We start from the raw sequence: 116,774 nt of genomic DNA, 5'->3' as shown, positions 1-116,774 counted from the left end.
AAATCCAAAATTTTTGAGGGCCGAAAGCAAAGCTAAATTCTTTCATGCTTTATGAGCGTCCAATAATAACCATTATTTAATGTATGATTGAGGGCAAAGTATTATACAAATCTGGCCTATATTAGGGGATGCTGATGTGAGCTAATGTGACACATGATCTCAACACTTACTACTCAAGGTAAGTTGGGTGGATAATGGCACTCCAAGTCTTAAGTGATTTCAAGAAATGCTAATGTATACTATATATGGCTGTATACTGGTCATAACTGTCACAATTTCCTTGATGGATATTCTTATCTCCAAGTAACCTTCTGTGAGTGTCAAAAACCTGCTCTTTGAAGATTCCCACAGACCTCCCAACCCCCTTCCTGCAGCTATTATCAGTATGCTTGAGGAGCAAAGACATTTCGTCTCCTAATATTTTTGCTACTTATTGTTCTTCCACTAACTCTGTAATTTAAGTATATTCAAGATATAGCCTATGTTGACACTTTAACTTAAAACTGTAAAGATTCCTCAGGATATGCTATTTTTGCTCTCTGCTTTTAAGAGTTTCATATTCCATACTGAAGATTGAAGCTGACACACATTCGGCTTTGGATTTCATTAAAAAAACTGCAGCCAAAAGTGTCAGCAGGGCTCCTAAGGACAGGAATGGGACTTTAAGAAACAGCTTGAGGTGCAGATAGGAAGACGGCTCAAATTCCCAGACATGACGATCGGAAAGGAAACAGCAACGAGCAGAGCAAGAGAGGACAAAGTTTCACATCAGGGTGGCTGAGAGACTATAGAAATGCTCAGATTAAACCAAAATAGTAAAGTAAATCATAGAAGAGTCATTGGAACTGGAAAAAATATCATGCTGCATTCAAACAAACCAAAAGTGTTTTTACGGCTGAAATATTAGCCTAAGTGCTAAGTATAAAGCATGTGATCTGACCTCTTGTTGCAGTGTGTTCATAAATGTAATAGCTAAAATGAGAAGATCAATATATGATAGATATAATATTTCGATTTTCCAATTCATTCTATCCTGCAGGAAAATTTGTTTTCACAGTCCATCCCCCGTAAAACATAAAAACAGACATAACATAGGCTACATGTGGAACGTCATAATAGGCCAGGCATAACACTAATATTCACACAGGTTTGCTACCTTCAGCTGCCAGAGATGTAGCTAGACTGTTGTTCCTGAAGTGGTGAGTAAAAAAAGCAGTTAGCAGCACATCCTGTGTTGGTTTCACAAGACACAAGGTTAGCAAGAAAGTGCAGGTAGCGTTAGCTGCTGCTTTCAAATAGGGTAAAAGTTGCAACAGTGCTGCTAACCGACCTGTAAGCCTCTGTTTTGGCCAATTTTTTGTTTTGTCAAACATCTCTGACTTTTGAAACTGTAGCTAAACCTAACAGGAGGGGAAAAGTAAGCCGATGCTTAGTGTACATTTATTTCACATTATTGAAAAAAAAAAAAAAAATCAATTGATTTTAAACCAACACTAAGTAACTTTTCAACCTTCATAAAATATTTTCATAACTTTTGTGATGATACATCGACTTACAACAAGTTGAATGACACCTCTGTCGTGGTCTGAGGGGGTCTGTAGGCTATCTCTTTCTCTGGCACTAAGCAGCTTTGAGGAGCATGGTAGGAACCCTGCTCTCACTTTACTTTCACTTTCACTTTTGCGAGTCACAACAAGGAGGGAGCAGGCAAAACGGCACTTTAGCAATGGATTATGTTTGTGTTTTCACTTTGAAATGATCCACTGGAAACAGAAACTTAGTTTTGATGTCTTCTGTTAATTTTAATGCAGGATATTTACAGGGCTTCACGCTAGTGTTCATGGGAAATGGAGTCTTCCTTCAGGCAAAACACTACCGCTTTGGTCCACAGGCGCCGCCAAACTCAACCAAAACTGAAAGTTCTTTAGTACTGCTTTAACTTTGTCATGGTCGGTCACAGCTGTAGCTATCTGGTTTCAAGCTGTCTCAGTGCCTCTGTCGAAGCTTCAAGAAATACAACACCCATAAGCCCCTTGCTCTGCGCACACTCAAAGACACCATAAAGATGGCGCCCCTCATGATGCAGACATGGCTTTAACATCTTTATTTCTAACTTTTGTCTCTTGTTTTGTCTCATCTTTTGTATTCACTCCGAGAAGAAAAAATCATGAAGTGGGGCACGGTCACTGGCGGTGAGTTAACATTTTACATAAACTACCCGAGTTAACATTAATTTGCTTCATAAATCTTCTTAATCACTCACATCAGATTAATGCATTTAATTGAGTCGTTTTGTTAATTACCGTGCCATATGTCCTTTCCATCGTCTCCCCATTTCCTGTCCCCATTCTCAGTCGGTCCTGCATATGAACAGCAACATATAGGCTACTTTTCTATGACCCATAGTTTCTGGTGATGACACAACTGGAGAACAGTTGGATCAGATGTTGGTCTGCAGGGTTAAGAGATTTCATGCCTTGGAGTTTAAATGCACATATCAGATTATATGACATCCTCATGGCAAAGATTAGTTTATAAAGTTACAGTAGCCTACAGCTCAGACACTGACATCTAATGAGCCAACAAACATTTATGTGTTTCGATAGTTACATCTGCTTTAATTGAGTGTTGTTGTTTTTTTACTTTGTAAATTTATTTTTATCCTGTTTTCATGACGGTGGAAAACATGAACATAAATAGAATCCTTGTATGTAAGAAAACATTCTGAGATGAATCAGAATAAATCTAAACTTAGTGGTGATCATTCAAGTTAAATTCATTATTAGGCTACTGTTGCATGTTCCCTTGTATAACAGTGCAGGGGTATATCAGATCAGTTTGAGCAACAGCAGCTTTTAATGACTTGTGTGTTAGTTTAATACGTTTTCAGACTCATACAGTGGGGAAAATAAGTATTGAACGCGTCAATAGACTTGCATGGTGAGCATGCATGGAGCGAGTCCATGGCGGTTACATTACTCATTGTATTCTCTTTTTTTTTTCTTTTTTTTTTATAACTGTAGCCTAGGCTACCTGCTAATTGCAGGTCTATCTAAAGCTCTCTGTCAGTGATCCTTGGCTCATGGACAACTCTTCTAAGTTTTCTTTTGACTCTGTCAGAAATCTTGTGAGGAGCACCTGGTCATGGCTAGTTTATGGTAAAATGTTGTTCTTTTTAGTTCCGGATAACAGAACTAACGGATAAAACGGTGCATTCAGACACGTCTGTGACCGATGCCATCAGTATGTTCTGCAACATAAGTTTCTGAAGGTCTTGAGAGAGCTCTTTGCTTTTCCCCATCATGAGATGCCTCTTGTGATACCTTGGTGATGAGAAACCTTTTTATAGTCGTCAATTTGGACTAAACCAGCTGATATTACTTTGCACTGATAGGGGACAGGATTAGGCTACAAATAGGCTACTGACAGACTCCAGCTGCTTTCTTGTCTTTCCATACCTTTTTGTACCTCCTTTTCTTCATGTGTTCAATACTTATTCCCTGTGCCATTTCACTTTATTACACATTAATTTATGGACATAAATGTTTGGATTTCTTTGTATGTGTGCATTACCTAGGTTGTTGTCGACATCTGGTGAAAATGTCATGTCAATAGCTCTATTAGAAATATATTTTCTGAGAAAAATGTTGACGCATTCAATAGCCTATTTCCCAACTGTATTTGTGAGTCTAAATTCTCTAAATGGAAACATCTTTCAAAACATTGATTGGGCATACGGACATCTCTTGGTGCTCGTAACTAACAGGTTGGTTAGTTGGTGCAAACACATAGAATTTCTTCACACTTCACACCAGGTATCACAGGACTTTAGCAGGGAAAACTGACAGAATCCACACACACTATGTCCAGTGAGAAGGAAGCTACGCTTAGTGCTGGATGGCATGGTGCCAGGTGAGCTATATCTTACAGTGACATCTCATGATCTCTCTCTCTCTCTCTCTCTCTCTCCCTCTCTCTTTTAAAAAGAAGACAATTAGGCTATATATATCGAATGTTTCCAACATGGTATGTTGGTAAATCCTGTTTGCTGTCTTGCTTAATACTGAGCAACTCGTAGTTGACACAGCATTTAGATTTCTCATGAAGCAGCTCTAACAATCCCGTGTTATGTCAGTTTCTGGATTCACAATGTCCATTCTTTACTCATTGCTGTTTCCTCATCCCTCTCTGTTTTTCTCTCCTTAATTTGTCCACTCTCATTTCCGCAGCTGTTGCAAACTTACAACATCAAACAGACTATGTAAAATCTTGACGTAAAAGTGAGAAATAGAGCTTTAGAAATATCATTTGTTCTGTGTTGCATACAAATTAAATGTTAACGCAACACTCTGTGTTCTCCTGAAATTGTTTAGTAGCTGAAGATGAGGGAGCTCTGAAGGTCCTGCCTACCCTGCCTCCCACATCCTTCTACAAGAGAGGAGGAGAGATCTTCAGACCCACCACCGAGGAGCCCTACAGGTCATTTATTAACATGCAGCCTGTAAGTTTCACTTGAGTTCCTCTGCTTCAGTCAGGCTAGATGTGTGTGCTGTTTGATAGGCTTGATAACTGTGACAGCTGCTTAGAGCCAAAATGTCTGAAGCGCAATGAAGAACAATTCATGTTAAACTAAGCCCATAAATGATTATATCAAACTGTAACCTATGTAAAATCAAATCTGTAACAAACCAAACGGTGATCTGTCACTGATCTCAGCATCCTTGTTCTTGGTTTACATTTCTGGTTGTCTCATTTATGGGTTTTTTTTTTTTTTTTACATTTATAGTCTATTTTTTGCTTTCAAACATTCTGATCCTAAATTACCTGCATAGACGAGCTTCCAGTGATCAGGAACCAACAGTTTTTAGCTGATTTATATGACATCAATGCCTAATACAGAGGCTTTACTGAAGTTACCGATGGTTCATGTGGTTTAGTGTTTTATCTATGGCCCCTCTAATTAACACCAAGGATGGTCACCGGGACCTGGGTTAGCTGTTCATGAGTAGCAGCTATATCCACTAAACACTATGCTGGTAATATTTGGTGTGTGCAAAATAGCTGTGTTGGTGTGCTTTAATGTCAATGACAATATCAACATTAAAGTAATATTACAGTAAAATAAATGAAACTGCCAATTTACCAAACACCACAATGTTAGGTTTTTTTTTAATGACCCTAAATTTCTTTGTATTTTTGTTACTTTTGATACAAAATAAGCTTAGTGATATTATATTTCGAGCAATCATCCTTGAGAATAAGATGATGATGTTGAAAATTGTGTGATGTTGTTGAGCAGTCATCAACAACAAGTGCCCCTAAACCTTGGATTTCTTAAACATACAGTGCACTGTGTCCTATGTACATTTGTATTCATGCATGATTATTCTTTTTGGTTTAGTAACTGTAGATTACCATTAAATGAAAATTCAGTGGTTATATGGTGTACTGTTTTAGTTGTTATCATTATATAAAAGCATTCGTAGTAGTAGCCAGCGCAGGAATTTCACAAAAAATATCTGCCCTAAGGCCACAGTGGCCTTGATGCCCCACCCGCACTGCCCCGGTTGATTTTGCGGTTTTCTCCTTTGCCTCTTTCCTATCAACACGGCTTTGACACCTGCGTCTTTGAAGAAAGAACAATGCGTATTTTGATGCCATTCTGGCAGCATCATCAGGGGTGGGTTTGATTCGAGCCGGGCATAAACCGCTCGGGCGGCTATAACAACAGTTTGACGACCAATCGATCGCCGGCCAACCAGGTGACTTCATCAAACACCCCCCACCCGCCGAACCAATCATGTGGCTGGAAAAAAGCCAAGCCACAACATGTCAACACGTGCTAGTGTTTGGGCTGCTACAGCCGTGCACGTCAGCAGAGGAACACCGCCGGTAAAAAATAGAAAAAATAAAAAGAGTTTTGCCTCGGAAGAAAATGTGAAGGAGTCAAGGAGAACTCGGATGGCCGTGAAAAGATGCGTGGTGCGTCATTAACTCTGAAGTAACGCTAAACTTTCACAATGGAGATGCCAGACAGCTGGAGCGGACCGACGTCCGGCCGCGTTCACCCAACACGGACGCGGTCACGGTGCGGCCGCTCTGCTGCTGCTGCTGCTGCTGCTCAGCCCAGAGCGACTGTTGTGTTCACACCGACACAAACGCACTGCACTCGGGCGTAAAATCAACTGTGCCGACCTGAACACTGCCCAGACCCAGGCAAGCTACTATACTAACATCAGTTTTATTTATATGATACTGTTGTATAATGTTCATCATTACATCTGTCGTGTTTAATTTTTGACAGGAAAAAAAAAAATTACAAAATAAAAAAAATGATAGGCCTAATCATAACTTAAAATCTCACTTGTGACGATAAGGGAATATTTAAGCCTGACCAAAATAGTGATTTGAGTTATATCGTGATATAAATTGATGTCTACTGATATGAAAAATATTATCGTGATAGGATTTTTTCTCATATCGCTCCAGTGCAATAGTGAACAAGTAAGATAGGAATTTCAAAACATATAGCTGCATAGGACTGGACCCTTGTGCAAAAAATTAAATACATAAATGAATTTAAAGTAGAAAATTTCTGGTTTGCTTGAGCCCGTTTTATGTATTAATTTAACAGATACCGGTAGTTAGTAAATTCATTAAAGACGTGGATTTAAAATCATTGTTTTATTTTATGGCCTTGCTGCCCTGGCTTTTGGCCTTTGTGCCCTCAAAAAAATGACAACACCTAAGGCCAAGTGGCCCTGCCCCTAAAATGACGAAATTCCAGGCCTGGTAGTAGCTGTCTAGCAGTAGAGTGCAGGTTGAGTTTAATGTGTTCAAATGTTTATATTAAAAATATTTATCAGTGAAGTAACAAAGGCTGCTAGATAAATGTAGTGCAATTTAAAAAGTAAAACAAAAAGCCCCCCTGAAATGTATTGCAGTACTTACAGTACTTGAGTAAATGAACTTATTTATTTTCCACCACTGAGAAACAGTCTAACCTTCTTGGCTACAGTAGTATTAATCATTTGGGAATAGACTGCACCAATCAGCTGGCTGGCAGGCTGAATCAGTTTGCTTTGCCAAGCACTGCAGAAAGTTTCTTGGTCACGCTGGGATTAACTTCCTGAAAGTCATCACAAGTTGAAAAACAATAACTGACTGTGAATATGTTCTTCCTCTTTCTTTCTCATGAACATTCTCTCCCCCCAAACATAGCGGCTTGTTTCTCACTAAAGAGATGCTGTCAACAGTGTTTCGCCCACAGTGAAAAGCTAAATACTGTAATATATGCTCTATGTTGCATATCAGGAGTCAGGAATTAGCAAACTCAGCTTAATTAACACTGTGGTATTAATAGATTTCACAAGCGAGCTGGAAGGCAGCAGGATGCACAGGAGAGAAATGTGAGGGAGAGATACTTTTTTGTGTTTAATTTTCACCCTGTGAATGTCAGGGTGTATTTTAATAACACTAAGCAATAAGGAACACTATTTCTAGCACTAACAAAACCACCTGTAGAGAGATTATGTGAAACTACGGCAACCATACTGTATGTGCAGTATACTATACACACTGCTCAAAACAATTAAGGGAGCACTTTGAAAACACCAAAAAGACAAAAACACCTTGGATATCTTTCCTGATATGGACTGGGTGATGTGTTAGTAATGAAAGGATGCCACATTGTTTGATAGAAATGAAAATTATCAACCTACTGTACAGAGGGCTGAATGCAAAGAGACCCTGGAAATCAAAATGAAAAAATTCTGCAGCAGGCTAGTTCATTTTGCCAAAAATTGTTTGCAGCAACTCAAAATGGTACTCTACTGGAACTGCCTGAAATAGCCACATGAGGCTGGGCAATGTCCTACACGATGAGGGACCCAGCAGTATTTCATCCCGATACCTAATAGCAGTCAGGGTGCTGTTGTCTGGCCTGTTGTCTGTGCGTCCTTCTTGGGATAAACCTCCACAGACCATCACTGACCCACCACCAAACCGGTCACGCTGAATGGTGCTGCAGGCAGCACAACGTTCTCCACGGCATCTGCAGAACCTTTCATGTCTGTCACATGTGCTCAGGTTGAACCTGCATGTTCTCATCTGTGAACAGGGGGCGCCAGTGGTGGACCTGCCAATTCTGGAGTCCTATGGTAAATGCCACAGTGCTGGACAGTGAGCACAGGGCCCACTACAGGACGGCGGGCCGTCAGCCCACCTTCATGAAGTCTGTTCTCCCATGCTCTTGAGACTGTGCTGGGAGACACAGGAAACCTTCTGGCAAAGGCACGTATTGATGTGCCATCCTGGAGGAGTTGGACTACCTGTGCAACCTCTGTAGGTCCAGGTACCACACCATGCTGACACAGACCCTAGCCAAATGCAGAACTAGTGAAAAATCAGTCAGGTCAACAAAGTCCTCTGTTACTTAACTCAATATCAATATCAACTCAAGATCAATATCCCAGATGTTGAATTGACTTGATTATTTATATATATATACTGTATATGATGAAAAAGTGTTCCTTTAATTTTTTGTGAACTGTGTGTGTGTGTGTGTGTGTGTGTGTGTGTATATATATATGTGTGTGTGTGTGTGTGTGTGTGTGTGTGTATATATATATATATATATATATATATATATATATACTATATACACACACTACTCACATAATATATATTTGACAAAAATATCCCTATAAAAAGTTCATGCTACAGTGATATTCTATCATGAAAGCAGGCCTTTTAAGTAGAAGGATGCAATGGTCATTTCATTATCTCAAATAAAAGCTAACTACAGTGGTGACTATAGCACAAGAAAAATCTCAATGTCTCAATAACTTGATCAATTTGGTCAAAGTGTTGTCTTGGTCTCATGATGTCAAAATTTGAACATCGAGGAGAGGAGAGGGAGAGAGAAGAGGACTGTATACAAATTGTCATTGAACCAGAACATTTAAATCAGACGGTGCTTGTGATTTTTGTGGTTAATCACCTCGAAAGATTGAACAATTGGACATGTGCATTCAAAAGTTTAGAGAAGGTTAAATGTAAAGGTAAAGCATTTTATGACGCATTCTGAAATCCAAAAGCCAAACATCCCTAACTTTTTGTGAGTAGTGTATAATACAGTATTGTACAAGCATATATGCACATACATGTTTTAAATGCAAGCAATGTTTATATGATGTATGAGATTATATGCAGAGTGACTTACCACTAATACTGTGTGAAAATAATCCAAAAGTAAAGCTTTGGCAGAATCACTCCAGGTGAAGACTTAATGAAAGGACATAAGATTACTTAACAGCCAATTATTACACTTCCTGAGGTGACACAGTGTGCTGACATGTAGGATACTGTTGTAATTCAGTGCACTTCACTCACTTTCCCCCACAGATCCACTGTTTGGGTGGGTTGTTCACAGACTCCGCTGATGACCACTGAACATGACAAGTGATTCTCATCTGAGCAGCAGTGCGGAGAATGAAAGCGACTTTGAGGCCCCGAGTCCTGCTGCCAATGCGATGCATGTGCCATTCACATCTGCTGCTTCAAAGATGGAGAAAGAGAGAGAAAAGACAGTGGATGTCTGTGAGTTTGACTTGTTTCAACTAGTATTACATTATAAGTCCAGTTTCAAACACATTTGCAGATACAGTCACTTCTCTAAAAGGTTCCACTGTCTCTATCAGATCCTTACATGCAGCAGAAAAAGTCTGAAATGATGAATTAAGTGAGGTTAGGGCTCAAGAGAATAATTTACAAGAATATTTTCAAAATGTTATACTGTAATTTTGCTGCCACAACTCAAAGCTCATGCTCTAGTATTGGCAGCTGGAAATATCTTGCTCAGATCAAATAAGACTGAGTTATGAGATGCATTTGAAAAAGAAAACGTACTGTACAGTAGTATTGTGGATGGATGTAGCCGGAGTCATCAGCCTCACTCAGACACATGTACAGAATAAGTCGAGTGGGGCAATTAGAACATTTGGATAGTTCTCAAAACGTGAAACATAAAGCACACAATCATGAGGTGAATTCATCAGGTTTCACCAGGACATTTGAGATCTCCTGATTCCCTGCAACGTGCATCTAAAGCAACTATACTGTGGAGGCTATGATTATGAACCACTTCATGATCTCTTCTGTTCATAAGAAGATACATATTGCATTAGGATACTTCTACTAATGGTCTTTTTTTCTAGTAATTGCTGTTGTATGTCCTCAAAGTCAAAGAGCCAATGCAAATCAGCCGAGTCAGATCCTGTTCTATACAGTTTGTCAGTTTCCTCACATATGAGGAATTTACAACTGCTACATCAACAGTATGTACAGTATAGGTATCTCTTGAAAAATGTGAAAAACAGCTGAAACGGTGAAATTGATCACCAAAATAGTTGTCAAGTAGTCAATGAATCACCTATTCATCTCAGCTCTAATGCCAATACTACTGTGAATACCCTGAGCCACAGCAATTAATCTATAAAATATAATGATTCACTCAAAAGTGTTTTATTGCAAATCCCCCCAAATCTATAATATACAAATCTATAATGAATCTATAGGCAATCTATAATATAATACATATGTTATCATAATAGGATATCAGTTACTAGAAAAATCAGTCAGTGTTATATCACTCAAGGTGTCATCAATAACATTGTAATAATTGATGAACCCACAAATGAATACAGCAATTAAAAAAGCAAGGCTAATCTCTTACGTAAAACACTGCTGACCATGACTGGTCAAAAGCATGAATTCTACTGACAGCGAGTGTGAGACTCTCAGGACACGCAGAGCTTATAAAACACCATAAACAGACATGCAGCAGAACATCTGTTCAGCAGCCGGCGTTTGGTAGAGGCAGGTTAGTCAGCTGCAGGCTGACTGACTGATGCTGGATGGGGCCCTCACTGTACACATCCATATGTCTCTGTCACTAAAGCATGTGAGTCTGGAAGATTTGGGTCCATGCTTAGTCACACCAGTGTATGTGTTTACAGTACATAGGAATAAAGGAACAATGCAGGGATTTGCTGTGGGTGTTTTGAACATTATGGATGAGGAATGACATACGTACTGTGATTTTACTGTTACACTGTCCTGCTTTAGAGGACATAAAATAAAACCTTCGTCACTGCAGAAATAAAAATGCTGCTTGCTCACAGTGCAGACAGACTATGAAGATCCCACACAAATAAATGAGTGTGCTGTACTCAGAGACAAATATCTATCAATGATTCATCCCATTGTTTTTGGCAGAGGACCTGACAGTAGATATATCTGCTCAAAATAAGACTTTGCTATAATCAGTAGTGAGATCTTTGATTCAAGTAAAAGTATAAACGGAAAAGTATAAGAAGAAAAAAAAAATCAAAAATCATGCTTAAGTAAATATATGAGTTACAAAATGTGCTTGAATTTATAAAAGTACAATGGTAGTTGCTCTGCCTGTGACTGATATGATGTACAACTTTATTATGCATCAGGATTTCACTGTTGTAGCTGGTTGAGGTGAAGGTAAGTTAAAGCAGTACTAAAGAACTTTCAGTTTTGGTTGAGTTTCGCGGCGCCTGTGGACCAAAGCGGTAGTGTTTTGCCTGAAGGAAGACTCCATTTCCCATCAACACTAGCGTGAAGCCCTGTAAATATCCTGCATTAAAATTAACAGAAGACATCAAAACTAAGTTTCTGTTTCCAGTGGATCATTTCAAAGTGAAAACACAAACATAATCCATTGCTAAAGTGCCGTTTTGCCTGTTCCCTCCTTGTTGTGACTCACAAAAGTGAAAGTGAAACTTAAGTGAGAGCAGGGTTCCTACCATGCTCCTCAAAGCTGCTTAGTGCCAGTGAAGGAGATACAGACCCCCTCAGACCACGACAGAGGTGTCATTCAACTTGTTGTAAGTCGATGTATCATCACAAAAGTTATGAAAATATTTTATGAAGGTTGAGAAGTTACTTAGTGCTGGTTTAACTCATTTGTGTACGGGTAGTTCTGTCCAGTGGTTAGAGGATAATGATGGGGAAGAAAAGAAAAGAGTTAGTTCAGCTACACAAAACTGTTTACATTTGTTGGTCTTTTCCCTTCGCTTTGGGCTTTTATTGTGAAATTACGCATAATTTCACCTGTGTGGGCTTCGAGGGGTTCACTCAAAGAAAGATATAAAAAAAATGTTTGGGGGGAAATCTCACTTTGCTGAAACTAAGTAAAATGGCAACATACAAAAACTCAGACTTTCACTCAAGGGCACCCCTTGACTTATTCTACATAGTCTCTTTCCATTGCTGCTTTTAATCTGAAAGCAAAGAAAACATTTATAGGAATATCCTTTTTTGATTATTGAGAGGAAGTTCAAACTCAATAAAAGACGAATCTGATGACTCAACTCAACTCAACAAAAGATATGAATGTTTTCTGTGGAAAATAATCCCCAAGTTGTTTTTCTGGGCAGTTAAACTGGTCCCTGGCGCATTTAAAACTTCGAAACATTTCATGTTCCCTCGTTGCTCTTTGCTAACAGCCATCCTGCCTCCCCCTAACAGAGCCGGAAAACTAATAGTTGTGTTGCATAAGAGATTATCTTAACTGCTCTTATCTTTTTCTCTGCTGTGGCTTGTAGGAAATCAAATTCTATCATGGAGGAAAAAAAAGGGAAAACAATCTCTCCTGTGACTTCATGAAGCAGAGGCCATTATGTCAAGTCATTTTTTATTTATACAGCACCAAATCACAACAGAGGTTATCTCGAGGCGCTTCTCAAATCTCTTTATAATGTTGATTACAGAGACACTTAAATTCCCTCCATGAGCCTTATGTTGTGTGTGTGTTTCACTGTGAAAAACCCAACGTGCAGGCATACAGTCTATTGTGGTGTTGTGTAAGCACTTCTGTAACTTTAGGTGAGGGTTGGAGGGAGGTGTGTACTGTAGGTATAACGTGACCTTGTTTTACAGCAGTCACACCATGCTACTGCACACACATCGAGTAGCTGTGGTAGTGAGAATCTGGGAGCCTGATAAGATGCTCCACCTTCAAAATAATAAAAAAATAAAGGCCTGGTAAGAGCTGGTGAACAGCTCCTGCCTGTGGCCCTCTCTGTGGAGAAGAGGTTAAAATGTGAAACCATCTTTTCTCCGGTTTGATCAAAAAGCTGTAGTAAAAAGGAAAACACATGAGTCATAGCTTGAGCATAGGTGTACAGTATAATATGCGTCTTTTGGAGAGTAAAGCTTTAGCTTATCTTAAGCTCCTCGATAGACCTAATGCAGGTTCTCTGGTTTAAATCTAATAGCCAACCCATTTTTATTTTTATTTTTTGGCTTGAAATGTTTTAAAGAGAATCTACCACTTTTGTACATGTTGAACACATCCACGAGTCCTACAACCACAGAGCAACGTTCACTTGTCTGATTTATTCATGTCAGTGCTTGTAGCATCTTTCACAGTAAAGAGAGAGATAAGAGAGAAGTCAGAAGGGTACAACTCTTGAACAGAAATAATATTTATAGAGATATTTTTGCTGATGTTGTTAATCATCAGCCCAGATGAATTCCCCTCTGAACAGGATGCGCGAGACAAATACAAACCACATAAATAGGAAACTTGGACAGACACGTGCAAATCCATGCATACTGTACAGTGCTCAGTAGGGGGGGTCACTGAGTGATTTAATGAGCCTGAGAATGATGTGAATCATATATTATGACCTTTGCAGTCACCAGAGCTCAACCTCACACCTTGTGGAGCGCATGTTAGACAGCGTTCACTACCACCATCATCAAAATGACCACCAAGAGCAAGGATGTGGTTTTGATCCCCCCACTAGACTTCAGAAACTAAGTCTATGCAGTAGGAGCAGTAAAGCTGCTTAAGGTTGTGCCAATGATATGAGCACACATGAATGGTGAATGGTGGTTTTGGTTAAATTCTCAAATGGATGATGTCTATAATTGTCAAAAATAGCCCAAACTGACCCCAGTTGTTGTAAAATAGTGATTTAAAACAGTCAAATGTGCTGTTAAACTATTACTCAGCAGGATTTTAAACAGGACTAAAGCAGTCTGCAGAGAAATATGTCTTTGAGTTTTTTTTTGTCACCTTTTTTTTTTTTTTTAAGATTTTCTCTAATTTCAGACAGCAATATGACAGTCACCAAAAGGGAGGGAGGAGGCAGCCAGACAGGCAGACAGAGACAGACACAAAGACAAAAATGTGACAAATTCTGCTAAAGAAAAAAACCGAGATTGGGGAAATCTGAATATGATCTTCGCCGAATGCCTCATTATGGGATAGATTCCTCTGTGTTTATCTAAAGCAGCAGCAGCAGCAGCAGCCGGTGTGAGAGGTGCTATTTGGGTGAGATCTTAGCTGATGTCGAGCGCAGCCAGAGGCGCACGGGCGTTATGAATCCTCTGTGGCCATGCATGTAGAAAACAGAGGGAGTGGATGTGAGGCAGCCTTATCAGCGGTAACCATGTGTGCGCAGTGGGCAGCGTGTGATGGAGCTGCATCCTTGCGCTCGCGGGGCCGTCGAGGAAAAAAAAAAAAAACACACACTCACTCACTCACACACACATATACAGAGGCAAACGGTAGCTATTGTATCCGTCGCCACACCCATCACATAAAGCCAGACACGTCGAGGAGAGAGCGAGAGAGAGAAAGCGAGAGAGAGGGGGGGAAAAGGAGCGTTTTATGTCGGTGACAGCGACATGACAACAGCCGGGGGCTATGGGTGAGCGACAGATGAGTCACACACATCCACCAGTCTGCCCCCCACCACCACCACCCCCTTCCTCTTCCTTCTCCTCCTCCCCCCTTTTTTCATCGCAGTTACTGTGTGTGAACCTGCAGCATTAAATAGCAGAATGGTGCCAACACCGAGGAATAGTGCGCGCACACATACACACACAGACACACAGACACACACACACACACACACACACACACACACACACACACACACACACACGCGCGCACGCACACACACGCAAAAGGAGGAGAAGCAGCGAGTGTGGGTGAATGGATGGATGGATGATGGGCGGTGATGGTGCACGTGGGGGCCAGTTTAGGAGAGGTATTTAAAGATGTGGACGCGGCTCTCTGTCAATGCGCATGATACTGCGGTTCCACTACTACGGCACGCTCCAACTCACCTTGAATCGGCGCACGGCCGCTCTCCTGTCATTCGGGTGCGGGGCGTACGGAGAACCAATACACGCCCCAAAGCCTCAATCAGCAGCCAATCCAATGACAGAAGAGGCGGACCTGTGGCTGCATTCTCACACTTGGTTTCACTATGCGCTCGTAAAACGGCTCCGTCTACTACAAACGCGGCGGTGCAGGTGCTCTGTCTCTTCGGGAGAGGATGCGGATGGAAGGACGGGGGAGGGAAGGGATGAAGGGAAACGCCACGAGGAAAGAAAATAGGATATGAGAAGAGAGGCTCGTGCTGAGAGACCGTGAGGTGCAAGGTCGAATATGAGAGATTGGTTGAACGGGGCACTTTGCGTGGTAATAGCTGGTCGGCAATAGTACTATGATTTGGTATGTGGCCACTCTGATAGCAAGTGTATTCAGCACCAGAGGAACGGCCGCTCAAGGTGAGTTGAAGTGCAGTATATCTTGTGCCGCACATAGCATATAATTTCTGCTGTCTCCGTGTGCGCGTGCTGCTGCTTTTTTGCAGTTGCATGACATTTTTTGTGTGTGTTGTATGTAAAGAACTGTGGGGCTATTTCATTCTAACAAATGGCTGCATATCTCACATATCACGTGAAAGTTCAGCCCTGGTTAAATCGTATAAGGGTGACTGCAATTGTCTTGAAACGGCCCTGCTCATAACGCTTGATAATATCAGACATGGGATCATTCACATGCCAGTGGTGGAAATACTAGTGACCATCCGTAATTGAGCATGACAAAGAGAGCTTGATTGATATGTCTGAGGGTTAGGCCTGTATTGTAATGTCTGAGAGGCTCATTTTGTGTGATAAAGCAACGAGTAAATTGGAAAATAACGTCCCCCCCCCCCCTTGCTGAGGTGGGGGGAAATGTGTGCATTGTATCATTGCAAGCAGTCCCATTTGAGTTCTCCAGAGAGGGGTGTGACCGTCTCAGCCCTCAAGATGGAAAAGTAACTAAATAATGCATCACGTGTCAGATAAAATGCACTCTTGGATTTGACAGAGCCCATTGCTGCATGCATGGGATTCGTATGCTGAATTCCACATAGCACATGGACTGGGGTCTCAGTGTTGTGTGTGATACACTGAACACGTATAAGCTGCAAGGCTTTGCCTAGTGCTGATCTTAGTGCTTCATAAACTAGTCATTCCAGGAGCTACAAACTGCACAATATCCCTTTTGTTCATATTTTTTTCCCTGAGCACTCTGTATTGACCCATGTACTTACTTAACCTTGCTCTTCCACTTATGTCCAGATGAGGGAGACATGTGCCAAGCTGTCGCCTGGTAACTGATCCCAATGACCCCACATACCCAGTCAAAACTGGTCTGCTCACAGGTCTGGCTCCTCCTGTGATGACAGCCACATCCAAGCTAAGCACATTGTAAAAAAAAAACTTCCTCTGATAATGCAGTGAAACACGTTTGATTTAGGAACAGAGAACCTCTCAGTGCAACCATTGCTTAAAGCACAAATTCTCTATTTTATGAAGGCGTAGATGCGGCTTAATAATATCAGTTCAGAGGTGTTCTCTGGTATCGGCACTGCACTAAAGGTGATTTACTTTCATATTATAGGCTGCGCAAGACAGTCGCAAACCACAACATATTAAAAATGAGAGCTGGTTTACTTCTTCTATTACAGTGTCCCAGAATATTGTGTTTGATCATTGTCTGGTGCGACAAGGAAACCACTGAAATGCATGTCAACACCAACTGTGACTTATTTTTCATCTCTTATTGCCATTGTTAAAGAAAAAAAAGAAAACCGTCCACAGCGTTTTAGGCTTTTTTTGACAATAGGCCTATTTAAAGTCATGATTGCCAAGAGTCAAATATCTTTCTGTTCAGCATCATTTGTTTACAGATTAAAGCACATTAGGAAATAAGTCAAGATAAAATATTAAACCAAAGTTGACATTTTGGACTTAAGTTAGGGGTTTTTTTTGTGACTGTGATAATGCCAGGCAATTAGCAGAGCCGTCATGAAGTCTATTATCCCATTCAGTGACTAGTGCTTCATGTAGTCATTTGTAGTTTTTTCACTTTGGGTTTATAGTGGGTTTAAAAAGCAAAATAAGACGTGTTAATTTCTGAGCATATGAGTAGTATGCTAATCGGTGGATTTTGACCAGGCCAGGACATAGTCCTCCTGTTCCCAGGTTTTGCGCTAAGCTAAGCTACATGATCTGGCAGGTGGCTCCATGTTCATATACTGTGCAAGGATGCGTAGTATTGATTCTTCCATTTAACTCTCTCTGTGAAAGTGAATAAGCAGGTTACACAAAATGTCGAACTATTCCTTTAAGAAACGGTAATTGAATAAGCTGCCACTCTACTGTGGTACAAAGCTACAGATCACATACCATCCCATTGCAAAGCAAAGGCTAATGATATGCATGTTAGCTGCTGCAGCAGCTGCCCTCTCCATCGAGAGCCAATCTGACCCCATCCTGTTAGATTGGATACAATACTAACAAAATGGTGGTTCATGCCTGACTCCAACTGAACAATTAGACAAAAAATGCTTTAGAGAAAGTTTGATTGGTTTTCTGTGGTCAGATGTGGAGTAACAATCCTGATAATATGACTGAATCCACTTTGCTAGTTTTCTTCCATTAATACATGAGAGATCCAGGTCAGATTTCCAGGTAGCCTACCAGGTATTTATACATAAATAAAAACAGATGGTCGAAAACGGACATGCTCCAAAACAAACAAAAGAAAAGTAGGATTAGGGCAGCTCAGCTGAGCCGAGACTTGGATCCTTTCTCATGGGTGGTATTTTGGCATATTTGCACTTTGCTTAGTTTTAGGCATAAACAAAAGACCACCAAAGTCTAGAAAATATCAACCTAAAAATCTTTTATTTACTGTGGAAAATAACATCAAAATAGCACAAACTTCCTGAAATAGTTCATGCAAAATTACAGTGTTGCAGTATCTGCACATATCAACAACTTTATAGTGTGGAGCTAATACAAATACATTATGAAGTTAAGTATAGCGATATTCAGTTCGTTGCACCATTGGGTTTTTATAATGGACTGCTCCATTAAATTTTACAGATGTAATTTAAATTCAATGAAAATGAGACTGCACACTAAGTCCAACAATGAGAAATTTGTTGTTCTAACTAAATCTTAATTGACTTTATTGTGATCAAGGCCACAGAATAAAACAACTGTTCTAGTACAGAGAAAGTTGTGAATACAAATAACATTTGTATCAACAGAAATATCACACGCAGGAAATTACTTATAATCAGGATAGTAACTTTAATGAGCTGCTTACACTGAAACTTGCACTGGTCCAAATGTTGCATGTTTTCACATTCGCTGTCTTTCAGTGCTATGTTGGCCATGAAGGTGGCATCATCTGCAGACACTGTTTAAAAATGTGAGGGACACGGCCATCGACATACATGGAAATGACACTGTGAAAGAACATATGATCTGATAACAATCCTGTAAGTAGCTGATTAAGTCGTTAAAAAATATTTTTTTGATAATACTGTAAACAAGAAAGGGAAAAATTTTTTTTAGATATTGTAAGATGTGATTTGCTTGCTTTAACTAACTGCAATATTGACTGAGGAGATGCCAATCAAACACATAGCCCAATGTATTTTGATGATATCAGCCACTGTGCAATATTTGAACAAATTAGGTGAAGGAAAAAAAAAACTGGTAGTAAGAAATGTTTACCACATGTATAGTGTTTTATAACCAGTTTAGCACACCAGTCAGTGATTCATACAGAATTGCACAGGTATGAGCAATCAGTCACAATAAGTGGACAGTCAAAGAAGTTTTCTTGTGCCAAGTGCCCATTGGGGAGACAGCATATGGTCAGGGAGACTCGAGGTTAGTTCAACAAAGTCAGCGGTGACTTGGCAACCAATCAAGGTGAGGCAAAAGGGACGCTGATGGCAATATATAAGTAATTAAATGTCATTGGCTAGTGTTGGAGAGTGGTATATTTGAAGGACTATTTTCAGTATGAGTCATTGATGGCAGACTGGTTCTCCTCTCAGGTCCTGTGTTGGGACTTGGTGTGTGTGTGACTTGGTGTCTGGCTTTTGGCCAGATGGTATTCATCTGTAATTCCCTTCTTGTGAGCCGGCTCCTTGATGTTTCACAGGGTCCAGAGCTCCCTCGTGAACCGTGCCTTGACACACTTGTTCTTGTCACTGGGTTTCCTCCGACGGCATGTTTCTTCAAAGACGGAGATAGAAGCAGACAGAATTGTGAAGGTGTCAAGACTGTCACTCACGTATCTGAGGCCTCCCATTAGTGCTGAAGCGGCATCTGAAAACCCTCCCACTGTCTCTGTGGGTCCAGTTTCAGATAGATTGGGCTGTCTTTGGTTTTTGTCCTGATGTTGAGAGTGTCTGGGACATTGCATGAGGCTGCTTCCCATGAGATGCTTGAGAAAATGTTTTGACAGCAGTGTTTTAATTTGTCTGACATCTAAAGTGTTTTCAAAAGTTTTAATGACACGAGTAGGGGACATGAGTGCCCTTTCTTTCCACATTCACTTCCCTGCAATTTAAGGATATTTTTCCATGTCAACTCAAAACTGAATACAAATTTCAGTTGTTGTTTTTTTTGGCTCTTGGTAAAGAACAAGCAAAAGTCAATTATGGTGACGTTTCTACTAATTCTAATCTAATCTAATCTAATCTAATTGTATTTTCTGCAGTGGCCTGTTGACTATGTCCTGAGTGGCTATTTTGCATTGTATTTTCTTTCTTCTTCTGAGTATTGTTGTTGTGCAATCAAAAACGGAGAAGCTACTCCTCTCCAGCTCACAAACACAAACATAGTGTACTTGTGAACATATTTTATTTTTGATGGACTTGACTGATTGTACATTGACTGCACGTGTGTGTGTGTCTTCTGAAAGTGAGATGTTTTAATCAGACAGCGCTATGCAGCAAACCAACACTGAAGTTCTTGTAAATGCTGCACACTGCCAAGTACCTTATCTTTCTGTGCTGAAATTCCTTTTGTGTGTTGCCGTAGTGACAAATCCGTAGTGTATGATGCACAACATACTGCATTTTCAGTTCTTACCAATGGTGTTATGTTAAGTAGTAATGGAGCACTCACTACTGTGTCACTGCTGACTAAGCTTGACCCACAGAAACAGCAGTACCACGTCATCCTTCTCATTCATTCACTGATTACTATTATGACCTTTTAGAGTGGAGGTGCAGTAAGACTCAGAGCCTTTGCTTAAGTAAATGTACCAATAATACACATTTACAAGTAAAGGTCCTGCATAAAGACCCACATGTATTAGCAGCAAGTTGTGAAGCATCAAGCATAAAACAACTCATAATACACAAAGACCCACTGCATAGTATACTAGATTAGAGCTTTTACTTTGTAAAAGCCACCAGTAAATATAGCTGTTAAAAAATGTCCATTGAAGTTCTGCAGAACCTGATGTGACGTCTACAGATGCCTGTTTGCAAAGTATGAGATCCTCTCATCCCCCTTTTTTTTTTTTTTTTTTTTTTTTACTATTTTTGGTTGACAAATGGCTGAAATGGATAATCAATCATCGTAATAATAGCTGTGTATTACTGCCCATTGCCTTCTCTCCCAATGCAAAAAGGCAGGAACAATTCCCATCACATAAAAAGGAGATGTTAACCCCAAATCTTTAGTTCACTTGATCTGCAAGAACCAAGACCAGGATCACTGAAACTCAATCGCACAATTCAACCTTCACACTGTTATCCTTGTCGTTAATGCTCTTCATTTGTAGCAGTGTTGTGTACTCGCTGCCCTCACCTACCCAGTATTTTAAAACTATGTCAGCTGAACATATTTCCTAGATGGCTGCTTCATCTTGCTGTACTGGAATGATCTCCCCCCTGATTCTTGGTCCAGCCAGTTTTCTAACAGACTCACAGTACAATACAACTTCATCTCTCTTATTCATATTTTTTTCTGTGCCGTACTTTCTCGCTCACAGTCATGAGTAAAGCTTCGTAATGAGCTTAGAAAAGGGCCTGTGCTCAAGCTGTGGATGGCAGACTCTCAGCACTGGGCATGTGCCAGCTCTTTCTGGTGATGCCCCATCCCCCCCCGCCTCCCCCTCATATCTCTCTGCCCCCACCCCCCTCCATCAGTTCAGTCTAGTCCCAGCCGAGTCTCCCTGCAAACGAACCCTGCAGCATTCTGGGAAAGCCAGTTCCCCAGTTCATGTGGTTGTGGTTGGAAGGACTAACTCTCAGCTACTGAAAATGAATGTAGTGTTATTTATGATAATAGAAAAACAGTGTGTTATGTGTTGATATTACACTTACTGTAGGCTCAGTTTATTTATCTGTGCACCAAAGACGCACAGTCCATCAGTCTTATCATACAGCTGAACAATAAATATTTATAGACCTGTGATTAATCAGGCAGCCAACTGATAAATTAACTTAATGATTTAAGAGAAAAACCAATAGCCAGTGGGTCCAGCTTATGTAGTGCAGTTTGCTGAGGTCATGCTTACGTTTACAATTATGAAAGTTTCTCTTGAAGTTTAGTGTCTGACATTAGGATCTTATCTCATTTGGGCTTGTAAAAAAACAACAACAAAAAAAACATTGTGGTGACAAAAAGTTTGTCTACATACTGTATGTCATATTCATCAAAGTTTCTTGAAAAGTCCTTCTTCTGCTAGGTATCAATTGATTGACATGTATGTGTCACACTGGATGAATTGCAAACTTGGCTTTTAGCTACTTACTTAGCACCCCACTCTCTGTGACATTTTATATATGAACCTTTTTGTGTGTTGTTCAATGTGTTGTTATTGTAGGGTTAGGGGTCAGTTACTAGACAAAGAACCCGCCATGAAATCACACAAGACCAGGCCGCAGTGATTCAAGCTGATGTGTTCATCAACAAACAATAATAATTGCACCAAGATAATTGCAACTTTCAGTCTGATACAGCAAGTTTTGAATTATGCCATGTTCTACCGACACTCAACATCACTTTTCTTTATACATAAAGCTGTAAGAATGTGCTCATGATTATGTTGTTTCTGGAGTGGAGTATCTGGTTGAGAAATGTCTTCCAGTCAGTGTCCATAAAATTAGACAGAGTGTGTAGTGGTTTTTGAATATAAAGAGAAGTCGCTGGCCCCTCTTTAATCCAGGGTTTGGAGTTGGAGATAAGGATATGGACACTTGTATGCACTGAACAGATAAAATCGAGGCACTTCATTAAAGAAGGCAGAGTGGATCTTCTTCAAGAGGGTGGCCATGTCTTCGAAATGATAGTGAGCTAGAAGTACTTTTCATGGTTCTATGAGGAGGAGGTGGATGAAGGTCTAGAGGCTGATAGAGGTTTAACAGGTTTTTAAGAAAAGGCTCCTACCATCATTCATCCTGGAGCAGGACTGGACTCTGTCCCAGAAAACACCTCCCACCCTGTTAAGGGTGTCCTGATGAAGCAGTTTAGTCAACTCTTTGAAAGAGCTATCGGGCCAGTGTTTCCTGCACATGCAGCTCCCACCGCAATATTAAACTCCTATTTATTCTCACTTTGGACTAATAACCATCCTTCACTGTTTTCCTCCTCTGTCTTTGAGAGAATGCAGATGCTGAACCCAACGTCCCAACTGTTGGTTTGTTCTGATGTCTGTCTGCACTCATCAGCCTTTACAAGTATAATCTATCAAACTGGGTTGTTGGCTGCCACCTGCTTGTGGTCCAGGCATCATATTTCATGCTCAGTTTCAAATTACCCTTGTAGTCCTGAAGAAGCAGACCTGCAAAATATATTTGATGCAAAAACTGGGCTTTTAGAGGCAGATAAATAGGAGTAGTGAGAACAGAGTTTGTACAGTGTAATATTTATTTAGGCTACATTACAACAAGTTATGACACAACATCTTATTTTGATGCAGGTAGAAACAACTCATATGTTTGCAGTACTTTGACTCAGGTGTTTTGTTCACATATGAAACATTTCAATTTGCCAGTTACTTGAAGAAAAAATCTTTGGGAGATTTTTGACATTAATCATGTACAATTGGTTAAAGGGACATTTTGGCAAATTGGCCCATTACCATAATTCCTATAGTCTTAGGAGTAGGTTTGTTACCTTTAATTGTCGGCGCAAGCTATTTTTAGAATGGCTGAGCAGAGCCGCGAGCTGCTCAGAGCTACACACACAGAGAAGCGTGCATGCATGACAGCATTGCACGGTAAAAGCGAAACTCATGTACGGTCTGACCCCGTTCGCTACACCCCCCACCCACCCCCTGGTCAGACGATCCGACCACCCGCCACAGTCTCCTTGCAAACCTGTGGGAAACACTGCTATCAGATAATAACGGAATGTTACGAGACAGAGTCGTTTTCGAGGTAAATTCGTGCTGTGCAAAACCGCTGATGCGCGTTCCAGTCGAGGGCAGTTTTTCGGCAAGCAGTCTCTGCCCCTTTTCCGTGGTTGCAACTCTTTGCAGACTCTGATCGCCCACGCGATTAGTGCTCGAAGAGCGGTACGCACAGAGGAGGGAGAGAGAGAGACAGAAACGGCGGCTTGACTGACACATCAAGATCCAATCATCGAGAATGTTGCGTTAAAGATGATTGGATGGTGTTTTTCCAGGCTTGTTCGTTCCACAGGTGACTGACTTTTTCAATTTTTGTGGAAAAGTATTTAAATTACTTGGTTGCAATCGGGGTGTGGAGAGGATTTCAAGCAGTTCAGTAAAAAATGCCACAGAATAAAATAAAAAACCCTACCTTTAATATTGCAGCTTTCTTTTCTTTTGCTCTTGTAACCTTCCGGTGTACCAGACACATGACACAACAAAACAAAACAAATAGAAAAACTATAAAACAGAGTTATAGTTTCTATTTGTTCAAGTTCAAGTTTATTTTACATACTAAAAATATGTATCTTTGTATTATTTACATTTTTTTAAATTTTTTTTTAAATTTTATTTTTAGAAAGTAATTTTATTCATATATATGTGAGATTGCAACTAAAACTTATTTTCATTGTCGATCAAACAAGTCATGTAGTAAATGAAACGTCCAGAAGTGGTGAAAATTAAGATTTCCTACAAAACTTTCCTACCAAACAAGTATCTGGCATTTTTGCTTGAAAAGTTACTAAAATGGATTGTTGAGTTTTAAGCAAATTGATGAATCATTGCAGTGTTTATTTATGTTCATTTACCATGGAAGAAATCTTTTTATATTCTGTCAAAAAACTAAGAACATTTTCATGATGCTTGAATATGAAACAACACTAATTGTGCTTTTAAATCTCATGGTATATACTAATGCAAATGCTGACTGATAAGATATTCATAATCAGTACTATCTTCATCTCTCCTCAAAGCACCACTACACTTGCTATGAACTTGCTCCACCTTCAATCAAGAACACATTTCCTACAGCTAAAAGGAACTTTACAATCCTGAATCAGTCATGTCTTTCTTCTATTTTCAGGGAAACACATATGCATCTTCACAAGAAGCACTTACTTGTAGAGATAACTGTTGAATCCACACCAAGCACACTTATGTCACTCTGCGCTGCAGCTCAAGTGTGTATGTGGGAGACTCACAGAAAGAGGAAGTGAGCATGAGAGAGGGCGGGAGTGAATGGGAATTATATGGAAGTGGATACGTTGATGGGAAGATATGTGGAGCCGATTGTTGGCCTGTGGATGTCTGAGCAGTTGACATGTAAAGCAGGAAAGGCTGTTGCTTTGACTTTTTTTCACTCACACTGTTACATTATGATTTATTGATGCTGAATAAACACAGGCTCATAAGCAGCTGTAATTAGGCAAGCCACATGAAAGCTCTAATAAGCGCTATCAGCCTCTTTGTGTAATTACTTTAAAACACCTTGGCTAAAGCATTTATAACTCTTGTAAAAAAAAAAAAAAAATAGAAGAAAGAAAAAAAAATATGCTGTGAGCGACTCTAAAAATGAGTGAATCATGGCTGGACTGAGGAATTTCTATGACTTACAGCTCCTGCCAAAGATGCCCTGTAATGTGCACCTCTGGTAGTGCAGTTCCTAGCAATGTTGGTCCGCCCTTTGTGCCTTTGGCAAGCCAAGCCCATTTCACACCTCCCTCTCGTTCTCTCCGCCTCTCTCTCTCTCTCTGTCCTCACTGTGTGTTCGAGCAGGTGTCAGCACATCCATTGTATCCCTGACTGAGCATTGCTTGTCTGGGAGGAGAACTTTGCCATTAAAGAGAGCTAAATAATGAAGAGACCAAATCCATCTTGTATTGTCCCTGTACAAAAGTAAAGGCAGCAGACACTGAGGTTGTCTGAATGCCACCTTCTGGAAAGTAGCTCCTGCTCTGCAGACTAGTAGAATGTAAAATGGATGTACTTTGGGTTTCTTTACTGTAGATGGCAAATTTAACAACAAAGATAAGGCTGTTTGCTGACCTTGTGAAAAGCATCTGCTGTACTCTACTGTCTGAGAACTCACCTGCTAACTTACCAGCCTAGGAGGGTAAGGTGAGAAAACCTCATTCATAATTCCACTAAGATTTGTAGCAAACAACTAAAAATGCAGCATCAGAGTCTGTTGCATGGCAAGTTTCCTGTGTCTAGACGAGGACATTAGTTTCTCATGTCGTTGTTCTTTCAGTATTTATGATTTTTAGCAGCCTTTAAGTTGTCCAAGCTCTAAATATCGTTGCTTGACAGAGGAGGTGAGTTCATGTTTAGTAAGCAGGTGAAAGACCCACGGTGTTGTTTTCTTTCTTTGTTTTTTTCTCCGCTTTTAAATGTAAATGTTGTTTGACTTGCTTACATCAGCTACTGTAACAGAGACTAGTTTGAATGTGACATTATGACTTTGTTTGTCTATGGAAACAGACTTGGTGAATAAATCATGACGTACATGAAGCGTGTGATATAAACGACCACTCAGGCATCAACTCATACTCAACTGGACTATGTGAGTGGAGTTGTGACTCATATCTTTTCTGTAAGAAGACAAAAAACATCACCTCGTCTCATGCCTATTTGCTGCAGGTGTTTTTCACCAGTCACATGCGCATTCTTGTATCTGTATCAGTGAGTGTGAAATCTGATAACTCAATTGTTTGGTTGCATTAGTCACAGATCGACTTAAAACTGATTAGTACTGATGATTGGTATTGGCTGTTGATCAGCAGATCTCACTTCTAGATGATTGGTTGGTATCAGTGGCAAAAAACAAAGCAGTCCCACAGTACAAAAACATGCAGTCAGGGTGAAGTTGGGTGAAGTGGTGACTTTAAATTGCCCATAGTCGTGAATGGTTGTTTGCCTCTATATGTGAGACCTTGTGATAGCCACAATTGGCTCCATAGAGAAAGGATGGATGTTTTTGATAGGGTGATTGCGCTGAGATGAGAGGGTACAAAATATAAAGCCTATGATTTGATGCATATACGTAACCTCCTATAGAGCCAGATAGACTTGAACGAGCAGACACACTAAATTAGCCAACACACCACTACATACTCCAGGGAGCTGATTGGCTCCAGACGTGCCTATGTGCTCTCTTATGAAACCGAGGAGGCTGCTGTGCTTGAATCCAGACGAACTACAAGCCTTTCCAACATTAGTCATGTATAATGTGTAGGAGAAATGTTATCACTCTTGTTTCTCATCGCTGGTGATAATACAGAGAAGGCAAATCCAGGAAGGCAGTAAATTGCAGCTAAAAAAGCTAAACAGGTTTCTCCACAGAGGTAGAGTGAGTCATGTATATATTGTAGGGAGAAGAATAACTAGGTAAATGTCATATCCTGAATGTAACCAACACCAGATTAAAGACTCAAAAACAAGATACCAGTGTGTGTGTGTGTGTGTGTGTGTGTGTGTGTGTGTGTGTAAATATACACACTGTCTAAATTAGACTAAATAGTTTATTCATTGCACAGTGTTTGTACTGTTGTATACTTACATTTTACAGACCTGGTTTAACACTGATATACAGATATGTACACACACAGAGACACACACACAGGCCATTCTCTGTGACCTTCAGCACATGCAGGCTGGCATTCAATTACCGCCCTGTCAGTGGCCCATCCAGCCCAGTGGCTGCACGTCCTTGAGACTCTCACTCCAGCCTCCGTCCAGTCTATATTCCATTACATCCTCCACATCGCAAGCTCTGTCCAGCATAAAGTGGCGCTCATATCCGCATCACTGAGAAACACACACGCACAGACACACATAGACATACACACACACAACTCTTGATGCATCCTTTACCAAATTTCCAACTGCAGTGAGCAATGGTTTTCCTCGCTTAAATCCAAGCATGAGGTAAATATTAGATTTTAGTTTTAGTGGGTGAAATATTGCGTTGATGTAAAAAAAAAAAGAAGGTTTAGAAAACCCAAGCACAGCTCTAAATCTAAAATCGTATCTCATTGAACTCCCTCAGTTTTCATATTTTCCCTCAATATTGTTCAGTGTGTTATTGGACCTCATTACTGTCAAAACATTTCACCAGCACCGCGCTGCCTGATTATTGCCAAAAAATTGCCTTGAGAGTCTATTTACTGTACAAATCTGTGATCATTACAGGAAGCACAGTGTAGTAAAAGTGCCATTATCAGCCACCGCCACTTGAAAAACGCTCTAAGTTGAAATCTCTTGCAGATTTAACCCCGACAGCCCCTGCAGTTCTGCTGCAGTGACTGAATGCCGATCTGGACAGCTGTCGATTGACCTCAAACAGATGTCTCTTATTTGTTTATGATGTTTGTTACATCACATTGTGTGTGTCAGTAAACATTTGCCTCCAGCTGCTTTACTCACTTGTGGATATTTTTGTTCAAACATGCGCTTTGCTCATGTGTTTTATTCATCTAATAAGGCACTGAATACACATAGACTACTGTAATTATTGGCTGAATAAGCCATTAGGAAACAAAATTGTCACTAGATGCAACAATTAGTCAATTAAACAATTATTTGATCAACAAAAAAATAATTTGCAACTATTTGACAATCAATTAATTGGTTAAATCATGAGACATGATGAATCACAATATGCTTAATGGAATAGATTACAAAAAGGTTCTTCTGCTTTAACTTCAGAGATTGTATAGACCCAGTAATTAATGATTAATCAAGAGACTAATAAGCAGGTTAATCGATAATGAAAATAATCACAGGTTGCAGCCCTGGCTCTGACTCTGACTAACTTGCTGTGACACTGCCTGTTTAACCTATGGCCAACAATGAGGAATTATCCCCCTTGTATTTTGCTTTTGTACATGAGCTGCCTGCTATATAGATGATTTATTTGACAGGTGACTGAATTGTTACCCTTCAGGAATTCATGATCATAGCAGTAAATCCACTATATGCCAAGGATAGATACATAAAACATATTGGTCTCCTGGATTTATTAGCTGCCTGATTTATGCAGATCTTACTCAACAGATTTCTGCCTCTGTGTATTTGGGGGGTTCACTCTTCACTTTCCAACTTCACTTGAATTTATGTTTTACAGTGTGAAAGCAATCATGAGTTCCTATCATCTCTTAACTACGCCTTTATATCTACAGCACTGTCTCTTTGGAAGATCTTAAGCGTGGACCATTGCATCACATTTACGTCTTGTTGAGAACATAAATACTTAGCCCCGAATAAGCCATAAACCCTACATTTCCATTAAGGAAATGAAAAAGGCTTCAGTGGGGACCAAGCTTGTGCTGATTGTCCCTTCATGAGGATCTCATTAAAATATTGAAAAATTGTTAGCCCTCCAATATATCATCTCAAGTCTTTAAAGTCTCTTCTCCGTCTAAGACGTGCTCTGCTAGCCGCTAGGACCCAAAAATATTGTCAGTGAGAAACCTGAGCTGCTTAACTTCTGCAACCTGAACTGTCTGCAGAGAAAACAATGGATTTCAGCAGCAGGCACTGTTGTGCCACAGGGTTTAGGTCTGTACTTCATGTCAAGTGACTCTACTTACTCAAACCAAACAATGTGTCCAGTGTGTTTCATTATGGATGCAGGGCCTGCCTACTGGTTTCCTCTGAAAGCCATAGAGCACGAGAGCAGCACCCATACAGTAAGTTAACACAAGAGACAAGTATCAACCATAATTTGGTATCCAACAACCACGGTCCTGAAAATGTCCAACTATGGTTGTCTCAGTTCATATTGAGGACTTATTTTTGCATACTGAGAGACGGTTGAAAATTGAAAAGAGTAGTTTGACATTTCGGGGAATTGTCCATATTCACTTTTTTTGTGAAGAGTTGGATGAGAAAATTGACACCACTCTCATGTCTGTGCAGTAAATATGAAGCCACATCCAGCACACATTAAGACAGTAAAGACGGGAGATGCTTAGCTGAAGTTCACAAAATCTTACACTGTTGATTGTTTGGAATAAACAATCGAGATTTAATATGTTCCCTGAGCTGTAGTGGTGTTGGCAGGTGGAATTTGTTACCTTTGCACAGATCATGAAAAGCTGTTTACCCTTGTCTCCAGTGCTAAGCTAAGCTAACTAGCTGCTGTCTCTAGTGTCATATTTAACCCACATCAGAGTATCAATCCTTTCACCTAACTCTCAGTAAGAAAGACATTAAGAATATTTTCCAAAACATGGAGCAATTCCTTTAAGACACCCCATGGTGCCAGAAACACAGAGGATTAAGGGATCAAATGTTCTTAGTTTTTTCTTGAAAACGTGCAGGAAAGTAACAAGTACATTTGGTGTTAGATGACTCAGTCAGCACAATACCTAGGTGTGGTGTTGGACGGGGTTATTATAATCGTTTTTAAAGGTGTTATAAATGAGGCTTCAATGAAGCAAGCTCAGGTGTGAATTTCAGGCTTTTGGCAAGCCTGAGAATGGATTAGTTTAGCAGATTTCTGATTTTGTTGTACTTATAACTGGATGGGACAGGTTTCCTTAGAAACGTATTAAAAGGTCATGATTCATACAGTTTGCAGGGCAGTGTCATGCCCTGCATGAAGCTCTGAGCAGCAATCAAGTCCCCTCTGGATCAGTCTCAGCAGTCTTTATGCATTTTGACGTGGCAAACTGTGCTTGATCAAACACACACTCCCCCTCAGTTTTATTTCAATGAAAAATGCTGCTTTATTACTGGGATGATTTAGATGGTCCAAATTAGTAGATGTACTGTAGTTGATCTACAATATATGTGGCTTGCAGCTGTCAATATATCCCCTATGAGCACATTTTTCACTTGTAACATTTACAGTGGCTTAGTTGGAAGTTAATTTGGTTTTATGTTGGTTTTCAGACTTGTGCAGCTTGATGTATTTCAGTGCTGGTCTATTGCAGACCTGCAGGGCTGTTAAATGCTCATGTGGGGTTCACTGAGTCATGCACAAGTTTCATTGGTTTTGTGTTGCTAATTAGAGCTCAGGGTAGCAAAGCATGGCTGCTTTTACCTTCTTACTAGAGAGGCACAATAGTAAAGCAGATTCCAGTACTCAGGTCCGTAACTGGCCGACCACATCGCCACTTCAAGTATAATTTGATTAAATCTGCTCCATTTCAGTCCAAAATCTGTGCTGGTTGAAATGAATAAAGTAGATTAACTCTATCTCAGGATAATGTAGATTAAAGTGGTAAACATAATCACAACTGTAAGTGATTGAGCATATGGCCTTCAGGGGTGAAGTTAAAGCTTCATTTTTCAGGCAGAATAACAGGTTGGAAAAAGGTTAGGTTAGGTGAGGTTATAATTTCTCTCTGCATACTGGAAGCGCTCTCACTTGTACGAACTTTCTATGTCACACAGCAAGGATGGTAGTCGACCATGAGGCAAAGAAACGCCATCACTGACAGTACCATCAGTGCTGCGCGAGCCCATAATACCTTCAAGTCCTGGTGTATTTGTTCTTCCTGTAAAAAATTAGCCCTGATAATGCAAATGTTACTGCTAATGAAAGCGGTACGTTATTCAGCTGGTGTTTCTCTGGTGTGAAACGTCAGCATGTCTCTTGATCCCTGAAGCGATTTTCCCCCGTGGGCGAGGGCGGGTAGTCATGCTTGCTCTGACGGTGGAGATACAGCCGGTTCAATGAAAGTGGGGGTGGCAGCTGGAGAAAATCCATTCCCAGAGTGAGCGTTCTGCTGAGGCAGGTATGCCGACCTTTCAGTCATCTGATAGGTCAACGCTCGGCAGCGTGCCTGGACATTCATGGCTAAACGCCAGGCCTGGTGGTGCTCATAGTAAAGCTCATCTGAGCAGCAGCCAGCTATGATCAATGGAACCCCTTGGCAGCTCATTTATAGTACAGTATGGCTCAGCCACAAACCACTCACCAACAGATGCAGGTGACAGATGACAATGGAGGCATGAGGGAAGCTGATGAAAGAGAATGGGTTTACCTGTGAGCGCAGTGACCATTCAGAATCCACACAGTGATCTTGTTGTAGGCCACGAGCGCCCAGCGCATCTTAAGCAAAATGTAGTGCAGCAGTTTAGTCGATCACCTTTAATTGCCACCCAGTCATTGTTTGTAAATCAGTCTTGAATGCAATGTGATTTTGCTGCTTTGTCTGGAGGAATCCTGTGCAAAAGGCTTTTCCTGCGCTGTCGCTTTCTCTCTCGTCGAACTCCTGCCTCATTGAGATGATGATTCAAATTCCTTGCTTTTACTGAGAGCTGCATCTCCCTCTTCTCAGGTGCCCACGGTGTGAGAGAGGAGCCCCGGTTTGTGACAGCGCGCGCTGGAGAGAGCGTGATCCTGGGGTGTGACGTGTCCCCTCCCCTGGACGGCCAGCAGCCCCCCTATGTGGTGGAGTGGTTCAAGTTTGGAGTGCCTATTCCCTTCTTCATCAACTTCCGCTTCTACCCTCCTCATGTGGACCCAGAGTACACTGGTAAGAATGATGTAGCGTAGTGTGTGTGTGTGTGCATGTGTTTTGGGATGAATCAGGATCAGGGTCTTTGTAATTGCCAATACAGTAAATACACTCTGCAACACATCCAAAGTTGACAACATAATTTCACAGTACATACTGATAAACAGTGGCCACAGGATATAAAAGAGGACTGCAATATATATAATCCACAAACACACTACATGTCTCACTCTACACTCATAGATTAAATGGTAGACAGTTGACACCCTACACCTATCTGCATTGTAAATATGAAACTACAGCCATCAGCTGGTTAGCTCAGCTGGAAACAATTAGCTTCACTGTTTTTAAAGGTAAAAACTACTTCAAAACTGACTTATTCAATTTGGAAAGCGCTAGGCTAACTGTTTCCTGCTGTTCCCAGTCTTAATGCTAAGCTAAGCTAACCTGGTGTTGCCAGCAGGTTCATCATAGTCATAACAGTGGCCTTGACTTTCTCATCTAACTTAAAGTAAAAAGTGAAAATAAGCACATTTCCCCAGATGTCTTATTAGTTTTAAACAACGGCAAACATAACAGGGTGAATACTTTTGTGTTGGTGAAGTCGTTTCACCGTGTTTCAGTATAAAAATCACTGACCAGTCAGATTGCATAAAGAGAGATGCACATAGTGGCAGTGTGACCATGGCAAAATTACCCTCATCAAGCTGATAAATATAAAAATGATATATTACTTCAAACCACAAGTACAACTGTCTTAGCTTAATAGGTCCTGCATAAGTCTTGCATTATGCAAACAATTCTGTGATAATACAGTGTACTGTACTGGTTTCCCTACACCACTGCAGACCTAATTATGAGCTTCTGGCTGAAAGCAGAGCTGTCTCTGACAACCAGTTAAATATACTGCAGTGCAAATGTGCTCTGTACATGTACCTCCCAATCCTGTTTCAATGAAAAGATTGACCTGAAATTTCAGCGAGATCCAGAGTGTTTTCCTCAGAATGGTGCCTCATCTGTTTGGGCTTTAAATATAAGGCGTGGTTCAGCACATCGAGACCTTCAGTGTGAGTTCTCAGAGTCAGACTTGGCTGTGCTGGATCTTCAGCTGCACTTCCTTCTGCTCTAACATGGCGTTCGGGGCTGTGCAGGAACAACTAAGGCTTATAAGTGCATAGAGGGAAATAACTGAGTCTCAGCAATTTATGACTGCATTGTACGTACATGCGTTCCTGCACACTCCAGTGATGATGCAGCAGAGAGCACATATAGTGTAGAGTCAATACAGTATATTAAAAAAAGGCCCATGTGCTTCACACATAGGACAGGTTGAAAGAAAAGTAATCCAATTATAATGAAACATAACTCATAGTTTAGCAACCTGAGAGCAGAGGAAGCATGCTGTAAACATTATGCACAATTGCCAGAGACATGTTTCTGTTATTTAGCCTGCTCTGGACACAATAGTTGAGACACTTGTCAAAATGAGCATATAGTGTCCTGTATTTGACCATAAAATCTAAACAAAGGACTCCAGAGATCAGGTCAGTTCTTTGTGTTGAGCAACTTCTTTCACCTTTAATCCATTGATAAAAAAAGTATTGAGTGCGGCAGCTTAAAAATTTGGACAACACTATTATATGAGAAAGCACTACATGTGTGTTTTTCTTCACGTTTGCCACTGCATCACTTCAACCTTAACATCTCTTGGCTTAGACAATATGTCTGCCTTCACTCAGACTCCTCACAGCAGGAAATTTGCCCCTCTGATGTTGCTTCAGAGTCTGTGACAAGATGGCGAGCTGTCAGAATGAGGTCAGAATTATTCCTTCCTGCTCCCACCTCTCTACTGAGTGCAAAACCCTGCCTGACCCCGAAATACGCTTTGAAGTAAAGGCAAAATGCTGGAGGATTCATCCTCCTAGTGTGCGTGTCCTTAACATCGACATAACAGACTTTTTTGTGTTTTTTCTAATTTGAAGGAGTGGAGTGAAAGCAAGTGTGAAAAATATTGAATTCACAGAAGTTCCTCCCTCTCTGCCTTTTCACGCAAGGTCATCACTGAAAACAAGCCTAATGCCTGTGACAGTCTGGGGAACCCTCCTTTTTGTTTTGCAGCGGCTACTGTAGATACTGCAGCTGCTGGAGCCTTTCACTGTTTACTTTAACCTCCTGACTAACAGCAGGGTATGAGCGAACAGCACTTTTCAAACAGCATTACACTCCACTGTGCTCACTGGGGCACTGGTAGTAGGCCTCTGCCATGTGCCATCAGGTCCACTGCTGAGGAATTACCAGTGAACAGATGCAACGCAAACATGGCCAGCGTATTCTGGGGATTGAATGTGCATGGTGACAGTGTGATAATGACACCAGACTGTACTTTATGGAATGCTCTTTGGAGCACTTAATAGTGTCCATAATGCGTCATTGTTATCACTCAATGTGAATAAAATTGGTGAACAGAGTGAATGTGTTTTTTATTCCATCTCACAGCTGCTACCAAAACAGAGCGGATTATCCACCAGCACTGTACTCACAGTATGGTCACAGGGCAGAGGGCTGCAGATTGCTTTTTTTTCTGATTCCAGTGATACTAAATCCAATCCAGTTTCTCAGCAACTCAGTTTGCCTGGGTCAGTGACCATTGTTCATTTTCCGCTCTTACTAATTATTAAGTCTCACAGTATATTAATTTTAATATGTAATCCAGACATAAGAGAAGGCATGTTCTCATTACAGCTGTGTATTTCCCCCCCCGTCTAATTCACTGCTAAATGAGAAATGGGTACATATCTCCTCGCAGACTAAAATCTATCCTGGATCGTTTTGCCAGTTTGTCCTGCGGCTATATGGAAATTACAACATTTAAAAACATCTATTTTTGTGCGCACTCATGCAAAGATGCAATCAATAATTCAGATGTGCAGCTTGTGAAATTTTAGTGTCAGATTCTACTGCTTTGGGACAAGCTGTTGGAAAACTAAATCATATCTCTATTAGCACCGGATTTAGCTGCAGCCTGCACAGGAAAAAAAAAAAAACATGAACATGTGTGTTTGTATGCAATGTTATTATTAGGATCAGATCTAGTTTCTCTGCATGGAGACAAAGCTGTTAAAGACTGATGTAAAACACCATATTCCCTTACTGTTATAATAAAGAGGGAGTTAATAATCATGTCATCACAAAAATATTGAAGCACACACATTTTTTGTATCATTTGCGTCTTTTGCTTGAATTGAATTGCGCTCATTTTATCATACACACAGTGGTTAACTGCTTGGCACTGCGTATTTTCTTCAAAGTTGGAAAATGCAGCATATTCTTAAACTGTAATTACAAGCCACCGTGGGGAGGGGGGTGGGGCGGCCTGGTAGTTTCAATTCCAGGTCAGAGATAATGGGAATTTTTGACAGATCGTTCGTGACTGACAGAAGCTTCAACAAACCATCATGACTGGCATTTACAGCTAAATAAAATCCAATATCAGCTCTAATTCTAATTTAATCTAATATAATTCTAATTCAGTAGATCTGGCCAATTGGAAAGGAGCTGTCTATACTTGGTTTGTGTCTGGTTTCAGCTATGAACAAAATCTATGTAACACCACATTTAACCTGTTCATCTGGTTTGATGCCTGAACACTCTGAGGTAACTGCGTTCCTAACGGTGCTACTTTGACCAAAGCTCGACATAAGCTTTGCCTTTCAGCTTTATTTTTAATCGTTGCTCTTTAGGATTTAAAGTTGCTTTCTTGTGCACCAAACCGTGTCTGCCAACTTTGTCACTTTAGATTTCAGTATTTCCTTTCCAAAGCTTTCTTATCTGACAAAGCTTGCGATGTGATCTGAACAAGGTGTTAGCTCCTTTTCCACAGTAGACAGAAGCCTGTGCTGTGTAAGTGGAGGATGCCCAGGGGGACGGTCCTGACGTGGATACAGTGCCGTTAACTCTGTTTACAGCAGCACCCTCTCGCTCTTTGACAAATGGGAGCTGAGGCTGATCCCTACCCTTCACACCGCCACCCGCCCCACTCAGCACTTCAATGCCCAGGCAAGAATAGACCTGACTTTTTCAAGACAAGCTACCTTTTTGCTGCAAAGACTGCAGTCGCCACTCCTCTCTCTTCCTCTTTGCTGTATTGATTTTCTGCTAACAAAAAAACGTCAGTTTCCTTCCCAAACCACGGCAGCAATCCCAGGGTAGGGGTATCTATCTCTTGCATTTATACTATACAGTGCTGGTAGAGCAATTCAGCCCACACTCAACATCAATATATTTGCCTGACACTCACTCTGAAGTAAGAGGAAACAGTGCTTACACTACATCTACACATCAAAGTTTTGAAAAATGCTTCATCTGAGAACACTCGTCAGACAGAGCAGAAGCGAGTGTTTTAGTCTGTTGGGCTGTCAGAGGCAGCCATGTGAGCAGCGGGCTGGAGGCTTGAAGACAGACAGCTTAGCAGCTGAAGATTTCACCATGCCTGGTTTCCTGAACTTCTCTCATCCCTTGTGATTTCCTCCTTTTAGAATTCCAATTTATCCTCAGCCTTGAAGGAAAAAAGAGGAATGGATGGGGAAGTTTTATTAGAAGTAGATGATTTCTGTGAAGCAGAAGGATGGGCTTTTTCCACATTGACACCGAATACTTAATTTTAATTCAGATGAAGGTATGGTTCCCGGGCAGGTTTATGCATAAATCCTAATAGTTTAAGTCGGATGTTCGTTTATGATTATATGTTGTGACAGTTTGTAGTGTTTATTTGGTGAGACTTAAATGAGGAAATCAATACCAGCCTCCTTTCTGTCCCTGAGATATGAGGCTACAGCTAACAGCCAGTTACCCTATGGCAAAAAGAGCAGGAGAAAAAAAAATGAGGGACAGTTTGCCTGTCTCCATCCGAAGGTGACAGCACCTGCCTGCCAGCACATCTAAAGCTCACTGAATAAAGCCATTGATATATGATTTGTTTTCTTTGTACAAAAACTGCAGTTTAATTGGAGCCTAAGCTAACCACCCGCTGGCTCCAACTTTGTATTCAACTGATGTGAGGGTGATATTGATTTTCTCATCTAACTTTCGGCAAGATCGCAAATAAGGGTATTCCCCAAAATGTCTAAACTAATCTCTTAATCCACAAACAAACATATGTTGCTAATAACCCTTTTTAGAGTTCCAGGGGGTTGGCTGGTATCTGGAGTCTGCATGTGTTTACATACTGTATCTGTTTGTGTTTCCTCAATAGACTTGTAAGTCAGATTGATTGAAGGCTCTAAATTGCCTGAAGATATGAATTCACTGTAAGTGTTTTGGGTTGTCTGTGTCTGTTAGCTCTGGAAACCTGTCCAGGGTGTTTTCTTGCCTTCCATCCAGTGCTTGGACAAACTCCAGGTTGTTGTGGTCCCTGAGCAGGTGTAGCCGATGTTAATCTGGCCCTCTGCGTTGTGTTTCGGTACGGACTGCCCCAGATGGGTTCGAACCCTGGTCTCCCACATGGAGGGCAAACCGCTGTGCCAAGAGGTCAATGACCGCCATCCAGGTCACGGCACCATTGTAGCGGCGTTGTACTCTCTCTCATTGCGAGGTTTATTTTTACAGACGAAGAAGACCATCACGGTGGGCAATCTTGCCATTTATTTCGGACATAAAACGTACCTGGCAGAAGGATTAATAATACAGTCAGTCCCGGTTTCCTCTCACACACACACATACACGTTTGAAAAATGTAAAATGAAAAGAAGCAGGTTAGCTAACAACGTGTAGCACTAGCCATTTTGTGAACAAAAATAAGAGAAAAACACTGTCAACTTTTTATGAAAAAGGACGTGCTCGACCGTTCGGGAGCTATATGTTTAACAAAATTACAACTTAAACCACCAGTATTGAAATTAAAGTAATTAATATGAAACAATGGCGGAGCTCATATAGCTCATGCGCCACCAGGGAGACAGCGAGGTCCGACTGCTGCTACCCCCCGGGGTGCACGACCCTAATCCACAGGGGTGCTGCATTTAATTACCATAGGACAAATAAGTTTCAGTGTTGTGTGATGAGTTTTTATGGCAAGTGGAATCACACTACTTCTTAACTCCGTTACACAGGAATAAGTCTGTAAAAAGCATTTGTTTTTTCACACCTGATTTGGACTTTCTGCATCAAAATAGACTTGTGCTTGTCCTCATTTTAATAACTAGTGGTTTGAAGTCTTGCAGAGAAAATAAAAACATTATTTATACAATGTTGCACTTAATCCCAATGACATACCGTCCTCACTGGAAGAATATCTGGTCTTTTTACTCTCCTTAGAAGGCAAAGCATTATTTTGACCTTCTGCATCCTGTTCAGAAATACTACACCATGCCTTGTAGGCCATTGTTGATGCAAAAGGCCAACCCAGTCCTTCATAAATATGTTTCACGCTGCAAGAAAAGAAGGTTAAAGTGAAGCATTTAGCCCCCAACCGCTATGATGGATCTTTGCGGGGGCCAGTAAAGCTACTAGGTGTGAGTTTAAATAGAGAAGCTGGCCGTTGCAAGAAAAGAGCACGCATTTGTCTTGAAATGCATGAGAATATAAATGTATGTAGCGTTGAAGAGGTTAACTCTGTTGTTCTCTCCCTCTGTCTGCAGGTAGAGCCTCTCTGCATGGGAAGGCCTCCCTGCAGATTGACCCGGTGCGCTCCGAGGACCAGGGCTGGTACGAGTGCAGGGTCCTGATGCTGGAGCAACAGTACGACACCTTCCACAACGGCAGCTGGGTGCACCTCACAGTCAATGGTGAGTCACCTGTGGGTGTAGAAACGATAAATGGAGGCACATAATATTTAAGGTCTACATTCAGTGGTCTTTTATTTGTTCTCAAGGACAGAGATTTGTATTCTGATGAGATTCATATAGTGTCGAGCTTTCCAGTAAAGGTCTCTGAGGGTTTATTATTATTTCAGTTTTTATATGAATTTCATCAAGGTTCAGCTTTTTTTGTGTGTGGAGATGGAGGAATAATGATGATTTAATTGGAACTTTTACATTTACATAAATTTTGCTGTACTTTTGAAAGCCTATAAAGACATGCAAAATATACTTTTTTCTACACTGGTGTATTTAATGTGCATGTATCATTTCAGCTTTTGTTTTTAGTTTGCAATTGTAACTTAGATTTTCAAGACCCTTAAAGCCCCAGTGTGTAACTTATTTGACTTTTTATTAGCAAAAATCAAAAATTGCTTCCATACGAATCACACCCGCATGCAAATGATGGGGGGGGCGCACCGAACCTTGGCTGCCATGTTGCATCACCATTTTTTACGTTCAGTGGCAGCGTGACCGTAGGTAAAGACACACACACAGAAACTCACCGGAGCTGTCGGCTCGGGGAGAAAGTTTTCCAGGTAGCGCCTGTTAAAACTGTCACCACTGTGTAGTGTGAGGAAGGACGGAGGCACTGATGTTGCATTCAGGTGCAGTCAGACACCTGAATGACGCCGTCGGCAAACCAACCGGATGTCATTTTACTCGACGAGAGAAAGATGGTAAAACGTGGGTCAGGTAAACAATACGACATCACCATGACAACATATTGTCACACCTGTATTGTTTTGCCTCGTGATGGCGGACCACTAGTTTACATGTTTATCCTGTTACATGCAGCGTCTGTTGTCTGTCTGAGGTCTGCCCGATTTCACGTGAATGCAACATCAAGAATACGTTCCGATATGCAACCGCACCGCTAGATGGGGGGAATTCCTACATATTATACCTTTAAATTAACACCTTTTCTTCAGAGTTTTATATCAAATTGATGAATTGATCAGTGAACAGTCCGAAAATGATTCACATTTCTTCACAAATGTGGAAATGTGTTTTTTTCTGTGTGAATTCAACTTCACCACTAATCAATGGGACATTTAGATTTTTCACCATTTTTACATGATAAATTATGTATGTAATCAATTAACTTTCTCCCCTTTGCTTTGAATATTTTTACATTTACAAATATCTTAAATCATACTTCCCAGTGCCACACTTAGAAAGCAAAAGGTCATGGTCTTGTTTTCACTGGACTTTGACTGCAGTGACAGACTCACTGATGGCAAGTTTTTTTTATCAGGACAGTGATTTGGATCATTCCTGCGGCTCTTTTGCAAAAAAAGTCCTGGAGTAAAACGGGCTGAGAGGCTGGTTAGAAGAGGATTGATTATGGCCTGTTTAAGGCGGTTCCGGCAGGGATCGTCTGTGATAGTCTGAGAGCTATCAAAGTGATGACCAGGCGGAAAAAAAATCTGCACCTTTGCATTTCCCAGGAATGCCCCAGTGGCTTAGAGAATCCTGCATGAAGTCTGTCTTCACATTGTTGCAGAGCTCCGGAGACACTGATGTCTTTGTGTTTTACTCTCTGAGCCCTGTATCTGTTTCATATGAGGAATGCTTTTTAGACAGATATTATATTAAGCTGTTTCATATGTTTGGCAGTAGATGTAATTGAATAAATCCTCGGTGTCTGCGGACGCATGGTGCAGTAAAGTAAATGCACCTATAGGAAGTTTAATTTTGTGGTATTGTTGCATTCCTCTGCATTTCTCAATTAGTATTCAAAGTACCTGGTTAAAATGAGTGCTAAAATATTTCTTTAAGGTCAAAAGTGTTGATTTTCTTTGTGTTAAACCTTCACCGTTCTCCAGCTTCAGAAAGCTGTAATTCTCTGTGTTGTTAGAGAGAGACTTTGCGAGCAAAGTCCTGTCAAGCTCATTCACATGTATATTTTTGGTCTGTGAACTTATGAGCGCTGTGTGAAACTCATGCATATTCGATTTGATCATGCATATGTTTCGTAATGGATGCAATTCTCATATTTGAATAATGATTACCACGCACTGTATGCAAAATACAGTGTAAAGAACCATTTATAAAGTCCATTGCACCACATAATCACTTTGGAATAAAAAATGCTGATCTGTATACCGTAAATGGTTATTATCAATGCAGAACATAATGTTTTCTTTTGTGTTTATTTATGTGTCGGGGTGCGTTCCTATGTTACACACTACAAATGACTTTCTGCACTTTTGTTCTGGGTATAGCGCATTACACCAACATTCACATGGCAGCGTCTCATTGTGCATGTTTGTATGTGCCTAAATGAGATTTCTCTCTGCTGGTTGAAGTTGTAGTTGAAGAGTGAATAGGTCGTAATCTGCCGCCTAGTGTCACCTGCACACTCGCGTGATGTTTGGAGTCTGTGAACGTCTGTGGGTGTGGGGGCGTGTGTGTGTGTGTATGTGTATGAATGTCTTGTTGTGTAGGCATACTGCATCTCTGTAGCTTTCCTCATCAGTATTCACTCTTAACTTCAACCCCTCCCTCGCTCCTTCCCTCTCCACTCCTGTCAGGCCTTTCAACAGAAACTGAGCTCTGCGGGCTGTAGCAGAACTAATAATATCCCTGAATGTCATATAATATTTGGCATTTTAAATCGTGGCATTTTACATGACCTCATGTATTTAACGTGTGTAGCGAAAGAGACTTAGCACCATCCATGTACTGGAGAAGTTTAACTGCTACAAATATTTGTTTTTTTTCCGGGGGTGGGTTGTCGTTTGAATAAAGGACAGACATTCATGGAAATATCAAAAGCAGCAGTTGTTCCAGTGTCTAGACATCTAACAGGGGAAATATTATGAAGACTTTATGCTACTGTTGTCCTCTAAATGGCTGTCTGTGAGGGAAGCAGGTGCCATTTTCGTCTGGCCTCCACACAGACACTAAGGGCACCCATTTCCTTTGGCCGTTGGTATTTGCATACACTCCTCCTTTGAGTTCCTGTTTGCTGGCCTTCACTTCCTGCCAAGCGGACAGGGAATTCATGCCCACTCAGTGGCAGGTGTCAGATGGCAAGGCCTTGTGCCCGAAAAAGACACTAAGGCTACTCTCTCTCTGTGTCTCTGCCCTCCCTCCATCTCCTCCTCTCCTCTTTAGTCTTGTCTCCCCTGCTCTTCCTTCTCTTTACTTTTCAAGCATGAGCAGGCTTTTCAGAGATCAAAAAGTATACCATCTACAGTGAAAAGAAATAAAAATTAGACCCTGCCACTGTGTCACTGAGTTAGCGATGGTCTGGCATTTAGGTCCCATTTGGTTGACCCAGTTGGGGACCAAATGCCAGCTCATTTGTCCCACAGCTCTGTATATTCCCTGTGTATGTCTGCCCTTGTCAGTCACTAATGGGCCCAATGTGGCACCAAGTAGAGTCTGTGTGAACAATCACCCTCAGGACCGTATGGGACCCCAAGGTGCAAATATAAATAATGCTCACGTGCTCACATGGACTGAAATGCCATGCCATTAGGAACTCATGTGTGGCCTGTGAATGCAAACTAACACTTTTTTCTTTTTTAATTCAACAAAAAATAATTATTATTATGTCAAATATATTAAATAGTATACTGATATAGTTAGTTTTCACACTATACACAGTATCAACCCAGTAAAGGCCCAAACTGAAGGATGTGAGGTGTGGTGAATAGAGATGATGAGGTGCAAACAGTCGTGTACACACAATGACCACACCTTTTTTATTTCATTGTGAGAACTTGATTGAGCATTTATTTTATACTCAGTATTCAGATGTTCAGCTCAACAAATATAGTGCATTACAACAAACACTAGCTTATTGTCATTTAACAATGTTACCAAAGCTAATGCATTTCTGAGCTATAACACTATTCACATTAACACTGAAGTCAAAAGGAAAGTCCTAAAAAAAAACTGCCCATAAAGTTGGAATAACTATTTTATAGCTCTTCTCATGAAATGATTGTGACAATGTGATTTATTCTTGATAGATAAATAGAAATGTCAAAACTTTTCAAAAATGTATTGATCAATCCCTTCCAAACATATCATTGTGAAAATTAAACCACATGGGAATAAAAAGAGGAATGTTTCTGAAAACAAAATTATTCCAACTTTATAGGCAACAGCAACTGTATCCGTGCCATTGATGGAACAAACATGGATGACCATCCTAAAAGACAGTGTCCTCTAGCCTGATCCCACCATAAAAGAAAAGGAGGACGTTCAGTGTGGTCTGCAGAGAAGATCAGTGGGAGTGTGGGATCTTCAAACATTATCTAATGTATATAATTGATGAAGAGCCGCAGTAAGTAGGGCGAGAATTTCATGCTCATCTTACTTTTTTGTAGAGCAACTCCCAGGTTTCCCAGCGATAGTGACACTTCTTCTGTGACGAGCTGTACCTGATGGTGCGAAACAACTCCCAGGTTGACCAATGTACCTGCTGCTGTCACTGCCATGTGTGCCACCTATTTCCTGTCAACTGACGCTCATTCCCTTGTGTAAAATCTTAATTGGGAGTAAAAACTAATAAGAGCACTTAAAGTGGTGGAAGATGTACTCAGACCCTTGTGGAAAGTAACTTTTACTTCTACTTTGCTATTTTAATTGTCTACATTTATTCAGCAGCTTTACTGTAGTTTTAAATAACAAATTCTGATTAATAGTTGAAAATAATTATCAAATTATCAACAAATTATCATTATGGATGAAGTCAAGGTACAGTAATGTGTAAGTACACCATTAATGTATGAAATATTATAATCTGGTCACATGATATGAATTGTTTTTGAATAGGCCATTCTACATTATGATAAAAAATGTTACTTTTACTTTTGATATTTTTTGTCTGTTTTGACTCTAATACCTTTCGGCCTTCTTTAAATAATTTAACAGATTATTTCTATTTTGTGGTAGTGCTACCTTTACTTAAGGAAAAGATCTGAGTATTTATTCCACCAATGAGTATCACAATTTAAAAAACCTACTCTTTAGCCCATGTTATTCGCCACTTTTACTGTGAAATAGAAATGTAAAATGCACAAAACATTATATAATAAAAAGTAAGAGTTGTTCTTCTTATGCAAAATGATGCTCCAGTGTTCAAGTAAAGTATTGGAATAGTGGAATGAAAAGTATAATAAGACCCTCTGCAGTATCGAGTAGCAGAAAATGGAAAAAACAAGTACAAGTACCTCAAAGTTGTACTTATGTAAATGTACGTAGCCACAATGTAAATCTCACAGTGAGAATGTGTTAAGTACATCTCAAAATAAAAGCACAAACTTGTAGTGAAACAACTGCACATGGTTGCTTCTTAATAACTGAAATGATGCATCAGAATCCCTTTACTTCAGCCGTCATCCAATCAACTACATTAGCAAGGGATACATAAACCAGTCATGCATTTTATTACTATCTCCATTAATCTACTGTATCATATGTAATGAGTGCCAGGGAAGTGAGAGGGCAGTATGGACAGGCAGATGTCTAAATGTGCTAATTGGACGATTTGTTTACTCCATACCAGGTGTTTGTGTGCAGTCTGAAGCATAGCAACACTCCCAGCGGCAAGCGGTGACCCAGTTGTAATAGCAGCACCTTTTTTCTCTTTAACTAAAGTGCCACTATTCATAATCAAAATATTATGTTGAAGGGGTGAAAGCAGCTGGTTGAGGGAGCTACAGTTTATTGGCCTGCAGTGGGTGGTGAAGAACTCTGAAACATCAGGTGGAAATGCACTGATGTCGCAAAGTGGTTTCCTTAGGTTTTGAATAGGAAAAGGCAGGTTGGTACATTCCTACTGTCCAGCTATAGCATCACCTTTAAGATATTGTCCTCATCCCTCTAATAATGCACAATGTCCCACTTGTAGGGGCAATTGTCCCTGTACAGTATGGGACAGATTTGATACAGTTTTGGGAGTTTACAGTGTTTCCTCTACCTCACTGATACAAATGTGGTTGACAAAGTGTAGAAAGCACCTTTCAGTATAACACAGCACAAAAAAGAGCGGCTACTGTGCTACTTAGTGTTGTGATTGTAGATGTATGTTTAAATGTATATACATCTTCAAAACAAACTGAACATTTTAACATTTTCACTGCCATTTCATTCTGACTTGGACTTTCATCTCTGTGAGACCATACTGTACATTAGCAGAGCAGTGCTTTGAGCTAAGACTTAAGTGCTAACATCAGCATGCTGAAATGCTCACAATGCTAACATGCTGATTTTTATTTTTATTTATTTTATTTTTTTGCAGGTACCGTGTTAACAGTGTTCATCAGCATCAGGGTTCAGGCTGTTATCATGCTAAAATTAGCAAATCAGCAATATCCTGTGTATGAAAACAGACACATGATTTGGGAATGAATGTGAAACATAGCAGGACATTTGAATACAGGTTAATGATTTTGTTACTGTTGGATTTTTTTTGATCAACTCCCTGTTATAAAGACAACCATTGCTCTGTCCCTTTCTCCGCAGCTCCACCTTCATTTACAGCGACGCCACCACAATATGTGGAGGCGAAGGAAGGGGGGAGCACTCTGCTAAGCTGCTCTGCCCAGGGAAATCCAAAACCAATGATCAGCTGGCTGAGGGAAGGGGAGGAGCTTGCAACCAACGCTAAATATTCAGTAAGAAAAACACAATGGCCATAATTCTGATTTATGACTGTGTACAAAAATAGAAGCAGGGCTTTTGCACAGATGGTGTCATCCAGTGAGTCCATCTGTACTGAAAGTATGTAATGGGCTCTATCTCACACAGGAAAATAGCAGATTATTATGTTGCTCTGTTGCAGAAATTTCCACTTTTTGTAATAAAACTTATGTAAATTGGTCTTAAAAACGTATTGTGAGACCTCAGTTTATGACGTGATGATATATTTTGAAACATTGTGTGTCCCAGATGCTATAGACTTACGTCTTCATGTGCAACAAGTTCAAAGCTGCAGACGTTTGGTATATTAGGATCACAATCTGAGAGGTAGCCCAATAACAGTGTCACTCTTCCTGCTTCTCTGTAATGTCTTCAGCAAGAATAAAAATACATGCTGAATCATTTAAAAATACGTTAAGAACAGCTACTGGCAACGCACCTCACATTTCTCAGCTCTCTATGTTGTCTGGTGATGCCTGATTTTTATTCCCATGGATAAACTCCCAAACGTCGACAGCCTGATGTCATGACAAGTTATTTCTGGCACAGCCACAGTGTGGCTTGATAGCAGCAAAAAAAAAAAGAAAAAGAAAAGAAGAAGTCGTCTCAGCTACATAAACCATCAACAATAAAACATCAGTTTTGAGGTGTTAGTCGCACAGGATCAAAGACATTTCACACGCCGCTCCATTACAGATGACTCAGACTGAAGTTTTGGCTGACAGTGATGCGCTGCAGCCACAGGACGTTGCATCTTGACTAAAAGGTGCAAATGTCACTTTTTTCTCAAGTGGGGAAACTCTTGCTCTCTTGCGCTCCAGATACATCACAAGTGCTCCCGCCACCTACGTGTGCGGCTGACAGCTGAATACAACAAGTTCACACCTTGGGAATTGTCAGGAGTCACTCTAGCAAATGTAGGAGTTAGAAGTAGATGAGTCGGGGGGCCGCAATAAGCAGTAAACAAAATCACAGCAGCTCATTATAAAATAAACAGGAATTATCTGAACATATAAAGACAACAAGAGCATTGAGATTGTGTTTTTACGCTGTTTTTTAATTGATTGTGTTTGGAACTTTTTGAAAAGCGGACGCCTCCCTCCTTTTCTGTGTCTTCACATTCTCCTATGTCACTGATGTGGCAGTCCGCTGCAGGCGCTATCAACTCTTTACAGCTGCCTCGTGTGATACAGTGAACAGGAAGTGACAGGAGCATACAGGAGTGTCTGTTAACGGCCTCTTCCCTTTTTTTCCCCCTTCTATTCCATCCTTTCTGCTCCACGATCTCTGCCGCCTCTCTTTTCAATACCATCCCTTCAGTAAATGATTAGACAACATTCTGATGCATTATTAATCTCCTTCTCCTGCATCAATATTACATTAGTTCTAATATGAGTGTTACACTAAAAACGAAAATCGCTAGTGAGAGCCGAATGCCATGCTTCACTAGCTTCATCGTTATGTACAAAAAATACGAAGAAGCAGCGCATTTAGCAGCTTTCCTCGTCCATTTTCCAGGTCTCTGTGGATGTTCAAGCAAAGACTTGGGAAAGCTCCTTCCTGTGGTGAGAAGAGAGCTGTGTGCCCCTGTGTGTGCGTTTGTGTGCGAGAGAGAGAGAGCGTGAGGGTCTGTTTGCTCACCCGCATGCTCAGATCCATGGAGACGTCATGGAGAAAGGGGGGAATGTGATAGACAGGGTGAGGAATCCTCATCCTCCTCTCTTTACTTCATTACTTTTTTTTCTCACATGCACAAAGCTGCAGCTACAAAGCGGTGATATTAAATAAAGCAGTTGCGCAGGAGACATGACACGAAGCTAGGTGGGATTATAAGGGTCTCCTTCAAAGTGCACTAAAAAAAAAAATGCAAGCCGGAAAACAACAGCGAGCTCCTGCTGTTTCACAACCCAATGTTGGTCTGTCTGGATGTGTCAGTGAAATGCGTGTGACAGAAATTGAGATTCTGCCTTACATGTCGTGCCTCACCTATCCTCCATCTGTTTCTGTCTACTGCAGTCTTCCTCCTCCTCTTCTTCCTGCTCCTCCTTTTCTTGAATCCTCTCACCCTCACCTTGCACCAGGTTCAGCTCTGGCAGAAAAAAGTATTGGATCAGACCAGATCATGACCATTATGTATCATATTATTAGAAACTGCATAGTTGTCTGTGTTTGAGTTGAATAGATTCAGTGCAACATTTTTAAAAAAGTAGCATAAAAGCTGTTTGGGGAGAATGTGAGGCAGTTTTAAAGGGGACACACTGTGTAGAATTACTAGGACTCACTGTCTCAACATCTATGAAGTCTGTATAAAGAGTGATCAAACACATGACAGCTCAGAGAGCCGCTGTCACCAAAAACAGCATTTATTCTTAAGGCCTAACCAGCAGATAAGTATAAGTCACTGGTACGTGAAGGAAAGATGCCATATCAGCGAGAGAGTGGTGTGTGATTACAATAAAGACAATTTTAATCTCTTCCAACTTTTTTAATCAATGCAAATGGGTTTCCAGGCCTGGAATTGATGCTTCACAACACATCAATGTTTAGTTTACACCCCAAGCTCTCAGCTCACCACACGTGTTGTAACAGTGCTACACAAAGTGTGATAGACAATTCGAGTGAGGATGATACAGTTTGCCAACAGACTGACACAAGTTAAATGTTGCTTGGGTTGATCTACTTGTACCATCTTTTGGCTGTAAAACATTTGAGAGACAGATAATGGGAATAATTCTGCAGGCGAAGCAGATTCTCCCTCAGATGCATGAATGGACAAACTACAGCTGTGTGTGACTTGAATGGACAGAGCCTCTCGCAACCTGTTGCATAATTTATGAGGGTATTTCTATTAGGTTTGGTTAATGTGTTTCTTCACCATTTATTGGTTCTCATCAGTGCCTGGAAACAGGGACGCACAGCGACACAGAGTTGGATGTTTCCACGGTTACCACATGCAGGAATCAGACCAGGAGTTAATTAAAACATGACACATTCATGACTTTTATGGGTTTAATGTATTTTCTTTAGACAAGTCTCTCACCACAAACTTGGTTTAAGACTGTATACTTCTTTGTTTCCCCTTTATTTTCATTTCATGTCATTCAGTGCGTTGCTGTTTGTCAAAGTTAGTTTATAAAGTAGGACACAACATTAAAGGGACAACGAGGAGTTTTGGAAAAGCGAAGCGTTTTCACACTACATTTCACCGTAAAATTCTTTGACCGGCGCAAGACGGACTCATGTTTTCATTCATCAATAATTAAAGTCAGAGGTTCAAAGAGGTTCACATTCCGTCGTAGTTCCGACCATAAACGGTGATTCGGCGGCGTTATTCTCATGACTCGCCACGAAGGAAACGCTGGTCGGCTCGACCAGCATTTCCACCACCACTAATAATAACAAAATAACGATAGAGACAGAACGATATATTTATCGAAAATGGACCCATTAACAAGTGTGGGTAGAGGAGATTCATCCACATTAACGTGAGACTTTTTTATAACCGAATAGAAACTCCTCGTTGTCCCTTTAACACATACCAAGAGCTTATAGAGTGTGATTTTACAGATAGGCCTGTGTTTAAATTTAGAGATGAAACATTTAGTTGATTCATCAGTTAGTTGAAAAACAGAAAATTAATCAACAACTTTTTTGATGATTCATTTAAATAATTTTTCCTTCAAAAATGAGAGGATGTGCTGCTTCAAACATAACAAACAGATGTTTATTGGGCTGTGGAACAGTCTTTGGAGCATTTTTTCTCTTTTTCCTGACATTTTACAAACAGTTCATCAGTTACTTGAGAAGAAATTAACAGCCGATTATTATAATAGTAATCAGTTATCAATCAGCTGTTGTTTTTTTGTCCTGACTCAAGTACTGCTTTTACATTTGTCCTTGTATTTCTTTCTTAATGCCCAACCAACGGTGAATAATTTATTTCTATTTCATAGACGATTCATGTTTTAGGAGCCGACACCAACAAAATTAGATTTCCAAATATTGCTGCTGATCAATTTTCTCTCTCAATCCTATTATTAATTAGTCAATACATTGTTAAATATCTGATCTGGATGAAACATGGCAGCAGCACTTGTGTTTCTCATGTTATTTTAACTGTTTGGTGCAGGAGGTTGGATGCTGATCTGTTTCTCCTGCACATGTAACTGCAGGTACATGATGGCAGTCTAACCGTCCTTGGCATCACCAGAGACGACAGAGGGGCGTACACATGCCGAGCCTACAGTGACCAGGGAGAAGTGCTCCACACTACCCGTCTGTTGGTTCAAGGTACAGTATCCATCAGATGAGCTCACACCACAGAGCAGTGCATTAGCAAAATACTGTTCATATAGATATATTTCCATGAATACAAGGATATTGAAATCATTTAAAGACATGTTAAAACCTTGCTGCTCTCCACTGTACCTGCAGCCTTTTGTTGCATTTACATCTCTTACATTTCCTTATTTGTACTTAGTTTGAAGGCATTTACGGTCGTAGCATTTAAAAGCAAAGTCATGCAACTCTGTGGCATATTGATGCATGTAACACACCTTCTGGGTCTGTATCAGTCAGTCAATAGCTCAGTCTGGGGCCTCTGTGTGTTCATGTGTGCGTGCTCTTGTGCACAGCCATGTGTGTACAACAGGATCTGTCTGTGAGAACGTCACTGTCTCTCTCCGGTCCATTAACTAGGCTCTCTGCTAGACACAGATCAGATAGATGGTTGTGATACCAGCCTCCAGTTCCCCGTCTCCTGATGCAGCAGAGCTGGGGGGAGTTAACCATGTGTATTTAACAAGCAACTGAGCATCTTGCCTTTATGGTAGAGGTAGTGTAAGGTCTATTTTAATCCTTGACTTCTGTAGGTGGAAACAGAGCGGAGCAATTACTCGTGTCTTTCTTGCTGCTGGGACTAACACTGTATGTGCACGCACCGCAAACGCACACGTGTTGTAACCTTGTGGAGAGTATAACCGCTGTAGCTCAGTGCAGCAGTGGAGGTGAAGTCTGTGGTCAGTTGTGTCTCCATCAGATGGAGGCAGGATTATACAACTGCTCTGTTCAGCTACTGCACCACATAAAGAAGACTGCTCTCAAAACTATCTTTCTCTAATTCTTGTTCACACTAGGTTTGAAGTATAATAGATTATGTGATACATTTTTTCAGATCAGTATAATTAGTAGTTTGTAATATTGACTGCTCATGAGTTTGAAGTTGTAATATCACAATTTTTAGAACATACTTTTTTTCAGATAAGACAGACGTAATATTTTTAAATTTAAGATATGGTAGGTATGGTTTAAAATACACTTTTTATCTGTCTGCACTTTTTATTCCTACCTAGGTTAATTGTATTATTTAATGTAATATTTAATTTCTTTACATTTCAAGTTTTACTAGGGCTGCAGCTAAGGTTTCCATTATTGATTGATCAGCCAATACTGCAGAAGTAAGCGATCCGGTCATTTTGGCTAACTTCTTGTCAGCCGATGGAGTTAGCAGTCCCCGCCCTCGTCCCTACGTCACCACATTCACGCGCATCCCTTGGCTGCACACACAGAGAGGACCGCCCCTTTATGCCGTTCTCTTTCCTCATTGGATAAAGGTTGTAGGATACAAGGAAAGTTTTCTCCTCGGCTTACAGCAGAGCAGAGTGACTGACAGACCCGTGTTTCAGACCAAACACTCTATGTAAGTGATTGCTGTCGGAAGATAGAACTATTTAAGACTAATATTAACACAAACATTCCGCTTACTTCTGCTTTAAACATTTTTTTAGAATTGTGAAAGTTATCACATTTTCTCTGAGGCCAAGGTGACAAATCAACAGTGGAAACCAAGAGAAAGCTAATTATGTTTAATCTCATTTTTATATTGTAGGCTATTTAGATTTTTTGGGATGCCCATTAATATTGTTTGTTAGACAGAGGAGAGAGCACACACAGATAGCAGTTTGCAATGTCATGTTTGCCCCACAGCACCACTGAAGCTGTAATATCAATACCGTAATATAAGACATATTGTGTCAGACGTATTAATGAATTTTAATTGGCACTATAGTCATTCTTGTCCGCCCCCTGTAAATAACAGAGACAGTTTATAATAGAGTCATTGCTGGCCATTGTATTTCTAGATGTGGAGATTTTGAATTTCCAGGATTAATCTTTCCTTCATGGTTGGAGCTAAATCAACAATTTAAATCCTTTGGATTATCTGAAAAATGCATCGTCACTGAGCTAAAAAAGGCCTGTTTTTTTCACATGTTTTCACTGGAGTGTGACTCAGTGTCATCAAGCTGCAACCTCAAGCTGAAAGAACACCACAGAGATGCAAGTTTTAAAAAGAAAACTTCCTAAACTTCCTAAACTTAAAATAGTTATTTTCTCAAGCACTTTCTCACAGACATTTACACACAGGGACAAAAGAAATGCACCAAGTAGAATAAAGTTTAATCAATTAATCAAGAAGGAAGGACAAAACAAAACAAAAAAAAATGGCTTGGAGGACTAGAAAAAGACAGTTTTTTTTCTCATTTTTATCTAACAATGTTCACATGATGCAAAAATAACCTAGTTTCTGTGGGGAGACTGTCATTTGTTTATATACACTGGAAAACACAGAGAACATATGAGACCAGAATAAATCTAGCATTGGACACTTCCAAAATAAATTCCCCAGGGTTTCTTGTTCTGGACACTGAGGTCTGTGCGTTTGTGGAATTAGACTTCTACTCACCTGTCATGTGTGAAGCTGAAGCCTCAGCCGCAGCAGTATCGGATGTGTTACACCAGCGTACGTGCTCGTGTATATGCTGTACAGCTTCATCTATTCCCTCCTAAAATCGTCTTTATGTGCGAAATACAACAGAAATCTAGAGTGAGGCGTTACCACAAAAATAAAGTGCTTTTCCTGATGTTGAATTCAGCTGAATGTTGGCATGAAAAGTGCTGTGAAATAAAATGGAAGAAATGATTAGGACTCATACCCAGAGCAATAACAAACAGATATCTTAGGAGTCATGATTCTCACTCGGTGATCTGTTTTTAATTGTTATGTGAGACGCCCGCATGGTGCCGTCAGCAGTCCCATGCGATGTCTAAAGCCGTGCACACTCAGAGGAAAATAACCAGGAGGCTTGTATCTGGGCCCACTCATAAAAGACAGCTTACCTTTCATGGCTTCTGCTGTTTTATTGAGAGTTAAGAGCAAACCTAGAGCACCTCGGGGGATGAAAAGGTTACAATGTGAAGCACGCTAAGCCTCAACACTGACTACTATTAAGGTTATGATAGCTGGCAGCTCACTGTATTTTACATCAGACTGTGGTGATGTATTGTAAATAATACATAGTGTGTGCGCTTTCTCATTCACTCACAAAAAAGTTGTTAGAGTGGAAGCAGTGGAGTCCTGTGTGTAGTTTCACAGGTTTTTATGATTTGATAATATGTTTCATCTCTTTAATGGTTTTCTCTGCTGTTTGGTTGAACACATTTTAAGTTATGATATCTTGTTAAAAAATATTTTAAGCTGACTGAGCCATCTGAGGCCAGACATGCTCTTTTGTATGACACCTTTCAACAACATGGCCATTCAAAGTGCTAACATATAAAATATGGTCATAATATATTCACGAAACTCAATATAAAAAGACATAAACATGATTTAAAGGAGTAAAATCAACAGGAGAGTAAAAAGTACAGTGTCGTTACTCAACTGCAAGTCATAAACTATGTTAATACCAACATATAACCTTCAGTACTCTGCAAATCTTGGAAGAAAACCATATAATACAAAGTTTCCTCATCATTCACTGGTGTCAGTATGAAACAGTATATAGTCATGTGAATTATAGTTTCATTATAATTTTTTGCAGATTTTCTAGATGTTTTCAATCAAAGTTTAGTAGTGATGAGGTAAATCCAAGGTGATTCTCACTTCTCTTTTACTTTTACTTTTACTTTTTAGAAAACAATAAACAAAGATCCATTTGTGGCTTTTGGAAATGATTCTTGTAAATGACTGAGACAGAACTATGCACATTTTGAAAGGACATTGTAGACAGTAGGTGTCATAAACAGGTTAAAACTGCATACAGAGTTCTCACAGCTACTAAAACGCATGTTTCTCTTCCTCTCAGGGCCTCCATACATCGTGTCACCACCAGAAAACGTCACTGTAAACATATCCCAGAATGCACTCTTCACCTGCCAAGCGGAGGCGTATCCCGGCAACCTGACCTACACCTGGTTCTGGGAAGAGGATAACGTCTACTTCAAGAAGTAAAGTTATGATCGAGTTCACTTCTGTACTGTATAGCTGTGTAACTGTGTGTAAGGAAGCACGTGGATGAGGTCACGGCTCAGTCACTGAACTCACCACCACACAGGCTGCACTCGGCTTTCATCCCAATGTTTTTGCAATTCGACATTGTGTGTCTCTGAGAATCTTTGCAGTGGAGTGACTGTTTTTGGTATCTGTGCTTATATAAACCATATGTGTGTGTGTGTGTGTGTGTGTGTGTGTATTGGTGTGTGTGTGCGAGCGCCCGGTCCTGCTGGGGCCCCGGAGGCAGTAAGAGTGGGCCTGGCGGGGGTCGGTCTGGAGCGTGCCAGACGAGTTAGTGCACTCTGAGGACTGCATCACATGACTCGGGCCTTGTGTCATCATGCTCCTCTCATGCAGTGATGATCTGAAGCGTAGCCAGGACCTCAGCAGGCTCCCCAGAGCAGGTCTTTAGAGTCTGAGAGGGTTTTTACAGCGGGCAAGTGACAGGCAGAACAAGTGGAAGGATGAACAAGTGAATGTTTTTTTCTTTTCTTTTTTTGACTGGCAGTGAAAACAAGTTTCTGAGGGACTTTCACAGAGGAAGTCCATTTAAGTGTCCTGGCTCATTTAAGACAACTTTCAGGGTGTCACTCTTGAATTTTTAAATGTTTTTTTTTCGCAGGATAGGTAAGATATACTTTAGAGAACTACATAGAATTTTAATGGTACCACTTTCTAAAATGGGAGCTTTAATACTGAGTTTGTACATATGACTGTGCAACTTGGGACAAGAGCTTGTATCTATCAGACGTCTGAAAAATAGACTTAAAAAGGTGCCAAGGACCCAAGATAACTGTGAAGGGACCATTGGGCTATAAGTGCCTGCCTTCACGAATCCAAAATGGTCTGTCCAGGATCTCACTGGGAGACTTGTCCACCGTGGATCGATTTTGGAAAGGTGTCAATTTCTTTAAGATCTCGCACTGTAGCTGCTGATGCAAACCAAGTAATCAGAATACGACATGAAACGGCAGCAGTAGTTGAACATTGTGCCGTTTTTGAATAAGGTTTAATGTCAGTTTAGGCGCCACAAATCAACCAGGCATTCATCACATAATCTGTTGTGCCTCTAACTGGTGTTATGCTGTCTCACAGTTTCACCTCACACAGTGTGACATGCAACACAAATAAATGAGTATGAGGAATAAGGCTTTCCACTTGCAGCTAAGTGGAGGAGTAACCTTTAACCTCTTCATTTATCACTTGATTAATCACATGTATGTTCAGAGAAGACATCAGCAAGGATTTGTCTTTTGCCTGCCATATTGTTGAAGGTGTTTTTTTAAAAATCCGCACACTTTAGTTTTGTCCTTCTGGAAAACCGTGGCTTTTATTTTATTTTATTTTATAACAGTGAATTTCATTGTGTGAAATCCTCAGTATCTCCAAAAGCCACCAACATGTTCTGTGCAGCAGATACAGAACTGAGAAAAATTAAAAGTAAACTAAAAGTAAAGTGAGGATGCTTTCAGAAATGCCATGAATCAAAGGACTCCATGATGATGCTGAGATCAGGGCTCTGTGGGGGCTGACCATCTGTTGCAGGAGTCCTTCTTGTTCTTGTCGCTGGAGATTGTTCTTCATGACTGTGGCTGAATGTTTTGGGGTCGTTGCTACATCTAATCTATTATTCATCATCATGTGAGCACCTCTTACTGCATTGGAACCATTTACAGTGTGTTTCCAAATTATGTGAGAAACTTCTCTGTCTTAAATATAAAAGTAGTAATAGAAATAGAATAGAAATTTAATCAATTGCTTCTATTCTTAGTGAAAGATTTTTAAGTTCAAAATTTTCCATTTATCAGTTTCATACATACAGGCCCAGTAACGCACTTTCTTTATATATTCAACGGTTGCATTCTATTATTATTACTAACACTGTTTTATTTTCCATTGGATTATATTGATCACGCAATGTATAAATAAATCAAAACCAATATATATTGTTAGTTTTGTATTTTGAACACTATTAAATACATTTTACACCACTTTATTACTATTGTATAATAATAATACACACTATTACAGACAATGTACATGTATGGTACAGTATGTATCGTTTTGTACTTAAAATATTATATTACCTTTGTTAGTATAATCAAAATGCACAGCATTTCCAATAAAAACAAGTACTCATTACATAAGAAGCAAATTGTGAAGAAAAATAAACCCCCTCAGTTTTCACCTTGGAATCATTATAAATCATTAGTAAATCATTAACCAGTCAGTTTAAACAGCAGTCATAAGCCATTGATACATTTGCACACTGTGAAAAATATGTTTGGCATCAGTGTAATGATAAGCATTCTCAATCCATTGATAAATATTTAATGGATGAATAGACCTAACAAGTAATGCATTTATTGTCCAGATTCTTTCATATTCATCTTTTTTCCTCCAAACTGAAGTTTCTATACAGTTCAATCAGTCAAATTGTGTTTTCACAGCCAGACAACTCAAGTGTGCTTTTTTTGATTGGCCTATTCATGATCTGTAAACCTTTAGTAAATAATGTGTAAAGCCATTAGCTGCAATACTGTATATAAACTTAGGCGATTTAAATGCTGATTTCACTGTGGAAAAGGAGAGCAGCTCCATTAGAAAACACAGCCAGCAGAATCAGTTCTCCGTCATTAGTGTGTTTCATTTCAAACTGTGTCAAGCGGGAAAACATGTACCATTTGGTGATTATGACAATTAGCAGATTTATTTGAATGTCTTGCTCTGTACTCTGTGTTCTCTGGATGCCTCTCACAGCCGGCTGCTGTTTGACTCTCTGCTGCTCTCTTATGGCACCACAGAGTTATTTAGCAAAAGAAAAGAAAGACAGAAAAAGAAATAGATTAGTGTCCTGTCCTGTTGGTGTGTTCCAGCAACACAGTGTGACAAAACGTGTGTGTCCTCTTGCAGTGATCTGAAGCTCCGTGTGCGCATCCTCATCGACGGCACCCTTATCATCTTCCGGGTCAAGCCGGAGGATGCTGGGAAATACACCTGCAGTCCGAGCAACAGCCTCGGCATCTCACCCTCAGCATCGGCCTACCTGACTGTTCAGTGTGAGTGTTACCCTGGCAACAAAGTGGAGGGGGAGGGGCGTGAGCGAGCTGTGCGAGGAGAAGGGAACAGCAGCAGCAGTATGGAGGCTGCTCGCGGTGGAGGCTGCTGTATTATTTGGCTGCGCTGCTCCGCCACTGTAATGCAAAGTAACCTTCTTGAATTTCAAGGTCAGATGTTACAGAGACGGAGCAGAGATTCCCCCCTCGTCATTTTGACTCAGCCTCTCTGGCCATTTTTCCGTACTCTCGAAGGATTTTAGTGATTGAATTATCATCTATTGCGACTCCAGACTCATTCCTGTGCACAAAGATGGAGACGGGCTCGTCCTCAGACTCCATTTTTTCTACCCTCTTTTGAAATCTGTGCCCCCCCACCCTCCACTGAATAAAATAGTGACCTTCCTTTTCATCAGCAGAGATGGACGAGAGAGAAACAACACTCCTGGTCATCTGACGTTTCATCGTCAGCCCCTGTGTGTTCTGCTAATTTGCTCCCAAGTTGCTGCTGGTCATTGATTACTGTGCTACAGTATGAGAGAGAGAGAGGGAGAGGGGGGAGGGGGGAGGGGGGAAGGGGGTGGCTGGGGGATTCACAGCACTGCAGGCACTGATTTCATCACTGGCCACAGCCACAGCAGACCATAATGAAACCAGTGTCCTAACTGCTTCATGCAAAACACTCAAATTCTGCTCCCAAATTGACCAAGCATCATGAAGTCACTCTAAAGTTAATCTAGGACTAAAAGTAGAGCAGATATTTGAGTCATTAATTAAATGTCTGGGAAAAATCGGAAGAATTGGTTAATTCATTAAATAATTCCTGGCCTCCGTTCCCTCAGCTATTTGCTCATCGAACACAAATCAAACACATTAGCTCACATTGACTGACAGAATCAGTTTTTCACACTGATTTATGATTTTAGGATAGTTTTATATGACCAGCTTATTAACTTCATCAAGATTATATATTATGCAAAGGTATGACAAATTCAGTTGGTAGTCTCATTGGTACTATCATTTTGCTTTAAAGTGTCCCTATCAAGCATTCAGAACCAGTTTATGAACATTTAATAAAAGGTTTATAGCACATTATTATACAGCTGAAAACAGGAGTGTCTTTTAGTAATGTATGGCTGATCCTGTTAGTGTGTGTTAGTGTTCCCATTAGTGGGAGTCTGTGTTAACGGCAAAATGATAAAAGCTGCTGTACCAATACAAAATATGTCTTCATGGTAGAAATTAAAGTTATCGACAAATATTTAATGAACAATTAAAAATGTCCTTATAGCTGCTTACAAGTGTGCCATACACTAGTTAATGAATATTTCTCTATTATCCATAGTAAATAAGGAGACTTGAAATAGGGACTTAGGGATATAGGGATATATTGGGTCTATATGCAAATTAAAATAGTAGTAATGTGACATAGCTGTGTGTAATGGTCCAGTCAGCCCCACCCACCATCCAACAGCCCATGATAATGCAGCACTGCATCTTGCACAAACTGCACAGGCACATGCAGCAATGATACATGAGAACTCTTCATCTGGCTGCAGCTCTGTCTTCTCCTCCATTCAATCCCCTGAAACTACTCCTCTGCTGTTCCCTACATGCTCATATTTTATAGTCCTGCTATGATTTCAATTCAAAACATTACAATTGACCACATATTAAACTTTTATTTTAAATGTTGCCTGTGATTAAGAGGAGGTATCATTCATTGTGCAGATGAGGTCACATTCAATTCTTGTGAGATGCAAAAAGAGTGTGATTTATCAGTGTCAGCATTGTTGAGTCTGTCAGATTCAACACAGTTGCACAGCTGTATTTTCAGATCCCATCCAGGGCCGTAACCAGGGTTTTCAAATTGGTGAGGTCCGGAGGGGGGGGGGCGTATGTGAACATGTGGAAAATGTTCACATTATTGACAAAAAACTATGCTTCACTTTGGACCCCTCTATACATAATTACATCAAAATGACCCACAATTATATAAGTAGACTTTATGACTGTATGAAAGGATGTCTTACTTTCTTGCAGATTTGTCGCAATTAAATGTTAATTTTATTTATTTTTTCTTGTATGGCAGCCATCTAGGGAAGGTTTTCACCACTGTTCTAAGCTTAGCGTTCTCCTTTAGTGGATATAGGCGCCTCTCACCGTGGTTCACTGGCGTCCCAAAGCTTTAGAAATGTCTTTGTAACACTTTCCAGACCGGTACAGTAGGTGTCAATTATTAGTTTTTTCATCTGTCCTTGAATCACAGTTAGTTCATGATTTAACTATGCATCACTTTGGACCCCTCTTGCTATACATAATTACATCAAAATGACCCACAAATATATAAAGTAGACTTAGACTTTTTATTATCATTATTAGACCTATTAGTTAGGCTACTATATGAAGGGAGGCTGCTTGAGCCTTACACCGCTGACCAGCATGTGGTTTTCAGCCTTTTAACATCAGGTAAAAGCTTATGTTAAAAGGCTGAAAAGGCTGGACAAAAAAAGATGATTTTGTCCAAATAGCTCATAGTCATCCAGAGGTCCCAGCTCCTCTGGCCTATCACGGCTTGTTTCTATATGAATGTCAAGTCCTGACAGGTTGCAACACCTCTGGGGGTCCTACATTTTGAGTGAAAAAAAGTGGACACAATGTACCAAAACTGTGTCTGAGGATTTTTGAGTCGCTGCTCTGCTGTAAAATGTCCTTACACATTAGATGCAGTGGACATCAAGCATTTGCTTCAGACTTTATTGATTATACAGTATATTCAACATGAGAAACATCTAACATACCTTTACATCCAGACCCTGCCCGAGTGATCAACATGCCCTCGATCATCTACGTCCCCCGGAAACTGCCAGGCATCATCCGCTGCCCGGTGGACGCCAACCCACCTGTGACATCTGTGAAGTGGGAGAAAGACGGCTATCCTCTCCGAGTGGAGAAGGTCGGTCTGCCTCTGCATGTTGTTTACCTCCCATATTAAAACATCAGTTTTTTCATGTTTAGATTTGCTTCCCTGCAGTTCTCTATGTCTCAGTGGAAACTGTTTGAAAATTGGCCACAATTTCACTTTCAGTGTGATTAGGCTGTGATTTATTTGGTGCAGCTGAACATAACATCATGAACTCTATACGTTTTATAGCTTCAGTTTATCAAAATAAATCACAATTTGGACATACCACTACCTCTAGTCTTGCTGAAATCCTTACTACTTCCCAGACCCAATTTAAAACAAATTACGTATTTAATTAATTGGACTATGAACATTCAGTGTTTGAGGATGTATTACATTATTGGACTTATAGATTTTGAAGTTACAAACACAATGTTTTTAAAGTTTCATTTGAACCACTATACACGCAATACATTTCTGTATTTAGGTGACATTTTTATAATAGAAGCAGTTCATCACTGGTACACTGGGTGATAAAAGCTTAACAGAAAACCTTTTCTATTTTTGTGTCCTTTGCAAAAATAGTAGTTTGCAGCAACTAATACCCCAAACCCACTGATTCTGCACCATGTCAACATTCACTTATCATTCTTTTGATTTTAGTGGAAATTTGTTTGTTTTCTTGTGCATGTCAAAGTGTTTAGATCATGCCTTGACATTTCAGGGACCCTGAGATCAAGCGTATTACTGTAGATGCCCTCTTGTTGTCTTGTAGTACCCCGGTTGGAGCCTGATGCCAGACGGAAGTATCCGGGTGGCGGAGGCCACAGAAGACTCCCTGGGCACCTACACCTGTGTGCCTTTCAACGCCCTGGGTACCATGGGCATGTCCCCCCCTGCCACTTTGGTGCTAAAGGTACTTCACAGCTCATGTTTGCTCGTGTCTGATGTTCAGTTGCTACATGTTTTAGCACAGGTCTCCATGATGTGTGTTTGTGTGTGCTCATCAAGGATCCCCCTTACTTTAATGTGAGGCCTGGGGGGGAGTATCGTCAGGAGGCTGGGAGAGAGCTAGTAATCCCCTGTGCTGCTTCTGGAGACCCTGATATACCAAGCATCACCTGGAGAAAGGTGCAGTAGACAAACACACACCACAGCAAATATCCTGAAAGCAAATCACCTTGTGTCTGTGTTTCTGATTTTACCTGCCGTGTACTGAAACGTGTTTTGGCCCGACACTTCTTAACCATGTCACTGTGATTTTCGTGTCCATTGAAGGTGGGGAAGCCAAGCAGGAGTAAGCACAACATCCTACCCAGTGGCAGCTTACAGTTTCTGTCCCTCAGCAAGGAAGACCATGGAGAATGGGAGTGTGTAGCCACCAATGTGGTCACAAGCATCACTGCCAGCACGCGTATCCTAGTCATCGGTACAAAGAACCTGCACAGTGCTCTCAACTTCCTCAACCACTGACCTGTTTTAGCTATTCTGAGTTCATTGTGATCACACTCTGCTGTGTCTTTGACATGATTTGCATGAAGAAGAAATGACCCTTATCCCGCAAAGCCCATGCCTCTACCCAATTTCCCCTTGGGTATCATTAAAATTTCAGTTGATCTTATCTGTAATAGCTTTAGACAGTTAAATTAATGCCTGAATCTGTAGCTGCAGTGTGCTACCCAACCCTCTGCTAAAACCCTGTCACTTCAGCCTTTGTCTGTTCAGGCATTGGGCCAAGGACATTTTTTTTTATTCTCAAATTGATTGACTGAAGCACCAACAAAGGCATGCAGGGATATGAAGTTTAAACAGGGCTGTGAAGGTCCAGATGCACTGAGAATCCATTGTGAAGGGCAATACGACAAGGCCTGAACTGTAGAAAGACTCCTTTAATTCTGTTCATGCAAATTCTGAAGATCAGATTTTAATCATGGTGCCTTTAAGTACCCTTTACAACTGCAGAGTTCCTTCACACAGTTACAGATAGTAGCATTTACTATGGCCTTTGCTTGCTTAACTTTTTTTTACAGCAGTAATAGCAGCCATTTTGAGCAGATAAAAGCCTTTTAAAACCACCTCACCTCAGTATGGAGGTGTACTGCCTTATAATTATTATTATTATGGAAAATTATCATAATTATGTTGACTATACAATTGCATTAAAACAAAGACACAAACGTATTGTGCTATTACAGTACGCACATCAAACATTAGTAAACATTTATGCCAGCAACCGATTAGCTTAGGGAAAACGGTTATCTTTGATCTGTTGGTAGAAAAAAGAATCTACCTAGCAACACCTCTCAAGCTTATTTGTTTAATCTGTATAGAAATAGACGTGCAAAAAATCCAAGTTGTTGTTGTTAAATAATAAAACCACCTAGGAGTCTAGCTAAATTCAAATCAAGTATTCTGTGTCTGTGTTGAAAAAGATTAGCCTTATACTTTACTCAAAACATATTTCAAAACTTCTCTGCCTTTTCACCTCTTTTTTCATCAAGGCTGAGGACGCATTGCAATTATGAAAAGCATTAAATTACAAAGGCTGAGAGAGGTTCAGGAAACCATTCATAGTTTATAAGTATATAGTTTGTGTTAACTTTTCTCTAAGCTAGCCTCTATCTGCCATGGCCTTAGCTTCATACTTGACTTACAGATATGTAAGGGCACCAGTTTTTTCATTTAACTCTCTGCAAGAAAATGAATAACCAAATTTCCCAGATGTTGAATCGTAGTCCATTAAATGTGAGCAAGTCAGTGAGCCTGCCCCAGTAGCCTATTGCCCCAGTGCCTATGGAGTGGTTCTAGTGTGGCGCAGCTGTGTGGGCAGCCCTCAGCTGACAGGTGTCACAGGGCGGCGCAGACAGCTGTGCCCCTCAGTCCACGCTCAGGTCTCTCCTTTGGTGAGAAGTAGCTGGCTTCAGGCCGCTCTGCACAGCTGTTAGATGGGCGGCACGAGCAGAGCCGCAGACACCGCTGCTGATCTTGAACTTGACCTTACACCCGTCACCACCTCAGCCAGCATGACATTATCCACAGAGAGCAGATGCATGAAGCAAGCACAGCATTTTTGGGAATGAAAACAGCAACAAATGCTCATAATTTGTTTTATTTGACTTGAACCAAACCATTATGAATTGGAGTCTGACTTAGATTCACCAGTTATATGAATGAAGTGATAATACGGTATTCTTATCAACTAATTTATTCCCTTTTTTCGCCTCTGTCTCTATCAACCACTCAGGCACCAGCCCACACGCTCCTGGCAATATCCATGTAGTGCCCTCAACAACCTCTGCTAATGTGTCCTGGGAACCAGGTTATGATGGCGGCTTCGAACAGACCTTTTCTGTGTGGTACGGTCCAGTGTGAGTGCTCTTAGTCTCCTTCAAATCAATCATCAATCAGTCTGCAGATATGGGAACACTATCTGGAGGTTATCGGCCTAGTTTGATGTACATTAGGGGCAGTTTTTTTTCTTCTTCTTCTGCCTTCTTCATTGATGATGATAAAATATGAAATTCAATCAGTAGCTCACCGCAGAATTGTTTTGACAGCTTATTTCTCAGGGTATTTAGTAGATGCGCGTGTGCATAATTCATAGTGTGTATTGGGAAAGTAATGGAGTGTCGCGGCAGAAACATCCCACTAGGCATTGTGCATAAGACACGCCTTAGAACAGAGTTGTTGTTTTTTCACCTCTCCATGCATGTGAAACTGTCCATCATGGTAATATAGATGCACACATGTTGAAAAATGAAGAAAGTGACAGTGAATGTATTTCCACGGAGTTCTCATGAACAATAACATTTTGCATGGAGTTGAAACTACAAATTTGTGAGTCAGAGCCCTGTAATTACCGTAAGAGATAATTAATATGCTTAATAAATTTCACTTCACAACACATAATCGATGGGGCATTGTTATTGTTAACACAACTAAACAGCAGTGACACAATTAAATAACATTATTATTTAATAACAGATTAGCAGGTTTTATTGTTGCACCGCTAACTGACAGATGGCTTTGACTCAAGGAGGTAAAATGCACAAAATAAATGGGCTGATTAACATTTACTGCTACTGTACAGTTACAGTTTGCAACAAAAAAATATAAATATAAAAATGAATTTAAAATAGCAATTTTATTGCCATAGCGATTGCAGGTAAAACTGAGAGTGATCACTTCATCAACTTCCAGTTATTTCCAGCGAGTGGAAGTGTGGAGAATAACAAGAGAGCTACACATGTTATATTTATATAACCAAACATTCAGTTCATAGTGAATGATAAATACATTTTCTGATTATAAATGAATGAATAATAAATATACATACACTGGAGTTAAAATTGACTCACAATTTTGTTCATTTTTCTCCATAAATTATGAAGGAAGCAGACCTGAAAAATAAAGTGTTAATTTTGATGAACTATTACTTAACTACTACATAATTTACATTTTTTTCTTAAAAACTGAGATAACTCTTTCTCCATTTCCACCCTAGTTTATATGAAATATTTATTTATGAAACCTTTTTTGGAAACATCCTAATAATTAAAATCATCTGAACAGCATTGATTTTTGAGAAATTATGAGAAAGTTCCCAGGAAATTAGCTACAAAAAAGGGAGATTAGGCTGGTGCAAGACCGTGACGTGCTTCAAAGACGAGTGAAAAAACAAAAGAAGAGAAATCTATTTGGTGCTTGAATGTAAAATTAACTGCACATTTTCAGCACCCACTCTCTGAACACTGTCTCGTGACTAATTGCAGTAAGAACATTATTCACTGTTATGTGGTTTTACCCTTTTATCGTGGTGTAAATAATCCTCAGTTTTTCTGTCTTTCACTTCTGTTCTCAGGTCAAAGAGAATAGACTTCGGTCCTCATGACTGGCATTCGATGCCAGTCTCTGGTGCTCAGATCTGGTTGGTGGTGCCTGGGCTGGAGCCTGGGACAGAGTACCAGTTCAGTGTGTTGGCACAAAACAAACTGGGCACGGGCCCATTCAGTGAAGTTGTGACAGTCAACACTGCAGGTGGGTGCAGTTAATCAAAGATTTTTCCAACCATGTCTGCTGCTTCTTGACTTCAGAATCAACCCACTGAGCTGCACTGAGACTATGTCTAATTTTAGAATATCATCAGACACGGTGTGGAAGATACTGCCCTCTAGTGATGTTTAAATTAATGTATACAATGGTGAAATTTCCATTGGGGATGGCAGGGGACATTTTCCCTTCACTTCCAATCCTATTCCCATTCACTTTTATTGTTTCAGGTTGATTATGTCGCTAAAATCTCTTTACACAGTGAATATCTGACTGTCCAGCGGCCAAAACACAGATGAGAGAAGATATGACTTACAGTATGATAAAAATGTTCATCTCGGTCGGCTTCAATTACTGCCGTGCGCTCAGAGCAATAACCTTAAAGACTGGCAGCAAGTGGAGCGGCAACCATTTTAATGTCTTTTTCATGCCCTGGGTTTCACCTCTCAGGCTTCATACAGACTGTACCACCTTATCCATAGTGGTTGTTGTTGCTGGATGGAGGCAGATGACATGCACATACTGTCCAGGGCAGAAAACACACCTCTACCTCTTCACCACCTCTGAATTATAAAAAATATATACATTTTATCTGTAAAGGAAATGGAACATTTTAGAGGGGATTGATTTGATTGATTTGAGTGTTAGTGCATGATCAGCAGAGCAGTTTTGGAAAGCACCATAACCATTTTTATTGTATTCTCTCACCCTCAAAAAAATACATATTGTAAATATATTTAAAATCTATACCATTGAAGGTATGTTAAAGTACTACTGCATAAGAAAGTCAAATGTTTGGATCAGATTCATACTTTAGCATCATCACTTAAATCCCCCCCACCTCCACAAAGCTCTTTTTAAAATCTGCATATAGATCAAAGCCTTTCCAGCTTCTTGTTAAGCCCATGTGTGGTGTCCTGTCAAGACTTAAAAAGAACAAATCATTAAAGATGCTAATTTTCTGTTTTGTGCCCAATTCACGCAGGCATCTTAAAGTGAAGAAGTTCCCAAAATGAGTCAGGAAAGCATTAAAATGTATTGAAATTTAAAGCTGATTATATTTGTTACATAGCTCTGAGGATACTCTTTATTGCACCAAGCAGCAATGCAACAGATTGTCACTGCAAACATCTTTGAATTCTTCTAGCAGGGAGAGCACAGGTGTAACTAATGACATTTAGGTGTACCAATGAACCAGCTCACACACAATACCAGAGGCTTTTATTAATGTTATTAGTTCCACCTGTGTTTGACAAGGCAACAAGTTTGTGAGAAAGATCCATTAAAAATAGCTTTCCATTCAACTGAGCTGAATGTAGCTGTACGTTTTAGTATGATGTGTGTTTTTGATGTTAAAAGGAAAAAGAAAAGTTTTATGCATCTTCTTGTGTGTTTTAATTCAGCTCATGTTTCAAGGGCATGCTGCCAGGTCAGTCTTTGTATGCCCGCTGCCTGAACGGAAACTGAATTATAGGTGTGTGGTATTTAAAGTCAATGTCTCAGCAAAAAGAAAGGCATGAAAGGAGAAGAGCGCATGACTAGATTTCCCACCGTGCCAGCGGAAAGGACAAAGAAGTGGAGGTTTTGAATAAAGGAATGCATAGAAGAAAACTTGGCACACCCAAAGTCTCTGTGTGTACGAAACAAAGAAAAAGAAAATTGTACTGAGACCTAAAGGAAAACCATGTAGTCGTAACTTACAACTTCCACACAGTTCTTTAAATACGGACACCAGTGCATTAAAGCAGAAGTAAGCGATCCGGTCGTTTTGGCTAATGCTGCGTTCCAGGCAGGCTTTTGAAACCGTAAATTACAGCTTCAAGTCACGACTTACGACTTTGTAGCGTTCCAGGCAACCCACTCGTGTTTTTCCGACCTGTTTTACCTGTGAAAGTCACTATAACGGCCACTCGTAACTTCCGACCGGTGAACTCGTACCAGATCAAACTGGTACTGTACGACTTCACAGGTCGGAAGAACACGAGTTGCCTTGAACGCACCATAACGTCCTCGTCCCTACGTCACCACATTCAGGCGCATCCCTTGGCTGCACACACAGCCCTGCATGCCGTTCTCTCTCCTCATTGGATAAAACTTGTAGGATACGAGAAAAGTTTTCTCCTCGGCTCAGAGCAGAGCAGAGTGACTGACAGACCCGTGTTACGGTCCAAACACTCTAAGTGATTGCTGTCGGGAGATATAACTATTTAAGACTTATATTAACACAAAAATATCGCTTACTTCTGCTGTTTGTTTACCCATGGAAAACCTAGTTGTGAAGGCCTTAGACATGAAAACAGTTAGTTTGAACCCAGGCAGCAGGCGTTGAGAAGGCACCACAAATTCATGTTTAAGTCATGTGTATTACTTTCCAAACAAGAGAGAAAGAGAAGTGAGTGAAAAATCATACACAGCGAATATAGTAGTGGAGAAATAAATACTGGTTAAAGGATCAATCATTCCCTTTTTTCCAGGTTAAGCAAATTTAAACAACCATGTCAGTTTTTAATCATCCAAACACAAGAATATTGGAACTTAAGTCTGTGCATGTAACAAAAACTTACAGTAATTTTAGCATTGATTTGTCTTTATTTATTCATCAAACCATATTTTAAACAAACTAAAACAATACAATTTTACTTTTATTAAAGTTAAACTCTGATTAAAGATCCTGAAGAGATGATTTCCTCCACATAAACACATACAGTATTGATTCTGTCATCTGCCATTGTGATGAGAGGATTCCACCGTCAGATCATAATCTCTCAGACTTGATGACAGTAACTTTCTGACAATACTGGTCTTGTTTTATGTCGTGTAAACCCTCATTCCCCTGTAAACAATGTGTTGTGAAGTTTCCCTCCCTCCAACAAAGGCTAAATGGAGCTTGCAAAGTTCTGACCTAGTTCACACGCTCAGACAGCAGCCAGTAGATGGACGGCCATGGAGAATCAGGGTTCTGCTGCATATTACATTGTCCCATCGTCTCATTTTTGTGAATTTGTCAGAAATTGAACATCAGTTATCAAACCCCAGCTCACAGCTGTCACTCAAGGTCTTATTTACTAAAAACACTTGTGCTTCTATTATGAAACAGAACATAAGTGATTGCGATTAATTTGATATAATGGGAAATAGATTTTAGACAAATAAAATATCACAGGGTGTCTTGTGACCCAGGATTAGTCCAGCTCATGTGTAATTGATGTGTCATTGTTCAGCATTTCCTGCTCTTTCATAACAAATGGACTGTGTAGTGTTTTTTTATTGTGATGTGGTATCGTACCACTGACAGGATGTTTCCCACTCATAACAAGGCACTGAGGAGTCTGCCATTGTATGCATTTTGCCTAGAATTTTTGATTTGATCATTTCAGACATTAAAATTTGCTTCTGTGTAAAACTGTATAAAACTATATAAAAGTCAGATAAGTGGTTTACTCACTGGTCGCAGATACATTTAAAGTTTTTTTTTTTTTAATAATTCACAGTATTTGTCAACATTTATAACCTCAGTTTTATATTCTTACAGCTGTGTGTTACCATTGTTGTTCTTTACCTTTTAGTCTTTGTTTAGCCTGTGTGACACTGCTGAGGATTCAGTCTGAGGTCAGGTGCAGCACTAGTGAGGTTAAATATTCAAAGAGCTCAACCACTTTCTCAAGGCGTCTGACATATTTCAAGCTGAGTGACTCAATCCATTTTTTATGTGATACTTACGGTATGCAGTGTACACTGTATTGTTTTTTTATGAGACAAAAAAGAAATAGCAGATGATCCTGTCTTCCACCGAGGCCTGTGTGTAAATGTTTTAGTCACAATAGTAAAAGACTCTAACGAAGGTCTGTCAGATCACCACTTCGGTCCAGACAACAACGACGATGGATTGCCATGACACCGAGTGACCTCTGTCTTTCACTTGGTGTTTTTAAGCAAGTTGACTTGGTTTATAGTGTAATGTCTTGACACCTATCAGATGGATTTCCATAGAATTGTATAGAAAATATTAATTGCGCCCAGAAGATTGAACTGAGAAGCAGGTCAGAATTAACATTTGTGCCCCAAACCCTGTGAAATCTCCTAAAAATGTACTTGACGGATTGGCACAGCAGTTGGACCCAGATATTCATGGTGTCCCATTTCTGGTCCACAGGCTCTCCTCTGGGTACCCCAGAACCACTGGTGCTTCTTACTCCACCGCGGTGCCTCACAGCCAATCGCACGCAGCATGGTGTCCTTCTCACATGGCTCCCTCCAGCCAACCACTCCTCACCCATCGACCGATACATCATGGAGTTCCGCCTCGGGGAGAGGTGGGAGGTTCTGGATGACATGATCCCGTCCACTGAGACTGAGCTCGTAGCCAGAGACCTCGTTCAGGTCAGTTACAGCCAGGCAAACATGAGTCTGTGGGAGTTTTTCTGACTTCATGCTTTCGTTTTGGTGAATGTAAGTGTCACAGTGGATAAGTTAGAGGATTAACTGACTGGAAATTGACAGAATCCTTTTTGTCAACAATCTCATGGTGCCAAACATAACTGGAAATAACATTATTATCAGTAATCTATCTGTATGCCATCCATGATGTTATCACTACAGTATGGAATAAGTTTAATAGGACTGATCCATAGACTGATATCAACAATTTCTTATTTTTAACTCGTATGCATTTCAGTGCATTTTAACAGCCACTCAGTTGTAGACTACAGCTGGTTCAACATCACAAACTGGGACAATTCTATAGATATGTACTGTATAAAGTCTTTTATAGAATTATATGTGCCATTATAATGAATTAACCAATTTTAAAACCCAGTCACACAGTGCTCTGAAAATTCAGTGCCATGTGCTTGGGCATGATCTACTAAGCTGTGTGTGTGGGGCATAAGAAAAGTGTGTTTTGGTGTGTCTCTGTCACAGGAGTCCTGGTACGAGTTTCGAGTGATGGCTGTCATGGATGACCTGATCAGTGAGAGCAGTAATGTCGTGGGAGTATCCAGCACAGGTCGGTTCATCGGTTGTGAACTGTTGCAGGCGACGCACACAGACATGAATCTGTATTCTGAGGAGCAGAGTTGTGAGTTGTGTTTTTGCAACCTGTCCGTATTACCTCCTCCAGATCCCTTCCCTCCTGCTGAGTTGCCTGACGAGGGGCTGGCGCGGCCGGTGGTGGCGGGCGTCGTGGCGACTATCTGTTTCCTGGCAGCGGCAGTACTGTTCAGCACTCTAGCAGCTTGCTTTGTCAATAAGCAACACCGTCGCAAACTCAAGCGTAAACCAGGTCGGTCTCCCTCTCCTCTCAATCCACACTGTGTTAAACATGGTGCTGTCCACGTCCCACCATGGATGGATTAGAGAACAGGCACAGGTTCCTGAGGTCCAGAGCTCGAGCCTCTCGTCTGAAGCAACTGTTAATATTTCAATCGAAAGACTACAAAGAGAAGCAAACTGGGTAGAAAGTGAGGCAACTTGTGTACAAAGAGACTCATAATGACCTCAATAAGGTGCAAAATGACTACAGATAGTGACTAAATGACCACAAAAGACCTACAAAGACACACATGTAAAAGATTTTAAAAAGTGACCACACAGACAAAAACAAACCACAGGTTCACACAAAATGAGTAAAAGAGTCACAAATCGTCGACAGAGGCTATAGTCCTCGCTACAGCCTGCCCTGGTTTGAATCCCCCAGTGGCCCTTTGCTGCATGTAATATCCCCTCTCTGTTTCCCCATTTCTTGTCTCTGTTTGACCATCCTATCAATCAAATGCATAAAAGCCCCAAAAAATGCTTAAAAAAAACAAAAAAAACACAAAACGACCATAGTCAGAAATAAAAGTAGCAAAAAGAAGAAAATAAAACTCCTGTAAAGAGACACAAAATGAGACACAGCACAACTGCAAACGACCCCACGTAGTCTGAATGAGAGGCTCGTTCAATGTCTTTGCTCAGGAGCCCGTTGTCTCTTAATCCGTCCATGTGTTGGACTTGTTCTCATCGTAGCAGCAGGAAGAAATGCTAAATTCAAATATTTTTCTCTTCTCAGATCCTCCGTTGTCGGTGACACACTTCAGGAAAAGCATTGAGTCACCGTAAGTAAAGCCAATGCCAGAGCCCCTGCAGTCTACCAGAGGTGGCAACTACTGTGCATCTTCTTCAGCAGCACCTCTCATGAAATGTCACTTCCCATGCATACAGTCACAGGACATACATTTTATCAATGAATAACAGGTAAAACCTTCAAAACAGCTACGGGAAATACTGTTATGACTTGTTTCTGAAGCTGCTTGATACAAACAGCATGGATCCTCCTGTAATACGGCAAGAGTTGGTGTAATTGTGCAAAATGTACGAGCATACAGAAGAAGAGGCAGTATAAAAAAAAAAGACATTGATTATATGCTCAAGTTTTTTGGAGGGTGTGGAAGAACATGTACAGTAGCAACCTCTAGCGGATCATGGGCAGATTAAGGAGACTTCAAAGCAGCCAAGTCAGCATTTTAAACACATTACCCAGAGTGCCCAAGCTGCAGTATGCGTATTGATTTTTGACCCATCTGTATTCTTTAACCTCAAACGCTGTCTGCTTTTCTGCATGATTCTCAGTGGTTAATAATGCTGTTTTTTGTTTAGCCGCACATTTAATGTACAGTACCAGCTACATGTGTGTACCTGTCTGTCCGTCTGTAAAACCTGTGTACATGTATGACTGCATTTCAATCTCAAAAGAAGCTCATTTGTGACAATAACGTGTGTAAATCCCATTCCAGAGAAAATGTGTGTTTGCCTGAGACTTTTAAAGGGGAAATCATTAGTATCAGATGCCTTTGCCTATTTTGTTATGAAATAGTCCAGGCAGGTCAGGGAGTTCACACTCAGTCCTTCCTGCAAGTGGCATAGATAAAGATGAACCAGGCCCATGTCGTTTGTCTCCCATCGCAGGCCTCCTCTCACCCCCTTGCCAGGGGTAGAGCCCTGCTGGGACGAGCCTGCCAGGAGCAGTTTCTTGCCCCCGCCCGCCAGCCCCCTGTGAGTGCCTGCCTGCACCAAAATACAGAGTGTGCTGCACTGCACTGGCTTGGCTGCATGGTTAATGCATTGCATAGAAATGATCAACTTACAATGACTATCTGTTCTAGCGAAGCCCACCGCTGGTCTTATTATTGCATGCACAGACTTTCACGCACCATACAGGAGTTGGATTGCATTAGCTCAGCTGCATGTACAGTACAGTAGGATACTGTGTATACCGGTATGCACTCTTTATGTCTACGTGATGCATTCAGTGACCTAGTAAACGTCGACTGTGCTGCTCCTGGTGTGGGCAAATGAGGCCTGGTTAGATGTCATCTGCTTCCCTCACATAACCATTTGGTGCAGCATATGGAAATTGGTCTCACGTCTGCTCAAGAAGATGTAGATTCAATAGATAAGTGATCCGGTTGTCATGGTTGCGTCGTTGGTTCTCCTCTCATCTCATCATTCTAGTTTGGCTCATTAGCTGCTGTTCTATTAGGATGCTGCCGCCGCCATACACTGGTCATTATCATAACGCCTTTCATCATGGCTGTCTCCACATAGTGCTTTGGCTTTGTATTGTCTCATCTGTTCAGTTTAAGAATAAACCTTCAATCATGTCTATTAATTTACAGCATCATGATTTTTCTCTTTAAAAAAAAAACAAAAAACATTTCTATTTGGGTGTCTTTTAGTGTATGTTAAATAAAGCCAGTGTCTTTTTTCTGCATTTTAATTATCAGGTTGTCATCGGGGAAGATAAGTCCAGAGAGCTCTCCTCCATCTCGGCCACGCTCTCTCTCTTCGGAGGGTTCCCACGGTCCAGGCCTGTACGTCAGGAAGCTGCCCAGCCCTCAGAGAGAGAAAGACAAGGAGCTCTCCTTCTACAAAAAAACCAAGCGTGCCATAGCCAGCAAGAAATACAGTGTGTCCAAGCATGAAGCAGAGGTCACCACGCCTATCGAGCTGATAAGCCGCGGCCCCGACGGCCGCTTCGTCATGGAGACCAGCCCACCGCCCCGCCGCATCCATGGCTTCCCCTTCGCAGAGGAGTCCGACATGTACCCTGAGTTCCGGCAGTCTGACGAGGAGAATGATTTTGACCCCGGGCCTCTGCCGCCCATCATGCCCACGCTGCGGCCCCAGCTCTCCCCAACGTCCTCCAGCCTGGAGTCAACGCAGCCCCCCACCTACAGCCCCCGCCTACACAGGCCCATGGAAGGTATGAGCTTTGCAGAGGGCAGTGCACTTCACGCCTCAGGGCAGGCCCCGGCCTCCCGCTACAGGGGCTTTCCCCAGGGCCCGTTCTATGGGTATCTAGGCAGCCGCGGTGAATCAGGGATTCCACCACCATTCTACATGCCCGACATCAGCCCGCGTAGCTCCGCTCTGTCCTCCCCCCCAGGCACCGCCGAGGGGCCCTTTGGTTACCCCTCCATCCCCGAGGAGAGTGGAGAGATGGAGCTCCATCAGTACACTGCCTCTGGCCATTCTCTGTCTCACACACACAGCCCTCCTCCTCGCTCTCCTGAAAGCTGGCAGCCTCATGAGCTACCCTTCCTGGGTCTAGAGGGTCCACGGTTCATATACCCACCTCACCATCCTTTACACCATCCCCAGGACCTCCCTGACCCACCCCCATATCCTCCTCACTCCCTCCCCCCCAGTCGCCTGCACCTCCCTTCCCTGAAGGATCCAACCAGCCCTGGACTCCTGCAGCTGGAGGTCCCTGTGGCTCCCCCAGGCAGAGACCGGCCCATGGGGCCTCCGGTCAGGCGCTTAGCTATGCAACAGGCCCAAAGTCTCGGCCAGCTCAGACACACGGCCCACGGTGTGGGCGTACCAGTGTTGCCTTACCCTGACCCGGCAGCCCGTGCAGGGAGCCCAAGCACAGCCCCCAGTAGTAGTCCTCAGTCCTGGCTCAGCCCGAGGGCGGGGCGCCGGGCAGACCCCAGCCTCCCCCCGCTAGTCCTCCAGCCCTCCCGCCTCTCTCCGCTCTCCCAGAGCCCCCTTAGCACCCAGCCAGGTTCTCCAGATATTCTAGTGCGCCCCCCTCCGCGCCCCAGCATCCTCCGCACCTCTCGGTCTCTGGAGATGCCTGAGATCACCCTGCAGCCCTCGGCCACTGTCAGTTTCTCCCGGAGGTCCTCCCTGACAGCCTCTCCCACTCAGAGCCAGGGCGCCATGCAACCCAGCCCCAGTTACCACGCCCACATGTCCTATGCCTCCACTGCAGCCAGTTACCCCTCCCAGTCCCCCTCTCCCCCTCCGGAGTGCAGGGATGTTTTCGGGCAGAGGCCATCCCAGAGAAGGACAGAGGAGGAGATGCTACCCTCAGAGCCCTCCCAGCTCCAGATATCAGCCTCAGGGTAGGTGATCCATTCCAGTAGAGAATAGTCACATATTTATTTAAAGAGGAGACTTGTTGCCTCGTCTGCAGCTCTCTAGTCCAAATTTCCTGAGTATTTGACCACAGTTTGACTTTGATGTTTCCATTAAGGGCATAATTAAGATGCATATTGTACTTAAATATGCAGAAGGCATGTAATTGCATTTAGCACACATTGTAAGTTAATAAAAATGACAGTTCTTCAAACTGACAATTGAATAGCATGTGAAAGCTCAATTTGATATTAGGATCATGTATATTTGTCTTTCTTATTTGATAGTTCATATTTAATCTCCTAAAATATTGATCTTGATACTGATAAAATGAAACCCGTTTTAAAAGTAATGACTGGAGGAAGATTTGGATGAAACACTAGAGCTACACAAGCCCTCAACTCTACTGTTTTTAAAACTGTAACATTTTTTCTGTCCCCCATTTTGAACAGTGAAACTCTGAAGTATCTTCCACAGACTGATAGAAATTCAATTGGATCAAATCAAAATGTGTGTGAGGCACTTGCACAAATTATTGTCATACTTAACTTTTTAGTGTACATTAAATTAACATTTACATTTTTACATTCCTACTGTTACATAACGTGCTACCACTTTCTGATGATTCACCCTTTATAAATGACTATTAATGTATTAAATGTGAGTTTACTGAGAGTTTTCATTAATAGCACCCAACAGATCTATAAACCAGTAGTTGACTATTTAATAACGTTTATTAAAGCCAATACAGCTTATGATGCTGAATTTCAAGTTTCAGTAAAAACTAGAAAGGCATCTGTATAATTACAGTATTGATATAGTATTGATAATAGTTCTCATGAAAATCCAGGGCTGTAATTGTAAATAATAATACATGTTTGCCTAGATAATCTGTAGACGTTTTCCAGAAGGTCAGATCGGAAAGGTTCTCTTAAAGAAATTAATAAAGGAGTCACTATATGAGAAGGATAAAAAACACAACCTGGCAAGTTATTTAATTAATCAGATGAATTACAAGTTTTAAGCACTTTATAAAAGGTGCCTTATGAGAAAGTGGTCACCAAAAGGACAAAAAACTCTCCGACACTGCAGTAAGTTCCTCACGAGGGAACACGACAATTAAAAATCACTAGAAGGGATTTTTCCTGATGCATCAGACATTTTGACAGATCAGTCTCCCTGTACGCAGAATTTTAGACAGAACACAGGAAAGCAAACATGAAGAAATAGCTGAGGCTCATATACTTTTGTGCCCCCGAGTATTTCTACACTGCACACATTCCTGCGCCCCCTCACACCCACCTCACAACCCTAGAAGCTACAGTGACACCGTAGCTACAGCCATGAGGCTTGCTCCTGCACTATCACTGGCCTTTAAGGGAAAGTAGCTTATAGGGCTGCTGCTTTATAGAGGGTAAGGGTCTTACCTGATTTGTTTTTGATTGATCTCAGCTATCTGGGCAGCGTTGTTGTGACCCGGTCCCCTACGCCGCAATAGGTAAGGGTCGGACCCATGTCTGAGAGGGGAGGGGTCAGCAGGGGGAGGGCTCTAATCACTCTCTCCTTTAAAGGGGAATCGCTTTGGGTTGTGCCTCTGTGCTGGATTCAAGTGAAGTACAACTAATGGTAATAATGACTGCAGGACACATTTGTCAATACTCTTCCAAGGCACAGTAAGCCTGCTATGCTGTGGCGTAGGCTGCAGTAATTAGGCTTGTGAGTCAAGCACGAGGAGCGGTTTTGGACTGTGGAGAAACATTTGATTTTGTCTTTTGATTGTTTGAATACAGACATCTTTCTCCCTGCACCAAAAAAAGAAAAAAAAAAGAGGCTTGAATCAATAGAGGACGCACATGAATGATAGACTGGAGTATTCCCCTTTAAAGTTTTGTTCCATGTGCAAAATGCCATGCATGCATTCTCTAAACTTCTCTCTATGACCAAACAAATAACAACAATTCTCAAACTAAATTCTTTGTTACATTTGTTGTCCTAAGTGCTTTCGTTTTTCTGTCATGTGACTGTTTTTAATGGCCATTTCCTCTTCCTGTCATGTGACTTGTTCTTTAACGGCCATTTCCTCTTCCTGCCATCTCCTCCCGTCAGCATGGTGAAGCCTCTGTACGCAGTGTTCATGTTTATGAAAGTGTGCTGTACAGTGTTTATGTCTATGGAAATGTACTATATTTTAACACACTGTGGCCTCTGCACACAGTTCATGTGATAATGGAAGTGTTCTCTATCTGTCCAGGACTGTTGCAATTCTCAGATGTGTCTCACCCTCTCTGCTAATGGCTCTCAATCTCTCTCTCCACAGTGACAAATGATGGACAGCATCTCTAAAGCTTTGTGTTCCTATGCCTTTTGAAACAATACATGTTTGGCACAACAACTTGGCTTAATAAGAGCATTAAGTCAGGTTTTGACGCTGTTTGTATTTAGTTCTTTGAAAGGCAAAGACATTGAACCTCATGAACCACATCAAACTGAAACGTTGAGTTTGTGAGGTTATTTGGATTTTATTTGACTTTATTTACTCATATTTCTATGAGAGATGGACAACAAAACCAGAGTATTCGGTATGAGGTGAAACTACTTCTAAAACATACTGCATACTATGAACGTGGAGTGATTAACTCAGTGTGATTCTTGTTTTGCTGATTAAACATTGATTATTTTTCATCCAACTTACTTTAGCATGTATCACTCATGAAATGAAAATAGTTCTTCGGGTTTGAGATTCCTGTTTATTTTCCGTTTGGAAACACATGTTGTGATCACACAGAGCAATCAGTCAGATAAATGCTCGTGCACCTTTTGCAGGGGTCAGCAACCTGTGATGTGATTGGTGTCGGTTTACAAAGATGAAGACAAGCCATGCCAGCAGCATTTGTTAGTACACCTTCAGTATATGAACTCATAAAGAGACACTATTTGAGGAGGTTGGACCTTGTATGAGTAGAGTTGTGGAGTTACTATTATTTTCACAAGAGCCCCTTTCTCAATGTTGTGATGTAAGCTAGTAAAATGGAAACTGGTGTTTACTGCAAAGCCCCGTCCCTGGCTTTTGCTGCTCTGTCGCAATATCTGTTTGATTCTCAGTATATCATTAATGTTCCTCGCAGTCCTGCAGACAGATGCAAGTCTGTAATTCTGAATATGATGGTGTCCTCACCCTGAAGCCCATCAAATAAAACCACTGCTCTGCCAATACACTCTGAAATGTTATAGCTGCCCTCTGTAGACTGATGTGTTGTAAAAGTGCTACATTGCTCTGTTGACACTGCCCCGTTTACTCACTCCACTTTGGCAGAGTTTACCAATGTTTTTACATAGAGAGTAATTTACACTTGAAACGCACATTGACACAAAGATTTGACATTAATCTTCTTTGTCACTTGCAGTTATGGGATTGATGTAATATATGGGACTGATGTAATTTATTAACAAAGTGATTGTAGTGTAGTATTTACTTTCTCACATTGAAATTGAAAACATCTTATGTGTCATAGTTTGCTGACTCCTGACAAACAAACAAAACAACAGTGAACTGGAGGATTTGAAAAGAAACTCTGCTCTTCATTGCAACGGGAACATTAATTTAAAGTTCCAGAAATTATTTTCATTTCATGAGTTTTATACAGCAAAGAGACTAAAATTGCCTGCATTTCTGAAGCAGTCACTTTTTAAAGACCCAAAACTGAATGAGCACAAAACTTCAAATTGAAATTTTTTGTTTGTTTTTTTGTTTTCTGTTGCTAAGATTACAGAATGTCCCTGATTTTAAATGACAATTTTGGCACCTGAAATTGTGTGAAAGTGATTTTGTATCACTAACAAATGCATTTAGGAATGATATGTAGTTTATCTGGCCATAATCTTTGTTATTCCTGGACTGGGTCTTTAATGTAATGATTGTTTGAGAACAAACTTATAGACAATAATTTCACCAAATCCACTGCCACCTTAAGTCAACTATTTATTCTTTCTTTCACTTTCTCTTTTCCTTTTCTTTCTTTCCCTCTTTCTTTCTTTGTGTCTAACTTTTGTCATCCATCACCGGAGATAGAAAGTGGAAATTCATCATCTTAGTGAAAGGGCTCTCAATAGCAGAACAAGAGCTCATCAAATCATATGATAGCACCTACTGGAAATAGCAATGAAAGTGCCATTCTGTCTTTCACTTTGAGACGGGGCCGAACAAGACTGTTGGATTAATGCCCAACGATGTGTGCTGTGCTGTCTCTCCACTTCTCAGGGAACCTCTAGGTGCGTCTAGTGATCCTGCCGGGTCTGAGAGCTTACCAGCACTGCTACACCACTGTATTACTAAAGCCAAGGGAGTGGCCGCCAACAACAATAACAACACAACCTCCGGACGGAGAACAGGTTAGTCCGATGATAAGAGAAAAGGAACACAAGGCTCATCTTTAAATAAATGTGTGGTTTGTCACTCCAGTGGTTCCCTCTGCTACTCCCCCCTCCCCTGCCAGGTGTGTCTCCCTCTCAGACCCAGCAGCAATCTCAGACACCCCAAGAGGGAGAGAATCTCAACTTCCACAGAAAGAGGAAAAGGCAAAACAAGAAGAACCCCTATCTCTATTTGACCTCCTTCCTGCACCGCAGGCAGTCTGAGGAGGACCAGACAGGCATCCTGGACAGTGCAGACTCTGAGGGCCCAAATTATGGGACTCTACGCTGACCCAAGCCATTGGACTCGACGAAACTGACCCTCCCCCTCATACATTAAAGAAAAAAAAACAAACAAAGAAAAAAAAAAAGAGAAAAAACCACACCTCAGCCCTCCTTGCTCCATCCCGGTCTCTGTATCAAGCTAATACGTTTCTTATAATCTCTAAAAGTTCATCTGTGTTTGGGGAGCAGGAAACATCAAGCTGAATACTCCGGGGTTGGAAAAATCTTATTTGAAGACAAGAACAATGGCTTTTCTGAGTTGTCACCACTACTTGTCTCTGAGGAATTTCACTTGAAAATGCTCTGAAAAAAATAATGTATATAAATAGTAAAACAAGGGAATTAAGCTTCCTCCTACAGTAATAAAAATGTGTTGGTTGAGTATGTGACAACACGTTAAAGATTTTTCACTCACTGGTCATTGAGGGGTCCATATCTTTAGGTTTTTCAGTGATACAGCGTACTGTTAAGCCTGGTGCGTCCTCGGACAGGGACATGAGTCTACCTTTCCTACAATACAAATAGTGTCAGTATTTAAACACAGGGTTCTTACCACAAAATATACCTCAGAGTAAACGCAGAATTGCTGTAATTCTTGTGGTATACTGTACGTGCTTGACCTTTTTACATATGAAATGTATGGACAAAAAGGTTTATATCACACACCATGCTCATTCAAATGGATAATATGGCCTAACTTGATCTAATTTAGATGCTTTTTATTATCAGTAATAGCAGGCATATTGTGTTTATTTTGATTTATGATCTAATGCCAACCATTAGGCGACAGTGTCTTAATTTCAGTGCGTGATGGCTCAGTGTGATGCACTCCTCATTACAGCACGGCATTAAGACAAAGATCATAGCCTTCATGAGAACTCTCAAAAATAATTTGGGACTTACACGCTCACAGAGGTTCGACTAGTAGGATTAGAAGAACAGGGTGATGAATTGTGAAGTGTACTGTAGTATGTTTTTCATTATTAAGGAATCATTTGTGAAATGTGGCACATCTCGCAGTGCCTTTTTTTTTGCCTTTTTTTTCTCTTGTTTTTTCTAACATAAACTGCCTTTTCCTTCGCCTTCTCATATTTGTCTCTTCGGGGTGAGTGAGGGACTCCGATGTTACATGTGTTTTTACTTTCTCTGCCAAGGACACATTAGAGAATATGCTACACAGGATGCATAATCCTTGTTTATGTGTTTGTTTGTTTATACTTTTTTTTTTTTTTTTTAAATGGGTACCTGCTTCAACTGTGTATATCCAAGTAATAGGACAATACCAGAATACCCGTAAAAATAAAAATACACAAGTTTAGATTTAAAAAAAAAAAAAGAAAGAAAGAAAGAAAAGGCAAATGAATCAATAAATACCATTTCAGTGGAAAAGTACATCGGTTTTCATGCAGGAAGAACAAACCAGAGCAGTAAGGATGTTAATGTTTAACAGCAGCTGTTAGAGGAGAATGTGATTGCTTCATAAAGCTGTTAACAAGCAATGAGAATTTTTCAAAGAATGGCCACCCTGACTGTTTATCTTTAACAACTATATATTACTTGCTAGCTACTTCTCTGTATGTTTGTTAATTTTTCAACACTAACCGATAATGAATGTATGTTTTGCTGTACAGGAAATGAATGTCCCGATGTCACAGTACATTGAATGACCCATTATGTTGTTAAAAATTGCAGCTGTGACTGGTGGGATGACCAGTTGGCACATTAAGTCCAAATTCTTTTACTTCTCTATGTGTCTCTCCCTGTATGCGACAATAACCGGTGGGCCCCACACCGGTGCTCAGCCAAGCTCCTTTTGCTCTGACGGCCACACAAGCAACCGTTTTCCTTGCATTGCTAAAGCTAGTTCAATCACTCGAAGACATATCAGATAGATTTCCATCTGCTACCAACCAATCAGAGGCTTTCCAACAAATATCCACATGAATGAATCGACTCATTGTCTGCTTACTGAAAACTCTTGACAAGTGAGAAAGTGATGATTGCCTGAAAGTGCGTATACTACTTAAACAAATTGGTTTCGTGTAAGATACGAGGAAAAAAAATCTATATTTGTTATGTACTGTACATGGTGTGTATTGTATTTGTAAAGATAAATCAAACCATGTTTTACAGGAACACGTTCTTGTATGAGGGTGTATGAAAAGACGGGAAGGATCCCAAGATAAAAGAAATTAGATTATATATAAAAGTATTTGCTTACAGTACGGCTTTAAGTGGATAATGTTTTTAAAACATATTAAGGTGCCTCATTTGTCATACTTTAGCAGACATTATTTTATCTGAGAAGAAAAGAAACCTTAATGTTAGTACTGTACAATGTATTATTGCCATAGCCCGCTGGCTGCACAAGTTGAGTAGTATTTTCTCTGATGTATAGTACGTGAATGCCCATTGGAAAAAGCTTTAGAAGCAGAAGTGTGTTGCCCTCTATAATATTTCTGGAACAAAGTAATACTGTATTTTGCCCGTTCATGAGCACACATGTAGACTCACTCCAGATCTCTTCGCCTTCAGGTGTCCAAAGCAAATAAACTGAAGGAAGCATTTTTCTAAGAGTCACAGACATGCTATAGTCATGTACACTACGTGCTGTGGAGGAAATTGTGTTTACATTAGTTTGATAAAAGAAAAGGTTTGTTAGGGCATAGTTGCTTTGAACATTACGACTTGGTGCTATGTTTAACTTTGTGGTGCTGTAGAATAGAGGTCTAAAGATTTTTTTTTTTTTCTTTTTCGTTTCCTGTTTCCACAAGCGACTCTTTTGGCCCTGTGTGGTTGAGCAAACTAGCTCCGGTAGACACTATAGGTCCTTATCATAACAGTATCATGGTGTGATGACAGTGATAGACAATAATGGAAAATAGTAGTATAACCACAAATAATAGAGACTTGTGACATTCAAATGAACTCAAGATGACCTGTTTTCTATAGTGTGTTTGCAATGTCTGTCTGTGCTTCCAAGGTACCCTCTCTAAAGTATATTTGTGATGATATTGAGAATATTAACCCAGCCTAAAAGGGGAAACATAACCTGATTTAGATTAGTAAACGCCACAGGACACATGGGAGAGAATCTGAGAGCATCGTCAGGTCTTGAGGGCATCTTTTCTACACACTTCCTCTAGGTCTACAATCTTTGGTTAGCAGCACTGTTTTTCAAGCACACTACTGCAGGGGCGTAACCGTCTCACATCATCCCACCACCCTTTTTGACGGAAGAATTCCTACTAGTACTGTACAGTATAGCCATGACTAGTCACCACAGACCACATTTGTATTTATTGCTGATTCTCCTGGTTGAAAGGTATTGGGAAAGGCTGATACAAAGCTCAACAGCTCTCCATGGGGTTTTACGAATGGATGTTGTCTTCCGGGCTTTTTTTGCATATTCAACAGAAACATGTACAGTGTTTAAGAGGGCTGCTTTGGACGTACTGTTAGCTACGTTTGTTTGTTTGTTTTTTTCTTTTGTTTGTTTTTTATTTCCAGTTTTTTTTTCCAATTTTTCTGCTTACAGCTTTTAGTGCATCACTAGGTGCTGGTAGGATGATACTTAGAATCAATTTGATTTTTTATTGTATTAATCTTGCATGTAGAGACAATACAAAAACGCCTATTTAGCAATCATTCATGGACATCCGAGCTGGTTGTTATTGGACGGAAAATAGAAATATGTAGTATTTTCTATATTCTCTGTTTTTTCATGTGTACCAGCACTGAGAAACTAGAATGTATTATTATCGTAGGCTACAATAAGCACTACATCGCTGACTGTTTTAGCTAATGCTCATACTCAAGCAAACCAAGTAGTGCTTAAAAGGAAGAAAATTTACAACATTTCATTTCATTTTCATCCACTGAACTCTGTGCTGTACATCACATGTTTACATTCTGTATTATATGTTGTTTATTCTGTTTTTTGTGCATAATGTTTCCATAACATCCTTCTTTAAGTTGAAACATGTATTCAACAATGTTCATATGTAAATATTTCAAAGCAAAAACATTTTTTTACTTTTCTCTGTTTTAAAATGATAACCTGATGTTTCTCTTTTTTGTCAGTTTTTTAAACTTGTCATTCTGTTCTCTCACTACATCAGGTAATACGCTTCACTTAACTTTTTGTGAGCAATTAACTCATACTGTATGGTGCTGTACCAAAGCCTTATGTATAATATTTGTATTACTTTCCTCTTGTTTTGCCACTGCTGTCCAGTGAATTCTGTATTGTCTGAGATCATGTCTTACTCACTCTTCATGTTCAACTGCCATGGATCTAGTTTCTTTATTGATTAAAAAGAGAAAAACCAGAACGAACTATGATGTAATAACACTTTGGCCTGTTACCAACTGGCCCAGATGTAGTGACAGTCGCCATCTCAAGCCTTTATAGGGAAAACGTACAGGCTCACTCCAGGTAGCTCATCATGACGTAGACATGGGCCTAGCACATGATCTATGCTCTATCTATGGCATGTCTGTGAGAATATGAAAGCAGTGTTGTATTCATGTCACCATATCATTTCAAATGCTTAGTCCCATACAAAATTTTCCTCTCAAATTTTTGTATTTTGATATAATAAAAAAAATCAAAAGAGGTTTTATTTTCCTTGTGGTTTTGTCTCTTGGAAAAAAAACTGATCCAGATCTGTGAGGAGGAAGATGTAGTTCATATGCTGGACACAGGGTGTAAGTATTGGGCAGAGTGCAGCAAATAGTAAAGCTACTTAATCAGGTCAAGTGTTGTATTTCCTTTTACCCAAGACACAGGAAGTAGAGGTTAAAGGTTACAGGTTTCAAATTCATTTCTTCCTCAGAAAAAAAAATCACATAAAACAATTGACAAATGCAATTTAATGTAGAAGAAAACATTTTCATGGACGATCAAAGGCTGTTTAAGGCTGTTTGCAAATGCATGACTGTCGTTCAATGATTAATATTTTGACCCTGGCTTTGCTGTCTCCACCCAGACTTTGAAGGCTGAATTGTGTGTCAGCGGAGCCTGAACAAGGAAAACAAATAGCCTGAAAGAAGATGAGGTCTGTCAGAATGACCTTTGTGCTTTTGTTCAAATTCCCTCTGGCAAACTGGGAAACAAACAAAACGAGCAGCCATCTGCATACACCTAGGGAAAATGTAAAGTGCAGTTAAGCCACTAGTCAAACACCCTCTTAACCATGTCAGGTTGTCTTAATTCAACAGGAGATTAGAGGTTTGATTTTTCATTAGCTATCACCATGATTGTTATCTTTCAGGTGTAGAGGTGACTTTATTAATAGCTGTTCAAGTGTAGTCATTTCGTCTCTACACAGTGTCACTTAACTGAAAATCCCCACAACAAAGTGACAGCTTCAGATTTGAAGAAAATATTAAAGTTGATAATGCTCTGCTATTTGTCTTGTAAATATAAAGTTACAGCTAGTGAGTGGAGTGTTCTTACAGTAGGGTTTATGCATTCAAAGGATCTGAATGCTTCCTTCATCTCTGCTAGTTCCCTTCTTTCCTTCTTCACCCAGCCTGGCCATGTCCAAACCAAATGTAATATGCAAGAAGCATTTCACTGTGTCGTAGCAGCAGATTGAGGTGAAGCTTATTTGAATTGTTTTATTTAGGATGCAATTCAGTTATTCAAATTCATTTACATTTTATAGGCTATAACAGCCCATATTACATTTCATATTGATTGACAAATCATTCAATTAACTAATCACTAAATGTTGACTAATTTAATCGCGCCATGTTTTATAAGCTTGTCATGTTTTGCATGGAAAAATCTTGATGGTAAAGTAAATTCATGCAAATGGTCAGACTAATGCAGTGGACTAAAACGTAGAGGGGTGTGAATAGGCTGTAATGTCACATAAAATTTGAATACCAAAATGTCAACCTGATGTAGACTCAATGATAAATTTCAGTTGGCTACAAGACCAAGAGAAGAACATAGAGTTCCAGTGCCCCCCCAGCAAAAACGGTAATAGCTGAATTTCACATTATCTCCTCCAGTGCACATGACACAATGAGATGATGTATTAGGATGAGTTATTTGCACACCAGGTTTCACTCCCCTCACTGTTACCACCCCACCTACACTAGATGCTTATGTAATTCTGTACCAGGCATTACCTAACACCACACCACTTGCCAGATGGGGCTGCTCGGCTTGTGAATAATATCAAGCAGGGGATCCATCCACACTCCCACGCCTACCTAATATCCGGGTATATGGCTTTGAAAAGGTCTGGGAACCCCGGGGTCTAAAATATCCGAGGCGCGGGCACGAGACCAATTGTGCGCGCTCCCAGACGCGAGCGCAGATTCCCAGCAGCCAGTCAGACAGTCAGGCAGGCAGCAGGCAGCAGGCAGGCAGCCCAGCCGCGGTCCTCCGGAGTGACTCCCACGCTGCCTCCGCGGCGTCGCACCCGATTTCAGGGTTTCTCCCCCTAAAACATCTACCTCAGATGATCGGCTGTCTTTGTCCCGTGTGTGTGTGTCCAGTGTGAGCGGCTCTGCAGTGCGATGCTGACAACATGTTTCCTCGTCGAGAAGCTGAGCGCTGTGCAGCATAGAGGAGGCAGCGGAGTGGAGCAACGTGCACTGTTACAGGTAGGCTGTGTGAACACGGATCCTCTCCAGCTGTCATGTAGCCTACTACTGTGCAAACATCACCGGGTAATGCTTCGTCTGCCGCCGCTGCCCTGATGGTGCGATTACTGCACTGGTTAATGGCATTTGCATTTTTTTCAACTGATCAATCTGACAAAGGATCGTGTGTATGTGTGCATATGCGTGTGTACGTGTGGGTGTGTCTACGGCTGCATGCGGCTGACCGGTGAGCTGTCAGGCCCAACAGGTCAGAGTACACCGGTGGTAAACTTTTCCCAGTGGATGTATGTGGCTGGTGAAGACTAGGACTGGGAGTGAGTGGGTGGGTGAGTGAGTGAATGGATGGATGTGTGTGTGGTTGCATCACAGGTTATGAAAACACATCTGAGTTTATCTGTCAGGAGGATTTGGGGAGTGATTTTCTAGGAATCACATGTAATGCAGTGGGTGGGCACATAAATGATGAAGACCTGTGTGTTCTAATGCAATACAGTGCAACAGCCCTGCAACAAGTGCTGCCTTTGTGAGACCTCTTGTTTTTTAAAACGTCGTAATTTTTTAAAGGCTCTTTATTCACATCACCTATTTTGAGCCATTTTCAAAGTGGTGATTAACCTCTGTGTAATATCTGAGGCTGTGAACTGGTGAACTGCTTTATTATTTTGTGAATCCTGCACCACAGATATAAGCTGTGGGGACATGTTGGTTTATTTTATGTGGATCTGAACTGATAGGTTGATATAAGCAAGTGAGAATCACTGACACATTTAGGTAATGTTTGAGCTGCTCTCCTTGTTAATCTGGGTTGTTAACATTCTTTTCTGTGTCTCATGTGATAATGAACATAACATCTTGAAGTTCTGGACTATGACTATCTGTTTGGCTTTAGGGAACTATTTTGTGTACTTTCCTTTTATCCTTTCATTTTTATAGAAAAAATCATTATTCAATCAGTTCTGGAGATAATCTAATATGAAAACTGTCTGCCCCAATAATATATTATGCTGCCTTTATCTACTAGGGCCAAAATAGTAGGTACGTGTTAAGCTAAAATGATACAGTACATTGATCAGGACCAACAGAAAAGTAGGAAGTGGGAAGCCATTTTAAAACTCGCTCAGTTGCTTCAGTCTTTTTCTAAAGCAAAAATTGCCACAATTGACTGGTTATAACTTCACAAACTCTGACTCTGCTCATTTTCTTTGTCATAAGTGACAGAAAACCGAATATCTTGAAATAGACAGACATTTCATAAACTAAGCCTGTGAAACCACAAGTTTAACTAATGTGTTTTTTTTTTACTATAATGCAATGCAGTCTGAAAACACAATCACTGTTTTAAAAATGATTACTTAAGAACTGAGCCGACCCTGACATCTCTGACAAGACCTTTACAAAGGAAGTAATTGTTTGTGGGATGTTGTATTGGATCAGACTGTAGTCTTGTGTGGGAGTGTCACTCAGTATTTACTGACTTACTGAAGCAGTTGGCTGCATCCTCCATTGTAAGTGCCCAAATATTTGCTCTATATCATTGGTCACTAGATCATCTGGTTTTATTAAAGGAAATAAATGTTGTGACCTGTACTTACTGTAAGGATTAGGTTGCCTTCGTTGGTGACAGATCGGCTTGTTGATTAAATATTTGGATCGTTGTTGTCTACATCTTAATCGCCCTGCTGTTCAGCCTGCTCTCTGACCCTCATCTGGGATCTCTGTGCCTCTGAAGGTTGCAGGACAAAGATTGAGCTGTGACACCGACTCGGATAAAATAAAGTTAATCTCACCCTGGGAGATATCAAGAAGATTATGGGATCATATGACCCCCCTCCACACACCCATCACCCCCCCCTTCCCCTCCCCCTAGAAGTGACAAAGCCCCAGTAAAGATGGCTGATTTGAAAGTACGGCGGCCTGCTCAGACGGCAGCAGCTGCAGCAGCACCGGGTATCTGAACACCTCAGACTGAGTGATGATGTGTCAGAGCCTGTGGTCAAGGGTTCATCTTCACGTTTCATGTCCCTCCTGGTGTTGCCTCGTCCTCAGTCTGGAGCAGCATCAAGTCACGATGGACGAGAGACATGTTACCATGGCAACCGCGGGCCTTTCTCCACTGCGTCTCTCTTGCTTGTGTTGACTGCATTCCTCAGCTCAGAACGAGAGCATGAAACCAACTTTCCCCTCGTCGACGACGCAGACCTGGCACTTCTTCGTCGGGATCAGCAACATCAAGGGATGTCAAAGATGTAGTTTAAGATAATAGTAATCAATATTTTTTACATCAACAATCTCATGGCTATACGTTAACATGAAAGGGATGTGACGAACCCGCAGAGAATTATCACCCGACTTGTGCACTGTTTTGGTTTTGTAGCTTGCAGCTCTGCTGTTTTGGCTCAGTCTGACCACTCCCATCTGTGTTATTCCCAGCTACAGCAGCCTAAAAAACCTGCTCTCCACCACCTGCTCTGCAACAGTTTATTGTAGATGACAATGCCATCTACTAGCTGGTGAAAATAGAAGCACATTTACAGTAGCAGCCATTCCTTTTGGAGTCAGTGGAGTCCAAAAACAGAGCTAAAAGACAGTTAATTTTGGACTTACATTGATTATCTGGACACAAACATGAGTACAAAATTTGCTTTGTATCTGCTGAAAGTGTAAACAACAACTGTCATTGCCTGTTTCATCAGATCTTTGTAATAGAGTCTGAAAGCATATAATGAACACTTTACAGTAGGTATCTGGGAGACCTCCTGTTTTGTATTTTTTTTTATTGTACTTTAGGCAACAAGTTCTTCATGTGTTCTGCCACATGGTGGCATTTGCAGCTATGTTACTGAAGAGGACAATTCAAATAGACAAAAGAGATAATGATGAAGCGTCCTCTCCTCCATCCTCTGTGGATGTGTCTATTATGAAAACGTGTGACTGTGTTATGTCACAGTCCTTGAACAATGTACCAGAAGCCTTTTGATGTTATTACAATTCCACGATTGCTGATTGCAGATGACCATAAAAGTACCACCTAATTTACAAACATGAACTATTATATACTATACTATAACTATTAGCATTAATGTGTATCATTTACACTTAATTGTGTTGGTGTGGAGTCTGTATTGTCAAACCCTGATAAAGGCAAATGTGAAATGGCAGTTTTTATATCCCCATCTTCTTCTCCTCAGCCATAATTCCTCTCTCCTCCCATATGTGATAAAGTAGCCATGACTCACTAAGACGCATCTGCTGTGTGTTTGTAGCTACAAATATGCAGGCAACCATTCTTCATGTCAACACGCTTGCTGATACCGATTTCATAAACAGTGCGTTTGCAAGATTGTGTAGGTTGCCCTATTTTTCTTGAAAACGCCATATAGGCCATCAGATACCGGGACGACATCCTTCTGTGCTGCTACAGTCTCCTGACATCAGAACAATGTCTCTGCCTTTAAGTGTGGCAGGTACACGTCGTCTTTATTACTGTATCTAGAATAGTTTTACTTGATGTTTTGGATGTGACCGATAGAGAAGTACTGGAAGGGTGAGTCTTGCCTGATATACAGACGGTCTCACTTTACTTTATTGTTTTATTCTTCTTGCCTATAATGCTGCACAAAGTGTCACTATGTGTCACCCAGTTTCCTCTGCCATGGCAGAAAGTGAGATCACCTCTTAAAACTCAGACTTTTTACAATCGTGACAGCCTTTTTATAGCGCAAGCTATTTGGGCCATTTCAAGAATACTCTACTTTTCATGTATTGTGGTGTTCATAATGGCAAATGGGTGCTATAAGGCATTCACTCGTTCATACTGTATATTCCCCTCTGTTGTCTCCAGGTCTTCTCCCATAAGGCCTTTCAGGCAGGCGGCTTTAAAGCACACACAACTAGCCAGCCTCCTCTGCAATGTGAAGTACAACATGTTCCTACACTTGAAAAGCCTCACTGTCTGATGTGGTACGATCAGCAAGGTCAGGTATTGTACTGTGTATCATGCATCATAGATTGCAAGCAGCCGCTGGAAATATCTGTCCCCCATTAGCAAACATAGCCAAAATATTTTCAATGAGGCAATGATGGTTATAATATCTTGATGATTGTGCAGCACAACTTGGTTTTATTTTGTAATAAATATTTAAGCTATACTAGGAGGCACCAATTATAACTGCTCCCAGTGCTCCCTGTTTCAAATAATTTTGCAATACTCTGCTCATTCATATGACTTTCCAAAAATGGTTCCCCCAGGTGACCACTATACAAGAGTGCTTTCTAAACAGTAAATGAATTTCCTGTCTGTGTAATGCATCGAATCCCCTCTGGCAAGGTTACGGTGTCTATTAGAGAGGAGATATAGTATGAGATGTGGATAGAGAGGAGTCCGATCTGGCCTGTATTCCTGTCTGCCCGCTCACATTCTGCTGAGTCAGGAGGCTTTGTGGAAGGCAGTCAACAGCAATTCAGTGGGGCTCCAGGCCAGAGGGGCTGGTGGGAAACTGCTACTACAGCAGCGGCTGGGGCCGATGAATCTACACATTATTCCAAACATTTCTGTGCTGATTAGCGGACCTGATTAGAGAAGAAGTAAAACTGCCTCTGTGTTAATTGGAGGGATTTTAGCTGTATACCTGTGCGGTGTGGGAAGGGCCCTTTATTTGCAGCCACATGCCCTCAGGTCATTGTTAAACACAGAGCACAGGCACGTATCTGGAAGCCAGTTATGGGAAGATTGTTGAGGAGCATTACCAGGGGGTCGAGTTTCACTTCATCAGGACATTCCTTCTGTTTGTTTACAGTACATAGAGAGGAGTAGCAATTATGGAGTGTAGTAGAAAGTGAGAGCGATGGGGGCCGTTCCAGTATCAGTCTCCTTGTGGAACCAGTACGGACACATGTAGGAATAAATGAATCCAGCAATTAATTTTTCATTCCTCAAAAACCAACAATGATTTCATGGAGTGATCCACACAGGTAGTGCATCATGTGATCGAGCACAATATGACCCCTGGTTGACATGGTTGCAGCTATTTGATTTGACATGAAATGCTACCTACATGAGTAGAGTAGCAGGGGAGTGGTGAAGTGGTTGCATGTGTCCTTGTGCTTGCAAGGTTTTTCTCCTTCAGTGCAAAGGCATGCAGGTCAGACTGACTGGCAACTGGCAAATTGCCTAAAGGTGTGAATTTGAGCATTAATTGTTCGTCTCTTAGCCAGGTGACACAGAGACAACCTTTCCAAGCTGCACTATGTTTATCGCCCAGTGTGAGCTGGGTTTTTGTCCAGCCCCTTAGATAAAGATAAGCATCTGGATGGATGGATGGATGGGATGGGCATGATGAGAGACCTGAAACCTTAATTGACATTGTATTTAAGCTTCAAATTTGCACTAAATCAAATGTAAATCTAGTTGAAACACTGTGACAGTGATTTGTGACAAAGCTTGGTTTGAACTTTTGTCCTTGATGCGGGTTGATTTTCAAATATAACCGATTCATTCCAAAAGTGTAGAATATCAAGAGTCTAAAAAAAGCTGCAAAAAAAAAAAAAATCATGCGTGATAAAACGATAACAGCCCTAAACCTGCACATGTTATCCATGGACGGACGCACACTGGAAGCTGCTGTGGCAGTCTTGACATTTCCATTAGGAGGATATGAGAATGTTTTCCAGCTAAAACCTGTCATTGCTCAGATAAAAAAGAAGCTGATATTCTCATGAACCCGGCTCATGAATGTGCAGGCTGACATGCATTATCTCTGAAGCAGCCCCTGGCACTGTAGCATGATGTCATCGCACATTACAGTCTGGACTGGGCTGTGTGGATTGTAGCCTTGAGAGTCGCACACGCTGCAGCCTCAAGTGGGTTAACGTCTGGCAGCTTCATCGCATCGGCCTCTTCCTCCCATCTTCTAATCTTTTACCCACCCACCCACCTTCCTTCCCTCTCTCTCTCTCTCTCTCCCTCCCTCCCTTGTCCTTCCTACTCACGTTTCTCTACAGCGGGCTGTTGCAGTAAGGCAGTATCATGGAGGCTGGATGTGTGGTTGCCGCGGTGATTGAAAATGCTGCTTCAGGACCCCAGGGAGAACCAGGAAGTAGTGACGTCCTTGAGGGGTGAGTTACTCTCTTTTTCCTCATTTCGTGCCAGCTGATCTGAATAATGAAAAACTATACAAATGCACACTTGGAGATGTATTTGTGAGTATTCCGTGGCTGCATGGACATTTACATGTGTTTGCATTCAAATGAAGAAAAGTTAATGTCAAGGCTAAAGCATGACCCTGTTCTCATAGTACTGTAAGAAAGAGATAAAAAAAAAACTGGTTGAACCTTTGTCAGGCCCGAGCGCATTGTATTTTCTATGAATTCCCACAATTTCTATATAATTAGATGTGTGACAGATTACACTGTGACTGTGTTTCTGGCCTCATGTCCTGATCTCATCAAGCTGAATCACTGTGACAAATTAAAGGCCTGCCTGTCTCTATGCTTTGTTACTCATAAAAGTTGAGGCGAATGGACCTCACCCTTCACTCCTGAATAAACTGAGTCACATTTCAAGTGAAGGTTTTGTGAAGCGCTCCCTCGTGGGTGGATTGCCTTTATGACTCTCTGAATAGAGAAGCATTGCTTTCCCGAGCGTATTCAAAAGACACCATGGCTTTTTGTTGACCCTGAGGAGGATGCAACAATTTTTCAGACAAGTCTGTGTCAGGAACAAATGCACTGGGTGACTGGGTTTGTTCCTGTCTGAACCTGATTGGAGCAAATGATCAGATTCTCATGTTGTATTAATGCTGTTACAGATTCGAACACCACAGTCCGAGTACAACATGTTTTCTGGGCCATGCTGGTGCAGTGTCATGATTTGAGCCCAAGCCACATATTGTGAATTCATCTCCCTCACTTGCTCCCTCTGGTGTATTTTTGAAAAAACTACAGGAGCTTTTTCTGGAAAACCTGGCACAGCATGGAGGTGGACATATCATATCGCAGTTCTTCTGTTTTCATTCCTCACCTGTGTCTCTCTGCAGAGATGTGTTACCATCTGCTGACCTGGACAAAGACGATGCCTTACCTCAAGCCACCAACAATAATCCTCCAGAAGAGAAACAGCCACAGGAGACATCCACTGCCATGGTACACGCCCACACACACACACATATCTGAGTCATTTCTCACACACCCAAAAAACAGTAATATAGATGTTAAAATATATAATTTAAAAAACTTAAACCAACGGATATGTCCCCCTTCTTCAATTAGTCTATATTGGTTGTTATTCACACAATGGTGTCATGCAACAATTTAATTCAGGTCACGTGGCAGTCACATGACAGTTGTTAGTCCAAGGTTGTCAAGGTGATAAAGGTATGGTGGGCAGGTGTAAATTTGATTTAGAGGACGTGTTACCATCGGGTGAGGTGGCGTATTTGCTGAGGTGTTTGAAGGTGTTTGACAATATTGTCATTGTTAAGTGATGTTTCTTCTCCCCCTTCAGTTCATGTTTCCGTGTGGGAATGAAATTCCTGTTTTTAGAATCTCTTTGATGTGTGAAGTACAGTCAATTTTTATGCATTTATTATTTCCTTTACAAGCTTTGTAATGTACATTTGATACAAAAATTACTGATATTGATCATATTTATAACCAGCCTTCATCAACCAAGAGCAAGATTAAGGTTCATACTGTAGTCTAACTTACTGTCTGTTAACAACATTATGTTAGCATATCAGTAATATAGGTAAGGTAAGGTAAGGTAAAGGTACTTTATTAGTCACATATACAGCTAGTACAGTGAAATTCTTTCTCTGCATTTAACCCATCCCTGAGGAGCAGTGGGCAGCCACGGTGCGGCGCCCGGGGACCAACTCCAGATTATGAGCCAGTGCCTTTGGTCAGGGGCGCTGACTGGAGGATTAACCTAGCCGACATGTTTTTAGTGGTGGGGGAAACCGGAGCATAATAATATGACATAATAAACAGAAGAAAAACAGATTTACATTAGTGTTGAATAAAATCCCATTTGCATGTAATTGTGTACCATAGTTTTAAATAGCCTAACATTAGGATAGTATAGAAAAGCACAACATAATATTAGCTGCGTGGGTCTTGTATTGTGCTGCACAACGACTGTTTTATGGTCATCCACATGATGATTCCTGAGTCTACTCTCTTCTCCATTATTTGCCCTGTGACTGGCACTTACTGATGTTTGTTGTCTCTGTTTGGCAGGTGAGGAGCGATGATATCACAGAGCATCCAGCCGAATCCCTACTGCGCTCCTGCGTCAGCACGGCTAGCATGAAGGTCAAGAACATGAAGAAGTAGGTGCTCCCCGTGACAGTGTTGCTGCTATTATAGGCTGTAAACCAGGGCTCTTATCCAGGCCAGTGAAATGAGGACCTATAAAATAATGGGCGCGCCGCAGACAGACAAGTCAGCCTGCTACATCTCAAACAGAGGTCTAATCTGTCCTTTCCTTTTTCCACTCTTTTGCTCTTTGACTTTTCTTTTTCTCTCCATCACAGTGACACTGTGTTGAATACTGATGAGCTGCTGTTGTGCTGTGTTGTGTTGTGTGTAGGCTGACGTTCCCCAGAGGTCACTTCCCCAGGTTGGCAGAGTGTGCCCATTTCCACTATGAGACTGTTGACTTTGGCAACGTACAGGTGAGCCCCGAAAACACTTACATTGTGACTTTTGCAGCAGAGAGTTACTATATTTAGAAATTGTGTCTTTGGCTCAAGTTCAGCGGCCATTTTGGTGAACTACTCCAAAAATGCATTGCTGTTGAAATGCGATGTGGTAATTTAATCAGTATGCTTGTTTGTCTGTTATGGACAGTCCCACCCTCGTAATTGCATTTTCCTTCCTTTTCCTGAAATGCCACGCTACCACTGTCAGTGTTGTTTTCTCAGGAGAGCTTTGAGATCATTATGTTTTCACTACTACAGATGTTATCAGTCCCATTTATGTTGAAGCTGATTTCAGTTGTGTGTTAATCCTCTATATTACACTAGCCCAGTCACCTGATCGCTGTAAACCTGTAATACAGGCTTTTAAATTGACTTAAGCACATGATGTCAGTGGGTAAATAAGCTACAGTGGTTTCTGGTTGGACAGCTGAGTCTATCGAGGAGCTGAGGTAACTGACAAAACACATTTGCAAGTAAAATCCTGTTTAAGAAAACAATAAATAGAGTAATAATATATGGAAACAGTTGAATTTAGCTGTGGGAAAATGTTTTATTGTGGACTATAAGTGATTTGTGGTCAAACTAGGAGCATGGCTTGTGGGACTTGTCTTCCCCTTTAGTCTTCTATTTTATACTATTGAATACCTGATCATCAGCCAACACATGAGTCAGACATATGGATATACAATAAGGACGTTTTGCAGTAGTGGAGATGAGAAGCAGTAAAGTGTCCCTAGTTGCTCACTCATGTGTGACTAGTATCTGGCTGCAGTTCAGTGTGCTTGCCAGCAGAGTGCAGCAGTCATCTCTCCACAACCAGAAGCAGCTGGTGCAGCTCAACACAAAAAGAGTGCATGGGCAGTGCATGCCTGCTGAGGGGCTGAATCCCCACATGTCGCATAAATGGACCAGAGGGAAGCCGGCTGGACGGGACTTAAATCCCAGTCTGCTCTCCCTCTGTTGGGTAAACGTCCTGCTATGGAGGCCATGACCGGTGTGGCTCCATCATGGTTTGGGTGGAGGATGGTAAAGCCGTTTCAGTGACCTTGAAATGGTCCACGGGGAGAAGAGAAGCCGAGCTGAGCTGGAAGAAAAGCATCAGTGTGGGAGACACACTGACACTGAAATCTGCACCCACTGCCTACATGTACATGTACAAACATTAAGCAGGCACATACCACTGAGATTTATTTTTATTTTTGTATTTTATGTTTGATTCATTTCTTGACATAATCCTGAAAGATGAGTCTTCTCTTGTGCTATCTCCCATGATCCATTTGCCTGTCTCTGCATTCACAGACAGTGGAGGCGAGGAGGGAGGGAGGGTACCAATCAGGTCTCATGTAGAATAGCACAAGGACAGCAGACTGTCTCTGTCTGCAGCCTCCCTGACTGATTCCTCCCCAGATTAGCCCCAGTCTCGCCTTGAGAGTGCAATGAATGAGAATCGTTTTGAAATGAAGAAGGGTAGCCTATCTGTCTGTTGCAGCTTTAGCCTCTGTGTGATGGATGAGCTTTTGCATCTGTGTGTGCCGGTTGAGCCCATTTACTGCCAAAACCCCTTTGCCACTGGAGAAAGGAGTAGAGAGGGGGAGGGCAAGATGGAGAGGGGGAAGGGAGGCAGCATACAGGAGAGGGAGGAGGGGGAAGAGATCGAAAGAGGGAGGTAGGAAAGGAGGAGGAGGGGGGTAAGACACATAGAGGGAAGCATCCTCTTCTCGTATTTTCTGCTTTGAATAGCGCAGTAAGCGTGTGATGCTCCAAAGTCGTCTGAGTGAGCGTTTTTGCGTAAGGGCGGGCGGCATGGGATGGCGACCGGGCGAGTAAGGAGCAGCATTTAAACTCTGCTCCCCTCAGCCAAGACTTGGTTTGTTGTTGGAGCTTACTGAGGTCCAGGACTGCGGCTGCACACAAAGGGAGGGCCACTTCCTCCAGTTGCGGATGGATATTAGAGATACCCTAGTGGCAGGTAACAGGACGGTGCTTTTGATTACATGTTAATTTGAGCCTCTGGTGCCATATGCTTATGAATAAATAACATATTGTAGGTATGTTTGTATGCAAAGGGCTGGTGTCTGAGCCGTGTTTGCCTGTTTTAGATTATAAGGACTAATGTGTGGCGTGTGTGAGCATCATAGAGGAAGTGATGCTCAGGCAGCATGCCTTTAGTGATAACTTTTAGGATTTTTTGCTGAATCATTCCATACTGTTTTTTTGTTTTTTTTTAATCTATCTAGCCTTTGCTTAATAAAAAAGGATTGGTTTATCTGTATGATAATGCTCCCATCATCCTTCTAGCCTTTGACCCTCTTCAGTACGTAATTTAGCTTTTTAGATCAGACTATTACTTTCTACAAATCCTTGCAGTGAATAAAAGCTTTTCCATCATGGCTCATTTAACAACATTTTCTCATTGTGGGTTCTTTGTCAGTCTGGTTTTCTGTATTACTGTTGAGCAGTAACTAGGTCGCTGTGTGTTGTGTAACAGTGGATGTGGATGAGCTACAGTTATAAATAACCAGAACTTCCCTTGGCTTCCAAGTCTTTGAAGTGTCTTTTACAGAAATGTCTATCAACATATTCCCAAACTCCTGCAAGGCTTTGATCTTCTCAGTTTTGGGGTCATTTAGGATATTAGTTAGAGGAAGAGAGGGAGAAATCTGTGCTAAATCTATGCCACCTCCAAGCACTGCTATCTTAGCAGCTAATGTTTTATATATTTCATGCTGCAGGATGTATGGTGAAGTGAGAATATGAATCACTTCTATGTTGGCAGCAGAGGAAACATACTTCACTCCCTAAAGAAACTTTAGCATAAAGTCTGACGTGTTCAATCAGCGTCTTTCAAAAATTCGGATTCAGATCAAAAATATATGTATTGTAGTTTTCAAAAATGTTTATTTCCATATTTTTTTAAAGCATTTTCCCCATGATTCTGTGTTTCCTAGGTACTTAAGGTTTCTATACTCAGCTGCTCAGTGTAAAAGGGATTTTACTATTTAATGGGAAAATGGGGTTTGACATGATGCTTTTCTTGTACACCAGGTCACACACAGAGAGGTTGTTGTATCATACTCATCCATAATTCAGAATATGAGTTCCTCTTAATATTAGCTCCTCTTACACTCTTTGCTTGCTGGTTCTTCTCCATAGTTGGCTCTTGAAGAGGGACAGAGTGACGGACCGAAGGCTGGTTTAGACTCCAAAGAGCTGGTCTTCCTGGTTCAGATCACCTGCCAGGTACAATTACTTGTTTAATTAATGCAACAGATCCGACTGTATGATATTACAAATTGGCCAGTGGTGTTTTTCTTCTGCTGAACTGCAGTTTCTCGTCTTCTCTTCATCAGGCTCGAAACTGGCTGGTGAAGAGATCCTACGAAGACTTCCGGGTGCTGGACAAACACCTGCACTTGTGTATCTATGACCGACGCTACTCCCACCTCACTGAGCTGCCACGAAACGACACGTTAAAGGACAATGTTGAGGTCTGTCATCTCCAACACATACAGTCATTATTATAGATGACGGTTATAGATAATTTAGGATTTATATGGTCATCAGATTATCTTGTTCTCCTTCATGTTATGTGGAAATGATGCTTCATTTGTTTCACATTTAAATTTTGTCAATCTTATGTTTACCTGCAGTCAGTAACGAAGATGTTGGCCACCTACCTGTCCCGTTTCTCTACCATCGCTGACAATAAAATCAACTGTGGTCCAGTGTTAACATGGATGGAGGTACCAATCTCTTTATCAGTTGTTTGCTCATACAGTACTTTCATCTTTTTGTATCTGGTATAAATGTAAGCATGGTGTTTTCTGGCTTAGCTCAAGGACAAAGAGGGGTTGCCGTTTTCCCTCCTCAACACATACAACAAGCTTGTGAAAAATGTGGTAACATTATACACCTGGAGAAAACAATGGATTTTTCTATTTGTGGGAGGTTCCTGGTGTTTTCAATTGATTTCAGTCTTAAACCAGCATGTTTGAGTGGGCGTAACACTTTTTGTCCTCTCTTTGCTGTAAACACATTTTTAAAATGCAAAACACAAACTGAAATAAACACATAATGTTTAGTTGATGTATTGTTCAGGGTCTGCTCCAAGTTTCACTATAGGCAAAAAATACAAGTAAAATAGGATAAGAAAATGTAACTTTGTTGTATCCTCTGTCAATTCTTATGATAACTTTATTCAAAGACCCTTTGAAAATAAGGCGACAAAATGCTTTATTGTAAAAACAAGAATAAAAGTCTCAGCTCTAAGCTCATATAAAGCTCATAGCTGAAGGCCAGCTGACTGCTGTGCTGTGCTGTGGTAGTATCAGTAGTATATTTTAGTAGTGTTTTGCAAAATAAAATGTAGTATTTGCATGTTTTTCCTGCTGATAGTGAATTGCTCTGCAATGGTCACGTCTGGAGGAGATTAAAGACCTTTTCTAGGTCTGCAACTGATCAGTCCTCTGGTTGGACAAAGCAGAATGGCACAGTTTTATTCACCTAGATGTTATAAGACAAGTTAAAAACAGATTCAATAAGGGCACACCTAGGTTAGAAAAGGCACCTGAACCAGAGTACAGCCTGTTAATTCTTAATTTCAGTGCTGCAAGAAACAATAAAAGAAACAGTGGTGGTACCAGGCTTTTGTGTATCATCCACCTGGTGGTGAAAATCATTACTGTGTCTATACATGATAGATGAAACTCGACCAGCTACCTCTCCTGGCTTCCTGTCTTTGAGCAAAGCAAACAGGACTTTAACTGTGAAGAAGGCATTTCCTCAAATGTCACACTGTGTCTTTTTCTTTCTTTAGATTGACAACAAGGGGAACCATCTGCTTGTTTCTGAAGAAGCCTCAATCAATGTCCCCGCCATCGCTGCTGCCCACGTCACTAAACGCTACACAGCCCAGGCCACAGATGAGCTGACCTTTGAGGTACAATCTGAGATACATTGTTTATCATGAATAATTAATTTTATCATCTGCTGGTAGCTCCCTCATCATTTAGCGTTCATTTTTCACTGTCTGTTCTTGAGTCTACATATTTCTGGTTTCTTCATTATCACTGTTTAAAGTTGCTCAGCTGTGATCAGACTGTCGGCATCTTCACACTCTCTCTGTGATCCAGGTGGGCGACATTGTGTCAGTGATAGACATGCCTCCGAAAGAAGACACAGGCTGGTGGAGAGGGAAACATGGCTTTCAGGTAAAACATCTGCTGTGCTTCACTTTGTTCACACTGTGGCTGTGTCAAACAGGTTGGACTTTGATTATGTCTGACAGAAAATAACACTGAACAGCTTGTCTCTGCTTCCAGGGAATACTTACTCAGAGATAAAGACATGTTCCCTGCTTGGCTTCCTGTTTGCTCCCGTTCAAACTTATAGTTTATAAAATCACCTCGGTAAAGAAAAGATTTGTTGCTGTTGCACCCAAAGACATTGAGCACAATAAAAATGCAATCCAGCAGTGTTTGCCCCGAGGCAGATTGTACCCTCATGCTCACTGACCTATTTCAGCTCCTTCACCCTATAACAGCCTGCTACAGCACGAAATACCCCCAGTGGCACTTTGAACTTACGAGTGTATCGCCATCTCTTGTTCTCCTGTTTACTCCACACTTCTCTACTTACAGGTTGGTTTTTTCCCCTGCGACTGTGTTGAGCTGATAAATGACAAGATTCCCCCCAGTGTTCAAAGCTCAGTGCCAAAGCCAGGTACTCTTCAGTTTGGGCCTGTCCCGCTGTTGACGACTTCATTTAAGACTTGCTCCCAGGATATGAATCGGATTGATTTTAAATGAATGTGTGTGTGTTTGTGCCGTCTTAATCAGTGTGTAAGAAGCATGGGAAGCTGGTAACATTCCTGAGGTCTTTCATGAAGTCTCGACCACCACCACAGAAGCTGCGGCAGCGCGGCATCCTCAAAGAGCGAGTGTTTGGCTGTGACCTGGGGGAACATCTCCACAACTCAGAACATGAGGGTAAATTATTACTGCAATGGTTTCTTTTTTTTCCTTTCTTCCCATTTCCCTTTGTGTAATTCTTATTGGCTGGCAGTTCTCACCAAAATGTTTCATATTTTCAAATTGTAAATACCCCAAAAGGGGATTACTCAGTGAATCTACCACCTCTATAGTGGATTTGTGATACATAGCTCATGTTTGATGGGAATTAAGGTGGTGTGAATACCCGTTTTATAAATGCCAGCGGGGTGTGATTCTGCATAGATCCCAGAAGATTTGCCAAAAGCTGTTTCTTGAGTGATTTTATTTTTTTAAAGAGGCCTGTGGTGCAATAAGCAGGTTTTATGTTATGTCATGTCAGTTCATCCAGAGTATCGGATTAAAGCTACATGGGCACCATTGTAAAAATATGGAGTAAAGCAGTGGTTTCTAAACCTTTTGCGGTCCTTTCAATAAGGTAATGACCGACTGCTCCTCATCACAAGAACAGTTCAACTAAAGATTGATCTATACTTAAAGAGGTAAAATTACAGCGTTTAAGGGTTTCACATTGAGAAGAAATAATAATTTTGCAGAGATTTTTGTTTCTTTTTCTGATAATCATCTTGTGAACCATCAGATTTATTTTACAACCTGCCTAAATGACCCCATTGGTAGACAGGTGACACATATTTCAGAAAGATAGGTCACAAATGTATACACCCTACATTTTCATATGAGGCTATATAATTTCATATAATGGCTCCACGTTCTACATTTTATCAAATGTTACTCACTAAATGTTAAATGTGAATAATTTATAGGTTCATGGTCAACTAAGTGTTTATGACAGCAAAACTGTACATGCAGGATTAACTCAATTCAAACTGCAATGCACATACTGAAGGAACATGTCAACCACTGTAACTTTGTGACTGAATAATGTGTTTTTAATAGTTTTTGAACAACAGTGGATCTTTTGTGCATGGGAATAAGATATATCAGACTTTGGATACACAGGTGACACTTGCAATATGAATAGTTACGTGTTGGCTAGCTCATTTTCGAGTGTGATGCTTTCATCATTGTATTTGTGCTTTATGTATAGAAACGTAATGATTTAGCCTCCTCTCATGACTATAATTGTGTCCTATAGTCCCACAGGTTGTTAAGAGCTGTGCTGAATTCATAGAAAAACATGGAGTTGTAGATGGGATCTACAGACTGTCCGGGATCTCATCCAACATCCAGAAACTGAGGTTTGTTTCGTTCATGACATCAATTTAATGTAACACAAATCTCGGCCTCGGGTCAGGACTACTGTAAGCACTGAAGGTGGGGAGAATGATGCAGCCTTTTCTCCCCACCTGAGACCCACCTCTTACAGAGCAGTACAATGAAATGTAAATACGTAAAACTAATGTCCCTAAATTCTAATGTTCTATATACAGTACAGAACGGTTTGTTGTTTAAGAAAGAGTCTGATAAGGGTAGGGCTGAAAATGTGTAGGGCAGGGCACTTTGTTGGTGACTGACAACTATTTAGTTTTCATTATTCCTTAGCTAATTACTGTACTGTAGTCCACCATCAACACGATGAATGCAAACACAATGTTTGTTTTAACAGCTATAATGGTCCTTTTAAGGCTTGCCAGGAGGAACTCCCATCATTAGGTAATTTAGGAGAAATATAATCTAAACTGACTTTGTTCACTTGAAAACGTGTTGACTCTTGCCACATCACATCTCATTGTGTTAGAAAACGATAAACATCTGGTGACATGTTGATGTTTCTCACAGTTTATACTCATTAAGAGCGTTGAAAAAGTGTTTTTACCTGCCGCAAAGAAGAAAGAAAGAAAGAAAGAAGAAAGACATTTTTTATTTGGGGAGGAAAATGATCAGAGATGGAAATCATGTCAATTATGATGCACCGATTTTTTGGGGAGAGTTGCACTATTAACAAGCTTTGCCAGAGGATTTCAAAAGATGTCAGATCAAAACAAATCATTAATTCACCAAAAGTGGCTCATGGTGTAAAAATATCCTCCTCCTTGTTGTTGTGTTCAAACCGACAGATGGGCAGTAGGATGACTCCCACGCTGTTCTGTATCTTCCTTCTCTGTTTGTCACTGTCTAGGCACGAGTTTGACTCTGAACAAATCCCAGACCTGACCAGAGACGTCTTTAGACAGGATATCCACTCGGTGGGCTCTCTCTGCAAGCTGTACTTCAGAGAGCTGCCCAACCCTCTGCTCACTTACCAGCTCTACGACAGATTCTCAGTAAGTACCGGCGCACTGAATCTGGGGCACGGGGTTTTAGTTAAGCATTGTCGAGAGAAAAAGTGTGGGACGAATTCCAGTTACTTGGTGAACAAAAGAAAAGAAAAGACAGAAGAATTCATTTTAACATTTCAGCTCATTTGAAGAGCTTCTCAAAACGGGGTCATTGCATCACGCTGGGCTTTCTAGGAACAGGAGGGGATGTGCATGCTAATAGCAGATTAAGTGTGCCGAAACACTGGCTGCTGTGAATATAAAAGGATGAAAAGAGAGCGGGGATGTTAAGGCAACTCCCTCTGCTGTGATTATCAGCCTCTCAGTGATGTGCGCTTTATCCTCTGTGTTCACAGGAGGCCGTGTCTGCAGCCACAGATGAAGAGAGGCTGGTCAAAATCCACAATGTCATCCAGCAGCTGCCGCCTCCACATTACAGGTCAGGTTTTAAGCTCACTGCTGCACCCTGGTGGCTTGACTTTGGAAAAGGGAGTGCTGCATTTGAAACTACGTATTCTTCAATGTTCATTTGATTTTTGGGAAGACTAAGTGCAACCAAAAACTTTTCTTTTCTACTCATATCCCAACCACCTACAGTATAAAACTCTCTCCGAGATGTGACTCAGCTCTAGATAAAAGTGTCATGATGACTACTTAGTACAGCTCTACACAGCCAGTTTTAAATTTCCAGTGCAGGACTATATCTTTTGACTGTCTCAAAGGAAATAATTTAAAATGAACAGAAGATGTTTATATTGGATCTGAATGTTTCTCTGTCAACAGGACTCTGGAGTTCCTCATGCGACATCTCTCTCGCCTGGCCACCTTCAGCTCCGTCACTAGCATGCATACTAAAAATCTGGCTATCGTCTGGGCACCTAACCTCCTCAGGTGACTGTCATTATCTACACCAATGTCTGGCTGTGTGCATTAGCACCGCTGGCGCTGCTGCTGCTTCATTCTAGCATTTCTGTGACAGCAAATTGGGACATGTCTCAGTGGTCCAGAGCTGTGAATTAGGTTGTTCTGTGACTGTGTTTCAGGTCCAGACAGATTGAGTCGGCCTGTTTTAGTGGGACAGCGGCGTTCATGGAGGTGCGTATCCAGTCGGTGGTGGTGGAGTTCATCCTCAACAACACTGAGGCACTCTTCAGCGCCAAACTCAATGCCATCATAAGGGAAAGCACTGGTAGGTCATTGTACCATTAATAAATAGTAAATAATAAAAGAAGACACATAAATTAGATTGTACGAATCTCTAATGAATCTATCTGAACATCTCAACTACAGGTAACAACACCTTATCCAGACCGAAGTCCCTGCTGGTCTGTTCCCCGTCCACAAAGTTACTGTCTCTGGAGGAGGCCCAGGCTCGCACTCAGGCGCAGCTGGGCTCCCCAGCCACGACCCCCTGCCTCACCCACAGTGACTACATCGAGGTCGGGGAGGGACCCGGAGCTCTGCTGGGCAAGTTCCACACAGTCATCGATCTCCCGATGGAGAGGTACGTTTACGGACCATGACCATCTTTATTTGAGTTGTTCAATCATGATGCTTTGTAATGTGAGTATTAGTAATAAGTCATGTTCTTCAATGCTGACTTAATTGGTTGATTGATCAACTGGTAGACTGACAGAATATGTGTAGAGAAAAATTTTGACAAAATATTCATAAATCAAAAATGACAAATATTTGTTGTGTACTGCTTCTAAAACGTGTCAAATATGAGGATATGATACATTTTCTGCATAATAGGCTACTTGAAAATAGAAAAGGAATTGTAATCATATTCGCCAGTGTCTGATTTCTTCTAGTCTAAATTATTATTATCAGATTAGAAAATTATATTTAAAAAAATGATGTTTCTGCCCTATTTATTTCTTGTCCTTATTTATTTTTTGCTTGAACAAGGTGACTTGTAATGTTGTTAGATGAAACGTCAACTTATTGAAAATGATTTGTTTCTGTGTCGTAGCGGCAAGCGCCCTCCTGCTAAGGCTAAGAAGTCTCCTGTGGGGAACTGGCTCTCCTTTTTCCACCTGGGCAAATCCCACTCTGTAACTAAACGTAAACTGAAGCGACACCCCAGTGAGCCTAACGAGATAAAGAGCATTGCACTGCCAGGTCAGATCACTGCTGCTGTTACACCACCAGAGAACATAACGCCTCTCTTCCTGTACTTTTCAAAGTTTTCTTTTCTTTTCACTGAAGTTAATTTTAAACCTGTCACTTTCACTTTTCAGTTAATCTCGACAGCTGGATGTGTTGATGTGAAATGTTGTTTTTGAGGTGATTATTTAATGAGAAAACAAATTTTTTGAAACATTTTCAGGTGGAAGAGGAGATAGTGGCACTTTGCGCTCCACCAAAAGTGAAGAATCTCTCACCTCTTTGCACAATGTGGAAGGTGACATTATTTATTCGACTTATTCGCTACGACTGGCTCCCAGTGATTTGCATTATCTGTATATTTGTGAATTTGTCACTACTAAAGACTCAGTTTAAATGTATTTTTCCACCCCCAGGGGAACCTCCGAGTTACCGGCCGCGTAGACCTCGTTCGACCAGTGAGGCCATTTCTGCTGTCAGCAGAGATGACCTACACATCACCAGAAGTAAAGACGACAAAGCCCACCCAGTGAATGAGGGTCATAATGGTGCCGACCGTCCTCACACCGCACCATGTATTTCACCTCCGCACCAGGAGGACGATCTTGATCTCTGTCCGCCGGCTGTAGGCATCTCTACTTTGGACTTTGACCCCATGTCTTTCCAGTGCAGCCCAGCCTTAGCAAACCCTGGACCGCAACAAAACCGAGACGGAAACAAATGGAGGAAGAGTGCGGGTTGTTCCAGTGAATCTGAGCCAATTTCCTCACCTAACAACAACATAAGCTACTCTCAGTCTCCAGATATTAGCCCGGTCCTGGGTAAAGGTGGGAAGAAGGTTACCTCCAAGCCGCTCTCTCCTAAACTCAGGAAGAAATCATTTAAGACGCAAGCAGATGTTCAGACTGCGTTCGGCCCTCAGCCAAATTTCTCCTCCCCTTCTCCGCTGGTTGAGAAATATCAAGCTCCAGCAGCAGATGGAAAAGAGCCAAGAGCCCCCTTCCAACACTGCAGCCCAATCAGCACAGCGAGCCAGGCGTCAGCCCTGACCGACCTCAGTCAATCTGCACAGAACCTGCCTGATCCAGGTGAGTGCCACTCCTCTTTAACATCTTACACATTTGATATATATAGTTAGTATCTATTTAAATACAGTAAGAATGCATTTTGTAGTTTCTTATAAAAGCTTTTGTGTTTTGTCCCATCATGTCTTACCATAGCTTTGTTTGTCCTGTCATACTGTAGCGTTGTTTGTCTTATCCCTCCCCAGGAACAGATAGACTTATGAGTTCAGTGTCTGTTCTCCCTCCTCACCCTCCCCTGACGAGTGCTGCACGCAAGTTGGCTTTGGCTCTGGCCGAATCCGCCCAGAAGGCCAGCAGCGGCTCTCAAAGAAGACACAACGTCCCGTTGTACCCTTTCCAGAGACAGGAGACTCCTAACGCCCAGGACAGACCCCCTCGGCCCTCTGTTCTGGATCTGAAAGTTTACCCCCAGGAGTACTGCAGCCCTCACGTCTCCCAGTGGCAACCACCGGTACACAGCCCTTTGGAGAGCCTCTGCTGCCCTCACCCTGCTCATTTCCTACCTGCACATATCTCCTCGGAGCCGTTGCAGGTCACCGATGGACAGGAAAGCATTTGCAATTTCACACCTAATGTCAGCCCGCTTGGTTCAGGGAGCTTGGACGAAGGCAGTGCAGAGAGGAGGGCCTGCAAAGAGCAAAAGGAGCACCGAGACATCACGCAAGCAGAGACCACCTATCAGAGCGTTGGTGTTTCAACGCCCACTCAGCCTGTCTGCTCGGCCCAGAGCCTGGCAACTTCTCCCGTGTACGTGAACACTGACTCTATCAATGTCTTCAATTTCCGTGCTGTTCTCGCTGAGACTTCCATGCCTGCCTCCATTGGGGAAGTCCTTCCACGGCCATTACAGCACCCCTCCACCCATAACTACAGCCCAGAGGAGGACAGGCCTCTGGGCATTGTTGAGGATGTCTTCAGTAACCACCAACATCATCACCACCACCACCACCACCATCGGCCAATTCAAGCAGGACAGATGCCGGCACCTCACTGCCCTCGGCCCGATGCTCTGCCACATCACCTTTCAGGGCCGAAAAGCTTATACAGGCAGTCCTCTGAAAACCGCTACAGCACTTTAGGTTTAAGACACCCTTTGTCTCCTCAGTACAGACGTTACCACAGAGATGAGCACCTTATCAGCGGTCGCCACAGGCAGCAAAGTCAATGGCAGAGGTCAGATGACAGACCAGTCGGGCATCCAGCCATTCGGAGGGCTCGCTCCTTTCATGCCCCTCAGATTAGTCACTACGAGCTGGCAGAGACAGAAGTCCTGCCCCCTGACACCATGTTTTACGTCGAACAGACGGCGAACCAAGAAGCGCCCTACCAAGAAGCGCCCTATCAGAGGTTGATTCAGACTGGCATTCACTCTGTTCGGCCGCAGTTCGACAACACAAATGCTGACTACCGTTACAGCACCTACACAGATGACCCAGTAGATGGTTCTTGCTATTATGTAGAGCCCTGCCGGCAGAGTGGTATTCACCACAGTCAGTCTTATACCATGCGTAACACGAGAGGAAGCGGGCAATCGGATTACTACAACTACTCTCCACGTCGTGCCCCCCCTGTGAACAGAGAGCTTTATATAGAAAGTAGGGACACTGTTGTTTACGAGGCAAGAGACGCAGAGGTTTTTGAAAGAGTCGTCTACCAACCAGTCAAGCAGGAGAGTAAATCCAGACGCAAGAATACATGTCCAGCTGAGTCTCCATATGGGAGTCCTGTCTCGCCAACAGATGCAAGAAACAGAGACATAATGCACACAAGGAGCAAATCAGACCCTGGTAATGCCTGCCTCCTCTCTAAGGGGCAGGACAGGACAGAAAGTCAAAATATTGTTGCTGCTACAACCCCGACGTCCATGAGTTCTCAACAGCCAGACCCTGAGGGCGCCAGGCAGCTGTGTGGCCACCGGTCCAGCACAGAGCTAGGACCATCCAGGCGAATTCACATCAAAGAGAGTTCCCCAAAGCAGCCACCGCTTCGCAAAGTGCCCTCACTCCCAGAGAGGGATTCTTCAAACCTCAAGAACATCGAGCACAAAGACAGAAGCCATACACGAGGTTATGACCAGGATCGATTAATGATGACCAATGCTGTCAACAGCTACTCTGGTATTGTGAAACCCAGCATCCTCAGGAGACCCGGGCGGTCACAGAGCACCAGAGAAAATCGTCACTACTATCAGTACCACGGCAAATCCCCTATGGATCCTGAACATCTGGGATCCTTTTCCACTCAGCTCAACAGAAGGACTCAGAGCACTAAAGTTAGGCCCACACAATATGACCACATGGAGGGGTATTACGCAGCTCCCAAACTTAAACCCGCAAGATCTGGCAAAGCCATGGCCGGATATTTGCCTGGCCAAGGATGCATGTCTCCCCGCGGCCACAGACTGCTTTCCAAGGCTCTGGGTCACGAGGGTTTTTGTCATGCTGCACTGAGATCAGAGGCTGGAGTCTATGAAGGGTTCTGACCACTGGTTTTTATCTGATTCTACACTGGGGCCAAAGGAAAACAGCACTTTATCCTCTGCCAGACCAACAGACTGTTGCGTTCAAAGTGTGTTTCTTTTAACCTTCGAGAGCTGCTAAAAAAAAGTTTGAAAGGTGGCTGCTGATGAGGATTCATACTGTCACCATTGTTGGTAGTTTCATATTTTGCAATGGCTTTTGAAGATGCTCAAAAGGTGGAGGGGGGGAGTAATCATATGCAGATATTGTCTTAAATTTAGAGATTTGAAAATAACAGTAAGAGTTGGCATGTTTGAGAAAATGATGGCTTATATATTTTATTTAATGTCTAAACAACAAGAGATGACAAGCTAAAGTAACAGGTTTTATTGATATGATTTTAAAGTACATATAGGAATGTGTATTAACATTCATTTCATAAATGTATTATATTTGTATAAATAACACACAGCTAACGTGGCCAATGTACTGTACATTTTGTTTTCTATTCTAGTCTGCTCAGACTTCAACAAGCACTTTTGAGGATAACTGTGTATGAAACACATTGTCTTAATGTGGTGTACATGAAGCCTCTTGATATACAGTATATATTTTTTTCTGTAAGAAATGGCTTGCTCTGAATCATTGTGAAAATACTTGATTAGCACTTTCGGGGAGTTAACATGGATGATAACCTCATGGTTTCTAACTTTTCACATTTTTCTTTCACACATTGTATAATGCAATCTTAACATAGCAATGAGTGCTACGATTTCAAGGTCAAAGCTATCATGTCAAAATATGCTAGACATAAATGCAAATCAGCTCATTCAGTTAGGTGAAAAAGTGTATTTTGTATGGCGATGTGGTTTTGTCACAAAAATGAATATTTCTTTCCTCTTTTAAGGAAACTTTTAACAATGTGGTGTTTTACATGAACTATGATGTTGTTTTACTCATTAAAGTTGCTATTTCAAATCCAAACAGGTAGATGAGGATATTCTGTAAAGACATGTTAAATACGTTATTTTAGTGAGAGTCTTAAAAAAAATAAACATATATTATCAATGATTATATTTTGTGGAACTCTTGTGTTATAGGCATATCATCTATATCTATTAGTACTAATAACATTGTAGTAATAAAAAAAAACCTTAAGTATATCATATTATACATGTGTGTATATTAGATATATAATGTTTATATATTATTACAATATTATCCAACCCCCTTTGTTGTTTCTTGTGCTTGGTGCCTACCATAGACTGTAAAAAGAAGGTGCCTACGTTACCCACAATGCAACTAGACAGCTAACGAGTGGTCGGGGGTCAGGTGTGTTTGCTAGTAGGCTACACTGCGCTTCACATTCAACGCGCCACTAACCTGCTGTGGTGACCTGAGGAGTTGGCTGTTGCAGGGGTCTGGTAAACTCATGTTTAATGTTTAACTCAACTAACTTCTTCTGCATTTTCAGACTCGTAATTGTACAACATGTTCTCAAATAGCAAGTGTTTGTTACCTGTTCAGAGTAGGTAGGCGATGGCTGCCATCTTTGTTTTGAACCCAGCCTACCAATATCACCTTTTCCTAATCCACCATCTATGAAAAATTGTCATAACATGACAAACGTATTGTTAAAAGCAAAGCTTCCTCAGTTACTTTACTTTTGTCGATACAAAACAGTTTTTGATGGTTGAACAAACTTAAGATGGTTCTGATGTGAGTTTGCTAAAGAGGTGTTTAGGCCTAGTAGCTTACTGCATATAACAGGCTACCCAACTAACAGTTTTTGTCATATCGATTGATCTGCTTTTTTTCCTTAAGTTTTATTGTTCTTTATTAATTGAGTGGTCTCAGCAGGTCTAAGGAGGAAAGGTGTGATTTGCCGTTGCTGTGTCTCAATTGTCATAACCTACTTCCACACTTCCTCTTTGACAATTCACATCAAGTTGTTGCTTTAGGCAACAACTTGCTGTTATGGTTAAAACAAAACGCTCTACGTGATTTCTCAAAGACCAAATTGATTACTTCAAATGATTTTTGAAGTCAAAGAAAAGCAGCTCCTGGTTCAATACTTGGTGTGTTTGCACACTGATCTCTGTTCACCACCAGGTGGCACTGTAGTACTTCAGGAATTACAACACTCTTATTGCATTCTGGGGGAGATCACAGACTTTGATTTGCTTCTCAGACATCTCATATCTGCTCAGAAAACCTTCAGAAGATCCTGGCTGATTAGTTGTTTGTATTGCTTTTGAATTTCAGAGGACATAATAAAAACTACTTGGATTTGATGTAAAAACACATTAAGAACTCATTTATTTGGTGTGATGGATCCCTCCAGTTGACAATAGTAGGGATCTTAGCTGCAGCTGAGTTGACACTCTCTGAATGTGAGTATCAGTCTATTGCTCATATAGTAACTATAGGCTTGTTGTTACTGTTGAAAGCCCATTCAATCACAGTTTAAAGTCAGTTGAGTGGCTGGAGGATAATCGGAAGGAATCGGCCAAGGTTGTCCAAAATGCCTTGGGAATTGTTGCTTTGTTAGAAATTATAAAAGTGCCCCTCACCCCCCCAGATCAAAACAGCGTCCCATTCACAGCTGACTGAAAGGCTTGGTCTGTGGCAGGAACCATTAAGAGAGCCTGTAGACTCAAAGCAATGTCTCCTGGCAGCTCTGCATTGCTCCTGGAGCAGCGAGCCATTGTTTATTCATTGCCACATTGGCATTCAAAGTGCATCCTCACTGTTCTCTCTCATAACCAACAAGTTGCAATTTTTATGCATGTGAAGGTTGAAGGCAAATTATTTATGGGAGACTGGACCTGAGGAAAGAGAACGGCCTCTAGCAAAATGGTTTACGTTGAGAGCAATCCTTTTCTATAGGCTATTGAATTCGCAGGATCACAGCAAGATATGCATGTATTATTCAGCGTTTCAGAGAAAGAATTGTTGCCCTGCTAGACAGCCATCTGCTTTTTGGACATTGTGATGCATTTGAGACATGCTACCTTTCAGGATCAGGTTAAAGTCTTATTTTTCAGCGGGGGGCAAATGAAATGAGTGGGGAAAAAGGCTCTCCAATGTCCCTCCTGCTGTAGGTTTTCACCTCCCCCTCACTGCAGCAAAGGTTTTAAAGTGAGAAATATTTGAGCAGAAATTGTGCGCACCTATACCTTGATGTGTCTTGATTTGAAGAAACGCAGAGCAAGTCGAGGTTGAGCTGCGAAGGGAAGGAACTTTCACCTCCATGAGAAATTATTCAAGAACATCTGTTGTGGTCCAGATGCAGGGATGGGGTATGTGAGGCATGTGGTGTCAAACACCAGCAGGTGCAAGGTGAAAGGACTGTTACCTCTCCAGGGGCAGGTGATCTGCAGGGTAACAGTTACCCTACACACTTGAGGAGATGACTCTTTAGAATTGAACAAAATTGTGCATTACAAGATTATTTTATCTTATCTTATCTTATTTACAAGATGGGAACGTTGTGCTTTTATTCTGCCTGACTGTTCTATAAAAAATGTCTTACCATATCCTATTGACTTCAGAGTGCGTTTTGTCACTCGTCCAACTTAAGGGATTCTCTGAACTATATACATTGATGCATTTACTTATCTCTTACACCTTCTCCTCTCTTAGTGCATCTCTTTGAGCTGCATCAGTGCCCTTCGTCTTTCTCTCTCTGACTCCTTCTCGCTTCTCTCTTGTCTCTATTCTCTATTCTTTTCCTGTACTCTGTGCCCACCTCTTGATTTCTTTCCACTTAATAACTTTGTTAAGAAAAAAGAAAAAACTCGAGCTGCTCTGAAGGTCTGAATTGAGTGTCCGATTGGTGAGGTTTGTATTATTCAGTAAGTTTTATGAACTGAATTTAATCCTGTTTTCCCCAAAGACCTGATTTCACATGACAGCACATTGTTGAATCTGCCTCGTGCCGCCTTTTCAAGAATGAGTTCTTTCTTTTTTTTCTGAGTGGGTTCCACATCAGATGATGTAGATTTATGTTTGCATGTCAGCATGGCGTCTGTCAGTATATGCTAACTAGAATTGCTGAGGGGTCTCACACCCTTGCAATATCTGATGTTGATATTGGTAGATCTAGCACTTCCCGATCCTGCATTCCACATCGGTATAAATACTGGATAAACATCACTATACTCACTGTACGTGTGCTAGGTTTGCAGGAATCCCTGAAACCATCCTGATATTTTAATCCATGATAAAAAATTAAAAAAAGAATGTGGAATGGAGATGATTCTTGTTCTGGCATGTAACTGGCAGCAGTGGTAGCCAGATAAATATCTGTGGTAAAGTTGGCGTGGTTGGACTGACGCAGACACTGCTTTGGTTGCATGTCACAACACTGATTGTGAGGTGCTGAGTCGTATCTAAAATCACACTCTGGGGCAGCAGCAGTACGCTGGCTTTGTGGTAGGTTCATCGCTTCAGTGTAAACAGGCAAAGCCGACATAATGAAAGTATCTTAACAGTGGGATCTCTTTTTAAAAGAGACTATATGGACTCTTTAGGTTTTGCCAGAGCAGTTTAAAATCCTTAATGGCTTTGATAGAGACTGCACTCTGCAGATCTATTTGTAATAAAGTAATATGAGGCAGTAGCTGCATTGCTTTGGTTCGCAGCACTCTAGTGGCTCCATAAAGAACCATTTTTGGTTGTTCATTAGTGTGTAATGTTCCATTGCAAAACATTATCAGAAGAACTGTTATAAGAAGAATGTACACTTTCTTATTGCTCCTTTGATGGATCTTGACTATGAAGTGCAAAGCATATTTAAATAGTACAGTGGTGCAAAAGAAGCCTCTGGTACTTTAAAAAAAAAAAAAGTCCTTTAAAATGATATGAATCCTGCTGGGGCTTATTTTGGAATTCATATCAGTGGGTTTTTTTCTTCTTCCTGTGACATGTAAAGTATTGTCTTTTATACTGCCACGTTATGTAGATAGTGATGTGTGACGACCCGAAATGGTGCCTTAAAATAGATGTTTTAGTGAACATATAAAGAAAGAAGCTCAGCTTATTACGAGCTTGAACATCTCATTTCGCTGCTTCCCCTTGTTTGTGTGACAGAGGAAAAGTGTGATCCGCACTCTGCCCGTCTGGCTCGGCGCCACGTTGTCCTCGGTGTTGACGGTTTGGAGAGTTTCACAAGAGCTGAACAAGTAGATGGCAGTTTCTACTTTTAGGCACATCCCTGTTATCTTTTCAACAGATCACTGATTAGGAAGCTGAAGCATTGCTTGCTCTAATCACCAGTGTATTTCAGATTTAGTATCCTTCCTATACTTGTTTGTAAGATGTAGTGTTGTCGTTTACAAGAGGAAGAAAAGTTCTCAGAAATCATCTATGGCTCACTTAATTACCTAGTTTAACATGACAATGGTTTTTCATTTAATTAGAGCAACCAAGAGAACCTTGTTAGTACTTCAGATAACCAATTAGGCTTCAGCTATGGACAGAAATACATATTTTAGTCAAGTGTAGCCATGGTTTTTGAAACAGAAAATCAGATCTTTTTTTAGGGGCCGTAATGGTGGCGGAGCACAGACACAATGCTAGTGATTGAATAAGTGATTAGAGCTCAGGTTTACACAAGGTTCCTCACTTGCAGTAATGGCTGCCTATTAGAGCTCTGATTTCTAATTTGACATTCACATGCATATCAAAGTGACTAAGCAACTAGAAGACTGTGTACTGGCCCATACAATGCAAGGCTCAGTTTGTGCAGCAAATAATGCTCTTGACCTTTAACTGATGAATAATAGCCTCAGAAACAGAATGTAATTATCCAAGGCATTACAGTTGGTTCAAAAGGTAACCACCAGTTGAATAAGCTTTAGCCATGTGAATCCATCTGGGGCGTTTACTTGTAAATGATACATCTGTTATTTGGGGCATGGCTCTACGGTGTTGAATACAGTTCGATGATTTTGGATTTCGTTAAAATTTAAAACCATAAGGCATTACTAATGAGGAAATAGGAACAAAAGCCAATCAATTCAACAGGTTCCAGGATATTGAGAGCGGCTTTTTATCCATCTGAAATTAAAAAAAGTGTTTGTTTAAAGCTCCCATCTGGATCACTGAGCATTTAGTCTAGCCATCAGATGAGAGGCCAGAGTAAACAAGCGCACACTCAGTTGCTGTGCAGACTCAAAGGATGCACGGTTGCTAATGGTGTGCCACTGCTGCAGGTGGACGCACAGCACTGATTTATGGGTGGTCAGTCACCCTAAAGTCAGACAGGTAAGATATGACACACAGGCAGGTTATGAAAATTACATGTTGAAAAAGAGGAACCTATAACAGAGCAGGAAAGTAATTATATCCATGCAGTCATTTTACCAAGCAGAACAGAAAGCCTCCCTTGCTTCAGGCTCCACCTTCTGTAATTTTCCAAGTATTTAATTCATGCATTTAAGACCTCAATTTAATTTCTACTTTAAGAAACAAAGCATGCTCGGATATAATTTATCTTTCTGACATGCCCTTTTTAAATTGGACTAAATCAAATATGCTTTAGGGTGGAGGCGGAATAGTTCTCTGAAAAATCTTTTTTTCAGGTCTCAGCCTAGCAAGCACATGTAACAGGTAATGTGGTTAAAAGTAAACTAATTACATTACTCCCCCCTCTGTTGTTTAGGTTTTGTGCTTTTTTCATAATTGGATGGCGAAAATAAAGTTTTGGATTGAGCTGGTCTTCCCAATCTCACCTCATAATTTAATGCTCTATTTACACATTCAGCAAACATCAGTAAAGATACACTTTTAATTAAAGGTAAATAAGGTAGGTGTGGGTCAACTCTTCACAGAACTGCAACAAATTACAATCACAACTCAATTTTTTTCTTAAAATATTGGAAAAACAAACATCACCAAACACTTTAACCAAGAAGTGAGAGTGTTGAATAGAGGTAAAGGGATAATTTTGTGTTTAAAGATACATAATTGCAGTACGTTGTTCACCCTCACCTTTGCTATAATTACTCAAGGGCTGAAATTAAAATTCTTAAAATAACACATTATTCTTGATACTACTACTATCCCTCAAAATACTAATTAAGCGTTGTAGAAAAGTGTGTTCCATCTTGTTTCCATTAACTTGTCTCTTTTGTTCCTTTCTGTACACATTTTTCTTGTTTCACTAGCTCACTTTTCTTTTGTTCACATCACAATGACTTGGTAAGAGTGCGCTAACACTGAGTACTTTATACATCTCAGGCTCAGGCTTTCATGTCTTAAAATGAATACCCAGTGATAACACAAGAATAATGTTTTAGATGATGGCTTTCCCTGTCTCGTGCTGGATTATGTCTCGCTGCCTGTGTGCAAGCTGAACTGTTTTGTGAATGTAAACTCAGAGCTAGATGTGTAGAGATGACCACACAGGCAAACTGGATAAACAGCTCTGCTCAGGAATGTTATACCAAGCAAGAACTGAATCCTTTGCACAGCTGAACAAAGGAAATAAATACCAACCACTTCTCTGTATTTGTCTGAAAACCTCTACTGCCAATCTTTCTTTATCTGCACTGGAATACAAAGTAAAAACACAGTAACTTGACTATTTCACATCTTACCTCACTATAAAAAATGGTCATAGAAATGCGTCCTTTCGACAAAGCTTGAAATCACACGACTTGAAAACAGGGCTAAATTTCAAACAGGAGCTGCACTCTAAATCTAATTCATCCGCTTTTTCCCTGGCAAAAATCAGTTGTGATGGTCCAAAATCTTAGTAATTCAATTAGTTATGCCACACAAATGAGCCAGTAGCAAACATCATAATACATTACATCATAATGTCTAAGTTGCTAAAAGCCAATAGCCAATTCTAACAGAGTAGCCTCGGAGTCAGTAATTCACACAGTTTTCTGCCGTTGATTTACCTCTTTAAAGGGACAACGAGGAGTTTCTATTTGGTTATAAAAAAGTCTCACGTTAATGTGGATGAATCTACGTTACCCACACTTGTTAATGGCTCCATTTTCGATAAATATATTGTTTTGTCTCTGTCGTTATTTTGTTATTATTAGTGGTGTCGGAAATATTGGGCGAGCCGACCAGCGTTTCCTTACTTTCGGTTTTGTGGACGCTCATGAGAATAACGCCGCCGAATCGCTGTTTATGGTCGGGACTACGACGGTAACTGAACCTCTTTGAACCTCTGACTTTATTTCTTGATGAATGAAAACATGATTTTACGGTGCACGCAGAGGCTCATAACTGTAATGTGAAAACACCTCGCTTTTCCAAAACTCCTCGTTGTCCCTTTAAGTGGCATATTTTCTTAGTTTACTCTGTCTGTACAATTACTGCTTTCTGCTTTTACACTGACTGTGCCATGTCTTTTTCCTGTTTTCTGGCATTTTTTTTCACAATTAGGGATAGGGTTTTTTTTTTTTTAAATCTAAATGAATGAGAGACAGTTAAATCCTAATGTTGAGTAACAAAAGTCATCCTGCTCTAAAGCCTTTGATTGACTTTCAGTGGTGTTCTTCTTTTCCCTTTGTGTGTGTGT

General features: G+C 41.1%; 2 protein-coding genes across 9 annotated transcripts; both read left to right on the top strand.

The window, feature by feature from the left end:
• Positions 1-9,138: 9,138 nt before the first annotated feature.
• Positions 9,139-83,645, top strand: igsf9ba (immunoglobulin superfamily, member 9Ba). 7 transcript variants are annotated; one of them, XR_015037494.1, is made up of 22 exons: positions 9,385-9,600; positions 31,891-32,088; positions 38,706-38,852; positions 45,411-45,562; positions 49,760-49,877; positions 53,732-53,873; positions 56,833-56,978; positions 59,789-59,931; positions 60,656-60,796; positions 60,892-61,011; positions 61,159-61,309; positions 63,125-63,248; positions 64,742-64,917; positions 69,083-69,309; positions 69,850-69,934; positions 70,049-70,210; positions 70,979-71,024; positions 71,875-71,961; positions 72,693-74,318; positions 75,784-75,829; positions 78,590-78,720; positions 78,825-83,645. XR_015037494.1 is itself a non-coding variant. In XM_085796208.1 (21 exons), exons 1-21 carry the CDS (start codon positions 9,456-9,458, stop codon positions 79,031-79,033), a joined length of 4,476 nt encoding a protein of 1,491 aa, XP_085652334.1. In that variant the 5' UTR covers positions 9,386-9,455; the 3' UTR covers positions 79,034-83,645. The 7 variants fall into 7 exon arrangements, 4 of the variants coding, with proteins under 4 accessions (XP_085652336.1, XP_085652334.1, XP_085652335.1 ...); XR_015037495.1 differs by lacking the exon at positions 71,875-71,961 and having other exon boundaries at positions 9,386-9,600; XM_085796208.1 differs by lacking the exon at positions 75,784-75,829 and having other exon boundaries at positions 9,386-9,600.
• A 1,523-nt stretch (positions 83,646-85,168) lies between these two features.
• Positions 85,169-109,300, top strand: arhgap32a (Rho GTPase activating protein 32a). 2 transcript variants are annotated; one of them, XM_085796206.1, is made up of 22 exons: positions 85,169-85,650; positions 91,651-91,764; positions 92,685-92,790; positions 93,886-93,977; positions 94,238-94,322; positions 97,503-97,589; positions 97,700-97,837; positions 98,000-98,092; positions 99,166-99,288; positions 99,482-99,559; positions 99,989-100,070; positions 100,187-100,336; positions 101,454-101,556; positions 102,438-102,582; positions 102,933-103,015; positions 103,360-103,467; positions 103,620-103,765; positions 103,867-104,080; positions 104,552-104,700; positions 104,909-104,983; positions 105,102-105,773; positions 105,956-109,300. In XM_085796206.1, the coding sequence occupies exons 2-22, from the start codon at positions 91,676-91,678 to the stop codon at positions 108,250-108,252; spliced, it is 5,115 nt and encodes a 1,704-aa protein (XP_085652332.1). In that variant the 5' UTR covers positions 85,169-85,650; positions 91,651-91,675; the 3' UTR covers positions 108,253-109,300. The 2 variants fall into 2 exon arrangements, with proteins under 2 accessions (XP_085652332.1, XP_085652333.1); XM_085796207.1 differs by lacking the exons at positions 85,169-85,650; positions 91,651-91,764; positions 92,685-92,790; positions 93,886-93,977; positions 94,238-94,322 and adding an exon at positions 95,999-96,318.
• Positions 109,301-116,774: the final 7,474 nt, after the last annotated feature.

Source organism: Trachurus japonicus, chromosome 13 (genome assembly GCF_045865225.1).
Source record: "Trachurus japonicus isolate A0001 chromosome 13, Traja_1.0".
Lineage (NCBI taxonomy): Eukaryota > Metazoa > Chordata > Actinopteri > Carangiformes > Carangidae > Trachurus > Trachurus japonicus.
Note: the sequence above shows the minus strand (reverse complement) of the source record. Positions and strands in the feature narration are given on the sequence as shown.

Excerpts from the sequence above, each read along its gene's own strand:
- arhgap32a (XM_085796206.1), top strand. The coding sequence starts at position 91,676 with ATGGAGGCTGGATGTGTGGTTGCCGCGGTGATTGAAAATGCTGCTTCA. Across the intron at positions 103,468-103,619 it reads TGGGCACCTAACCTCCTCAG|GTCCAGACAGATTGAGTCGG; the intron begins GTGACTGTCATT and ends ACTGTGTTTCAG. Across the intron at positions 104,081-104,551 it reads ATCGATCTCCCGATGGAGAG|CGGCAAGCGCCCTCCTGCTA; the intron begins GTACGTTTACGG and ends TCTGTGTCGTAG.
- igsf9ba (XM_085796208.1), top strand. The coding sequence starts at position 9,456 with ATGACAAGTGATTCTCATCTGAGCAGCAGTGCGGAGAATGAAAGCGAC. Across the intron at positions 61,012-61,158 it reads CAAGCATCACCTGGAGAAAG|GTGGGGAAGCCAAGCAGGAG; the intron begins GTGCAGTAGACA and ends TGTCCATTGAAG. Across the intron at positions 78,721-78,824 it reads AACCTCCGGACGGAGAACAG|GTGTGTCTCCCTCTCAGACC; the intron begins GTTAGTCCGATG and ends CTCCCCTGCCAG.